Source organism: Phyllostomus hastatus, unplaced genomic scaffold, assembly GCF_019186645.2.
Source record: "Phyllostomus hastatus isolate PE091 unplaced genomic scaffold, TTU_PhHast_1.1 phas_contig_16, whole genome shotgun sequence".
NCBI classification, from domain to species: Eukaryota; Metazoa; Chordata; class Mammalia; order Chiroptera; family Phyllostomidae; genus Phyllostomus; species Phyllostomus hastatus.
The window spans coordinates 183966-305861 of NW_025333643.1; the positions used below are offsets into that span (position 1 = coordinate 183966).

The window sequence follows — 121896 nt, forward strand, 5'->3', positions numbered from 1 at the left end:
TCAAGATGGACACAAAGAGGACCACACCAAGACACATCATAATTAAAATACTAAACCTTAACAGTAAAGAGAGAATCTTAAAAGCTGCAAGAGAAAAGCACATAGTTACCTATAATGTAGTTCTCACAGGAGTGTCAGCTGATTTCTCAAAAGAAACTTTGCAGGCAAGAAGGGACTGGCAAGAAGTATTCAAAGTGATGAAAGCAATGACCTACAACCAAGATTACTCTATCCAGCAAAGCTATCATTTAGAATGGAAGGGCAGATAAAGTGCTTCCCAGATGAGGTAAACCTAAAGGCCATTGTCACCAAGCCATTATTATATGAAATGATACAGGGGCTTATTTAAGAAAAAGACCAAAACTATGAATATTAAATTTACAATAAATTTACAATCAACACTTGAACCTAAAAAACAAACTAATCAACAGGCAGAACCACCACAGAATCATAGATATGGAGATCATGTGGAGAGTTATCAGCTGGGAGTGGGAAGAGGGAGAATGGGGCAAAAGGAGCAGGGATTAAGAAGTACCAATTGGAGGTACAGAATAGACAGGAGGATGTTAAGAACAGGATAGATAATGGAGTAGCCAAAGAACATATATGCATGACCCATGGATATGAACTAAGTGGGGGATTACCCAAGGGAATGGGGAGTAGAGTATGGAGGGTATTAAGGGGAGAAAAATTGGGACAACTATAATGGCATAATCAATAAAATATATCTTTAAAAAGAAATACTAAAAAATAAATAAATATACAGTATACAGTGACGAGAACATCTGGGTGGTATGGAAAGCCATTGACTATGCCACTATAGGCAGGAAGAAGAAAGCAAAAATGAGACCAAGCATGAGAAAGCTAAGATCCAATGAAAAGATGATCAAGTCCAATGGCCAGTTGGAGTCCAGCACCCCCTAGAGCTGCATGTGAATGCAGAACTCAAGGCCCAGCTACGGGAGCTGACTATAACAGCACCAAACCTGTTATAGGAGCTTCAGAATAAGTTATGTTTCAAGAAAAATGCCCCCAGCACTAACACACACCCTGGGCCAAGGCTGACTTGTGAGCTCAGCTGGCTCTGCTCCCTCTGCCTGGGTCAAAATGGAGCCGGGTCACAATGAAACCCTGGCTGTAAAAGTGGGGCCAACATACAAGATTCCTCATTCCCAGCTGGGAAAGAGATAAGAGAGGAGAGAGTGAAGAGATGTGGCGATATCCTTCAGTGTCCACCATTCCTAGGAGCCCACCCAAGACAATGGTGGAGAGCAGGCAACAAGGGCAGCAGGGCTGGAAGGGCCCAGAGCTACTCATAGTAGGTAAGAGCCTCCTGAGGACACCCATGAGCATCAACGGAGCAGGGATCAGGACTCCTGAAGAACAGTGCGCCAGGGCTTCACCTCCCAGATCAACACCATCCACACTGGCACCACCCAGACCAACACCATCTACACTGACATCACCAAGACCACCACCGTTTAGACCAGCACCACTCAGACCAACACCATCTACACTGGCACCACTCAGACCAACACCACCTACACCAGCACCACTCAGTCCAACACAATTTACACCAGTACCACCCAGACCAACACCATCTACAATGGCACCACCCAAACCAACACCATCTACACTGGCACCACTGAGACCAACATCATTTACACCAGCACCACCTAGACCAACACCATTTAGACGAACAACACCCAGACTAACACCATTTAGACTGGCAATGATAGCATTTAGACGGACACATGCCAGATCAAAAGAATTTAGACTCACACCACTTGGACCAGTACCACCCAGACCAACACTATTTAAACCAGCACCACCCAGACCACTACCGTTTACTCCCACACCACCGAGAACACCACCCTCTACACCAGCACTACCAAGAATAGTGCCACTGGAGACCAGCATGCCATCTGTGACCCAGGTACCTTTTGGGGACCCAACCCACAACGTGGTGCCACTCAAGCCCACCTCCGACAGGACCACACTGCTGAGCAACCAACAGGAGCAGGCATTCTGGAGAGCAAGGCAGGATCAGCTTGTGACCAGACCACCAACATCTGGAACACAGGCCAGAAGGGTTCGTCGGATGAGTGACTAGCGGGCCCCTGACACCACCTCTTGGTCACCTGTCACTCCCAGTAACCTGGAAAATGAAGGCTCAGACTCCACCAGCCAGTTTGCAGAGGACACTAGATTCATACAACATCATATCTGCCTGCAGTAAATGTTTTGGATGCAGAGAAACCATCAAAGGCTGCAATGAAGGTGGCAGAAAAGACAGGGAAGGCAACAGAGCCGAGGAAAGGAGTAGACACACCTAGGCTAGTGGTTTTCAAGGATGATTTACCTGTCCAAGATGAATCTAGAGTCAACCTGGCAAACCCAGCCATCAAAGGTGAAAATCTGCAGGACAACTATAGTGAGATCTGACTGAAGAGACAACAACTAGCTCCCAAACACGGGAGACCAAGTCAGCTCCTGGAGAAGGACACAATGATACTCGAGCTGAAGGAGCTGTTGGAGGCAATGAGGGCAGCACCTTTAACAAAGGAGAGCCAGGCCAAAATCATGGTAGCAAACTTGAGGAGACAGACAGCAGATAGGAGAGTCCAGGCCTGGGCAGTGGCCACACAGAGGCAGGATTCTGAACCACACATCGACCAGAGGCCAGACAACCAGAGAGTCCATGTGGACTTGCGGGCCGCCCGAAGCAGCTTTCTCAGTATCTTACCAAACCTGAAGCCACAGCAGGAGGAGGAGCAGGGGTACCCAGAGTTTGTACTTCAAGGGGAGCCAGTGCTACAGCCCTGCCCTCCAAAGACCCCAAAACCCACTTCCATGGGCACCAAATCAAAGATTATTCCACAGTGGTTCCTAAACTATCAGACCCCCAAAACCCAGAATTGGTGGACTTCCCATCAGGAAGGCAGCATAGGTAAACAAGGCTTGCCTCCTTGCACAACGACATCAAAATTACAAGTGAAATATAGAATAGCCATCACTGAGAAGCATCAGAAGTCAAGCTGAATGGAAGTCTTGACAACTGTGGAACTAAAGAAAGCACATCCATCCAGACTGGTAGTAGGGTTGGAGGCTGGAACATGCTGGTCCCACATCCACATGTGGTGGATAAAAACTGAGGGATATCTCAGGAGTGAGAAGTCCCAGCCCCACACCAGGCCTCACATTCCAGGATTCCTTGCCAGGAAGATAATTCCTCATAACTTCTGGGTGCAGAAACTGATATTATATGACATGTTAAAGGGACTTATTTGAGAAAAAGAAGATCAAAATCATGAGCAATAAATGGCAGTAAACACATACCTATCAACAATTGAATTTGAAAAACTAAGCAAACAACTAAAACAGAAACAGGATCATCAATACAGAAAGCGTTTTATATTCCATATGCTGTACAAATAGGTAGTCACAGGATACCCATGGGGGTGTAAAGCAGACTATAGGAAATGGAGTAGCCAAAGAACTTACATGTATGACCCATGGACAGAAACAATGGGTATGGGGATTGCCTGATGGAGTGCAAGGGGCAAAGGGGTAAAATCGGAACAAGTATAATAGCTTAATCAATAAAATAATTTTTTAAAAAAATGGAATTATTTTCTGGTGGGCAAGCCCCTCGCAGCTCAGGCTTCCCTCACTGTGTGAACTAGGATCCCACCTGCAGCTGTGTTCCAGCTGGCATTGTTGTGAGAGGCTGCGTTCAGCTTCATCGAATTTTTTTTAAAGACGGTCTCAGTGCATTTGCCCATTTCATGCTGGGTGATTTATCATCATGAAATGGACAGAAACTGCTCAGACTGTTCAGCAATTTTTGACCAAAACATCACGACCCTGGTCCCTACACTCTACTCACCCGTTCATGCCCAGAGCAAAGTTGTTTGTTTGTTTGTTTCCTGGGATGAAAAAAAGTCCTCAAAGGGAAACATGCTGATGTGGAAGAGGTGAAGCAAAAAAAATGGCATGTCCCTGGCTGGCGTAGCTCAGTAGATTGAGCACAGGCTGCGAACCAAAATGTCGCAGGTACGATTCCCAGTCAGGGTACATGCCTGGGTTGCAGGACATGACCCCCAGCAACTGCACATTGATGTTTCTCTCTGTCTCTCTATCTCCCTCCCTTCCCTCTCTAAAAATAAATAAATAAAATCTTTAAAAAAAATGACAGCAGCACTAAAAGACATCAAAACCAATGAGTTCAAAAACTGTTTTGAGTAGTGGGAAAAAAAGGTCTCGATAGGTATATTGCATGAAATGCACCTACTTTGAAGGTAACTGAAGTTTAAACATGTAAGAATAGATACGTAATTTTTGTATCTGGTTAGGAATACCTGGTTAGGAAGGCTCTTGGATCTTATTGCTTCTGTAAAATAGCCAACATGGTGTTAGTGTGAGGGATTAGATCCTTTTTACCAGCTGAAGTGCTAGGTATTTGTGTGACCCTTAATTAGGTTTTTCTTTCACTAGCTCATTTCAGTAAATAAGGGGAAGGATCAAGTATTGAAAATGTGAAAAAATACCTCTAGAATTAGCAGAGGTGTCTGAATGCCTCTGCTTTTTTTGGAAAGTGTATGAAAAGTTTTGAAATATCTCAAGGATGATGTTTTAAAAATTCTTGTGTCTTTTATTTTCCTGGCAACACCCTAAATTCTAAGATAAGATTCCTAAATGTCAAATGTAATAAGTACTTTAGTATATTTTAGGTCTCCTATTACATTTCCTTATATATGCCATATATTTATGCATTTTGAATAGATCTAGGAATAGTATAGCCTTTTAGAGTAGCATTTTTATGATGTATTGATGATTAATCATTGATTTATTTAAAATAATTTTATTGAATCATGTTTTATTGATACATAAAATTCCTTTAAGCTACATTAAAGGACATGCAGTACTTCTCCTCCAGGCCCAAATTAGAAGAGAAAGAGAAAGGAAATTGGATTTAAAAAACACTCACCCTCAATGTGACTTTAACTTTTAGTTTTAACTATTTTTTCTGTTAACTATGTAGTTTCTTTGTTAACAAGCTTCTTGTTATTAAAAAATCTACTTGGATTATTAACAAAGAATATTACCAAGTTATGATTGTCATTTAGTAGAGAAAGCTTGAAGTCAGGCATACTGAGTTCTGAGTCTATGAATTGCTTTAATTGTGCCCCAGTTGGTACAAAAGTCAGTCAGTGATGCATATTCACAGAAGTGAATTTGAGGTAACACTCATGAATTATATTCATACACATATTATGTATTATGTGATACACAATGGTTTTCAATCATGTCTATTTCAATAAATTTGATAACTTAAATGTATTGATGCTCTTAAATGTATTGCTTTAATCCAGAGAGAGAAACCTCAATCAAACCCATACCCTTTTTGTGTATGGGACAATACTCCAACCAATTGAGCTAGTGTACTCCTCAAACTAACACCATTGATGGAAATAATAGACATATATTGTGCAGTTCATGTCTTGTAGGGCTGATAAATCTAGGGTTCTTATTTTCATAGGTGGCTTCATGGGCACTGAGACTTTTGTGGAATTGCATGCAAAATTTGACATGTATGTGTATCCTTCCAGAGACCATTTTTGTTAGGATTCAGCCTATTTCAAAAAATATCTGTGACACAAGAAGGAGCACATCCTAAGCCAAGTTTGGGTGAATGATAAGCAATGATCTGCTTTCTTGTGTTGCTCTTGGTGGCCAGTGGTGTACAAGGACCTCGCATGGGTATGGCTTTGATTCATCACTGGTGCTCCTTCTGACAGAGCACATTTCTCCCCTGGTCCATGTACTGGATGAAACCATCCTATTTCCTTACAGCCAGGGTGAACTCTCATCCTAGTTTTCCTGGAACAGTCTTACTTTACACCTGTCCACCAGCATAACTATTAATAATTGCCATCAGCTCAACTCAAGAACTGGCCTTTGATGAGGCACCTTTACCCCTTGAGAAAAATAAATAAATTAAAATCAACTTCCTGACACAGCTAGTTCTGCTGGCAGCCAAGAGAGATAAGAAGAGCCCAGTCTTACCAATTTTCAACAAAACCTTGGCCCAAACAGGGGTTACAGGGCCCTACTGCAGATACTTGTTGAGGAGCCACAGTGGAGCCAGGTGGTTGGAAAGAAGCCCTTTTCCACACAGCAGAACTCTGAGCAACAGTTCTGTGACAGCATAATGAGCCTCGACATTGTGCTTTCGGTGGCTGAACCACCAGACCTCTGAACTGATACAGCTGCTTTTAGAATTTAGGTCCTCACAATTCTCAGTTAACTTGTCCAGATCCCAAAACTAACTTCACAATTTCCAAAAAGAAAACATGTTAGTCCTAGATGCACACTTGTAAGTGAAAAAAAAAAAGGCTCACTGTATTTTCCATGCCTGTCCTTCAGGGCAGGAGGAATGTATGAGTATGAGAACAGCAGCATAATGGGTGTTGAAATGATGGTAAAATATATCAACAAGTGAAAGCTGAACACAATGTTGTTTTCAATATTATATTGAATGATGCCACAAAACTAATTTCTACCTTCTGTGGAACTCTTAGGGATATGAAACTGTTCAAAAAGAGAGGTCACACCAAGCTTCAAATCTACTTGTCCACAAATCAGTTCATTAATATATAGAAACATAATAATAAATATGAGAAAATAAAAATATACTTATATAAAATTTTAGAATTATATAAATATTTATATGCCAAGTAGAAATATTCTGTATCATGTGAAAATCTCAGAGAAATTTATTTTTTTATAAGGTGGCTAATGCTGTAAATAAACTGAATTAGTGTCAACATCCGATGCCAGTGAGGGCTGGGTAAACAACACCGAATCCACCTTGCTTGGTAGGGGGGAAGAACACCATTTGATTTTATCATCTCCAAGAGAAAAATGCTAAGGAACCAGTACCCATCCTACAGAAAAATCTCAAACAGGTCCTGCTTTCTGATAAAAGGGCTAACAGTCTCACTAAACATTTTTATGCTGCTGAGATTTCTTCTACAACTTGAGGTGAGTGAAAAGTTCAGCCATAACTGGCCCTCATGGAGCTGGTCCTTGTTCAAAAATCCAGTCTTGCCATGTGAAGGAAAACCCAGTTGTATGTCAGCCTTGAAGGGGTGGGTGTTTTTCACCCGGCCTAAGAATGTGGTAAGTAGAACACGAGCTAGAACACAAGTTAACCCAGTTCCCACCCGAAGCTTAAATCCAAAGGAGTCCCTCTCGGATTTTACCTGCCTGGCACAGCAGACACTCTGTCAAGTTAAAAGGGAGCTGTGATGTGATGAGCTGTGTGGTAACTCCTCCTCACAGCAGTAAAGCTAGAGCCAAAAAGCTGGACATTCTGCAGGATGAAACCATAGGCTGCCTGGACTTCCAGTCCCCCTTTATCCCTAACCCTTCCTTGTTCGGCCGTCTGAGGCTATTCCAAAAGCCATAGGAGTCTATCAACATTCTTTTGAGTGCTTTAGAGATATTAACCTATTTAATACTCATAACCACCTTATCAGACATTTGACTGATAGGGAAGATGAGGTGCAGAAAACTTAAGCTACTTACTTGAGGTTGTATAGGTAGTGAATGACAAAGCTGGGATTTAAATCTCATACCATCAAATTTCAAAGTTTATACTATTATCTACTATGCTATGTGAACCCTATATTGATTTATTAGACATATGGTTTTACTTAAAATATCAAAATTGATATCAGAAATGTGATTTTACTTTGAAAGTTATAAAAGACAGAATAATCCATTTGTAGGCAGTATTTTTAATATCAAATCTGATTTATTAAATTTATTAGCTTAGACAAATTTTACTTAGAAGTAGTATCAAAATGTTTAAGAACATTATGCTTGTTAAGTGTGTGAGTCTGAATACTTATGTGTAAGTCTGAATCTTTTTTTAATTGAATTTATTGGGGTGACGTTGGTTCACACAACCATACAGGTCTCAAGTACAAGCCATCAGCTGGAAACTGCCTCATATGACCCACTGACCCAAGCAAAGTCTCTTTCTGGCCCTATTCCCTCCCCTTAGGCAAGAAGAACAAAAGAAAAAAAGGACTATATCAAACTAAAAAGTTTTGCATAGAAAAGGAAATCATCAACAAAATGAAAAGACACCCTGTTGAATGGGAGACATATCCATCAATGATACATTCAATAAGGGGTTAATATCCAAAATTTATAAAGAAATTATATAATTCAACACCAAATATAAACAAACAATCCAATTAGAAAATGGGCAAAGGACCTAAATATACACTTCTCCAAAGAAGGCATACATATGGTCAATAGACATATAAATAGATGTTCAACATCACTAATCACCAGAGAAATGCAAATTAGAACCCCAATGAGATATCACAACACACCTGTCAGAATGATTATCATCGATAAATCAACAAACAGCAAATGCTGGTGAGCATGTGGAGACAAAGGAACTCACGTGCACTGTTGGAGGGAATGCAGACTGGTGCAGCTGCTGCAGAAAACAGCATGGAGTTACCTCAAAAATTAAAAATGGAACTGCCTTACGACCCAGCAATTCCATTTGCGGGTATATATCTGAATAAACACAAAACACTGATTCGAAAGAATGCATGCACCGTTACGTTCACTGCAGTGTTATTTGTAATAGCCAAGATTTGGAAGCAAACCGAGCACCCGACAATAGGTAAGTGGATTAAAAAAGAAACTGCGCTACATATGTACAATGGATATTACTTGGCCACAAAAAAAAAACAACAAAAAACAGTGAAATCTTACCATTTGCCACAGCATGCAAGGACTTAGAGGGCATTATGCTAAGTAAAGAAGTCAGTCAGAGAAAGATAAATAGCATATGATTTCACTCATATGTGGAATCTAAAGATAAAAATAAGTGGGAAAAAATTGAACAGACTCATAGACAGAGAGAACAGACTGATGGTTACCAGAGGGGGTAGTGGGGGACTGGGTGAGAAAGGTGAAGGGATTAAGAAGTACAGATTGATAGTTACAAAATAGTCACAGGGATATATGTCAAGTACAACAGAGAGGATATAATCAATAATATTATACTAACTGTGTGTGGTGCCAGATGGTTACTTGCCATATTGAAGGTAAGATTTTGAAAATTATATGATTGCCTAACTACTATGCTGTACACCTGAAAGTAATATAAAATAATATTGAATGTCAATGGTAATTAAAAATAAAATTAAAAAAGAAAGAATCCACCTGTCTTCAATTAAGGTAGACATTAAAGAAATTTGAAAAATCATAAAAAATACTACTTATTTCACTAATATTTCATTTCAAAAGATATTGTTTACTTCTCATAAAAATTTAATTTATAATAACACAATGGGTTTATGTCATTACATTAGAAAATTAATAAAGTAAAATTTTCTCAGCTTCAATTTCTAATGTGATAGACACGGTAACATAGCTCAGGCCAACAAAAGCTCTTCAGTGTCCTCTGTAATCTGTAAGTGTGAAGGGACCCTGAGAACTGCTGATCTAGGCAAAGGGAGCACCATGGGCAGAAGTCCAGAGGCCAAAAGGATATCACATCATAGCGAGAACTGGGGGAAATTCAGTCCAGTTTAACCACAGAGCAGGAGGAGAGAAGCCGCAAGAGACAAAGTGAGAGAGGCTGATAAGAAATGAAGAAAAGCACCCTAGATGGCGTAGCTCAGTGGATTGAGTGCGGGCTGTGAACCAAAGCATCACAGGTTCGATTCCCAGTCAGGGCACATGCCTGGGTAGCAGGCCACAGCCCCCAGCAACTGCACATTGATGTTTCTCTCTCTCTCTCTCCCTTTCTCCCTCCCTTCCCTCTCTAAAAATAAATAAATAAAATCTTTAAAAAAAGAAATGAAGAAAAGCGTCTGTCAATAAGACATCAACTTCTCAGGGATCTTAGCATCTCATGGCTCACCATGAAGGCCTGTCACATGTTTTAATAGTCCTTTAATTTCTTTCTTTTGTCAGCTCCCATTGGTTATGAGGCAATGTCATGATGAGATCTGCATTTAGCGGTAATATAATAACAATAAATCGTTTAAAAGAACTCCATTCCCCTCTCCCAGCCTTAACTCTCTGAAAGCATACCAGAGTTACAATTCCTTACAAGTAGAGGGTCTTGGTAAAGGGAAAGAGATTGAATAAGGCAGAGATATCTGCTGCCTTCTTATCAATAATCAACAAGCTAAACTCATGAGAGGAGGCTGCATTTTAGATTTGACACCCTGCAAAATGCTGATTTAAACTATCTGGATAATGTGAAGTCTCACCTGAATAGTTAGATTTTGCCTTCATCTTGGGCAGGCGCAGGGTTTCTCCCTAAAAAACTTGTGAAGAGGCAAACTTGAAGCTCAGCACCTCTCTAAAAAGAAGTGGTAAAGAGGCTCCTCTATTTGAGGCTGCTTTCCATACGGAAATGTGAAAATATTTCATTCCCCATAAAAAAAATAGCCACCTAGTTGTTCTGTAACTCAACCTAGAGATATTGGAGCAATGAATTTTGTCATAGTCCATTTTTATCCAGAAAAAACATATCATGAGTTTGTTACCATTGCTGTTTTTATATTAAGGAGCATGACATTAAACCTGATAAGAACCCAAGATCTGTAAAGCTAAAATAGCTCACATGATAAAGCAGTATGACCTTCCATACAGAAAAAATCACCACAGCAGAAAATGTTGAAGATAGACTTCGTCAGATATTAACAATGTATCTGATACAAGATCTCAGAATTTCTTTACCTTTACATCCTAAACTTATTCTTATTTTATCACTCCTAATGGGAAAGATACATGACACAATCATGCATTAGGATTAGTATAAATGGAATTGTCCGACAGTTATTTGACCAATAATTGCCACATTCTTGTTTAGAAACCAGTGATTTAAAACATACACAAACTGACCTAATTTCACCGGGGTCCTTTCCTTCTTGCTTTTGTTTTCAGAACTGTTATCATTTTAACCAAAGCCAACCCCAATGCTCTTGTGATAATTCTCATTAATCTTCTCAAGAGAAGGAAAATAGCTCCTTTTTTCACCACCACAGAAAATGAATTGGAGCAGTCATTTTCTAACATGTTCCAAATTAAATCATCTAGGAGCTTTTAAAAAAGTCCCAGGTTTGGGTTCTACTCAGAAATTGTGATTTAATTATTCTGGGTAAGTGCTTACGTATCAGTTCTTTTGAAATAATCGTTGTCAGTCCCCATTTAATATTACATATTATTTCACAGTGTTACATATTAGAATATATATTTCATCATCTATTTTATAATATTATATATTAAAGTCACCTGGTTCATCTAACCATGTAAATCCATGCCCGACCCATACCAACTGGTCCAACTCTGGGTGACACCCAATGACAGTCGTGTTTAAAAGTTCACAGGGTTTCTCATTGGTTGCCCAGGTTAAAAACCTCCAAAAGAATTCCTTCTACAAAACTGCAGAGGTCCTAACCTCACCTTCAGCAGATGACCAGCCTTCAGGCCTCGTGCTGGCTGAACTTGCCGTGCTCTGTGGGTCCGTCCACATGACACCATTGGTCAGTTACACAGAAAACAGCGGGGCTGTCGTGCCTGAGGGATGGAACAATTACAAGCTCAGAAGATTTTAGAAACCTAGTACTGACTTGTGTATGATTCATTTCAATATTGCCATTTTGAAAAGAATTTACTAAGAGGATAAAAAAATTTCAGGGAAAGAGCAGGACTTGCCACTACATGAAAACCAAATATTAAAAATTAGTAATTCAAGAGATAAATAAGATGACTATTTGTAAGAGAAATGCAGTTGAAGAATAGTAAAAAAATTAAAAGCTCAATCAAAGGACTTACAGCTACATGGCTGTAGCAGATAAATTCTCTTAGCCTCTATTTCCTCATTTATGCAAGGGGTTAATACCTACATGCAGCTATTGAGAATTCCATGTAAATGCCTGAAGCTCTATACCATTGCTACTCAAAGTGTGGTACTAGGACAGCAGCATTAGCATCACTGGAAACTTGCTAAAAATGCCAAATCTCAGGGCCCACCTGAAATATACTGAATCAGGTTTTTTTGTAACAAGATCCCCCAGAGAATGTGCACACACATTCCAGTTTTAGAAACTCTTCTCTGTGCATCGGCATTGTTGTCATTACTACAGTAGTCATTGCAGAATGCCTTCAATATGGATTCATATATACGAACAAAATAAAAGTATTTGTGCCCCTCAGAGTTTTCTGAAACAGTGAGCACCTGTGAAGTGCCAAGTTATCTACAAACACATGCCAAAATGTTGCAACCTGGTAGTGGGGTCTCTGTTACCTGGCTAGTCAATCACCAGGAACAAGTCCATTTTGAATCAGCGTTGACAGTCCTGCACATGTGACAATGACTCCTAGCAGACAGGACAGCTCATATCCAACTATTTTACATTCAGTTGTCCCAAGGAAAAGCCTATCCCCACATCCCAGACAAACACACAAGAAAATATAGGACATAAACATATACAATGAAATATTCAGCCTTTTTAGACAGAAGGAAATCCAGCCATTTGCAATAATATGGATAAACCTGGATGACATTATATCAAGTGAAATAAACTAAACACAGAAAGACAAATGCTGCCTGATCTCACTTATAGGTGGAATCTAAAAAATTACACTCATAAAAACAAAGAGTAGAATGGTAGTTTCCAGGGGCTGAGAGGAAGGGGAAATGGAGAAGGTGGTGGTCAAAGGGCTCAAGTTTCGGTTATGCCAGATAAGTATGCTCAGGTGATCTAATCCACACCACAGTGACGATAGTTAATAATGCTGAATGGTGTACTTGAAATTTGCTTAGAGGGTAGATATTGGATGTTCTTATCACAGAAAAAAAAGGAAGGGAAGGAGGGAGAGAGGGTGGGAGGACAGAAGTGACGGGTATTTTAATTAGCTTGACTGTGCTAATTTCACAAAGCAGTGATTTCACAATGTATGCATACATCAAACCATCAAGTTGTATAATTTAAATGTGTAACAGATCAGAATTCTTTCTAAGGTATCTTTCTAAAGATACCAGGACACAGAGCTGAATTGTATCAACTTTCAAATACAAGAATTTGTTAAAGAAAGGAACAGATAGGGGATATTGAAGCTCCACAGAAAACAGAAGGTAGAATGTTTAACCCTTAGCCGTATCACATTTCTTTCTTACACAGGAAAATTCTAAAAATTCTTTTCTCAAAATTCTTCTCCAGCCAATTCATGAACTACAGTAGTGATGCATTATTTTGGTAGGCGGAACATCTCTTCTGAATAGACGTGTCCTCAGTCTAACAGAAGTTGTTTTTCTTGAGATCCAATATGAAAGATGAAATTGGCTACACATATTATGTGACCAACCATCGTTTCTCTGGATAGGAGGAGACAGAGTAATGCGCGCGCATGCGCGCGCGCACACACATAAACTCGGTTTTTGTGAATCAGTTGCCAAGGCAGTTTGCATCAGAGGAGAAAGAAGGTATTGCAAAGTGTCGGTATAGAACTGTCTTATGGCTACTTTCACAAGCTCCAAATGTGAAGAGGACACGACTGGAGGAATAAAAAGTTAAAAGAAAAAGATACAGAGTAAGTTAGCAGCACATTAGTGGAAACTAAGTAGTCTGTGAACGTTCTCAAGACATACCTTCTGCATAAACATTTGCCCTGCCCCCAAGTCTAATGATAAACACTCTTGTTAAAGCCTGTCTGGTCACAAATCTGGAGAAGCTTTACTCCATTTGACCAGTCCATGGAGAAAGGAAATCCAGTTACACGCAGACTGAGAAACAGAAACCCCCTCTCAGCAGGTTTTTAATTCAAATACAGCCAACTCCATTCTGTATAAAGATTTGAAGTTTCAGAGGGAAATAGAAAAATACAAAGGTAAAGACTGAGGAATAAGCTTTCGTTTAGGGCTTGGGATTTAGAACTCAAGGTATTTTTAAAATTTAACCCTTTCTCATTAGTAGCTAATAGGAATATATTTGTGGGTAGCACTTAAATATTTTTCTCCCAGGCCGACACTAGATATATTCAATTGTCCAATACAATGCTCTACTTTTGATGTTAGGCCTAGTTTCTTCATTGCTATTCAAGTTCACTACCACTTTTTGCCATGTATAATGCACAGCCACGTTTTTGGCCCAAACTTTCAAGAAAAAATCTTTCATTTTAATTTTTTAATTCTATCTATTTATTTATTTTTATTTACAAACAAAACTGATTATTGTATTCCAGAGTATTATCTTACATGTGGATATCGTTATTGCTTTCTAGAGTTACACTTTTAATGCATAAGGATAAATAAAAGAATTAACATCATTTATAGATATGGAATTACTACTACCTATGTATAATGTGCATCCTTATTTTTCCCTCAAAAATTTGGGCAAAAAAGTGTGCATTATATAAGCCAAATATGGTAGCTACTCAACTGATTTGTTTTTTTGCCCAACTGATTTTGCTCAACTGATTTTGGTGATGAAGTATGTTTATCATCTTAATTGTGGTATATTTATTTTTTACCTTATTTTTTAAGTATGTTTTATTGATTATGCTATTACAGTTGTCACATTTTTTTCTTCCCTTTATCCCTCTCCACTGTATAACTGCCCTCCCACCAGCATTCCCCCCACCATAGTTCATGTCCATGGATCATACATATAAGTTCTTTGGCTTCTCCATTTCCTTTACTTCCCCCTGTCTATTTTGTGCCTACCATTTATGTTTCTTATTCCGTGTACCTTTTCCCCAATTTCCCCCCTCCCTCTCCCCGCTGATAACCCTCTCATTTCTCTATTTCTGTGATTCAGTTCCTATTCTAATTGTTTGCTTAGTTTGTTTTTGTTTTTGTTTTTTAGGTTTAGTTGTTGATAGTTGTGAGTTTGTTGTCATTTTACTGTTCATAGTTTTGATCTTCTTTTTCTTAGGTAAGTCCCTTTAACATTTCATATAATAAGGGCTTGGTGATGACAAACTCCTTTAACTTGACCTTATCTGAGAAGCACTTTATCTGCCCTTCCATTCTAAATGATAGCTTCACTGGATAGAGTAATCTTGGATGGAGGTCCTTGTCTTTCATGACTTTGAATATTTATTTCTAGCCCCTTCTTTCCTGTGATATTTCTTTGGAAAAATCAGCTGACCATCTTATGGGCATCCCTTTGTAGGTAACTGTCTCCTTTTCTCTTGCTGCTTTTAAGATTCCCTCCTTCTCTTTCATCTTGGGTAATTTAATTCTCAATTAAATTCTCAATTTGCCTCCTTGGGTCCAATTTCTTTGGGACTCTCTGAGCTTCCTGGACTTCCTATTTCCTTTGCTATTTCAAAGTCTATTTCCTTTGCCAGATTGGGGAAGTTCTCCTTTATTATTTGTTCAAATAAGTTTTCACTTTCTTGCTCTTTCTCTTCTCCTTCTGGCACCCTTATGATTCAGATGTTGGAATGTTTAAAGTTGTCCCAGAGGTTCCTAAGCCTCTCCTCACTTTTTTCTTTTGAATTATTGTTTCTTCATTCTGTTCTGGTTGAATGTTTATTTCTTCCTTCTGTTCCAAGTCATTAATTAGAGTCCCAGTTTCTTTCTCTTCATTGTTGGTTCCCTGTGTATTTTTTCTTCATTTCACCTTGCATAGCCTTCATTTCTTCCTCTATTTTTCATCTGTACTCAATCGTTTCTGTGAGCATCCTGATTACCAGTGTTTTGAACTCTGCATCTGACAGGTTGTCTATATCCTTGTCACTTAGTTCTTTTTGTGGAGTTTTGATCTGTTCTTTCATTTGGGCTGTATTTCTTTGTCTTGGTGCATCTGTTACATTGTAAGGGGCAGAACCTTAGGTATTCCCCGGAGCAGGGCAGCCCACTTCACTGTGGGGGAGAGGTCAGAGAGGGAACAATGCCACTTGCTCCACTCTCAACCCACTCTCAGTCACTTCCCCTGCTACCCACAAGCAAATTGGGCCCTCCTGGTGCTGATTCCCAGGTGGGTGGGTTTGTTTATGTTCTAGGACCCTGTGGGCCTCTCCAGTGAATTCCCCTGTGAGGCTAGGAGTTTCTCCCACTGCTGCTGCAACCACCACAGGTTTTTACAGCCAGGGGTTTGAGACTTTCTTTCCTTGGCCTGGAACCCTGGGTTGCCCAGTCTTTTTCACTCCTCAGTTGTTCCTTCTGGTTTATCTGCACATGAATGTGGAACCTCCCAGTCCATCGCTTTGCCACTCGTCCTCTCTGCCCCAGCTGCCCAACTCTGTCCTCCCTACCAGTCTGGAGGACTATTTCTTCTTTGACTCCTTGGTTGTCAGACTTCCATACAGTTCGATTTTCTGGCAGTTCTGGTTGTTTTTTGTTTTTAAATTTGTTGTTGTCCTTCTTTTGGCTGTCTGAGGAAGCAAAGTGTATCTACCTATGCCTCCATCTTGGCTGGAATTCCAAAACTAAACTTTCTGTTTTGAAAATTTTTCTAACCCACATAATGTTACAACAATATTACAATTAACTTCTATATATTCTTCATGTATTGTCAACTTGTTAACATCTTAACACATTTTCTTTCTCCCATTGTGTGTATATGATTGTTAGGAAGAATAATGGCCCAGAGATGCCCACATCCTAAGCCCTAGTACCTATAAATACAGTATGTTACTTGGCAAGGGGAGATCAGCATTGCGGACAAAATTAAGTTTGCAAATCAGCTGACTTTAAAGTAAACAGATTATCCTGGATTATCCAAGTGGGCCCCACATAATCACAACAGTCAGAATATAAATGAAAAAAAGGAAGGCAAGAGAGTCAGAACAAAACAGATGGCATCACGACAAAGATGCAATGGGCCATTGTGGTCTTTGAAGAGGCAAAGGTGCCACGAGCCAAGGAATGTGGGCACTTCCAGAAGCTGGAAAAGGCAGAAAACCATGTTCTTCCCGAGATCCTCAAGAAAGGAACATAGTCCTGCAGACAACTTGATGTGCAGAGGAGCACCCCAAAAAGTTCATCACATTAACATTTTAGGGAAATCTGGGAGATGTCTAAGGCCCTGATAAATTGCAGATAATACAACATGGAGAGAAATAAAGAATGGTTTTATAGTCTTCTGTGATGACACAGGGCCAATTAAATATAATTTGAATAAATATATTCACCATCAGATATTTGTCCTCTAGGATACTGTTTGGTACTATTGTGTATGTGTGAATGGGGGCTGTGTATATACACACTTTATGATTTAATGGTATAATTTAACCACAATGAGATTAGAAAATTGAAAACAGCAGCTGGGTGCTCCCAGATTTTCTAGCCCATAGGGGAGTAGTCTGCAAAATATTGACACTGTAGCTTTAAAACAATTTGATTCTGATTCTAATTGCAGTTGTGATAAATGCCCTCTTTTTATCTCCCTCTTGCCCCTCTCCTTTTGGGAGATGAGATTTCTGGCTCACTTGAGTAGGCATTAAAGTAAATGCTTTGCTATGTCACACAGGAAATCGGGGATTTAAAGTAATATTGTGTTTATTGGTGCAATTTCCTCTTTGTTCCTGCAAGGTTTCACTTTAAAGCAGGTGGGACGAGGGGCAGGACCAATGACTGTGGCAGGCCTGTACCAGCTGCTCCCTCCATCACCCCCCGCCCGGGAGTGTATTCTCAGTCCCCAGAAGCACAGAAGACATTCATCACTTTTCTCGTTTACTCATTTATTGATATTCAGCAAATGTTTGCTGAGTTCCAGAGGAATCCTGAGCTCACTGAAACTGAGAGCTTCCTTCAATAGTTCTTCGTTGTTTGTGGTGAAAGGCCTACAGAATCGTGCACAGCTGTATTTGTGAGAGAGACAGAGCTCAAAGGACTGAGAGCTATTTTCCAAGTGACTGTAAAGGTAGAATCTGCATTTACAATCACGGCCCTGGAATTTCAGATTTCCAGGCGACTGAAACAGATTCCAAGGGCAGGAAGTCCATCCAGCTCATTGTACCACACAAAGGAAGAGGTCTGATGGGCGGTGGACACCTGATCCTGTGTGTGGTGGTGAGGAGGGCAAAGTTGCTCAAACAAGTAATTATCAAAGGGTGTGATCGAATCACTGTGGTTTCCTAGTTCAGACAGCTCTGGGTTCAAAGCCTAACTCTGGCACCTGCTCTGGGAACTTGAGCAAGTCATCTTCTGCTATTTTTCCCATCTATAAAATGAGAAGTATAATACCTACCCCAGCACGACTGCTCTGAGCATCATGTTTGATAAACACTGGTGAGGACGCCAGTGAGTGTGATACCCTTCGGGGCCCTCCCTTTGCCCAGCCGGAGGGCAGCAGCCAACTGCACTTTCACTGTGACCTTGGTCTGCCTGAACTATGCTTCTAGAAACTTCTGCCAGCCTCAGCCTTTGCTGTTTCAAAAAATAAAGCAAAGCTTGTGCTGGAAAGGGAAGGAGTGGGTAAAGAAGGCATTTTTATTTTAAAATCACAAATGCTTATGAAAACAATGAGAAGGACATGTCAGTGAGCTGAGTTTCACCCTGTGCCTATGGAGGGAAGGAGAGAAATCACCATGTAATGCACCATGCCCAAAGTTCTGTGAAGCCAAGCTGGTGTCTGTAGGTGAAAACAGTGGTCGGTGTTTTTTCTTTTTATAGAAGAAATGTGAATTTTTGTGTATTGCATATTGATTCCTCTTGTGTCACCATCCTTTGGAAACTCCTATAATAAGTTTTCCCTTGCAACTGAATATCAGCCAAGGGCTAGTTGCAGGTCTGTGAGTCTGAGGAGAGTTCCTGCTCACCCCTGTCCTGTTTGGGCTGAGTGTGTGTTAGCAGAAGTGTGCCACAAAGGTGTTTTGTCTATATTCCTATAAGCATCACTAGATTATAATTTCCTATTATTCAAGGATCAATTAGCCAACCCAAGGTAACACCCGTGTCTTCCAAGAAAAACGTGCAGCATTGGCTAGGTGTTTGTATATAAAAGAGAGAGTTGTGTTCATGGTTATTCTCCTTCATTCTTTGTCACATTTGCTAGAGATTTGGAATTGAAGTCATTGACAGGCTCAAGGCAAGGCTTCTTTAGCCTCAGTGATCTCCAAATGTCTTCTGTTTTTTCTGGCAAACGGGTACAAGGACACCTGACCACAGAGTAGCCCTTGTTATCCAGAAGGAGCATGAAGTAAAAGCATTACTCTCCTTTTGGCGACTTTGCTCTCATTCTGGAACTGTACAGTTGTCTGCATCTCATTTTTTAAATTTATTATTTTTATTATTTATGCTATTACAGTTATTCCTGCTTTTTTTTTTCCTTTCCCCACCTCCTCCCAGCCCTACCTACTGCCCTCCCTAAGTCAATGCATTTCAGAGAGTGGCAGGCAGCCAGCAATTTTCAGTGAGGACAGTACTGCCCACTAGGGGGCGCTTGGGAAGTTTCACCAGTGCTCTTGGTGCTCAGGGTGACCAAAGAGGAATACTGGCAGGTGTGGGGTCCACTGTGGGACAATCCCATACAACAAGGCTGAACTGCACCCCACATGAATTCTCAGTGTCTGACCAGAAATGCATGTAGATGAAAAACCTGTTCATAATTAGCTCCTCCTATAACTCTATTTTATATCTAAACACAAAGTATTTTTGTGTGGTTTTAACATTGTGTGCTCTAGAAATACATCGACTGTGTAAATAAGGGTAAGGTTATGTTTTGTTTCCTTATGATTGAAACTTTACTGAGAGTTTTCTGTTTGCCATTTCAGAAAGTCACATCACTGATGAAAATGCCACTCCTGTATTGGAGTCCCCAGTAAAACACTCCTGTTGGCCTGCACTGGAAGCTGTCACACTGTCGTTTTGCCTGTAGGGGTTGGCATCTGAGTACTTTATTGTGGCATCTGGTGTAACTGTGCCCAAGCATTCATACATTGAAATATATACTTTTACAAATTTCTTTATTTCCATTTTTCCTTTATATTAGCATTAGGATGTTAGGTTGATTTGGATATATTATATGTGAATGTATCTCAAAATGAGAAAGGAGGCCTTGCAGCATCGAAGAGAAAGTTTCTATGAGGAAGGCCAACAGCCTCCAGACTAGGGCATCACTGAAGAGGCAGAGTCCTGTACTGCTTCTACTTTTGAGGTTGCTGTTTATATCTATTTGCATTAGACTCATCTGCCCTGAACAAAATACCCAAATAAATGACTTAAATAAGTTCCTCTCTCCCACAAATAAAGTCCAAAGATAGGTGACAAAGAAAAAAATTATTTATGACATGTTAAAGATGGTGGTAAGAAAGGCTCTATTCAGGGTCAGGGGAAGGCTACTGCAGTGGAGGTTTGTAGTTGTGGAGAGAGATGGGGCCATACATCGAACAAGGACAAGTGGGAATTTATAGCAGAGGAGATGGGGAGGGGTGTGGGGGCAGGTAGTAGATAGAAAATTACCGAGAGCAAACATCAGGGGAAGAGAAGATTCTGGCTAGACTGACCAAACAGGGTTCTTGCTGAAGGCAGGCCAAGGGGATCTGACATCACCGGGAGAATGGTGAAGCTTCGGGCAGCCGACCCTACACCCGGGGTGATCAGATATTGAAGATGGGTAAGTGGGGTTCTGGCTAATTTGACTTAGCAGACTTCTTGCTAAAATTGGACAGTGCAGAGATAAACATGGAAACTCAAACGTCAGGGTCTAGTTGAAGAGAAAGTTCAGGGGAGCCTGGTTAGAGTTAGTCAAGGAGAGAATCTTGGTCATGGGCAGCCCCACCTGGCATGGCCATTCCTTCACCATCAGGGACCCAGGCTCTTCCTCTTGTTCCTTTTTCCTTAGTGCCTTCTACATCCAAAACTGTTTTTACAATTAAAGATGACAGTGGAGCTCCAATCATCTTGGCCACGATGTAAGCAGGAAGCTAGGAAGGAGAGGAGGGCAATGGGGTACCCTGTCTTTCCCCTTACTAACAGCTTACCCAGGAGTCCTATCCAGCATCTTCTGCTTATAGCTCATTGGCTGCCCCTAACTGCAAGGGAGGCTGGGAAATGAAGTCTTTCAGCCATACTCACTGTCAACTGTCGTCCAGAATAAAGTCAGAATCTAATAATAAGAAAAGGGGGAGAATGGATGTTGGGGTGGCACTTAGCACTTTCAGTTGCTGCTGCTGCTGCTGCTGTTAGCAGTTTTGATATGGTAGAAGTGTGTCCCTCCCCAGGCCTAGAGAGTTACACTATTGTGAAGTCCAAGAGACTCAGTTTACACTGTAGCCCATCCTCTTACTTCTATGATGATCTTAGCCAACTGAATTAATCTCTTTAAGCCTCATTTTCCTCATCTGTACAATGGGGATAGGAATGGTAGTTAGCTCCTAGGTTGGTTATGAGGTTTAAATTGTTTGTAAAGTCCCTACCAAGACCTCCAAAAACCCTTAGGAACATTACCTCTCCTCACACACACACACACACACACACACACACACACACTTACACACTAGCAATAGCACTGCTGGGGCTGGGTCCGGGTCCATAGGGAGGAAGCCCAGCACACTTTGTTTCAGATATCAGCTTGGTGAGCAGAGGAAGCAGTTCTCCAGGAAACCACCACCTCACACCTGTCAGCTCTTGGCCAGTTGCTCTGCGGGAAGGATGCAAAGACAGCTGGCTTGGTTTTTCTGGGCTTTTCTCCATGGTCCTTTCCGGCAGGGCCAGCCAGAGTCCAAAATCTTGAATACAGTGAGGCTGCTTTGCAGTGTTTGTCTTCCCTGGCTACACAGAAAAGATCTGACCAGTGATTGTGGGCACCACTTGTCTGCTTCACTTCCACAGGGGAAGGGCTGTAAAATGATCATGTTCTTTTAAGCATCATTTACCACCAAAAGGAACTGGGGCTCCTTGGAGAAATGACTGACTCCAGGACTGGGGCCGGATATGGACAAGATAAGCCTGGAACACCTTGTGCCAGCAAGCAAGGACGCTCTCAGGACGATGGGCCCTGTGGAGAGGATATGGAGCCCAGCGGCAGGGGCGCTCAGTGGCCAAAGATGAGACACTTTGAGCACCAACAGGAACAATGATTAAATAATATGCAAAACTCATTGTGGGCTTTAGGTTTAAGTTTTGTAGGAAATAAGTTATTATCCTGAAAACAAGTAAATAAAAGGAAATAAATAAGCATTCCTTCTGTCTTTACTGAATGGACTATATTTCAGAGTTAACAAACAGTTGATGGGGAAAAGTGTGTCTTTATAAAAGAGTTATGGTTACTAAAAGCAAGAAACATAACAATTAGAAAACCACCATTTGCAACCCCTATTGAAATAATGGATCTAAGCTACAATCGTCAATGCCACTAAAACCGTGAGGTAAAAGGTGAAGGTGCTTTATGGTGGATAAACCAGGTTGAGACCTGGACCCTGATCAATTTTAACATCGCCAAAAACGCAGCACCCGCATGTGATGTGCCTACAGGTGTGACACCACGAAGAAGTGCTCTTGCCAAAGAAAAGGAAATAGAACCACACCTCTGGATCTTCCTACATTCTATAGAAAAATACAAGAGATGGAGAAACATATTAAGAGACACAGTGAGGATACAATCCTTCAAGGCCAAAATGCTGGAAATTCTACTGAATAAATGACTGTTTCTCTAAGAAATAAATAGTATGGGGTTAAGAATGAAAGAGTATTATTACAGAGAAAAATAAACATAAAATACATTAAGACACACAGGCCGTATGCAAAAGGACTATAATTGGATTCTGATCGGAACCACCTGACCACAAAGACATTTAAAGATAATTGGGAAAACAGTATGGATGGGTAGTAAATGATTTTAAGAAATCACCATAATTTTGTGGGCTCTGATAGTGGTATTGTGCTGGTGTCTTTTCTAAAGTCCTTATCTGAAGGTAAATGATAGGGTACCTAGGATTTACTCAGCATTATCCAGGGTGGGGATGAATCAAGTGGAGAATAAATGGAATAGTTGAAAGAAGGGGGAGAACTCTTGTCACAGCTCCACATACTGCAAAGGAGCCTGGGAAGTACAGTCTTCCCGTGTGCCCAGCCTTTACCCCTGAGGCCTTCTAGGGGCTAAAGTGGGTAGAACACCACTGAGGACGATGATAAGCACCGCCACCCCCCAACCCCAGCTGTACAGGGAAGTAAAAGGAAATCAGTGGAAAAGGAAAGCCAATTGGTTTAATCAAAAGTGGGTGTTGCTTTGTTCACATACCTGAAAGGCTACCAGTAATGCCGGACTCAGAGAACCGTAGGACTGGGTCTCACTCCTCTCCTGGTCTCACTGTGTATGGTTCAGTCTCAGGGAGGCTCTCACTCCACACGATGTCCCTAACCTCCTGAGGCCAACTACCCACCTGTCTTTTCTGCCATTGCAGTGCACAGAGGGCTCCTCTCTCCCAGGAGGCCAGCAGAAGCCCCAGGACTAAATCTGTTTGGCTGACTTGAGCCCCTGCACACTCCTGACCCAATCACTGTGTCCTAGGGATTGAAGACGGTGGGTGAGGGGCCTGTGTGGGTCCCAGGCAGCCTCACCTGGACCACAGTAGACTGTGAGTGGGGCAAGGGAAAATGTGCTGCTATTGTCAGGAGAAGGGGGTCTCTGCCCTTGGCAGGGAAGACACACAGACACCCCCTTTATCACTTCACCACCTCCAGCTCCACTTCCTCATCTTTAAAACTGAGCTGACACTGCCTGCCTGAGGAATCAATGAGATCTGTAAAATGTGGGCCCTCAGCAATGATAAATGTAGCTGTTCTCACCTCCCCTCTTTCTAATGGTTCAATTTCTATTCTTCTTCATGGAGACAAAGCTTGTGCTCTGCATGACTGCCACCTCATGTCGCCATCCTTCCTCCTCAGTGATACCTGGGAGCCCTAGAATTGGCAAAACCCCCGGGAAGAGTGAGACACAGCAAGCGCTGAGGCTACCTCCAGATGTTGGCAAATGTGCTCGCTGGGGCCTGCAGTCACTCAGACTGGTTGTGCTTCAGCACAGCTGCGTGCGGTCCAAACCTCTCTTTTGAAAAACGGTTATTTTAAACATCTGAAAACACATTTTCTTGTGATATGAACATCTCTAGTCAAACTATTTGGCACCTTGTTTCATTTGTCCCCATGCTGAGAATTTCCTGGCTCCGGATAACACAGGTTGAAGAAACCTTAGTGTTTTTTCTTTCTGACCTCGGCTAGAAGTCGTGTGCGAGAGGCCAAGAGCTCAGTATTTACTGTATAGAAAGAGCTGGTGAAGTAGGTCGAGACTACAGGCTTTGGAAATAGTTTGCTTAGTTTACATGTTGACAGATGACCTTGGACAAGATTTCTTAGTCCCAGTTTTCTTGTCTGTAAAATGGGAGTTAGAACTCAGCTGTGAAATTTAAGTGAAGAAACGCGTTGGGTCCCAGCTCACGCTGGCAGGCGCACTCAGCGGCTCCCTTTCCCCTGTGTCACGGTGCTCTGAGGTGCAGCTCATGTTTGAGGCAGTGGTCGGGTCCTCCACGGCGACTGCTCTGGTGCCTTTGCCTCCTTTGTGTGCCCCTTTGTTCACCATCTGTCCAGCTGGAGGATGCTGCCTGCCATCTGAGCCCCACCTGCTCCCCTCCCCCCGGCCTGGGGGCTGCCCAGGGCCTCCCTCAGAACAATGCAGGACCGCCTTCTGGGGCCGGGGTCAGGCCTCTGCTTTGTGTCTGCCTGGCTGCCCCTCTCCCTCACAGCCAAGCCCAGATGGGCCCGTGGCTGAGGACCTTGTGGAGGCTGTTAAATGGGGGCTTTGTGGACAGGAATGTGGGGGACAGAGGACAGGGGTGGCTCCCCAGACTCTCTCACTATTCACCTCAGGCCTTGGTTCTGAACCTGCGTGGGGACCAATCAGGCCCAGAGGCTCGAGTGTGTCTGAACTTACGAGAACTTTATGCCAAGTTAATTTTGTCTGCTGTGAAGTGGTCTCCTTCCCCCTCCCTTTTGGATATCAACCCGCACAGCGTGTTTAGGTGGCGTTCACTAGTAAGTTCTCTCTCATATATTTTTCTTGCAACGATTGGATTTTTTCTATGTCTTATCTGGCTTTACTGAGATATTGACCTATAACTTCTGTAAGTTTAAGATATACGATGTGATGATTTTATACACATAGATATTGCAAAATATTTGCCACAATTAGGTTGGTTAACACCTCCATCCTCTCACATAATCACCATTTTTATGTGGTATCTTAAAAACTACCAGTACATTATTATTAATCATAGTTACCATGTTATATCAGATTTCCCAGAACTGATGCACCTTCGAGCTGGGAATTTGTACTGTCTGACCAACACCCTCCCTATTGCTCCTACCCCCACCCCACGCAGTCCCCAAGAACCACAATTCTACTCTTTTTCTGTGAGTTTAGTTTTTTCAGCTTCCACATATAAGGAATATCATAAAATATTTGTATTTCTCTGTCTGACTTATTTCACTTAGCGTTTGTCCTCAAGGTCCATCCATGTTGTTGCACATGGCAAGATTTCCTTCTTTTTTGTGGATGAATAATATTAGTGTGTGTGTGTGTGTGTGTGTGTGTGTAAACATTTTCTTTATCCATTCATTGATGGACATTTAGGTTGTTTCCATAACTTGGCCATTGTAAATAATGCTGTAATGAACACGACTGTGCAGGTAGCTCTTTGAGACAGTGATTTCATGTCTTTCAGGTATATTTCTAGAGCTGGAATTGCTAGATCTTATGGTAGTTCTATTTTTAATTTTTTAAGAAAACTTCTTACTGTTCTGTGGAAAACAGAAAACCATACTGTTTTTCATAGTGGCTGCACCAGTTTACTTTTCCACCAATAGTGCATGAAGGTTAAGTTTTCTTTTGTAGATTTTTTTTCTGAGTAAGACTCAAGCACTGGGAGAACCCATGGACTAAGTGTATGTGGTTATGTTTAGCAGGGAAGAGGGAGGGAAGAAAAGAAGGAAAGTAGGAAAATGGAGAGAAGGAAAAAAATAGTTTCAAATAATTGAGGGGAAATCATTCCATTTTTATTTATATATATATATATATAAATAATATAGATTTTAGATTTTTAGATTTATTTAGATTTTTAGATTTTTTATGTCAATATTTAGATTTTAATATGTCAAAATAAAATGAGTAAGGAAAGATACTCACAAAGGAAAATCACGAAGGAACAGATTTGTCTTCACTGAGAAAGAAACTAAATGAGCTCCTTATAGAAGAATTTTTTTACCTTCTTGTGCATTTGGCCATCATTAATAACTGAGAGGCAGATATTATCACCGAGGAGCACAAGGAGCGGAAGCTCAGAGAAGGTAAATGACTCGACTGAGGTCACACAGGTTGGCAAGTGGGAAGCCAGCCCAGACCTGAGTTTCTCTGGTTCCAAAGCCTGCATTCAGTTCAGCACTCACCAGTCTCCTGTGAGACATCGGCATTCTGGGAGCAAGGTGCTGTCCTTGCTTGCTTGCTTGCTTGCTTGCTTGCTTGCTTGCTCGTTCTGATGGCAGAGGGAAGCCCTGAGTCTCCTCCCTGTAAAGTGAGGGTATTACTCATTCCATTGCACAAGGCTATCCTAAGGCTTAGGTGAGACACCAGGGAGGAATTTTTTAAAGTATAAAGAACAGGTGTTCCCTATACAGGTGCTGCTTTTTTGTCTGGAGCCCATGAACCCTGTTATTTCCTTTAATTGGCTACATTTGCAGTCCAGCGTGCTTCCAGGGTAGCTCAGGGATCTCCCCAGGTAGAGAAGGAGGGAAAGGCGGCAGCTCAGGCCAGGGAGCAGGCGCTGGCTGTGATGGCTCCAAAGAAGAAGGCATGAAGATGAGGGGGAAGCTCAGCTGGCCACAGGCCAGGGCAGGAGGGGTAATGTGCATCCTAGAGGCAGAGCCAGGGAGGAGGCCCGAGGGCAGAAGGGGAAAACACACAGACAAATGAAAGACAGCAAGCCACAGAAAGGAAGCCATCTTAGCATCTTGACCTTCCAGTGACTTGAGTGTCCACATCCAAATGTCCACATAAATCACTGGGTGTCTGCATCCAGCCTCTGGTCTGGGGCTTTTCCCAGCCCACACCCCCAAACAGCAAGGAAGACTGCCAAGACCCCACTCAAGTATAAAATAGAGTAATTCTTACTTCTATTAACATTCTATATTTTTGCATGCATACAAATTTTATTATCTGTGTGTTAAACTGACTTATTTGTTTTATTATTGAGCTGTGAGAGTTCTTCATAAGTTCTGGGTACAAATCCCCTATTGGATATGTGTTTCGCACTTATTTCTCCCCACTGTGGCTTGTCTTTTTATAATTTTAACAGCTTTTCAAATAACAGAAACCTTTTTGTCTTGAGGAAGTCCAACTTACCAACTTTCCTTGTAAGGTTCATGTTTTTTGTGTTCTTTCTAAGAAATTTTTGCCTAAATCTAAGATCAGAAACATTTTACATTACCTCTATGATTCATTGTGAATTGATTTTTTTTGTATGTAGTACAAGTTTAAGATCAAGTTTCTTTTTTTGAAAAGACTGTTTTCTCCATTGAGCTACCTAAGCACCTTTGTTGAAAAATGATTGACGACAAATGAGTGGGTCTATTTCTGAGCTCTACTCTCTTCCATTGCTTTATATATGTCTACTCTTATGCCAGGGCCACAGTATTGCTTATTTATTACTATATCTTTAAAAGTTATTAAAGCAGGTAATTTGAATCTTTTAACTTAATTTGTCTTTTCAAACAGTTTGCTTATTATAGATGTTTTTGTTTTTTCATATTAATTTTAGAACCAGCTTGTTGATGTTAAAAAGCCTCCTAGAATACTGACTGGGATTATGTTGAGTCTATGTATCAATTTGGGGGACCTGACATCTTAATAATAGGTCTTGTGACTTATGAACATGGTAGATCAGCTCACTTATTTATATTTAAGTCCTGTTTGATTTCTCTCATGCAGATCTTGCACATACTTAAAAAATTATTGCTATGTATTTTGGTTTTTATGATCTTATAAATGACACTGTTTTATAAATTTTGATTTATAGTTGCTCACTGAAAGTATATAAAAACACAATTGATTTTTGTATGTTGACTTTTGGTCCTCACTAAACTCAATGTTCTTGATAGCTTTTTTTGTTGATTCTTTGAAATTTGTTGCCTAGATGATCATATTGTTGATGAATAAAGACAGTTTTATTTCTTTCTTTCCTGTTTAAATGCCTTTCATTCCTGTTTCTTACCTCGTTGTTCTTGCAAGAATCCCCAGCGTGATGCTGGAGGGGAGTGATGAAAATGAGCGTCCTTGTTTCCATGGGGGGGAACACCTTCAGTCTTTCACCAATGAGCATGCGCTCAGCTGCAGTGTTTAGCGAATGCCCTTTGTCAGGATGAGAAATTTCCCTTTATTCCCTTTTATTCCTAGTTTGCTGAAAGTTATCACGGATGAGAATTGAATTATGTCAAAAGCTTTTTGTGTGTGTGTCTATTGACATGATCACAGAGTTCATCTGTTGTTGCCGTGAATTACATTGATTGGCTTATGTAGGCTGAGCGAATCTTGCATTCCTGAGATAAACCCCACTAGGTCATAATGTATCACCTTCTTTAATACACAGTTAAATTAAACTTACTAAATTTTTAAAGGAATGTTTGCACCCATATTCACATTGGTCTGATTTCCTTTTCCTGCCATGTCTTTGGTGCCAGGGTAATGGTAGCTTCATAGAATGAGTTGGGAAGTATTTCTTTCTCTTCTATTTTCTGGAAGAGCATGTGTAGAATTATAGTATAAAAGTCTAATTACAACAGCTGCTTCAAAACCCTTAAATGCTCATTTGAACATCTGAGTTATCTCAAGGTTCGTTTGTTGATTTTCTTTTTTCTTGATGAGGGGACAAATTTTCCCAATCTTCATAAGTCAAACAATTTTGGGTCATATCCCCAGCATTGGGACAATTACATGTTGTAGAGATTCGAGATTCTGCTTTGTATGTATATTTGCTTTTCTTAGTAGGCAATTACTTTTGTTGGATTGCAACTGCAAATTCTTTCTCTTGGGCAGCATCTCAAACCCCAGTTCACTCCTTTGTTCCTAGGCTGCTCACACCCTGCCCCGGGCGTGCATAGATGAAGGGTTACAGTGGTAGGAGTGCAGATTTTGCACAAATTTGGGACTTTCTCTCTCTGGCTCTCTCTGGCTCTCTCTTGTACAGGATTCTCCTTCACTTTTCAGTGGCCACAGTTGCCCTGAACTCTCCTCTACTTTTTCAGGTGAAAACATTCAGGTTTTCTAGCCTTTGTGGTACTGACTAAGGTTTAGTCTAAGGCTAAAAGCCATAAATTTGAGTAACTCACCTGTGTGATTCATTTTTTTCAAATGTTGACTCCCGTTGGGAATCTGCCTTTGTTCATTCTTCAGTATAACCAGGTCATCGGTGCATGGGGGTAAGTACTGTTTTCTCTGGGAGAAAAATTAGCATATGTCAGCCATATTAGCAGTGGAAATCTCCTTTTACCTTTGTTGTGTCTACATAGTTGCTCCTTTTAAATTTATATTAAGCCTGTTTGACATGTATAACAAAATATTGGCCAATATGACATAGACATTTATTTTGTCGAGTTTTAACAACCACGACATCCACAAAAATCTAAAATTACTTAAACAAAGCCCATTGCCACCCCTTCCACTTCTTCACAAGAAAGTGCTCATTCTTGTGTGTCCTGACAGTGCTGAGGGGAGCCCTTCACAGATTACTTTTCTGTGATGAAGGCAAAGTTGTTAGCTCAAATTATAAGGCTGTTGGGTGGGAAGAACCTAACCCATGTTGGAAAAACAATGCGCTGCCCTCCCATGATGGGAGGCTGTTCCCCACTTCCTCTCTAGTTGATTCATTTACTCATTAAATATTTACAGAGCACCTCATATGTTAGACCAGGTGCTGGATGTCAGGATGTGATTATCAGCAATTTATTAAAGGAGCCAGATGTGAAACAACAATGTACAGGTGTAGAATTTTAAACTGTGATTAGTGTCATGCATAAAAAGCCTAGGGTGCCACGAGAGTGCACAACAGGGAGCTTGGCCCAGCCTGGGTGGTCAGGGAAGGCTTCCCTCAGCAGCAAGACATCATTGGAAAGAGTAAAAGTTAACTGTGTGTGCTAGTGGGGGCAGTTCCAGGCGGAAGGAACAGCAGATGCAAAGAGCCAGGGAAGGGAGGAAGAACTGGAAATCTGAAGAGCTGAGAGCAGATGGGTGAGCCAGACCATTAACAGTGAAGGCGAGGAGCACAAGATGATGCCTGAGACAGCAGGGTCCTGAGCATGCAACTCTGTAGTCCAGTTGAGAAATGTGTTTTAGCTTCTCCTTCTCTTCTGTATCTCCCTCTTCTTACTCCTTTGTTAAATCGTTATGAAAAATAGCTCATGGATCACTTTCAAAGAAAACTCAGTGCCCTCCCCCATCTCTGCCCTAGTCCATAGAGATAACCACTGTCAAGGTTTCCCATATATGCTTCCAGAACTATTTCATAAATGCACACACATATGTGAGAACATACAGCTTCTTCTATAAAAAGAAACTCAGAGACTTTTCCATGTTGGTGAAGTTGGCTGAGCATCAGTTTTTTTCAATGGCTTCCCAGCATTTCAGTGCATGGATGTGCCAGTTTGTGTTACTCAATCCATATAAATGGATATTTTAAGTTCCTTCTGTTAGTTATTATTACAAACATTGTGGCCAGAAACACTCTCATAAAGACACATTTGGGCCCATGAATGTGTAGATGTGTAGAATAAATTCACTTCAGTGGAATTCCTTGGTGAAAAAATGCACACAAGTGTCATTTGAGAGACAGGGCCCAGTTGGCCTTGAGAGATGTTTGCCCAAGGCCCTTTCCCCGTGAAAATGTTCTGTAGGCATAGCTTAGCCTCGGGCACCTAGGAAATGTGGGGGCACTGAACTGTGTGCATTAACGTCCTGACACAAAGGGAAACTGCTCATCTGAGATCGATAAATATTTAATTAAATATCTCTACAATGTATTACTTGCAATGTTCTCATTTATAAAAATATTGATTATATTTGAATAACAATTAGTAGGTTATGTATTTTGCCCATTTTGCAAGAATTCACAATATGTCTAATGACTGTTGAGAAATAAATTCCTATGCCTATCATAAATTAAATAGCCTATCATTAGAACGCCTGATAGCCAAGTAATTACAAAGGCAAAAATTATAAAAATTCTTTTAATATTCCAAAATCAGCAAAAATTATACTTAATATAGGATGCATGTATATTTTAATATATTTCATGTGAAGCATGGCTTCCGAAAGTCAGAGTGCCTGAGATCTGTGAGGGCGTTAAAAGGCCTTGGTTGTACAAACCACACAGGAGATTGCGTGTCTCCATACACCTTCATCAACGCTGTGTGGCTTCAGAGCTTTTAATCTCTGCCAACATGTTGCAACCCTTTCACTGGTTTCTTAGTTTTATTTATTTAATTATGAAGCAGGTGAGCATGTTTTTTGTATGAATTTTATGTCATTTTTCTATTTTACTGTAAACTGAATTTTTATGATTTTCCTATTGGATGTTGATCATTTTTTGTTGATTTGTTAGGTCTTTTTATATAATGAGGACTAAAATTTTTTGTTAGTCATGTGGTGCTATAAATATTGGGTTGGCCAAAAAGTTCATTCTGTTTTAGGTAAAAAGATTTTGTTTTTCATTTTCAGTAATAACTTTATTGAGTGATGTATTCACCATTTTGGTCCACTACCTTCTGCCATCTTTCAGGCAACTTTATAATCCCATCTTCCTAAAACTTTTTATCTTTTTGAGCAAAGAACTGTTCCAGGTACCCTTTGTAGTCTTCCAGGGAATTGAAATAGTTTCCCTTAAGAGAATTTTTTAAAGACCAAAACAAATGTAAATCTGAAGATTCAATATCTAGTGAATATGATGGATGAGTCAGAACTTCCCAGACAAGCTATAACAGTTTTTTCCTGGTCTTCAAAGAAACATGAGGTCTTGTGTTATCCTGATGGAAGATTTTGCATTTTCTGTTGACTAATTCTGGATGCTTTTCTTTGAGTGCTTCTTTCAGTCTGTCTAATTAGGAGCAGTACTTGTTGGAATTAATAGTTCAATTTTCTGGAAGGGGCTCATAAGAGATATGAAGAGGACTCCCTTCCAATCCCACCACATACACAACATCTCCTTCTTTGATGAAGATTGGCCTTTGATGTGGTTGGTGGTGGCTCATTTCACTTGCCCCATGATCTCTTTCATTCCACATTATTGTAAAGTATCCACTTTTCATCACCTGTCACAATTTGTTCCAAAAATGGAACATTTCCATTACATTTAAGTAAAGAATCACATGTAGATATATGGTGAAGAAGGTTTTCTTCACTTCACTTATGTGGAACCCAAACATCAAAGCAATTAACATAACCAAGCTCATACAAATAATTTTCAACACTTGATTTGGATATTTTGAGTATGTTGGCTATCTCCTGCTTGTTAGAATGTTGATTATTCTCAATTAATGTATTGATTTGATCACTGTCAACTTCAACTGGTATACCTGACCATGGAGCATTGTCCAGCGAGAAATCTCCAACACAAAACTTTGCAAACCATTTTTGACATGTTTGATCAGTCATGGCATCTTCTCCATACATTGCACAAATCTTTTTTGTGTGTTTCATCTGCATTTTTACCTTTCTTAAAATAATAAAGCACAATATGCTGAAAATGCTCATTTTCTTCCACCTTCAATATTAAAATAGCTATAAAAAATTTACCAGTTTTGATAAGGTTTTTTTAAATGCACACTGATAGGACAGCTGTCACAATACAGTCTAACAAAATTGTTTCAAATGAGGTTAAAGACAGCTATGCACTACTGGAGCCATTGTACAAAAAAAAGTGAATTTTTTGGCCAACTCAATATTTTCTTCCAATTTGTTATTATTTAGCTTGTTTTATGGTAATTTATGTTTTTTCTTTTTTTGCCTCCAAGTGTCTTATTGATTTTTCCTAAACTGAAATTTTTTCTTTATGGCTTCCTGCAGGAAGTCTAAGAACAAAAGGAAGCCTTGAATGGCTTTAAACATGGAAGTGATATGTTCTGATTTGTTTCAAATGGGGCTGCTACATGGAGAACTGGAGACTGTTTCGGGGGTTGGGGGCAAGATGAAGTATACGGAGAATGATTAGAATGTGAGAGGCAATGGTAGCTTAGCTTGAAGGGGACAAATGGGAGAGCTGTCAGGAGGCAAAACCAATAGAACTGGTAATGGGGAATAAGGAGGAGAAAGAGGTGTCAAGGGTGACTCCCAGATTGCTGGCTTGGACAAGGGAATGGAATGGAGGAGCCACCCTCTGATAACAGAAACACTAAAGGAGGGCTGGTTATTTATCTGCTGTTTGGTGTTCACTTGTTTTAGTGAGAGTTGGGGCTCAAGTTGGTGAGATAGGAAGTTAGGGTTAGCATATGTTGAGCTGAAGTACCTCTGAGTATCTGGGGAGAGGAAGTAATTGGATCCATGGCAATGGGGCACAGAGTTCAGTCATTCTGAGAGGTGTGTTCCCACTTCAAGAGTCTTGGCTTCCACATTGATGATTAAAGCTCAGTAAACCCCTTCATGGTCTTGACTCACAGCGTTTCACTCAGCTTGTGTCCAGAGGCTGGCCCAGATTGAAGGAATTGTGAAGTGACTTTCCTGCTGAGAAAAAGAGCTTTTGATTTAAGCAGCAATATCCTCCTTTTCAACCATTAATGTATGGCTCTAAAGTTTTTCTTTTAATTTAAAATAATATCAACCTGTCCTGGGCAGCATGGCTCAGCTAATTGGAGCATTGCCCTGTAGACCAGGTCACAGGTTCAATTCCCATCAGGGCACATACCTGGGTTGTGGGTTCAATCCCCAATGAGGGCACATATGAGAGACAACCAATCAATGTTTCTCTCTCACATTAATATTTCTCTCCCTCTCTCTATCCCCACTTCCCCTCTCTCTAAAATCAATATGTATATACTTGGGTGAGAATAAAAATAAAAATAACAACAACAACAATAATGATATCAACCTTACAGGAAAGTTGCAAGAACACTACAGATATGTCCTTTCTATGTATCACCTACTGCTGGTTATTTATTTTTGTATGAAAACTACCCCAAAACTTAATGGCTTAAAACCACCACCATTATAGTGTATGTCATGATTTTCTGTGTTGAGAATTTGGGCAGGACTCGGCAAGGTGAGTTTTGTCCCATGAGGCATTGACCGAGGTCACAGACTGGCATCAGCTAGTTGGTGGACTGCTCTGGAGAGCTGGACCCCACACATCTGGCACCATGGTGAGGATGTCTGGAAGTATCAACAGGAGTACCTATCCTGGCGGTGTGCTCAGCAGTGCGGTGGTCTCAGAGAGCTGGATGTCCTATAGCAGTCAAAGACCCCAGAGAAAGCTTTCTAAAGGCTTACTCAGGTTGAAGGTGCAAGCCTTCTCGTGACATTGCCTTAAAAGTCTCAGAACATCACTCCCTGCATCCTAGAGGTCAAACAAGTCAGGAAGGCCAGGTCAGATTTGAAGATGAGAAATAATTTTCTTCTCCCAATCAGAGGAGTAAAAAAAATATTTGTGGCCGTCTCTATGGTGCTACAATTCACCAATTCTTAACATTGTGCCACATTTGCTTTATCATTCTTCTGAACTTGTTGAGAATAACTTACATGTATCATGCTTCTTTACCCCTGAATACTTTTTATATATTTTCTAAAAACAAAGAATTCTTTTACATATCCACAGTATAGCAGGAATTTTAACATTGCCAACTACTGTTATCATATTCTAATTGTCCAAATACTATCATTTATAGCAAACCTTTTTCTGGCCCAGGACCTAATCAAGGGTCATATGTTATATTAGTTCTCAGGTCTCTTTAGTTGAGTCTTCATTCTTTTCTTTTTCTTTCATAACTTGGACATTTTAAAGAATTATAGTCATGAAAATTATCTGCAAAATTCCCCAAACCTGGGTCTGTCTGGTATTTTCTCATTGTAAGCTTTAGGTTGTATTCTTTTGGCCAGAATACCACAGAAATAATGTTGTGTTCTTCTCAGTGCTGCTAATCAAGAAACCCATGATGCTGATTTGTCTAACATTAACAGCACTCATTTTGTTAAAATAGTGCCTGTCAAGTTTCTGTTTTTTCCTTTTCCAATTAATATTTATTTTTGTGGAGAGATTTATTGAGTCTGTCTACTGTTCCTCAGTAGACTTTCACCTACATATTTCAGCCTCCCTTGATGATGATTCTTGCCTGGCTCTCTTACTAGGATGGCAGCAAAATGGTGATCTTATAATACCGCCATTCCTTCTGCATTTATTGGTTGGCATTCTACAGTAGGGAAGAGCTGTCTTTTATGGATGAATGGACTTATTCATGTGGACTTATGAATTCTTACTATATTCAATTGATTATGATTCATTACTATCATGTATTTGAATGTTTAGTGTCTTCAGGTGTCTCCTATGTACTTTTGATGTGTTGCTATTATTTTTTCCTTCTGTACAGATGATATTCCAGACTCACTTTGTACTTTCCCTGCCCAAGCTCTTGAATCAGCCATTTCTTCAAGCATTCTTTGTTCTTCTTAGAAAAGACTTATTTTTCGAAATACAGAATTGTGTGCTAAAGTGTCATTGCTCTGAGGCCCTTTATTTGAATAAAGCTAGAAATGCCAATATCCCTGCTCCAATCCAGATCTGTAGGGTTTTACTTGTTTTGCCACATTTTATGGTTACATCTTCTTTCTTCCACAGTGAGAACTCCAGTGCCTGGCAACATTACTATATTCATTTACTCATTCAAATCTAAAAACATAGAAAGTAGTTTTAGAATTCCTATGTTCATACTACTACAGACAACCAAATCAATTAAGTCAAATACAAGACTTACTCATTTATTCATTCAGTTGTCAGGAATGGCTGAAAACTGTCAGGATTTGTCTCCAAGGCAGGGTATAATGACCTCAAGTGATCATTCTGTTAACATAAAAGGGATGAGGGAGCCATTGAGGCTCTTTGTGGGCACTCAATAGTGGTTGCTACAGTCACTCTGGGGGTTATCTGGAGAATGCTATGGGAAGAGAATGAAGTGAGGAAGAGGAGCCTGGACAGCCAAGTCCAGGGGAGAGATGATAAAGGCCTGAACCAGGGAAGCCTACTTGGGGTGTGTTGCCCATAGTAAGCTGAGCCCTTTTAGAATCCTGCACTCTAGTCTACACCAGCTCTCTGGATAATACATTTCAAATGCAAATTCTCCAGTGTCTAGAGAATACTGGCTATGTGACCTTAGAAATGTTACTAACCTCTCTGAACCTCATACGAGTCACTTTGGCTCTAGCAGAAAGGATGTGAGCCTGTTTTTGATGTTGCTCAGAGAATTTTTCCTAATTTACTTCCAATCAATGGTTTTAGCCAATAGCATGCTTTTCTTTAATTGGCAATTACAAATTCCTTTTAATGCTATATGACTCCCAGATCCTTTTAATAGATGGCATTATAATGGCAGTTTTCATCTTAAACCACTTTATTTTCCTAAAGAATGAGAGACTATGTCAAGGACATAATGAGATAATTCAATGAAAAAGATGAAATACTTAACGACCACACAGGTAATAGCAGACAAAAAAGTCCCAAGTGGCAATAGATCAGGTGGTGGGAAGTAGATAACTTCCATTTGTATAGATGGAATATGTTCTGAGTTATGAATTCCCCATGTGCTGAGGCCTGCCATTCCCAGTGATGGCTTGACCCGGCTGCCTCTCCACAGAGGGGTGCTTCCCATGTCCGTAGTGGGGTGTAGTGGCAACAGTCGGGGCTTTGGAGCCACCCAGCCCTGTACTCAAATTCAGCTCTGTTATTTATTGCCACATGATGGATGCTACCCTGTTAAATAGGAGTAAGAAATCCTGACACTAAGATATTACGTGCCTTTCATGAGATCATGAATGAGGAAAGCCAAGTACACAGACACACATTAAGTATAAGTTTCCTTCTCCCTCTGCAACTTCCACGGATTTACTTCTGTGCCCTGACAAAGCCCTACTTATCTGTATATCCATCCTCTCAGCCCCACCGTGGCCTCAGCTTAATACACCATCAGCCAGCTCTGAGGATTAGACAACCAGAGGAATGAGAGCCAAGAGGAGCAATGCTTCTTCCAACACCACACCCAGTATTTCTTTATTTCTTTCAGGACTCAAGGAACAATAAGTCACCCACTTCTCTCTTCATAAAGAAAACTTTATACATGTTTTAAAACACCCATCCAGTGCTCACTCTCTGTATTAGATTTTGTGGATGACACAAAGAAGTATAAGATGCAGTCTCTGTTCTCCAGGAATAGGTCCCTCTAAGGACCCAACATAAACATAATGCAAAGCAGACAGACCTAGGTTCAAATCCCAGCTCTGCCATTTACTAACTATGTGACTTTGAATAGTCACTTAACCTCTCTGCACCTCCATTTCCACACCTGTAAAACAGAGCCACCAGTACCTACAGCATCAGGTCATTGTGAGTTTTAGAATAGCCTCCACATGTAAGAGACCTGGCACAGAGGAGGTGCTTAGAAAATCTGAGTTCCTTTATCCTCAAACCACATGGTAGTTCATTAATGTAGCAGAAAACCTATCACATGAAAGCCCCATGAAATATCTTGAAATAAAGGCTCTTTGGATTCAGTGGAGGACAGAACCATCCAGGCTGAGGTAGGTAGGGTAGATTCCTGGATGAAGAAGGGACATGACTAGCATACTCCAAGGATGGGCTGATTTTCTCAAATACATCATGGGAGCTTTGGCCTCAAGGCCTTGTCTCCTGTGCAAATGGTAAAGAATGAAGACGTGGGCAGCTAAAATAAAAGTGGTGCACTGAAGACTGAACAAAGTCATTCAGTTATCCACCCAAAACCTGGAACAGTGATACTATTTTCCCTCTAACTGCCAGTTCTCACCAAAGACCTGTCTCAATGGCCTTCCAGCCCACTATGAATGACTTGTCCTTCCTCCTACAGTAATCAGAGTGCACAGGCAATAACAAACCAAATGAGGACAGGTATATGTGTAGGATAGAGAAAATGCTAACGGACAGAGATGCATTCACCTCAGGACTTCTGAAGCATTGCTTTAAACAAAAATGTACAAGGAAATTTACTTGCAGAAGAGGCTGTTAATAAACAATCACCAGCTTCAGTAAATTGTGTTATTGTTCCCAATTATCAGCTCCCTCTTCTGTAAAAGAATCATATGTCTCTTCTTTGCCAGGACTCTCTGTGGACAGAGTATGGCAGTAGCCCATTGACTCTCAGAAGGGCCATCTGACCTGCTTTGGCCAATGGAATATGAGAGGATGCCATAGGCACCACATCAAAGCAGAAACATCAAATGGATTTCACTGGTTTATTTGGCCTCATCCTCTTGTCTTCTCAGGTAATGCGACTGTCAGCAGGTCCCAGAATGAGAAAGCCTGGTGCTCAAGGTAAGCCAACCACAGTTGAGCCATAACAAAGAGTTAAGCAGAACAAATAGACCAGCAGACCCATGAGCTAGTAATGTTTACCATAAGTCACTGAGATGTGGAGGATTTTTGTTGCCACAGCAAAAGCTGACTCATACATCAACATTAATTGAACATTTGCTCTGTGTTGGTGCTGTTCTGAGCATTTACATATGTTCTCCCATTTAATCCTCACATTAGTTATGTAAGGTAGTGTTTCAGCCAAGCATTTCCACTATAAACATCAGAAAATTACTCTGTGTACAAAAGGAAGTACAAAAGGAATTACAAAAAGAAGGCTTTGCTTCCAGTCAAGACAGAACAAAATCTGGATGTCTCCTCCCACCTGAGAGAACTGAAACACCACACAAAATATATAACACAATGATTCTCAAGACATTAGACAATAAGCAGTGAAGGATAGTGATCTCTAAGAGGTGGGAAACAAAAGTTGACCCAGCTTAAGCCTAGAGAGTTTCCAGGAGGTGGCACATAAAAAGGGGAAAGCAAGACAGAGCATGGTGATCTCCTTGATTTAGGTCTGTGGAGCTAAGAGTGGGAGACCAAGTTGATGAAAATTTTCAGGGCAGAATACTGGAAGGAAAGCTACACAGAAAGAGGATCATGGAGAATTGCAAAGGGTCCCCCTGAAGGATTCAGCTGAGTCAAGATCAGGGTGTGTATAAGAGGAAACTATCCAAGGCATGGAAAACAACTACTGAAAAGGCTAGAGGGAACAATCACTGGAGCTCATCTAGAACAAGAAACAGTGCCTGTTGTCACCAGCCAGCTGGACATCAAACAGAATACTCAAAAGGGTCTTGCTCCACAGTGGGAAAAGATTACCAGGCATGCAAAGAAGCAGGTATACACAACTCAAAGTGAGGAGAAAAATCAATCCATTGAAACTAACCAGGAAATGACACAGATAATAGGATAAGTAAACAAGGACATTTTAAAAGTACTATGACTGTATTCCATATGTTCCATACACTAGAGAAAAGACAGCATATGTTAAAGACGTGGGAGATATTAAAAATGCCTAAGTTGAATCTCCAGAGACAAAAACTACAGTATCTGAGATGAACATACACTGTATGGGATTAATTGCAAATCAGATATAGCAAAGGAAGGATTAGTGAAGTTGAAGACATAAAAATAGAAACTGTTGAAAATGAAGTACAGAGAGAAAACAGATGAAAGAAATGAACAGAGTAATTATAACAAGTTGCAGGACAACTTCATGTGGCCAATGTATGTGAAATTGGAGTCTTTGAAGGAAATGGAGGGGTCAGGAAAAATATTTGAAGAAGTAATGGCTGAAAAAATTTCTCAATATGATGAAAACTCTAAACCACAGATCTAAAAAGCTCAACAAGGCCCTGGCTGGTACAGCTCAGTGGATTGAGCACCAACCTGCAAACCAAAGGGTCCCTGGTTCAATTCCCAGTCAGGGCACATGCATGGGTTGCAGGCCAGGTCCCCAGTAGGGAGTGCACAAGAGGCAAACACACATTGATGTTTCTCTCCCCCTCTTTCTCCTTCCCCCTCTTTCTCCCTTCCTTCCCCTCTGCCTAAAAATAAATAAATAAATAAATGTAAAAAAAAAAACCAAAAATAAAAAGCTCAACAAAACCCAAGCACAAGAAACATAAAAAAAACCCTACAGCAAGGCATATCATAATCAAATTGATTGAAACCACTGATAAAGAAAAAATGTTAAAACTAGCCTGGAGGGAGGAGGGAACACATTACCTACAGAATAACAAAGATGAGGATGACTGTGGATTTTTTGTCAGAAAAAATTTAAGCTAAAAGACAAGCAGCAGCATCTCTAAAGTACTGAAATGAAAAAAAAAATCTATCAACCTAGAATTCTTTACTGAGAGAAAATTTTGAAAAGATTTTACTTATTTTTACAGAGAGAGGAAAAGAGGGAAAGAAACATCAATGTGAGAGAAAAACATCAATCGGTTGCCTCTCACACACCCCCAGCTGGAAACTCAGCCAGCAGCCCAGGTATGCGTCCTGACCAGGAATAAAACCAGCAACCCTTTTGTCCACAGGCTGGTGCTCAATCCACTGAGCCAGACCAGTCAGGGCCCAAGAGAAAAACCTTTCAAAAGTGAAGTCAAGTAAGATACTTCTGGACATACAAAAGCTGAATAATTCATCATCATCAGATCTGCACTGTAAGAAAAGTTTCAAGGAAATCCTTCAGGCAGAAGGAATGAAAAGTATTTGAAATGGCAACTATATGGGTAAACACAATGACAAATTACTATTTAAATATCTTTAAAAGATAATCAAAATAGAAACTGTTGTTTATAGTTGCTCTATAGAAACTATAGTTGCAACTATAGTTGCTCTATAGTTGCAAAATAGAAACTGTTGCTCTAAACTATGTTTAGAGCAAAAATAAAACTGGAATAAGGAGTTTATAATCTATGTAAAATGTATGACAGGAGTAAAATATATGATAGCTATACACGAAGGCCAAGAGGGAGACATGAAAAATACTGTGGTCAAGTCCTTATACTAGAGGTGAAACGGTACAACACTGCTTAAGGGTGGACTGTGACAAGTTAAACATGTGTACTCTGAACCCCAAAGTAACCTCTAAAATAACAACACAAAAGTGGCATACAGCCAAAAACCAACAAAGGAAACAAAAGGAACTTATAAAACACAATAAAAAAGAAGAGAGAAAAAGAGGGGAAATGAACAAATGGAACAAAATCAAAACAAATAGTAAACAGGCAGATTTAAACCCAATCATACGAATGATCACATTAAGTGTAATAGCTTAAATACCATAATTGAAAGGCAGAGATTACCCATCAGGTAATAGAACAAAGTCACAACTCTATGCTACCTAGACAAAACCTATTTTAAGTCAAAGACACATATAGGTTACAAATAAAATGAGGGGGAAAGATACCTAATGTTAACACATTTTAAAATAAAGCTAGAGTGAATATAATAATATCAAACAAAAGAGGTTTCAGGGAGGTGAGTATTAGCAGGCAGAAAGAAGGTCATTTCATAAAGGGACATAGCAACCCAAAGGTGAAGTACCTAAAGCATGTGAAACAAAAACTGAAAGAAGATGCAGAAAATCCACAAAAATAGTCATAGATTTCAACATTCTACTCTTAGTAATTGACAGAACAGGTAAAAAGAAAATCAATAAGACTATGGAAAGCTTGACTAACACAATCAATTTGACCTCATTGCTATTCTAGAACATTCCACCCAACAACAGCAGAATACACATTCTTTTCAAACATGCCCAAAACATTTACAAAGATCAACTATGTTCTGAGCCATAAAATAAATTTCCGTTAATTTAAAACTTCACGTCATACAAAGAATGTTCTCTGACCACCCTAGAATTAAATTAGACATCAATACCAGAATGAAGTCTGGAAAATCTCCAAAATTATTGAGAAATAAAATAACACAATTCTAAGTAACCTATGAGTCAAAGAAGAATTTTAAGTAACAAAGTATTTTGAACTGAGTGACAGTGAAATGCAACAGCAAAATTTGTGGGATGTATCTGAAACAGTCCTTAGAAAGGAATTTATAGCACTAAACCCCTATATTACACAAGAAAAACGATCTCAAATCAATGATCTCAGCTTTCACCTTAAGAAACTAGAAAAGGAAGAGCAAATGGCTGCCTAAGTAAGCAGAGAAAAAGTAAAGAACAGAGCAAATATCAATAAAATAGAAACAAAATACCCAAATGCTTATTCTTTGAGAAGATCAATAAACTTGATAAACTGTTCACCAGGCTAAATAGGCAGAGAGAGAGAGAGACCCAAATTACCAGTATCAGAAATCAGAGAGGAGACATCACTACAGATTCCACATATAGTAAAAGGATAACAAGAAAATATTATGGACAACCTAATGCTAATATATCCAATAATTAGATGAAATTGGTAAATTTCTTAAAAGAAATAATTAACCAAATCTCACTAAGAAACAGATGACCAGAATAGCTTTATATCTATTAAAGAAATTGAATTTCTATTTAAAAACCTCCCCACAAAGAAAATTCCAGGGCTGGATTACTCCACTGGAGAACTCTGTGAAACATTTAAGGAGGAAATAATACTAATTCTACAGAAACTCTTTCAGAAAATAGAAAAAAAAGATATGCTTCTTAACTCATTCTTCAAGACCAGCATTAGTTTGATGCCAAACCCAGGCAAAGGTATTACAAGAAAAGTACAGACAAATATCCCTTATGAACACAGATGCATATGGAATCCAACAAGGTATTAAAAGAATAATAAATCAAGACCAAATGAAACTTATTCCAGAAATGCAAAGCTAGCTCCACAGTGAAAACTCAATCAATGTTATTCACAGTAGGAACAAAAAGAAAGGAAATGGGGAAATCACAGAATGACTGAGAAGGCTGGAGAAGCAGACCCAGAAAAAAGGAGGCAGGAACAACAAAATCAACCTCAAATTCAGTACAGAAGAACCACAGCTGGAGTCACACCCCAAACCCAATCATTGAGGACACCAATGCCCCTCCCAGCCAATCACTGCACATGGGGGTGGGCACCATGGCCTGGGGTTGCTGTGGCCAACCCCACCCCCATCAGAATAAATTCACCTTCCTTGCGTTTTTGAATGCCTGCTTCTAGCTTTGAAGACCCAAGAGGCAGGTTCTGATTGGCTAAGCGATCAGGAAGACTAGAAAAGGGATCAGGACAGAAAGGGTGCCTAGTGGCCAACAACAGATCCACTCCACTTCCTTCATGTAGGTGGGGACATAGGAAAACATTAAATAGCTCACAGACTCATTGGCATTGTAGAAAACTAGGCTCTGGACTGAGTTTCAGAAACATGTCTGTAACTACACTGCAGAACCAGCCTGGTCAGGAAGATTCTGCCACAACTGAGATCAGAAAGCTGCCACTCTTGCCCCAATTCCAGAAAAGAGCTGCCTCTACTGCCCCCAGAAGTACCAGCCAGAATGGACCACCTAGGCCCAGGGCATTTCCCCATGGAGCTCCCTTGGCAGAATCTGGATCACATCTACATCCAAAGGCAAGGGAAGCTAGGAAATGAAGGGGGGTAGTTTGTTTGATTTTATCCAAAACAAAGTGTGAAGACCGTTTGCAAGAGATTTGAGGGCCACAACCAAGCGCTGGGCTTTTTGCCCATCAGTGAGATGTGACTCTGCTTCCTACCCAGATGCATGTGGTGGGGTGTTCTTCACACTTAGGAAGGCAGTTCAGCTGCTTGAAGTCCAAAAGTGACAAATGCCACTGGAGAAAGGCACTTTGTTATTTCCATTTCACAGACTGGAAGCTCAGTTCCCAGACATTTGATAATTTGTACAAGTTTACAAGTTGAAGAACAAGCCCTTACAGAATCACCCCATTTAATCCTCACAACTGCATGTGGTAGATATTACTGTCCCATTTTATATAAGAGAGAAACGTGGATTATAGAAATTAATTAAAAGTTTAAAATCCTATGGTGTTTAATTAAATTTTAATTAAAATTAATTAAAATTTTAAAATCCCACCATGATCTACCCCTCCCGCCTTGCCACCTCATCACCACATACCCAGGCATTTTATGAAAATAGGACCCTTCAGACCTCTGGATGGAGGTATGTGTGTTTGTGTGCACATACACGTGCATGTGTGTGTCCTTAATATCTTGTCCTGCACCAAGTTCACTGTTCAGTGGATGAGTCTGAGTGTCTTTGTCACTGAGTCTCACCAGTCTTCTTTCTTACTGCAGACTAACTTAGGTGTATTTCAGAGATCCCTGGGCCCCATTAGCTCTAATAATCTAAGAAGTAAAGGGCATCAGGATGGGGGATGTGTAGAGTGGTTTGTTGCCTTAAAAATCTTGTTTCCTATTCATCCCTCCCTGCCACCAGCCCTGGGGAAACCAATGATCTTTTTATTGTCTCCATAATTTTGCCTTTTCCAGAATGTCATATAGTTGTACTCACACAGTGTGTAGCCTTTTCAGACTGGCTTTTTCCTCTTAGTAATATGCATTAGGTTCTTCCATGTCTTTGTATAACTTGATATCTCATTTCTTTTCAGTGCTGAATAATATTCCATTCCCTGGATGTACCATAGTTTATTTATCCATTCATCTATTGAAGGACATTTTTGTTGCTTCCAAGTTTTAACTACGATTAAAGCTGCTGTAAACCTCCATAAGCAGGTTTTTGTGTAGACACCAATTTTCAAGTCCTCTGGATAAATACCAAAAATCCTAAGGAGGATGATTGCCAAATAATATGGTAATAGTATTTTAGTTTTGTAAGAAACTGCCAAACTGTCTTCCCAAGTATCTGTACTACTTTGTAAAATCACCAGCAATGAATGAGAGTTTCTGTTGCCTCACATTTTTGCCAGCATTTGATGCTGCTGTGTTCTGGATTTCAGCTGTTCTCATCGGTATGTAGTGGTTTCTCGTTGTTTTAATTTGCATTTCCGTGATGCCATATAATGTGGAGGAGTGGAACAGTTTTTAGCATTTCATTTGGATGGACTGACCCATGCTAGTGGAATCAACAATTCCACTCTGAAGAACAGACTTAAGAAAACATCAGCACAGAAGCACCCGGGGACCTGTTCGAGACTATTTACCACAGCGCTGTCCACAACAGCCCCAGGCTAAAAACCAATCCAAATGCCCCTTGAGAGGAGCATGGAAGACAAATTGCTGATAAAGACTCTCTCCTTTGACTAAATTTTAATCAGGCTCCTGTTTGATCAGACCTGACTTCGGACTTCATTCTGTCCTTGTGTAATCCAGTTTGAACGAGAATCCTGCTAAGTCAGTTTAGTGAAAATTTGCAACCCTTTGGCATCGGACCACACTCGATATCTGATCAAATTCCTCAATCCCTGACCCTGGCCTGCCTAAAGGCAAGAACCCTGTTAGGTCAGTTTAGCCAGAATCCTCCCTTCCCCTCGTGTTTGCTCACAGTAGTTTTCTATCCACTGACCCCTACCCTGCTCCTGCTCCTTGGCTATGAATTCCCGCTTGTCCTTATTGTTTTCAGAGTGGAGCCTGGTCTCTCCCCAACTGCAACACCCTATTGTAGGAGTCCCCTTTAACAGAGCCTTGCCTATCATTTTTAATGGTGTCATAAATAATTTGTTAACATTCTGTTTGTTCACTTAATGAACTATTGTTATAGGCCATGACAATGAATGGGTCACAATTACATACATCAACAGGGATGAGTCTAGTTAATCCAAAAAAGCAAGTCCTGGACAACAAAATGCAGTATAGCATGTTTTAGTAAAGTTAAAAAAATAATTACAGTAATAAGAAAAATAATGTTTAGGCATATATATACACATATATACCTAACATGTGTGTGTGTGTGTTCACAAAACAATTTAAGGAAGTGGTAAACCTTAATAACCAGAACGGTGGTTTTATATGAAGGGGAGGAAAAAGATGGGCTGGATAAGGAGCACATATGGAGATGTAGGGGCCTTGGGTTGGATTGTAGGTTTGTGGGTGTTTATTATATTATGAGTCATTATAAAAATAAATAAGGGCCATGCATGGGTTAATGATGACAGTGTGTAATGAACCCAGGACTATCATTAATCCAATTATCAGCATTCAATGTATTAAATTGGAAGGAAAAGAAGGAAGGAAGGAAGGAAGGAAGGAAGGAAAATTCCAGTGGACTCAGCCTTTCTTCTTTCCTTATAACCCTTATCTTTCCTTCCTTCTGCTCATCTTCAGTCATTTATTCCATAAATGTTTCGTAGATGTCTACTGTGTGCCTGGCTCGAGGTTAGGTGTCACCCAAAGCACTGGGATGAATCAGACACAAGCCTGTTTCAACCGAGTCACTGGCTGCTGCAGGAGTGGGGCAATCCCCAAAGGCACTGCAGAGCATTGTGACAGAGGTGAGGCAGCACAGCTCTGCAGAGCTCAGCGGGGGAGCCCCTTACCTACCCAGGGCTACTTGAGAAGACTGGAGAGCTTTGTACTTCTAAGAAATTAGTAACATGAAAATGTAAGTGGGAGTGCAAAGGGTATACTGATGAATAAGACAGCTCTACCTAGAAATGCTTACATCTTGGGAGCAAGGGGTGGCAGAAAAAGAGGCAATAGCAACAGCGGGACTGGACCCCTGGGAGAGGGAAGCACACTGAGCCTGGGGTGTCAGGAGGCTTCCTGGGGCAGATCACATGCACACGGGCAGAGCACTGGAGGGTGAATCAGAGTTCCCTGGGGAATCTGTACCAAGCAGAAAGGTCAGTGTGTGCAAATGCCTGTGGCAGTGAGAAAGAGCTTGGCTCACCAGAGTTGTGTAGAGGGTTTCAATGTGACCTCACCCAGTGAATAGATGTGGGGAGTGAGACCAGTACGCAGGAGCCAGATTCAGCTAAGAAGTGGGAAGACCATCCTGTGGGCCATGGGGTACCTTTGAAGGGAGTTGCAGGGGAGATTTTACTTTATGAAGACAGCTCTGTCGGTAAGGCAGAGGGGAGGAAGCTGCTGAAGCTGTTGGGGAAAGACATGGTGGTGCCTGCGTTGTTAAGAGGAACAAGATCAGAGAGATGAGCACCTTATGGGCAACATCACACTGTAGGTTGAGCTCAAAAGAAGAAAGGGAGGGAGGGCAGAGACATGCAGACCTCACACACTGCCATTCTCCTCTGTGGCATGCACATCCTCAAAGCAGTTTCAATCTCAAAAATTCATTCATTCATTCATTCTCAGAATTGAGGATTTTTCCCTTGACTTCTGTTAAACCACAGTTGATCCTTTTGGAAGACAGAGAGGGAGACTGAGGTTGCAATACCTAAAGCCTGCTAAGTAGATTATACACTATGCCTGTTGGGAGAAGCAAGCAGTGGTGGGGTGCACAGCTTTGCAATATGCATAGCAGTTCTCCACCCCTCACTGCATGGCCCACAGTGGACCTCCTGCTCCAGGCATGACTTTGCCTCAGCTCCAGAATTCCAAGGGCACTGCAGATCTTCACAAGAAGAAAAACATTTATTGAGCACCTACTAGGTAACACTACAACAGATAACCAAACTCAGGAATGCTCAAACAGAAGCCACAGTTTTCAATAACCTAATCTTGGAAGGGACATCCTATCACTTCCAGGGTGTTCTGTTGGTGAGTCAAGCAAATCAACAAGTCCAGCCCACACCTAAGGGGAGGGGCTAAACCAGAGTGTGAAACCAAGAGTTGGGGATCACTGGGAGCCCTTTTAGAGGCTACTCACCTTAATCTGCAGAGTTTTCATAGACAGGATATCCTGGCTTCTCCCCAAATGGCAAGTTCTTTCCCCTGATACCCAGGGACTGGTGTACTTGGGGCCTGCAGGGCCACTTGAGGTACTGTTGTGGACACTCCATTGTGCCTCCATTGAGGCAATGTCACTTGGAGGGGCCAGTGTGGCGACCTATGTGGAGCCCCCAAGAGAGGGAGAAGGTAGTTTCTCGAACTGTGGCCATTACTCCCACTCCATCTGGTGCCTGAAGCTGCTGTAATGTTTTCTGGGGAGGAGCGGAAGCCATGAGCATACCCTCATCCACCTCATCAGCCGGACTGGGTTGGGTCCAGGAAGGGAAACTATTATCTTGACAGTCTTCTTTAAACTCCTCTTTGCTTCTGATCTTCTTCCCTCAGATTTTCTTTCCTTGCTCCCCAATCACGTCCATTGACCCCACAGTAGCTTGTTGGGTGGTGCTCCAGGAGCTCAGTGAGAGGAGTGAGGAAAGACTGCTGTGGAGATCCCTGGAAAGAGAGTAAGTGTGAGGGAGGTCTGAACTGCCCCCCAGGGCAGTTCAACTACATTTGCTTAACATCTGTTCTCGGCTGGGTACGGGGATCCAGAGATGTATAAAGTACAGATACTTGCCCTCCTGGGGGTTCACAGTATTAGGAAGGAGCCAGATGTACAAATGCAATGACAAAACAGTAGAATAATTGCAAAAGATACTTGATCAAAACACTCTTTTTTCACCCCACCACAATTGCCCCAATTCTTGAGGCATCATCATCTTTGCTTGGGCTATCAGTAGTTTCCAAGCTGGCTTCCTCCATCCATCCACTCTGATGCTGAGAGATCTTTCTAGAATGTAAATCTGATAATGCCACTATTTTGGTTAAAGACTTCCCCAAATGATCTTGGAAAAAAGCTAAACTCTTGGGGTGACCATCAAACCCCTAGCCACTGTCTACACCTCCAGTTTCATCTCACCACCTTCTGCTTGAGTGCTGTGGTAGGTGACCCAAGTGACCACCCTGTCCCCCTGTCTCAGGAGCTGATTTCTGTAGCCACCTCCACTAGGAAGCATTCCCAGATTGCCCTTCCCAGTCTGGGAAAGGAGCCCCACAGCCTCCATCAAAGTATTTCCCTCAGCGAGTTGGATTGTCTTTACTTGTCTGTGTCCAGGATGAAATGGGAGCTCTGTATCTAGGCTTTTTGGTGCTTGGCCCAGAGAGGGCTGGCGGTGATAGAGGTGGGGCGGGGGAATCAGACCAACTGACTGTGGAATGGAACTGAAAGTCTAGGAGCACAGACAAGGGCCTCCAGAATAGGAACTTTCAACTTCCCCAGGGAAGCACGGACGCTAGAAGCCCCCTTTTGGCCTCCACTCGGGCCACGCCTTCTTCCTTATCTCTCAGCTCCAACTCGCAAAGCAAGCAGCGGCTCACCACGGGCGCTGGTAACTAGCACCGAAGAGACCCGTTTCCCTTCACTTCGGGTGGGCCAGAAGGCCCTGTGAAGCAAGTGCAGTGTGAAATTGGACTTCAAGAGATTAGCTGGAGCTTGATCTTTAAAAATAAAGTGTGGATATGAGTCTAAGTAAGAGGATATTAAACCATCCTCTTTTCCCCGCTACTATTTCGCACGTGCTTTGAGTAAAGACACCAAAGCTTCGGAACGGCTTTGGGCGTCTCCTCCCTCCTCAGGGATACCCACTCTGGTGTTCCAGGTGCACTTGAATGAATGGGGGAGGACCCGCGCTCATGAATGAGTGCGTGAGTGAGGGAGCAGGGGAGCGGGAGGGTGAATGGCGACCGCGCCACCGACTCTGCAAAGGGGAGCAGGCGCGGGCTCCACTTCCCTCTCTCGCCAGCTGGTGGCCTCGGGAAGGTGGCGGCGCCAGCGGCGGCCGGAGCTGCTGGGACGGGCCGGGACGGGGCGCGGGATGGTGGGGGAAGGGGCGTTCCCGGCGGCCGCGCCTTCCGCGGCTATTGGATTAGTGGCCTTCAGGGATGAGCTCAGCCGGATCGGCTTTCAGCTGCAGCCTCCGGGCAGCCCGGGAAGGCGGGGAGCGGGCGGCAGAGGAGGGGGAGGTGGTGGCGGCTGCAGCATCCAGTGCTGGCCGCGGCGGCCGGCGCTCCCCATGCACAAAGGCGCCCAACCCCTGGGGAGGGCGATGAGCGCACCGCAGCCCCGGCCCGAGCCCCAGCTCCAGCCACCGCTGCCTGCGCTAATGGCGCAGGGGAAGACACAGGGCGTGCCAAGGGTCGGCGGCCGAGGCGCGGCCCGCGAGCCCTGAGCTCGGGACTAGCTGCCCTCGGTGTGAGTGGAGCCTCGAAGCGGCTACAGCAAGGGCCTCTGCGCGTCCCGGGGATCCGCGCAGGAGGGTGTTTCCCCACTCCTACCCAACCTCTCGCACCTTCCCGCTGCTCCCAAGCGCCAACTTCCCCAAGAACGCTCCAACTCCAGGCCACCCTGCCGGGCAGAGGGGGCGCTGCTGCTGGGCACCAGCCGTGAGGACGAACCCCCTGGCTTCAGGCAGCGAGCCTGCATCTTCTGGGTAGATCGGGCGCCCCTGAGTGGGCGGAGGCGGCAGACGCCTCTCCCCAGAGTCCAGGACTTGCCAGTGCTGGAGATTCCTCCTGGGCAGGCGCTCGCCCTTTCTTTTATGGTGAGTATACTCTAGCTTCTGGTGAGGGGCGCCCTGAGGCGCGCGGGAGCCAGGAGCTGAGATCTGGCTGTGCGGACACTGTGCGGGCCGGCACAAGCCACTGCTGCCGCTCGTGGCTCGGGTCCCGTCCGGGTCCCTGGGCATTCCTCTCTGCCGGCTGTAGCAGTTGGAGCTGGGTGGTTTGCGCGCAGCTTTGGGGACGTTTGGGACCGGCCCATGGAACCTTAGGTTCGAAGCCTGCTACTTCTCTTAGTAGTGGAGACGACACACAAAAAAATTGCTCTCTCCTCGACCCCCACCCCCCACCGTCACCCTGCCTGAGTTTGGGTCCAAGATCCTTCGTTCCCTGGTTGGGTGGTGACCTTGGGCAAGTCGCCAAACCTCGATTTCCTCACTGTAGGAGGGGATGATACTGGTACCGGCTCTTAGGGGTATTGGCAGGATGTATGCTTGTAGCGTGTGTAGACCTGTGCCTGGCACGTAGGAGCACTCAATCAAGTGTTAACTAGCATTGTCATTAGTGGTGTGAGCCCAAGCGTGCCGTCCAACTTTCTGGAGCTGAAGCATCTCCCTTGTCTATGTAATGGGGACCGTAAGTTGTGGGGGCCTGTTCATCGGGGTTGGGGGATTCGGAGCGGTGGAAGTTAAGCGCCAGTGCTCACGCAGTAGGCGCTGGTGAAGTGGTGGCTGTCACTGCCCCCCCCCCTTTTTTTTATTGACGCTGGGTGATTGGGATAGTGTGCCCTATTCCCGGCCAGTTCCTGGCTTTGCTTGGAGACAAACTTGGCTATGCTCAGGATGGGAGGGGGTCGCGGGCTCCTGGAGCCAAGGGCAGGGGATTGGGGGTTGGGGTCTGGGAAGGAGGGAGGAGGCCAGAGACTGGAGCGCAGCAAACCTGTCGGTCCGGGTAGCACAGAACGCACCACGGGCTCCAAGCCAGAAGGGAACGTAGGGCCCAGAACCTGTCCCTAGCGGGAGAAGCCGGGGCGGGGCGTCGGGGAGCGGGGCGGCAGCTCCCACCTCCGGGCTGTCGGAGCTTGGATCAAGCACTGCTGCAGACTGGAAGAGGAGGGCGCTTCTGTGCCGCCTTCACGAGGAGGTGAAGGGCTCTCAGCTCCGGAGTCAGGCTTGAGTTCAAATTCTGTCTCCACCACCCGCCCGCGGTGTGACCTTGGACAAGTACTCTGATCTCTCCCAGCTCATTTTCCTCATTTTTCCCCATCCCCCTCCTGGGGAAGGCTGGGAGGGAGTTGATGAAAGTAGGAATTCTCTCGTCTCTAGGAATCTTTGCCCCCATCATCCCCACACGCCGCCCCCACTTCTCAATCTGATGAGCCTAAATCAGAAACACTTGACATGTTATGCCTAAACCTGGAATAAACACTATTAAAGGGAGAATGCAGTATCTGCTCACCCTTCCCTGCTGGTCTCGGCACCCAGCACCCGGCACCCGGCACCCTCGAAAGAGGAGATCAGGGCACTAGATTTTCGCACCTTTGGTGCCTCTACCCTCCAAACAAATCCTGCAGCTTGTCACTCAGGCTGATGAGGAATCCCTCCTCCCCTCCAAATCCTTCATTTATTTTAAGTCCTGCTGATTAGTAGAGTTCTTAGACAAAGTGTCAGTGGCATGGTACAAACATGCTTTCCACAAGAGCATAGCCCTCTGATTGATTCCTTTTTTTTAAACTTCTTTAAAAAGTGGTAATAAATGACATTTAAGCTACCTTTGGCAAACAACAAACAAAATTCAACTTGCAGGTCATTCCACTCCAATATCTCTCCAGTTTGTGTTTCTGTTTTATTTTGAAGACGGATGCAGGAGGATGGAGGGCTGCTGTGGAGGCTGCCCAGCCCACTTGGGTCTGGGACAAGGATCAATGAGTGTCAGCCAGGCAAGGGGAGGTGGGAGGGCTCCCAGGACGTCAAGGTATGTGGTGCCCAGGGAGTCTGGTGTGACTGGTCTGCAGGGGGCCATGCTGGGAGATTGGGCATGGGAGAAATAAACCAGAGCAGGTTTTTGGGACTCTTCTGTGCTAAGCTAAGTGGTGCAACTTCTCCCTGGAGAAACCACCTAGAGAGTTGAAAGAGAAGATTGGTGGGCAGGTTGGTTGGATTTACCCCTTAGTGGTGGGGAAGGTGGGTTGAGAACTGTAGACTGGGACCCCGGGGCCTTGTGAGAAGACCATTGCGGTTATCCAGGCAAGGGAAGTTGAAGATATTGAGTGAGGGAGACTGAGAGATGGGGGATCCATGGCAGAAACAGGGGTGTGCAGAGAGGAACCTGGCCTGCCACAGAGGGAAGAGGCTGAGGGTCAGCCCTGGGTGTGTGGATTCTGAGGTGCCAGTGGGTGCCTCCAACTCTGACATCAGGAGAGGATGGGTGTGCCTACAGGGGGAGGCTTGTGGCAGAAAGAAGCCAGCTGGCTTTACAAGGTCATTTGAAGGAGCCCTAGTCTGGAGTGGCCAGAGGCTTCTAGGTAGGTGGTTTGGTGCTGAGGAGAGAAGTCAGGGCTAGAGATCAAGTTCAGGAGAATCTGCAAGGGCTGGAAATGCCAGTCTTAAGAGAAGACACATGGAAAGAGAGAGCTCTGAGCAGAGACTGAAGATGTGACCTAAAAGTCATCCCACTTGTGGGACAGGCAAGGTGGGCTCTGCAGCCAGAAGGCAACAGGAAACTGCTGTGAGCCCTACATTTTCATGTGCTGGTGTGTCTGGAGAAAGAGAGCTGCTCCAAAGTCACACACCTGACTCTGCTTTCTCCAGGAAAAAGTGAGGCTTAATCCACTTAGCTGGGCCTACAGAGACATCTCACCTGTCAGCCACACACTGTGAGATATGCAAGACACACAGATTCCTGGGGCCTAGTGGTTCCTTCCCACCTGGCGCTGCCTCCCTCTGGGTCTCCCTGTCTCCCCACTTCCTCACCATCCTCTCTTCCACTCTAGTTTTCCCCCCAGAGTCTCAAAAATGATCCCAGAGACCCTACAGGCTTAACTGAGGAACCTTCAGAAATCCCAGCAGGTTCCCATTATGATATCCTAGATCAAGTCTGAGGCTGAATAGGTTCACTTTTCTTTCAGGCATCCCAGGTTTTCAGACAACCAGTTATACCAACTGGACAAAGTTCAGCTTGGGAGATGAATTTGTTTTCTTCATAGGGTCTTCCCAAGAGGATCCCATTATGCATCACCCCCAGACCCCCCCCCCCGCCCCCACCATCCCCTTACCTCCAGCTTTGCTCCAGCTCGACCCATGCTGGGCCTCACAGAGGCCAGCTATCCTGTACATGTGCCTGGGACAGCCCTCTGGGCACAGGGGCAGCTGCGGCATTGACCAGGCCTGCCAGGAAGGTGTGTCTCTTTCAAATGACCTTGCAGAGCACACTGGCCAGCAAACCTCCTTCATCCCATCCCCTGCTCTTGTTGGCTGACAGCCTGAGCTTCTGCCTTGGGGGCTTCTGGCTCAGTCAGGCGTGGGAGGATTCCCATGGAAACCCCAGAAGGAGGAGGGGCTGGGGAAGCCTCACTGATTCACGCTCCAGAAAGACGGGCGGGCGACGATTTCACCTGGAACTGGACAGATGGCTCTCTCTGTAAGCTCTCTTGGGAAGAAAGGGTTTGCTGGCCAATTGCAGTGTGAGCTCTGTGCCTGTGTATAAAGGGGAAAAGCTAACAGACGCCTATGAATAAAACCCAGGGCATTCTTTAGTTCATTCATCATTGGCAGGTGCATTCTGAATGAGCATCTTTTTAAAAAAGCAAGCCCTCTACTTAATATTCATACTAAGAAAATCTTTAAATATCCCAGTTGAACCAGTCCACGTAGGTCTCATTGTCTCTGTACAAATAAATGTAAAGGATGAAAAGTGAAGAATGAGGACCCAGCTCCCGATGGAGTGCTTTCTAAGGCAGCAGCTTGCTGTATTCATTTGTCTGTGCTTGTGCAGTGGGTAATCATTCATCCACCACTTCCTCTGAACCAGAGCCTTGCAGAGTCCTAGGGACTCCAGTGAAGAGACCCAGCCTTGCTCTTGTCCCTCAGCTGGTGGGAAGGAGACAGCTAAGAAGACGTCATGGCCCCTTGCAATGTCTGTGGTGGGGACAGTACAGGAGCTCTGAGAGCAGAGGAAGGGGTCGGGAGTCCCAGATTTGTATTTGTGGGGTTTGCAGGAGAGAGAAGGGACCGAGGCGGCAGCCTGTCAGCACAGGGATGTGGGGGCCTGTGTATGGCTGTAGGGAAATTCAGGCAGGTCGGTGGAGAGACAGTGAAGGGGTTCATGGATGACGATGGGCCAGGAAGCATAGGGAAGCATTTTGAGAGTGTTTAAGGTTAGGAGTCTGCACTTGATCCTGAAAGCTACGGAAAGGCTGTGGAGGAGCTTAGGCAGGGAGCGTGATTAGACCGGCTTCGAGTTTGACAAGTGCTGTAGTATGTATTTGAAAGCAGTATGCAGTCCATTAAAGGAATTCAAGTGCCTTCAGACTGCACTGCTTTTTACAGTCCTTGTCATTATTCAGACCTGTAACTGGGTCTGACCCCTTTGGTACCAGCTCTCCCTAGAGGGAAGTGATAGGGTCCTTGACTTTGCTGTAGCCTCCTATCCCAGAGAGGAATCGTTCTGTTGCTTAAAAGAGAGAATGAAATTCACACCCACCCACGACCCCAGCAAGTCTGAAGCCAAAGACGGCACTGAGGGGAGGGCATTTCACCCCATCTTTACCAGTTCCTGCAGCAGCCATGTCGCCTGGCAAACCCCCTGCCTGGGCGAGCCCAGCAGACAGGCCTCCAAGAATGGAATTTCGAGTCCTGGGCCTCTGAAGACCGAGTGTCCCAGTTTGCAAACCGCTGAGGCTCCTTAACCGGTACATCAACGCTTTTCATGGCTGCTCATTTCTGTGTTGAATTGCAACACTTGCCAGGGTCCTGAGAAGGGCAGTTGGCAATCTGAATTTTTGTTTTCTTGCTCTGCCATCATTGAAGTCCAAGTATGACCTAAGGCATTGAGTTTGGTTTGCAGGGGGATGTGATGGAGGCTCCCTTAGGCTTTGCTCAGTATGCCCTGTGCTTACTGGGCTGTGAGATGATGTTCTTCCTATCAGGAGGTTAACTTTTGTACCTGCCGTGTGCCTGGCCCTGTGCCATGTGCTGTGGGGGGAGACAAAAAGAGAAATGTGACAAGCATCTACTCCCTCTGGCTGGAGAGAGGGGGCAGAGATTGAGCCTGACTCTGCCACTCCTGTGTCCCTAGCTCTCAGCAGCACAGAGCCTGGCACATGGCAGGCATTCACTAAGTGTTTGTCAAACAAACCAATGAGGACTGGAGGCAGGAAGGGTGCACAGCAGCCTGGGCACAGCTGAGACTCAGCTGCTCAGAGGCTATGGCCATGTTCATGGCAGAACTGGGCCTTGGGTCACCACCTCCTGACTCCAGGCCTGGCCCTTTTCCTGCCGCATCCACTAAAGAGAGCATAAAATGAGACTTCCCTAAAGCCCAGCGTCTCCTCTCCACACCCATAAGTGTGCTGTGCCCTGCCTTTAAAGCACTGTGCCTGTGTCTGAGTGAGGGGAGCAAGGAAGCCAGATGAAAGCCTCTGGTCCTCAGAGGAATACCCCTCAGGGTAGAAAAATGCAGATAAGCAGGAACAGAAAGTCCTGGCTGGCTCTGGGTGGACAGAGGTGTTGGGGCAGGCAGCTAGAGGCCCAGTGGAACTGGGCAGGCTTCCTGGAAAAGGTGGAGCTCTCAGGCATAAGTGGGGAGGGGAGGAAGGATGGACACAGGGCCCTATATACCTAGACAAAGACATGAAGACTGACCTGTGACCCCAGCTTAGGAGTTGGGACTCTGCATTTGTGGATTCCTGTCTTCCAGTTCCAGCCTTGACCCTGTCTTCAGCTGGTCATTCTGTTTCTTGATTCTGATCCTGTTGCCCTTGATGGTTATTCTGTAGCTGAATCCTAGTGCACCCTCATGGCTGTTTCTTTAGGGTGCATTCACATGGACAAATGGCAATGTTGGAGGACATACACAGTTTAAAGCAGCACTCAACACTCCCCAGGTACCTCTTGGGTGCCCTGGTACCATTCCAGACTTTACAGATGTCTACCCTGGTCCTTGCAAAGGCAGGTGAGGTTAACACAGGGTTAGCAGCACTGTTCAGTGAGTCTCAGAGAGCATGAATCCTTGCTCAGGGTCCAATGGACAGGCAGGAATTCAAATCTGCCCTTCCTTATATTGTGATGTCACTAGTTTTCCTTAGTGCGTGGCCATTCATGAACACTCCGTTCTGGGCTCTGTCTTGGGGGGTGGGGGGGAACAGCAAAGGGGCTGCCTGTTACACGTCCACCTTGCCACATCCCCAGTGTGGGCAGCCTTTAGGATCCTCGCCTGCTGCTGATGATGGCAGAGACTTTGAGGCCCTGAGACTGCGGCCAGGAGGGAGAGCACCTTGCCCTCAATGACCCAGCACGGGTCCCCTCTGAAGCTGCCATTTGGCTGTGGCTTTCAAACACTTTCAAGTTGTCTCTCCAACAACATCAAAGGTGGCACAGTTGTGGACATTTCCCTTAGAAATGTCCTGGGTGGGCGTCATGACAAGGTTCTGTTCTGAAAAGCTTGGAGGGAGATGGTAAAGCACCGGCTTGTCCCACTGTGGCCCTGTGGTCCTTCCCTGTCCTTCTGATTACTGGGAACCTCTCATTGGGAGCCTCTTCTTTTGAATAAAGGGGCTCAGACCTCCTAGTTCCTGTGAAGCAAATATCATGCAGCCTTGCACAGAGTGAGTGCATAATTTAAGGTTAGTGATGGAGAAAGTGGAGGCAGTGGGGACTTTGGGTTCAGGCTACTGAGGGTGGAATCAGCCCTGTTGGCTTTCAGCTAGGTGACTTTGGTCAAAGTGCTTCCTCTTGGAGCCTAGTCTCCTGGCCTGTTAGAGTGAGAGCAGAGAAGCATTTAAGTGAATTGCCAGTGGCAGTTCCCAATTAAGTGGCAGATCCCAATGCCCCCCCTCCCAGGCAGGCGCCCTGGGGCAGTCTGTGCAAACTTCCAGAGAGGACCCTAGGTGAGAGTGTTGGTTCTACTGATCTAATCCCCACTACATGCTCTGTACCTCCCGGATGTTATCTTGCTTATTTCTCATAACCTGGTTGAAGTTCAAGGGCTGGATGAAGCCCTTTGTGTTAAATACCCCACCTCCTCCTCCCTTTCTTCTCCCCTCCCTCTCCCTCCACAGTAATGGTAGCGTACTGGACGCCATGCCTTGCTTGTCTGACCTCATCGATCTGTTGGATCTTCCATATCAGTACATTCTTTTCTCCAGCTGCATAGTTTTCTATCATATGGATTTACCATAATTTCTAGTCTTATCATTTGCAGTCTTTAATGCAATAAAAGCAGAACTTCTTGCAAAAAAATTATCCTGTCTCCATCTGGGGGTTCTCCCAATATTTTGCTACTACAATGTTGCATATATATGATAGTTGATATATACACATGTATTACAAATTATATATTATACAATACATACATGATATATTACATATATATGTAGTTTGCCCATTTGAGAGAGCATATCTGAATAAATACCAGAAGTGGACTTGCTAGATCAAAGGGTATGTGCATTTGTAATTCTGAGAGATGATGCTAATTTGCCATTTGCTGAAGTTTCACCATTTAACCTTCATTTAGCTATGTAGGAACCTATCTGCTTCTCCTAGAAGACGTTATTCAACGTTCTGATCTTCACTAATCTGATATGCCAAAATGGCATTTCACTGTAGTTCCTACTAGTTTCTCTTATTGGGTTGGCAAAAAGTCCATTATGTTTTTTTCCCATACAATGGCTCTAGTAGTGCTTAGTTGTCCTTAACTTCATTTGAAACAATTTTGTTAGGCTGTGTTGTGACAGCTGTCATATCAGCGTGCATTTAAAAAAATAACTTGTCAAAATTGGTGAATTTTTGTGCAACCATTTTAATATTGAAGATGGAAGAAGATATGCAACATTTTTGGTATATTATGCTTTATTATTTCAAGAAAGCTAAAAATGCAATTGAGATGCAAAAAAAAATTTGTGCAGTGTATGGAGACGGTGCTGTGACTGATGGAACATGTCAAAAGTGGTTTGCCAACTTTCTTGTACTGTTGACATTCTGGCCAGATAATTTTTAATTTTTTATTTGGCCTTTGCTGTGAGGCTGTCTTATGCATTGGAAGATGCTTAGCAGCACCCCTGGCCTCTACCCGCTGGAAGCCAATAACAGGAGATAGCCGACATACTCAAAATATCCAAATCAATAAAGTTATTGGTGAAAATTAAAAATGTGTCTTTTATTATAAAGAAAAAAGGTAATGGACTTTTGGGCCAACCCTATATTATGCATTTGGTGGACAGATCATCTTTTCAAAGGAGCCGTTTGGTTTTCTGTGTGAGGTGTTTGTTGTGTTCTTTCCCACTTTGTATTTGTGTTGGTCTTACTCATTCATGGGAGTTTGTCACATTTATGATTTGTGTTACACATATCTCCTCGTTTTAAAACAGGTCTAACAACTTTTATGAGTGTTTTTTGCTATGCCATTTGGTTATTTCTCATTTTCATTTCATATTTAACATATTTGGGTCTCTTGCTCCTCTCTTTTAAATGATTAGATTAAGTAGTTTATGTGTTGTATTACCTTTTAGTCATGAAGTCATGCATTAAGTATATTTAGTAATATATGAAAGTGTTAATTATTAAATTTTAGATGAGATAACCTGAATAAAGGCCCATGATGCCAATTTTAAAAAAGAAAATTCACTAATATTTTGTAGACAAAAAAAGGAATAAAATGAAACACATCCAAATACTAACAATGTTTCTATCTGGTTAATGAGATAAAAGGTGATTTTAAGTTTTTATACATGTTTTGTATTATCTAAAATTTAGAAATTAATGTTTCAAATTAATAGACTATTTTTTAGAATAGTTTTTGATTTATAGAAAAACTAAGCAGACAGTACAGAGAGTTCTATATACTCACACCCAGTTTCCCCTATTATGGTACATTTATGAAAACTAATAAACCAATATTGATTGTTGTTGTTAACTAAAGACCACACTTCATTCAGATTTCCTTAGTTTTTTACTTAATGTCCTTCTCATGTTCCCAGCCCTTAATCAGGACACCACATTACATTTGGTAGTTGTGTCTCCTCGGGCTCCTCTTGGCTGCGATAGCTTCTCAGAGGTCTTTAATGGCCATGACAGTTTGGAGGAGTACTGTTGAGGTACTCTGATGGAATTTGTCCTATGTGTTTCTTCTGGTTAGACTTAGGGGCTTGGAGGAGGAGGACCATAGAGGGAATGAGTTATTTCATTGTATCATATCAAGGGAATATACTATCAACATGATAGATTAATATGATAATATAATAAAAACAACATGGTAATATAGACTACATGATTGGATTAGATGGCTTATATGTTTTCTTGGTTTGGTTTTTGTGGTATTTTTCCCCCAAAACAGCAGTGCTCAGATTTTTTTGATTAGTTCTGTTATTTTTCTAATTTATTACACTTAATTCATGTATTTCCATTCTTTCTGATTTACTAATATAACAGTTATGATTTCCTTCGAGTACCATTTTAGTGGGATCCCACAGATTCTAATATATGGAATATTTCTTATTATTCTTATTTTCTGGGTATTATTCACTTTTTATATAGACTTTTAAAAAAATCTTGGTTGTTTAAAAGAGAGTTTATTTTTATTTATTTTTAGTCATTTCACTGTTTATACCATAGTCACATTTGAATTGGAAAAACTGCTCCGTGACAGACAGGACAGAGATCTGTCACGCAAATAAAAATAAGTGAAGGTTTTCATAAAGCTTGAGGAGAGAAGTACCGCAGCAGCACAAGGACGGCTGCTGCAGCAATCTGACAACAGCATCAAGGTGTGCGAGTGGGTAGGAACAGAGGGTGCCCCAGCAGGTCGGCCAGCTCGTGTTGGCCCGAGACCACTGCTGGTTCCTGAGGGGAATCTCCCATTATGCTTGGTAAGCCAGTCACTTGTAACTCAGATGTAAACAGAATAGGGTAACCAAAAGAAAGTTTTTAAAAAGGTTCGAGTGGTAGGGTTTTGTGACTAGAACTCTATCTTATCAGTTACTGTATTATTTCAGCTTTTTTGCTGAGGTTTTATTTGTGGCCTAATCTACGGTCAATTTTTTGGAATATATGTCAATTAAAATTATCTTTTAATTATGCAATTTTGGTTTTCCTCTCTTTACCTAAGTTGGTCCCTGGATCTGTCATGAACTAAGAGAGGGGAATCAAAATCACCTGCCTCCACTGGGAACCTCCCTGTCCTTCCTTGTGCCTCTCGTAGCTTGTGCTCAGAATGCGGGTGCGGTTGTTTGGTGTGTTAGACCTGCGACTGCGGGTCTTATTCTTTATTACCATAAAGTGTTCTTTGTCTCAGCTAAAACCATGTACCCTGAATGCAGCTTTACTTGACTCTATGAAACCAATAGTGCCTGCTTAATTTGAGGTAACATTTACCTGGTATATATATGCCCTTCCTTTATTTTCAAAATTGTTGAATCACTTCGCTTTGGGGATGCCTCTTGTAGGAAGCACATTGCCGGGGGCTTTGTCTTACTCTCCAGTTTTAGAATCCTTTCTTTTTAGACGTATTTCTGTGGCCATTCATGGACACAGCTAGTATTTTAGTCTTAGTTTTCCTATCATATTTTATGTCTTTGTCTTTTTGCTTCCATTGCTTTTTAAAACAAAATCTTTCATGTTACAGTCTGTTTTGTGTTGTGTTCCCTCTGACAACTGGAAAATTTGTATTTTCAGTTCTCCTGGAGGTACCCTTTGGAACTATGTAAAATGCATTAATCTTTTTTTCTTCTTTAAGACTGCACTAGTTGTCTCCCTTCTGAAATAAATGATCATTAGCTTACCAATTTGGTCAATATTTTTATATGCTTTATGACAGCTTTTTTTCTAGTGAGATTTTTGGTTTGTCATATTTTTTTCGGTTCTTTTCCTTCTTTATTTCTCCTCTAGCATCTTTGACTACATTGCATGCTGGTCGCTCTTTGAAAAAGGCGAGGCTTCTCAGGTCAGCATTTGGTAGGGGACACGTGTAGAGGAGGTTCACAGAAGTATTCTAGGAGAGCAGCATCACTCCCAGGCTCCTGGGAATTTTGTCCCCAGGACTGTGGTAGTGATTTCTTCTGGCTTCTACCCAGATAGCAGACACCTGCAGCTACAGCCTTCTTTCTCCCAGTTCAGGTCCTTCTCCTGCTCTGCCTCACCAACACACTGCTCCCTACAAAGATGGCTGGCCTATGGCTTTCTTTGTTAGCCTTGTCCTCCTCTTTCCTCCCCTCACCCCCTGCCTCCCACTCCCCTTCCCGTGGAGACTGCACCCCATCCCTCAGATGGTTAACTTAGGCTCATGTCCATGTTTCAGGGTGATCTGGATGTCACAGGCAACTCCCACTGCCAGACCACATACCCTGTTTCATTGTTTTTTTTTTCCCTTCAGGAAGTGCCAGCTAATAGAGATCTGCCAGCTTTACTGAGCTTTGCAGCCACAGGTGTCTTCTGTAGGTGCTTGCTCACATCCCATTTGATCTTCACAGCTTTTGGCACCCTCCCCTTATAAATTGTGGTTCAGGTTACAAATGTGTTCCAGTTTTGCTGAAGATAGAATTTCTCCTTTATTTTGGGTGATTTGGGATATAAAAAGGCATAACTTTATTCTGCTATCTTAGAACTGTCTAGTGTTGTGAATTTTCCTTTTTATGTTTTCTGGTATTCCTCCAGGTTAAACATTAGCCAGAGCTCTATGGATGGAGTTGGCATGAGCCGAAGCTGGGGTCTCACCATAGAAAGGAAAGAAAATGTGAACTGAGAATAAAATAGGAGGGTTAAAAAGAGAAAATCACAGCATCCCCACCTGTGCTGTGTGGCAGCGGGGTTCCCTCCTCTCCGCCTGCACTTCCGCTGGGAGCGTGCCACCATTTGGGAGGGTGGCCATGGCCAGGTTGAGCAGGGGATGGAAAACACCCATCTCCTGGTCTTCTCGGGAAGTTGTTCCTGGCCCAGCAACACTCAGGCCAGGGTGGGGAGGGCACAGCCTCTGTTCTGGATAGGCTGCAGGGCTCCATCTCAGCCTACCCCAGGGCCCATCCAAGCACCCTGGCTCTGGCTGGTCTCCTAGTAAGAGTGGCCAAGTCCTCCTCCCTGACAAATTAGGATCCTGCCTCAGAGGTGGTTTCCAGAGTTAAGGTGTTTTATATGCCCATAGAAAGAGCTTGCCCCCATGAAGGGAAAGGTTTTACTTGGGATGTCCAGAGGATACAGCCAGAGAGAAACACCTGCCTTCAGAGTCTCAGGCTGGCCCTTTATATTATTGTCTCAGATTCCCACATCACCCAGAGGGAGACGCTTTACCTCCATTTTACAGATGAGGAAACTGGAGTCTCAGAGAGGCTGAGACCAAGAGACCTTCCTGTGGACACACAGCTAAGAGATGGAGAGAGGGGTTGGGATGCAGTTCTGTTTGGTTTCAGAGCCTGGACACCAGCTGGCTTATCCCCCTGCTTCCTGCTCACCCCCCACGGAGACCCCGCCCCATCCTTAGATGGTGGCTATGTGTCCTCGCCCAGGACTCTGGGTGACTGTGCTGGATCCTCGCTCTGTGTCTGCCTTCTCAACCCTGGCTGTTCCTTAGATGGCATTTAAGCTTCCCAGGGCAGCCAAGGACAGGAGACAACAGTTCCACATCCTACACATTTTAGGCAACTGTGTCCCCTCGGCCTTGGCTCAGGGCTTGTCCTCTGGAATCAAGTGCATCTGGGTTCCTCTCCAGGCTCGATGATCTTGGACAAGTCACTTAACTTCTCTGGCTTCAGTCCATTTTTCTAGAATGAAATGACCTGTGATTGCTCCTAGTATGGAACACGGACTCTGACACCAGCGGACTTGGTTCGAATCCTGGCTCAGCCCCTTATTAGCTGTAGGACTTTGGTTAATTACTTACTTTCTCTCTTTTAGTTTTCTCATCTATAAAATGAGAATAATGAGTATGTCTTATAGGGAGGTTTAAGGATGAAATGAGCTAATACATGCAAATAATTTAGAATCGCATCTGGCATGTGGCAAGTTCTAGGTAAGTGCCAGATATTATTATATTAATTAGTTATTATTAATGCATGGTAAGCACTCAGCCAAAGCATGTCATAGATGGCCGTCAATGCTGCTGCTATAACCTGTCCCCTCTGCTTCCTTCTAGGAGCTTGGGTCCCTGCCCCAGCCCCATAGAGGCTGTGGAGGCACACCGTCCGGAAGCCTGGTTCCCAGGCCCCTGGCCCATTCCCGACTGCAGGGAGTGGCGCTTCCCACGAGGTAGCGGTGGCCCGCAGCAGCGGCCCCCTCCTGGCAGTGAGCCATGGGCCAGAAGCTCTCGGGGAGCCTCAAGTCGGTGGAGGTTCGAGAGCCGGCGCTACGGCCAGCCAAGCGGGAGCTGCGGGGCACTGAGCCGGGGCGGCCGGCGCGGCTGGACCAGCTGCTGGACATGCCTGCGGCGGGGCTGGCTGTGCAGCTGCGGCACGCATGGAACCCCGAGGACCGTTCGCTCAATGTCTTCGTCAAGGATGATGACCGGCTCACCTTCCACCGGCACCCGGTGGCCCAGAGCACTGACGGCATCCGCGGCAAAGTGGGCCACGCCCGCGGCCTGCACGCCTGGCAGATCCACTGGCCGGCTCGACAGCGGGGCACCCACGCGGTCGTGGGCGTGGCCACGGCTCGGGCACCCCTGCACTCCGTCGGCTACACAGCGCTGGTGGGCAGTGACGCCGAGTCGTGGGGCTGGGACCTGGGCCGCAGTCGCCTCTACCATGATGGCAAGAACCGGCCCGGAGTGGCCTACCCAGCCTTCCTGGGGCCTGATGAGGCCTTCGCACTGCCGGACTCCCTGCTTGTGGTGCTGGACATGGACGAGGGCACGCTCAGCTTCGTTGTAGATGGCCAGTACCTAGGCGTGGCCTTTCGTGGTCTCAAGGGCAAGAAGCTGTACCCGGTGGTGAGTGCTGTGTGGGGCCACTGTGAAGTCACCATGCGCTACATCAACGGCCTTGACCGTAAGTGCACCGGCTGGATGGGGAGTGGGGGGTTCCAGAGTCTGCCTGTCCCTAGGGTTGTTGGGGGAGGGAGGTCAGAGGCACGTGAGGCCCCCCCTTCATCAGCACTTGGGATAACCCTGCCATGTGTAGAGCATGACTAAAAGGTGGACTCTGGGGCCAGGCCCTTGGGTTTGACTCGTAACTCTCCTTTGCTGGCTTAGTGATCTTGGGCCATGCCTCAGTTTCCTTACTGAAAGTGCAGCACAATGTTAGTAATTTTGATCAGGGTTCTGCCGAATATCAAATAAGATAATAATATATGTGGAGTGATTGGAACAGCGGCTGGGCACCTAGTGGGGGCTCCAAGTGTTGACGCTAATTTTGAATTGTTGGGTCTGTATGAGAGTTATGCAAAATGATGTGTTCTGAGTGCCCAGCCTCCTGCTCACAGCAGAAGCAGAGCGGCAAGTAGCAGGCACAGTCCCTGTCTTGAATGCCATGCACTCAAATTACTGATAAATAACAAATAATGATAACAACAGCTATTTATTGACCACCTACTATATGCAGAGCTGAACACCCAAACTCCAGCTCTTCCTGGTGAACTGTCTATTAAAGGGGCAGCTGCCTCTCTAGGGGAATGAGAGCTGCAAGTTGTAGAATCATCTGGTTTTTCTGAGAGGACCCAGAAACCTAGATTTTGTGTGAACTATCCCAATTTTAGTGGGATGTCTGGATCTCTCACAGACCTGGTGACCAGGCGAACCTGTGTGCTGAGACAAGCAACTCCAACAGCACTCTCTTAAAACAGCATTGCCAGAATTGCCAGAATTACTTGCTGGAACTGATCACTGGACTGGACAGGTGGACTTGGCGAGCAGCTCTCAAGTCTGGTGCGCCGTATATGGTGGTGTGTCTTTGGTAAATCAATCCCTCTAATGCCTTACGACTCATTTTACTCATCTGTCAGTTGGGACAACATCAGGTCCCTTTCATAGCTACTGTGAGATCTCGTGTAGTGGCACCAGTGACATGGTAGCTGGGATTAAAGGCTGATGTTGATACCCTGTGGGAGCTACCTCAGCCAATGAATAGTTGCGCCCCCAAGGTGGGCTTCCTGTTGGGTATTAATCTGTGGCTTAGTTTTCAGGTACAAAGCTAAGCTGTTAATAAGGTTGCAGCCAGCAGCTCTCCCATGCATGATAGGATTAGGAGAAATCAACCATGGTGTCCTCCTTGGTACGCTGCTTAGGGTGGAGGTCTGGGTGAGAAAAGACCATTGGGTTTGGGGCATTTTGAGGTCTTCGATCCTTCAGTTGACTAAAGACTTGATGAGACTGAAATTTGTGGTGTTCCATCCTCCCCACTGGTGGTGATTTTTGTCAGGTTGGCTGAAGCTGGATTGCCCAGCCAGGACTCCAGGGGAGTCCAGGATGTCATGTGATACAAGCCTGTGGCACCTTCCCTTCGGTGACGGGATTGACTTGTCTGCTGTGGCACTGGCCTGTTCCCCAGACAGGAATAATGTTCTCTATCTCAGGCAGGGTACGTCTTCAGGAAGGGGGGGCCCAGCCTCTGGGCTTCCAAAGGCCTATGATCGGTGGGACACGCCCTGACAACAGGGTGGGCCAGAACACAGCCTGCAGGGAATCTGACAGGGGCCTACACCCGCTGACCAGGGCTGAAGTCCACCAGTGGGTGCCTTGGCTCCGGGAATGGTTGGCCCTAGGGAGCGTCTGGGCAGGGAAGGTGACCCAGGTGGTGTTCTGTGCATGAGGAGAGCTCTGAACCACATTCATTGTGGAAAGACGGCAGGTCCCCAAACTCAGACCCTACTGGGATGTGGCCTCAGTTAGACAGGCTCAAGAACAGAGGGCTGGAGCTGCCCTCTGGGGTTGCTTCCCCACAGGATCGTGGGAGCAGGTCTCTGCCCAGGGCCCCTCGCAGGCCCCAGAGCTCTGCAGGAGGCCATGGACAATGACCACCTCCTCTCTCCGAACCTCATGGTTCTCCCTCGTAAAATGGGCATGATGGAGCACAGAGCAGACCCACAGAAGCTGGTGCTCATTTCTTTGATTAACTAGGTGAGCCGGGCTGCCAGGTCCTGGGTTCACCTAGGGATTAAAACACAAACAGCCTTAGTAGAGGCTTCTCTTCTAATGTGATTAAAGTAAGTTAATGGATACCATTTTCTCCATTTTTGAATTTTTATGACTGTAAAAGCAAGACTTAGAAAGTGCTAACTGCATTTAACTCTGGAGCATGTGCGTTGAAGGCAAGAGCTCCTGGAAGTGATCCTTCCTTTGCAAATGTGTTTCTTCAGCTCTGCCATGAGGTGAAACAGTGCTTCATCTTGGGTTCACTGTAAAGAGCTGCAAGGCACCCAGGGGCTCTGCCTCCTGAGGGAGCTGCAAAACGTGCAACTGAGGCCAGGCCAATGGGCAGGCTGTCTCCAGACGACAGGCTAGAGGGCCAAACTCATAACAACCGCGATAACTAATATAGCAACAGCAAAAACTAACAGAGGGCTCAGTCTGTGCTGGGCTCTATTCTAAGCACTTTTCAAATTCTAACTCACTTAGTTCTTGTGACAACTCTTTGAGCTAATGCCTATATTGTCACCTTTATTTTACAGTGAAGAATGGAGGCACAGAGAACTTGAGCAAGTTGCTCAAGGTCACACAGCTAGTAACTGGGGGAACCAGGTTTCACAGTTGGCAGACTGGTCCAAAGGGCCCCCTGTGGAGATGTCTGCAGACAAGGCAGGACAATGGACAGAAGAGGCTGCTTCCCCTGGCCAGGTGCAGCAAAGGGGGGGTCGCTTCCCTTCAGCCATGAGGCCCTGAGACGCTGTCCATTTTTCCTCCTCCCACTGGTTTCATCTCCAGCCCTCAGAGCTCATGGCTCAGCACAGGACTCCTCGGGGCATTCCAGAGAGCTGGCTGCATAAAGCCAGTCCTGGCAGTGGCTGTGAGTCAGCCATGCTTTGATTGCTAACGGAATCATGTCACTGAAAATGTCCCAACTGCTGTAAGGATTCAGCCCCTGGGGTGGGCCTGGCCTTTGGAATCAGTTCTGGGCTGGTTTCAGGAATCACTCCTGGGCTCAAGCTCCTGGCTCCTCCTCCATGCTGGCTGCCAGGAGGGCTAACAGACTGGCTTTGTCTCCCGTCTTGGAGTTCTTGGGTGGTGAGTGGTAGGTGAGTGACACAGGAAGGGGAAAGGAGCCAAAGACAGAGAAAAGCAGGCACGGCATCCCCAGCAGCTTTGATTTGGGGTATATAAGAATTATATATTTTTAAAGATACCACCCATGTTTCATGCCTTGGACCAAGTGTTGTACTCATTTTATTCTTTTTTGTTGTTGTTCACATAATAAACCTTGAGACAATGTGACTATTATTATCCCCATTTTATGAAAAAGGAAACTGATTCTTAGAAGGTGAAGAATTTGCTGAAAGCCACTCAGCCAGCAGGTAGCAGAGCTGGACCTAAACCCAGGTCATAACCACCCCTGTGCCCTGCCCCTGTGGCCTGGGCCAGCTCTGCCTCCGGCTGCCCACCCAGCAGGGCCCGATTCCACAGAGCAGGTGGCCTGGGCTGGCTTTCTGGGGGCTGGAGAGTGGGAACCGTAGGCTCTCAGGCCAAACTGGAGGAGCGGGCATGTCTGCCCAAATCAAGTCGGGGAAATTGTATTTCCAGACGTAGTTCCTAGATGGTTTAATTGATCTGCCAACAACTATTTATTGGTGCAATGGCTCAGCAGAAGAGTCTGGCAGCCAGCCAGGTTTTCTGATATTGATGAAGGCCAGAGGGAGTTTTCCACCAAGATGACTGCAAGGACGCCCTCCCCTTGCCAGAGCTGTCTCCCAGTCTGTGCTGAACTCACAACCTTCTTGCTCATCTCCCATATGTGTCCTGGGTGGCGTGGCCCCTGCAGCCTTGCTGACATCTGGACTCTGCTCCCCGTCCCTCCTGACCAGGTCCAGGCCAGGTCTCCCCTTCACGTCCCTGCCCTATCATTCAGCCCTGACTCCAGTTCCCCGCCAGCCCTCAGCCCAGGGCTGTGTCCTCTGCATCCTCGGTTCAGCACTGATTTCTCCCCCGCCCACCCCATTCACTCACTTTCACGGCGGGGGTCTGCCTTCTTTCCACAGATGGATATGAAGTTCCTCAGGGCACGGAGGGGGACTCAGGAGGCACAGGTGGGGAGGTGGACACAGAAGGATTTAAAAATAGGATGCATTTTCTTCTTAAAGGTAAACTGCACATGGGCAGCAAATTCAAACACTACCAAAAGGTGTCCAGTGAAGCGCCACCGCCCACCACTCCCCGGCTCCTCCCCCTGCTGGCAGCCACCCCTGGCAGTCTCCCATGTGTCCTTGCGGAATTTTATGACAGACGCTTTACACAAATGTGACCACACTGCAAACACTGCTCTGCATCTCATTTTTCCCCCTTACTCTGTCTTGGCGATTGTTTAATATGATTAACATAGAGCTGCTTTGTTCTTTATTAGCAGCTACACGGGTTTCCATGGCATGGCTGTGTCATAATAGTGAGAGAAATTTACTTTGCCATTAGGCATCAGGTTTGTGGATAATATATACAAAGTGACTGGGCTAGTGCCTGATACAGAGTAGATACTAAAACATGTGGGTTTAAAATTGGTCAGTTATGACGTATACAGCTCCCATAGATTGGTACAATTACTTAGTGTTATTAAATGTGGAAATAGTTTTTGTTACTAAATTTGAGTCCAAGGGATTTCACACCAGGGAATATGTTGGCTTGGAAGGTTTTTGACTCTTTTCTCTTTAATATACATGATGGAAATGCCACCTGAGGTTCAACGGCCACTGTGAATTTGTTACAAACAAGCTGGTCGTGTATAGCCTTTACTACGAGCAGTTTCAAGGGTTTCCACCTAAACAGACGCCTGGCTCAAGTGTCTTGTAGCTCCCAGTGGTGACTTGCCTGGTGAGCGTGTCAGCAAGGATGTCCACACGGGCAGCGTCCCCGCCAGCTGTGCCCACGTGTAGAGTTAGTGGAGATGAGCTGCTGAGGTGGTGAGCAGGAGGTCAGCATCCGCCTCTGAACAGATGTTACTAGGCCTGGCCGTGCACGAGCTGCTACCTTTGGAAGAAAGGGAACGGGGAAAGGTGGCCAGTATCCACTTCTCAGGATCTGACAGAAGGGTGAGGGCAGCCCCAGGCACTGGGGCTGGAGCAGATGCCCTTCGGCAGCGGGTCCCAGACCCCATTTACAGGTGGGAGCTGAATGGGCCAGGAAGCTGGGAGGACTTGGGCAAAGTCACCTGCTAATTGAAACCCAGGCCTCCGACCCCCCTTGAAAACACACCTTGCCAGAAATGAGAGTGAGAATTCAATGCAGTTTATGGGTCTGCCTTGAAGAACCCTGATGCCCACGAGGGCAGACACCGGGTTCAGGAGGAGAGTCCTGTGTGTGGGTGGAGGGGCCTGAACGGCTTCCCAAGGAGCGGCCTCGGAGCTTGGGCAGGATTCAGATAGGTGTGTGTGGCCCCGGGCCCACATCCACCCAAGAAGACCCTCCTTGGCCTCTCAGTGCCTCCTCCCACATGCCGAGACCCTGGCGCTACGCTGGCTCAGGCTGTGGAACAACGGGGTTCAGCACATCAGAGACCAGAGACAGCTGGTCCCTCCACTTACTGCCCGGACTTCCTGGGCCTAAGTTTCCTGACTTCTCACACCCATAAAGTGGGCCTTCCCCATAGATTTGTCAGAAGCCAGTGCTTCTCACACCTTAACGTGCCTTCAGGTCAGCTGGGGGGTCTTGTTAGTGCAGATTCTGATTTAGTAGAGCTGGGTGGGGCCCCAGATTCTGCAGTTCTGACATAGGTCTTGGTTGGTGCTCACGATGCTGCCCGCTGAAGGTGGGGCAGAGGACAAGGCCTCCTTGTACCCGGGGCATGCCCCAGCCCTACCGTCTACCCACCTAACACCACTCCAATCTTGCAGCCACGTTAATCTGCTTATTCCTCCACGCCATGGTCTGTGCCGACCTCTTAACTGCAACTGGACGGCCTCCCCTGTCCCAGTGAGGCCCCCGGTTGCCTGGCCTGGCTCTGCCCACCACCTCTCCAGGCCGGCAGGGAGGGCGATTCCTGTGCCTTCTGCACCCCCTCCCTTTCCTGTCCAGCCCACTGCCCTCTTGTTCCTGTCCTCCCCACCTGCCACGTGACTCAGTTTACGTGTCCTGGAACCCAAGTTCTCACAGTTGCCAGCAAGGTCAACACAAGTAAATCCTCACTATTATCCATGAATTTCCCACGAGGGCCACTTTGTTTGGGAAGGGATTACCGCAAATAGAAATAGCTCTTCATGAAACAGTCATTGATTGAGCGTTTACAAAAGGCCAGACACTGTGCAGCCTGCTCAGGCCTCAGCTTACTCAAACCTCCACAGTCCGGTGCAGATGCTCGTGAGCTCCCCCTGCACTCATTTAACCCCCACGGGTGAGGAGCAGGTCCTGGCCTCCCAGTTCACAGGCAAGGGGACTGAGGCCAAGGGGGATGAAGAGGCCGCTCACGGCACATGCTTGGGAGGCAGCCACCTCCAGCACCAGTGCCCACGTCTCTGACTCCCCCGCCACACGGGGCACAGTGAGCAGGTACCGAAGCTGGTGCTGGCAGGCCCGTTTCAAACACCCTCAAACACAGAAGGGCCAAGTGCACACCCTCTCACCCCTGCCCTTCGGAACCCGGTGCCAATGCTGAGTAGGTGCTGCTTGGGGAAGCCATGACGAGAGCCAGCAGCTCTCCAGGAGGGCGTTTTAAATGGCCGGGAGAGCAAAGGGCCTGCTAGGCCGGCAGCAGCGTTGGTTGCCTGCGTCCGGAAAGCCGGGGGATCCCCCAGTCTCGTCCCGTGGTTGAGGCGAGGGGGCAGTTAGCGTGAGTTACGGCCTAGCCCAGACACTAATAAGGCTGCGTGTCTACAGCCCGCCGTAATTCAAGCTAAGGCTGAGCCGTTTAATAGCCCTTCTTCATCAGATCTTCCAGGACTCGGTGCCTCCTTAATGATTTATTTGCTTGGGATGAAATTAAGCCGAGACAGGCTGAGCTTGGAAAATACTGCTGTGCTGGCTTCCCACTTTTTATCTTTGCTGGAGGCCGCTTCTATAAATAGAGCCGCCAGCCCTGCTTTGTGACCCAACTGCTGGGAGCTCCAGTGCACACAGGCTTTCCCGCATTGGCCTCTGGGACCACACTTGATGGGGCACCTGCTGCCCCCCATCCGTGCCCCCCCAAGGTCAGTGACCGCGTCGGGGTGCAGCGAGGGACCAGAGCTGCCAGCACAGATATCGCCGTCCGAGCTTACGGTTGTTTCAGTGGAAGCATTTGAGTTGATCCACTTGGAGCCACAGCCGAGTTCCAGATCTCGCCTTGTTTATGGATGTTTCTTCTTCAAAATGCGTCTCCCGCGGACGTTCCGGGGCTGAGCCGACGTGCCTCTGGTGTTTAGCTACGTGGGTGATGGCTCTCTGCCTGATGTCTGGGCCTCATGAGGAGGGACATGTGGGGTCCTGTTCTTGTCCCCAAGGGTAGCTGCCCCTGGAGCGAGGGGCCAGAGTCACGGCGGAGGGCCAACTCACGGCACTCGCCCAGAGACCAAGCGCCACGAATGGGGTTGGGATGCTTGACTGGGGCTCCTCTGGAAGTCTGGAGCCCAGAAGACCCAAGTCTCGCCCCAGGAAAGGGGTGAGTGTGAGCTTGCTTGAGGACTGGGTGGGCCCAGGAGCGGGGGTGTGCTCAGGCAACCCTCCGCTGCCTCAGCCACACATCTGTCTCAGGGGTGCCCTGCCCAGCTGTTCCTGATACCGCCCGTGTTTTGTCTGTTCCCTCATAATTTGGGCGCCTCTGGGCATTAACTCATTGAGGCCCTGACCCCACCCCTGCACCCTGAAAGCTTCCAGCTCACTGTTAGCTGGCATGGCCTTGTTTTAAAGTCCTGAGGGTTGCCGATGGGCCCAGCGCTTCTCCTTCTCCGTGCGGGCAGAGGTTCCCACGTGTGCTCTGATTGGTGGCCTCTGGGTTGGACCCCCACCTGCTGGTTCCCTTAGCTATAGCAAGACCTGAAACTGGTCACTCAGCACACCTGTCTGCATATCAGCATCCCTCAGGGAGAGTGTGAAAAACACAGATTTTTGCTGTGCCCACGTGTTGAGTTGCAGGCGTGCTTGTGTGTGTGTGTGTGTGTGTGTGTGTGTGTGTGTGTTTGTTACATGCTTCCCAGGTGACCACATCTTCAGCCCAGCCCTGGCCGGAAGTCAGCTGTTGGGCATGCCTGGGGGAGGCTGCCAGGCTGGGTGGGTGCAGGGTCATGTGGAGAGGGGGTGCGGGTGGGTGAGCAGCAACGTCCCTGATTCCCAGGAACGCTTGTGCGGAAGCACAGCACCAGGCATCACGGGGCAGGGCTGCGGGTCTTGACTGGGTGGGGCCTGGGGGACCTGGAGACCGTGCGTGCAGCTCCAGTGCCGAGAAGACTGACTTTTGGTCCCCGCAGCCCCAGTACCGGGGTTGGGCGCCTTAACCCCTCGTTTCCTCCTGGGAACTCCCAGGGGGCCTCACGACTGGCTTGTGAGTGTCTAGGAAGCAGTGCCCACAGTGTGTCCCTCAGCCAGGGCTCTGGGAGGTATGTGTTCCTGCATGTCCACTTCCACACCCTCCGTCGAGGTGGCATAGGTAGGTAGTCAGGAGTCCCCCCGGGTGGCTGCCTCTCTTCCCTTCAGCGAGCACTGGACCTTCGTCCCCTTTGACCTTGTGTCCCAGCACCTGGCACGCGGTGAGCTCTCAGTTGGTGTGGATTGTGACTGAATGGGTGGAAAACCCCAGTCCACAGAGTGCGATGACAAACCGCCGCACACTCAGGTGGAAGGCAGGGCCCAGGTGCAGCACCCTCTTCCTGCAGCCTCGGCACAAGCAGAAAGTGTTCACGAGCTTCTCATGAAGCCTCAGGGAAGGCACTCTGGAGAGTTTCCTGTTAGCTCGGAGTAGTGCCTTGAAATCAGTCGCACCGTGGCCCACAGCCACTAATTTGATCTGCATGTAAAGAAGCCATTGCTTTTTCCACAACCACACACAGTCCTGTGCAGGCCAGTCTGCCCACTGGGGCGGGACAGGACAGTGAGGTCAGCCATGCATCCCTCACGTGGCGTCTGTGGGGGCCTGCACTGTGCAGGCCGGGACGGAAGCTGGGCTGCAGTGGTGAGCGGGACAGGCCCCGTTTCCCTCCCCGGAGCCCGCCGTCGGCTGGGGAACCACAGTCACGCTAGGGGCAGCTTTTCATCGGTCAGCCAGTCACTTGGCAGTTGTTTTTCTGGGCCTCCCCTATGTGCCAGGCACTGGGGATACTGTGACAACCATTCAGGAAGAGAGACAGACAACAACGGAAAAAACCCAAACAAATGCTATGGTCAATTTAGATACAGTTCAGTGTGATTTAAGAGAACAAAACTGGAGGAAATGATGGGGTGGGGGAGTGTCTTCAAGCTGTTGCCTTGGCCCCCTTTCTGGGGAGGGGACATGTGAGTGAGACCTACGTGATGAGGCGAGGCAGCCACAGAAGGACCTGGAGGCAGAGTGAGTCAGTGAGAGCCAGCCTGGGAGTCTGGGGCCAGCAGGGCAGCCAGCAAGGCTGGAGGGGGTGCCCGGGACAGTGAGGGCCGTGGGACTTAGGGGTCAGCAGGGGCTGCACACGGCCGTGCAGGCTGCGGCACTGCCTTCTACTCGTCACACTCAGCCACTGCACTGTTTTAGAAAGAGTCGAAAACTACCTTATTTTAAAGAAGCAATATTTGAAGTTCCTTTTCTGCTGGGACATATCTCCTGGTTTTGCAAAACGACATGTTGTTGGGACTGTGGTGAGGGTGGCCTTTAACGGAGGTGGATATTGCCATTTCCAGTTTGCAGATGGATTGACCGAGGCCCCGAGAGTTTGGGGGCCTTGCCCAGGTCACACTGTGAGTGGGAGAGCTGATTTGAGCCCCATCTTTTATCTCCACACCTTGTCACTGTCCCCTGACATGGCAGAGCCCTAATGCTCTGACGGGCCTCTGCTGGCCTGGATGGTCGTCACCTCCAGGCCAGGTAAGCCACCCAGGAGGGACATGGTGGGTTGAAGGCTGTGGTCTTCCTTGGCTTTTAAAGGTGTTTTGCCAAAATGGGTTTTCAGATATGTGTGAGTTGCAAAAGCATTCTCGACCTGAACTAATTCAATTTACCCAGAGTCTGATTTGGGGTGGAAAAGGGGGAGGAGATGGGATAAGTCTTTGAAAGAGCACTGGCCCCGGGGCTGGGAAGCCTGGCTCAGCCCAGTCCAGCGCGGCCACCCCCTGCATGGCCTTGGCTGAGCCGCCCTCCGTCTCTGTGCCTCTGTTTCTCCATCCAAGGAAGGAGGGAACTGGGCAAGGTGAACACGAAGGGTCTTCCTTATTCATTGGTATCAAATGTTGATAAACTGCACATCTGATTTTTTGGAATGACAACTACTTTAGTCTGCTGTGCTGTCCAATACAATAGCCTCTAGCCACTTGTAGTTATTTACATTTAAGTTGAAATTAACTAAAAGTAAGTTAAAAATTCAGTTCTTCAGTTGCACTAGCCACAGTCAAGTGCTCCACAGCCACAGGTCCCCAGCTTGAGTGGGGTGGGTGCAGGAAGAATATTCAGCGTGGATGCCCTGGAAACTCAGAGCATGTCAGAGTCCCTGGGAGGGGAGGGACTGGAAGGGCAGTGACAGGAGGTGTGCCAGGAAGTCAGAGAAGGAGGGACAGCAGGGTCCTGAACCCTGCTCTGGGAGAGGCAGCCTCAGTGGTGGAGACAGCAGCCCAGACCGCCCCAGTGCAGGCCGGGAGCAGCAACACCCTTGCCAGGTCCCCAGGGGAGGCCCTGAGCCCACTGGGCCTGCATCGCCTCCTGTGAAAGGAGAGGGCTAAGAAACAGGACAGTTGTGGACACGGACTGAAATCAGACCTGTGGGAGCCCTTTGTACACGGTCGGCCCGGACCGTCGTGCTGCGGTTGTTCCTTTTGACTTGTCATCAGAGGCTGTCCTCTGTCTGATCTGGAGGCACTGGAGTCCCCTTCCCTCTCTCCAGCTGGGCAGTAGGCTCTTCGGAGAAGAGGACGAGCATGTTCTCGCCGTGTCCCCCACAGCCCTGAACACGCAGGCCGCTTTCTGTCCACGCTGTCGAACCGCAGAGGAACAGAGCAGTGCTGGTGGCCGCCTGCAGGGCCACGCTGGCTCTGTTCCCTCTCCCCCGGGCCTGGCCGCCTTTCACCAGCAGGCCGCCGTGCTCCCAGATCGTTAAACACTCTCCATGTCCCTGACACATGTGTGCGTCTGGCTGGGTCTGGATATGGATGTCATTTTCTGAGCCCATGGCCCATCTCAGGCTCTGACCCCAGCCCCGCTGTGTAAACAAATCAAGGGCAGAGGTCAAAGGTCAGAGGTGGGCTTTGCCAGCATCTCACATGGGTGTTCGCTTGGCAGGAAGTAGCCCGGTGTCCAGTTTCATGATGCCGGTCCCTCCCCAGGCTGAAATCGGCTTTCATCTGAATTCCTGGGTGACATTTCTGGCTGACTTGGTGATGGATGGCCGGCTGCACACCAGCCTTGGATGGGCTCATTGCTCAGGGCTGGCTCTGGTTTCATGAAGTCCCCCTCCACAGACATACAGGACACGGAGAAGGGAGTTTGAATCCCTCCAGAGCCATCTTTCCCACCACAAAATCAGTGTGCTTCCCAACAAGACTCTTGATGAAGTCAGAGTGACCATTTGATGAACATTTCCTTGCCCCAGACTAAGTGCTTCATGTGTATGTGCAACTCCAGTACATCCGTTTGAGTGGTTTGTAATAACACCCTCATTTTATGGATGAAGAAACTGAGTCTGTGAGACTAAATGGTTGCAGGGACAAAACTGGAATTGGGACCCGAGTCTGTTTGATTCCCAGGTTCAAAGTCTCCCTTCCAGGATGTCCCAAAGGCCTCTTTTCTTGTCCCAGTATCTTCCCTCTGATCACGATGAACAGCAGCAAGGTTTTAAGTGCCCAAAATGAAATGTGGTATCCCTGCCTTCCTTGCTTAGTCTCAGTGTGATGGTCTGAATTTCTCTAGATATGAGTTCAAGGCCAGGTTTTGCTGAGTGGTGTGGCCAGCCACAGAACCCCCTTGAAACTCAGGTGCCTTTGATAGACAGTAAGGCCACCTTACACACCCAAGGTGCTCAGTGGGATTCCAGGCACACGGTGGTGTCCCTCAGCTCCTTTGGAAGGCCCATGGGAAACACGTTCCATGGTTTCTCGGAGGAGACACTGTGGTCCCCGTGCCACCCACCCCACCACCCCCAGTGGAGCCCTGATTGTGTCTCTCTTGGTCCCAGGTCATGTCCAGCAAAAGACGCCAGAAAGGCATCAGCCTCACCCGGGCCCCATGTTCTTAGCCTTCCGCCCTGAGAAATGCCACAGCTGTCTCTGCCCCTGGGCTGGGGAGGAGCATCTTGGTGGCACTCCTTTCTCTCGGCAGACCCAGGGTCATGTGCCCTCTGCGTGGCCCCCGCCCCAGTCCCAGCTGTTCAGAGCTTCCGTCACAAGAGCACGGCCCCCAGTCCCCAGACCAGCAGCTTCACCTCAGCAGGCAGACCTCACCGCCACTCTTTTGCCTGAGCTGTGTCCCCTGCCTGATGCCAGAGCCCCTTCCATCTGCCTGAAGCTGTCCTTTCTCAAGGCTCAGAGAAATGCCAACTTTGTTTTTAAAAGTCCTCTCTAGTCTTCTCGGTCCATATTGACAACTCTATTTTGAGCTGCTTGAGCACATTTAGGTGGATGGAGGGGGGTCGTGGGGCTTTATAACACAGCAAAGAGGACGGTACAGCTACCTTCTTAGTGCCTGACTGGTCCTAAAAAGGACATCTTTCTCTGTGGCTCCTCCTCGTTGGACTCTGCCCCCTGCTTACCTCTCCCTCCTCTGAACTCCAGAACCTTCTGGAGGTCCTGCAGAGGGCAAAGGCTCTGAAGTTAGGCAGAAAGCCAGGGTTTGAATCCTAGCTCTGCCATTCAAGGCTATGGGACTGTCTAGGCTTTCGCTTTGGTGTCATCATCTGTAAAATGTGGCTCATAATGGCTGTGCTGGAGGGTGTCAGAGAGAGGTCAGTGAGCCCATCAGGGTGAAAAGCCCAGCACATGCCCGAGGCCGCGCCTCACCGGAGGCAGCTCACATGGGCCTCTGCCGTCTTCCAGGCAGTAACAGTCTGTGACACAGCCCCGGGTAGACAGTGGGTGCACCATGGAGATTCCCTGTTTTTTTCAGTACTTTCTTTTGTGATGTTTCTCTGTTAAAAGCAGCCAGAGGCGTTTGAGGCTGAGAGCAGGAGCATGGTGCTTGCTCAGCTTCTGAGGGGGCCCCTCTGGCCCTCTCTCCTCCTCCCCACACCCCTGCCCTGGCCTCTCTGTGCCCTCCCCCATGCCGCCTGGGCGACTGCACCGGCCTATAAATCAAACCTGTCCCTGGAGACCTCTGACCCAAACCAGATGGCTGTACAACGCCAGTAGAGTAAGCTCAGTTTCCAACAATGCTTGACCCGGGGCCTCGGAGCTCCTTTAGGCAGCTGCCCTGTCAATCACTATCAATTGGTGACCCAGGCACTGGCAGCAGCTGGGGGCCATGACCTCCCAGAGATGCTTAGGGACTGTCTTAGAGACATTCCATTAGACCATATCAAGATCTCTTGAGGGTTGGTGGTGTCTTCTTTCTGTGCCACAGGCAGTAGCCTGGCCCAGTAGCCCAAGTTAGTATGCTCTGTACTCCGGTCTACCCCCTCTTCCTCCAGGAAATCTTCCCTGGCTACAGCAGCTGCTGGAGGCTTTGTAGCCTAGAATGTCTGACCCTCCACACATTCGTTTATATATTGTTCATTCTTTCTACAGATACTCACTGTGTATCCTCTGCCTGGGTCCATGGGGAAGCTTGGGCACTGCCCTTGCTACCAGGAGCTTCCCAAGGTAGCTTTGGTCATAGATAATTACGGGAGAGGGTAATAGGGGCTACAGCTGAGCAAGGGACCCAGAGCACCGTGAAAACTCAGAAGGTAGATGCGCTATAACCTTGGCATCCAGGACAACTTCCCAGAGAGGAGCACTTGAGCTGAATCTTAAAGGATGAGTTGCTGTTTGCCAACTAGAGGAGGGAGAGTGTGTTTCAGACACAAGTACAGCATGTAGCAGGTACAGGCTCAGGATGTGAAGCAGCTTGATAGATTCAGGGGCCTACAAATAAGAAAGCATGCTGGAAGTACACATGGAGAGTGAATGGGGATTAGAGGTATATTGGTATAAATTTGGTCTGATTTTTTATAACCCCAAATCCCTAATAATATAGGCTTAAACAATAATAGAGATTCATTTCTTATTTAAGACAAGTCTGGAAGCAGGCAGTTCAAGAATATTGTGGGACTCCATGAGGTGATTAGTGCCCCAGACTTCTTCTGCCTGCAGCTCTACCTTCCTTGTTTGTGACTTCCATTCCCAAAGGCACCTTCTGATCCAGAATGGCTGCCAGAGCTCCAGCCTTAGCACCCACATTCCAGGCAGTAGGATGGAAGAAGAGCTTGAGGGCACACTATCTCCCTTTAAAAAGATGTCTCAGAAATACCATACTATGCTTCTGCTTATAGCTCAATGGCCAAAAAAATATCATATATCACTCTTAGCTGTAAGGAAACTGAGAAATATAGTTCTAACCAATAGGTGCTGCCTAGAATACTGTTTGCAAAAGATCCTGAGGCTGCACCTTGCATCTGTGGAAAGAACACTGTGTTCAATTAATGATGCCTTCTTTCTTTGTGGGCACAGAGCCAACAGCATGCACTCCAGTGTTTGTCGTGCTGGTCTACGGCCAGAGGGTCCTCTCTCCAGGGAGTCCCAAGGTGTTTGACGCAGTTCCTGCAAACAGTGTCAGGCATATGGCCAGCCACTTTCCAGACCCCCAACACTGAGCAGAACTGTAGGTGAAGGATTTCTTGGTTTTCTGCAGTCTGGTTTTGTTTCTGATCTATGGCCTCTTTAGTGTGTCTGTTGCCCTTCCGCAAGCCTGAAGTCTGCAGAACAGTCTGTGTGGTTAGAGCGTGGACTAGGAAGACAAGAAGGAAATACAGTGTCACTAAGGTGGCTGCAGCTGCATCTCCCAGTGAGAGGTTTCCCAGAATGTAATAATGCAGAAAGAATTTGAGGAAAGTTCTGATCCATTTTATTTTCACAGCTGGAAATGCATTGTCTCTTGGTTTAATTTCACACCTGCTGTGGGTCAGAGCCCCAGTTTCCTTAGCTGTGAAACAGGACTAGGACTATCTGCCTTAAGGGGTTATTGAGAGGATCACAGGAAATAAGAGTGGGCAGAGCAGGGATGAGACACAGAGGGGAGCAATTAGGAGCACAGGCTCTTGGCTCAACTGTCTGGGTTCCAGTCCTGGTTGTGCTGCTGATTGCTGTGTGACCTTGCACATGTTACTGAACCTCTCTGTTCCTTTGTCTTCTTATCTGTGAAACAGGATGATAACAGCCCTGGCTCATGTGGCTCAGTGGATTGAGTACCAGCCTGCCAACCGAAGGGTCACTGGTTCAATTTCTGGTCAGGACACATGCCTGGGTTTTGGGCCAGGTCCCCAGTAGGGGGCATGCAAGAGGCAACCACACATTGGTGTTTCTCTCCCTCTCTTTCTCCCTCCTTTCCCTTCTGTCTAAAAATAAATTTAAAATCTTAAAAAAAAAGAAAAGGGTTGATAATAATAGTACTTACCTTGTAGGGCTATTGCAAGGCTCACACACATGATAATATACATAAAGGGCTTAGACCCCAGCGTCTGGTACGTGCATATAAGAGGGACTGGCTCTGAAGAGCACCGTCTTCGGTGTCAGGCAGGCCTGAGCTATGACTCTGGGTACAGTACCCTCTGGAACCCAACTACCTCATTTGTAAAACAAAAATAATATGACCTGCCTTGAAGAGTGAGGATTAGTGAAAGAGTAACTGTAAAATGACACATAGGATATACTCCATACATTGGAACTATGATGAAGATTATGATAATGATACTGTGTGTTCCAGGCTCCATTATTAGATCCTTTACCACATCAGAACACTATGGGGAAACTGAGGCACAGGGACTTGCCTAAAGTCAGATGGCCTGTGGAAACAAAAAGCTGAGCATTGTCCTTCTGGGCCGACTGACCCAGAGCCAAGCAGACCCTAGGTTTACAAGGGGAAGGGCTGAGGGTAGAGGTCTCCCCGAGCTCTCGGGGCAGCTGAGGTGGTGTGCAGCACAGAGGACCGTGACTTCCATGCTCCTGTAGTCAAATTTGCACACAGGACCCTGACCTTCACTCAGAGGGTGAGCTCTCTGGGCCTGTCAGAAGGAGGAAGACTGCCCTCATGGGGCTCATGGGGCAGGCAGTGTGGTCCGCAGTGCGACTGGCAGGGCAGCAGATGCAGAGGCTGACGGGGCAGGGATGAGGCGGGCATGGGGCTCACAGCTGCAGATTGGAGACTTCAGCCTGCCTGTAGGTTGTGGGAGCCACAGGAGGTGGGCGGGGGCTGGAGGATCGCGATGAAAGCCATGCTTTCAGAGGATTCCAGTTAGTGGAGGGGTGGGAGGCACCCTGGACTATGTGCAGACAAGACTGGAGAAAAGTGGGAAGCAGGCAGGTTACATCAGGCGGCAACCCAGAAGGGACCGAGCAAGAGGCAAAAAGTTCAGGGTGTGCTGGTGAAACCCCCAGTTTGGGGGTCCCAACAGTGTCAGGCACTGATAGCTGCTTTACATCCATGACCTTGTTTGATCCTCAGATTGTCCTAGGAAGGGAGTGTGATGTCCCCAGTTTTTGGATGAGGAAGCAGAGGCTCCAGAAGTGGGTCCAAAGCCAAGTTTCAAGCCTCAGAGCCCTGAACTCCCCACTTGCCCACCAGGGCCGATCTGGGTGTGGGGGTGAAGGTGGGGGGCGGGGGGAATGGCGAGTATCTGAGAAGTTGCCTCCTTCTGTGCTTATAACTTTAAAGGATAGGCTTTTCTTTAGGAAGCAAAAGTTCAGTTGTGCTCAGTGAGCAGGAAAATGGAAGTGACCCCGGAGCAAGGATTTAAAGCCCCAGTGGACGTTCAGGCAGCACCCAGTATGATAGCTGGGTCCCTGGCGTCAGTGATAAATGCTCTGCGCATGTAGGGTGGGAGCCGGCCCACTGGGGCCCCCCTGCTCTCGGATTCCAGCTGGACCCGAGACTCCATCCAAGTCTCTCTTGGACAGGGTCCAGCAGCTGCCCACCCACTTCCCCTGCACTGCAGAGGCTGCTAGTGCCAGCTTCCAGGGCAGGCGTCACCAGTGTTACATGGGGACACACAAAAGGGCACAAAGTCACGTCTGCCACACAAATCCACACAACGCAACAATAATGCTAGGAGCCTGCACCCCAAGCAGGTTACGGAGAGTCATTCTAGGTGACAGGAGAAGGGAATTTCAGGCTTCTCTCTGTGCTTCCCAAAACAGCTCGCACAAAAAGATATCATTGTGAAAAGTCCTAGGTTCTTCAGCCACCCCTATTTCCTAGCAGACTCTTGGGTGCCCACACTCCTTCTCCTTGGCCCCCCTGGTTTCAGAGCCACTGTCGCGGGCAGTTGCCCTGTTGCTCCCACACTGTGGTGGCGTCTCTCAGTCTCTCACTCTGTTCCCTTCCAGGCTGCAGGTGGCCACTGAGCCAGGTGCAGGTACAAACTGAGCATTCCCTTTGGGAGTTCCCTTAGCCCCCCGGGGCACAGGGCTCAGTGGATGAATGCCCCCAACTGCCCAGCCTCCAGGGGGGCAGCTCTGATGTGTGTTCTGCACGCTGCTCAGAGGGTCCTGCACAAACGGGCCCGTCACTCCCAGAGTGTCGGCTCAGCAACGCACCCTTTCTTGTCTCCCTTCCCTGTGGTACTCTCCCCTCTGCCTCACTTTTATTCCCTGAGATCACCTTTCCCCAGAACTACCTGCACTCAAAGCCTCGCCTCAGGAGAACCGCAGGAAGACAGGCCCACCGTCACCAACTTCTCATAGCGCTCCCTGGACACGTTCGAGGCGTACACAGGCACATCTGTATCCATACCTAAAGACTGATTTCTTGATTCATATCTTGTTCCCTTTATGCTTGTCTTATTCCATCCACACAGTACATTTACTGAGTAGTTCAAAACAATCCCTGAAGGGGACCACACTACACCCACCATTCTGAACCTCGCATCTTTCACGACGGGATTCCGGGTGCCAGTCAGTGCACCTAGGGGCCGTTCCTGGCAGCCTCCACCCTGCCACACCCCCCAAGGGTGGGACTAACCCTAGCTGGAGGTACCAGTCCTCAGGGAGGGGGGTGTGTGAGGAGTCCTTGTGCTCACCCAGCAGGTCAGCATTTACGTAACCAAACACTGACTAAGCCTTCTCCACATCCCCCAGCAGGCCAGACCTGGGTGGAGCTTTGTGGCCACAAAGAAGGGCTGACACGGTCCCACTCATACATCCAGCAGGAATAGACTAACGCAGTAGGGGCCCCCGGGCCCTATGGACCTCAGAAAGGGGACAGAGAGCATTCAGGGGACACAGGTGTCGAGTGAAGGAGGGTTCTGCAGAGGGAGGGACCTCTGCCAAGTAGGTGGAACCTGAAGGGGCAGGGCAGGCCCTGAGGACAGCAGGAGCCACGGCTGGCCACGTGACAGAGGGCGTGGGGAGGGGGGGACCTGAGCAGATACGGTGTTTCTGCCCACTCAGCCTACCGTTTTTCTCGATCGCAAAGAATTTTTTTTATCACAGACTTTCACAGACTTGTGTCTGCCGGCAGCCCAGGGTCAACAACCAGATGAGATGATGGATGCATCTGAACAGAAGCCAGTTATCTTTGAAAAACCAATTTTCAGGGATTTCACAGAAACATTTCGAGAATTCGTGGGTGTTGACGGCTCTGTCTCTAACAAGCGGGTGGCCTTGGGAAAGTCACTTTAGAGCCTCCCTTGAATTTTTTTTTATTCTTCCTTAAAGCAGCTGGTCAAATCTAGGTGTGTCTACTTATGAGGAGTGGGAATAGACTTGGATGATGCTGGCAACCTACCCCTTTTTCCTGTCCCTGCCCCACTTCTAGACTGTTAATAAATGTAGGCAAATACTGAGCAAAACACTTTTCGTTCGTGTCCTCTTTTCCTCCCCCCTCCGTTCCTCTCCCTCCCTTCTTCCCCCCTCCCTCCCTCCATTCCCTGCCTCCCAGGTTGGAAATATACATTAGGGTCAGCACAGAATTTAAACCCCAACTCTACCATCATATGACCTTGGGCAAATACTTTTTAAAATTTATTTATTCTGCACATATTAGTTGAGAACCTATTATGTGCCAAGCACTGTTGCACACAGTGGGGTTACACAGCAGGGACAAAACAGACAAAAACCCCTGTTCTTATGAAGTTTATGTTTCGGTAGATACAGGGAGACAATCAATCAATAAACACATAGTGAAATGTTAGCCGGCAATACGTGTTATGGGACAAAATAAAGCACTGAAGGGGCTAGAGCGAGTTGGCGGAAGCTGGAATTCGCCATCTGAAATAAGGTTGGTTGAGGATGGCCTTGCTGAGAAAATGACATCTGAGCAAAGAACTTGAAAGAGGAGAGGGAAAGGGCCATATGGGTATATCTGGAAAGGGCCCTCCAGGCACAAGTTAAAGCAAGTGCAAAGGCCCTGAGGCACATGTGCTCACACCAGCGGGCAAAGGGAAGAGGAACAGGGGATGCAGGCACAGAGGAACTGGGCATGGGGGGTGGGCAGACCCAGTATCACGTTTGGCCTTCTCCCTGAGTGAGGTGGAGAGTCACTGCAGAGTCTTGGGGAGAGGAGTGGCATGGTTCGCCTTGGGTTTTAGCAGGATCACTTCAACTGTGGTCTTGGGAGTAAACTGTAGGGGGGCCAGGGTAGGAGCCGGCAGGCCAGCCAGGAGGCTATTTGTTGGGTAGCAGTCAAGGCAATGAGAAGTAGCCGGATGCTGGATCTATTCTACAAGTGGGGCCAACAGGTGTGCTGTCAGTGGTGAGAGTAAGAGGAGAGCAGTGAGTCGAGGATGATCTCCTGGTCTGGGGCCCAGCAACTGGGAGGACAGAGGTGCCGTTCACCGAGATGAGCAAAGACTGGTGGTGATGGGAACTGGACTTTGGGATGTGGAGGCGGACATAGCCATTGGGCATCCAAGGGGAGGTGCTGACCAGGCAGCTGGAGGGGGTGTGGAGGATCGGCCCCACACACCGAGGGTCTTTGTAACCACAACACAGTGTGAAGTCTCTGGGGAATGAATGTGGTTACTGAAGGGAAGTGGTCCCAGGACTAAGCCCATGGGCACTGTAATGCTTAGAAACCAAGCCTCAGTTTCTCCTTCCAAAATGAGAATTAAAAGCCCCACCCACCTCAGAAGGGCTGTTGTGGAGGTTATGTGAGACAGTACAGGTAGAGCCTTTAGTAATAAACGGCACAGAGTAAGGTCCCATGAACACGAGTTGTCAGTAATGATAGAAATTATTGTCTCAACAAGCATAATGCCTCTGACAAGTGCTTTTCAACACTTACATCCTCTTTCTATTATTTCTGACCATAGAAAGTATCCTGAGCCATGAGGTGGGCATAATGATCCTCATCTGGCCAGCGAGGAACCTGGGCTCAGAGAGTTAAAGGGCTGCCAGCTCTCCACCACATGCTAACGACAGCACTGGGGCTCCAGCGGAGACCCCAGGCCCTGCTGCTTCTCTGATCTGCCTGACACGGCCTCTCGCTGCTGACAGATGACTTAATTAAGTAGAGCAGGACCGTGGATGCCGGCTTCGCTCCGGACAAGCCCCAGTGGCATTGCTCACGGCGGGTGGCCCCAGGGGCCCAGGTTCACGCTAAACGGCAAGGAACTTGGGCAGAAATCTACAGAGATGATGACAGGGCAGGGTGACCTCCTTTTATCCCACAACTTCCTTTGTTAAAGCGGATGAGGAGGGAGAGCTCTTTCGCTATCAGCTCTATCCAGCAAATCCTGCCTTAACCGGAGCTGGCTCTGCCCTGGCTACCGCTTTTCTTAGTCGGCACAGCATCCAACCCAGCAGCAAACAAACCCTGGAAGAAGTTGTGAGCCTAGAGTTGCAGGCATGGGGGTGGGAAGCCCTGGGTTGGCTTCGAGTCTGGCTGAGCTGGGTTCAAATCTCAGTGTCCATTACCTGCAGCTGGGACACCTGGTGCAAGTTACCGCCCCTCTTTGAGCTTCAGCTTTCTCTTCCGAAAGATGGGAGGGGAATCCTTTCTGGGTTCACAGTATTGTTTATGGACTCCAAATAACCAATGGAGAGTGAATGGCATACAACAGAACTTGACAGATAAATGGTATTATTAGCATGATTCGAAAACAAAAGGACTACTCCTGGGGTGAAATCACCTTAGTTTCAACCAAAACCCTTTCTCCTTCATTCACCACATGTACCATTCTTGACCCTCAACAGTCGTGAGGTATTGATTAGAACTTGCTACATTTAAGGCCTTCCTCGTTGATACAGCCAGCAGCTCTGTGTGCCCCTGTGCAGCCAGGTCCTGTCCCACAAGCTGGCTCTCTGGAGGAAAGGCTGGCATGGGGACTCAGTCTCCTGCTGAGGTATGTGTGGTAAACACATACCCTGGCCCCCCTCCTGATTCTCGCAGCATCTCCAAGGGCCTTCCAAGCTTGCTGATTGTAGCTGAAGCCTTCCGCTCTCAGCATGCTGGAATGGGGAGAGCAGGAGGGAAACAGTCTGGGTACGCAGCCTGGCACTACCTTGCACAGCAGGCAGAGAGAGGAGGCAGTGCCTCCTTCCACTGGAAGGAGCCCCTTCTGCTTGCCAGTGTACCCCCTCTAGTGTATTGACTCCTTCACCCATGCTCCACTGCAGAGAGGGGCTGCACTCCCCATTTTAAGAGGCTCAGAGAGGTAAAACAACATGCCCAAGATCACACAGCTGTTTCCAGGCCAGTCTGATGGATGCTTGAGCCTGGGTGCTTTCTCCTCTGCCTCCCTCCCTCAGCCTTGCCCAGAGAGGGCTGTGGACGATACTGCGATACTGCGGCTGCTGTCCTGCAGACAGGCTGCAGTGGGGGCTCTGGACAGGAGGTGGGGGAGGTGCTGAGCCTGACCTGCCTGGAGATGAAAGGTGCCAGGATCACCACTCAGGGAGGGAAAGAGGAGGCAGAAAGTTCGGCAGCCCGGTGATGTCGGAACATTTGCAGGCATCACGCAGGGAGATGAAGCTCTTCCCCTTCATAATATCTGTAGAGAGAAATCAGGGCTTCTTGGAACTTGATCCTAAAAATGCCGCTGGATGCAATGATGACAACAACGATGATAAAATACATAGTGATGCCATATGTGGTGGTAAACACTTTACATTTCATAAATCTTCCCGGCAAATCTGCCGCAGTTACTTCCGTTTCTATTTTGTGGATGAGGTAATCAGGGCTCAGAGAGATCACTGAACTTGCCCAAGATCACCCAGCTAATAATGGGCAGAATCAGGACCCCAGCCCCAGTGTGCCTCATTCCAAAAACGTGCTCATGCTGCTGTACTAACCGAGGTGTAACTCGATTCATCAGAACATTTGATCTTAGGTGACAAAGGGGAGGCCCAGAGGGGTTAAGCTGGGCTCAGGGCCCGCAGTGGATTAGTCACAGCTGGGGAAACTTCCGGATCTCCAGAGCCACCTCAGCACTGTGCCCTGCTGGAGAGGGACCGTGTGCCAACTGCAGGGCCTGGCTGTGTGCTCCCTTGCTCCCTTCTCCCACGTGCATATTTACCACACATACGTAGATATGTTTACGAGCATCTCAACCTCTTCAAGAGGCTCAGAATGGAAGCCCAGGGTCATCCTACCAGCTAGGTATGAAGAGCCATGTGCACCCTCCCTCGGCCTCCCGGAGTCTGAGCCATGCCTTGCTAAACTCTTAGCAAACAGCCCCCTCCCCTGAGACCACATAAACCTCCTGCGTGACCTTGGGCAAGTCTCTGCCATGTTCAGAGCCTCAGTTTCCTTTTCTGAGAGGTGGGCACTATCGGTACCTCCCCCCAGGGATGGACAGGAGGCTCTAGTGTGATGGTGTCTATAAAAAACCCTGCCAGATGCCTGGCATGCAGCCCACGCTGGCCTGGCCTGGGTCCCTTTTGTTAGTGGTAGGTGGGCATGCTCACTCTATTCTAGAACAGTGTTTGAGGCAGCCTTGCTTTGGGGACCAGTTGGAGCACTGTAGTCACCCTCTGTGGATGGACACAGCTCCTGTCCATCCTTTCCTCTGGCTCCCAGCGCAGCCCTGTCAGGCTGACCGGCATTGCCTGCCCCTCCTCCCTCCCTAGGAGCCTGGTTGGTGCTGTACCTCTAGCCCCCAGCAACATGGGGGGAGGAAGGCAGCAACAGAGGACGTGGGGGCCTTGGCACAGAAATGCACGGGGTGCCAGGTGCGAGGGTGATGTCGCAGCCCCCATAGCGCCCCTGGACAGGATTGCTTCTGCAGCCTTTGGAGTCGGTGGAGGGCATGTTCAGGAAGGGATTTCCGGGCTACTCTGAGGCGGAAAATTTGAGACTGTAAGCTCCTCAACAGCTGTGTCCTCTGTATTGTTTGGGCCTCTGCCTGGAGCACCATGGCTACGGGATGAATACAAATGCATAATGGAAGAGGCTGGCCTGGGGCTCAGAACAGACTTACTCAGTCCTCGCTCCCCCACCTGCTCCTTTCCCGCTCCCCTGGGGCTTTACTGGGACTTGATGTTGTCAAAACCCATATAAATCCAAGTGTCATCTGCCTCCATCGTCTGCAAGGCCCCAGACATTCCCACTTTTCTCTGTGAGTGCGAGGAATGGGTGAGGAAGGCCGCGCCTACCCAAACTTTCTGAGAAGCAGCTGGGACCTGGAATGTGGGCATGGCTCCGGACCCTCTGTGCCTTGTCCCCTGGAATGACTTAGGTCATCTGCCCCAGTGCTTTCTGCTGAAGCGCCTGGGCCTCTTCTAAATCCCCCCGTTCTCTGAAATGGAAAGTGCAGCCACGCAGAAATGTATGGGACTGGGGACAAGGGGCCTGACAGGGTGGACCGGGCACTGTGGGCAGAGGGATGTCACCCAAATCAAAACAGACCAGGACCAGGCGGGGCATTAGTAGAGGTCTTGGGTCCAAACTGGTGGGCAGCTGAGAGACCTCTTCCAGCAAGACCAGGCTGAGTCCGGGCCTGGATTTAGGAAGCCAGAAGAAGACCACAGAGGGGGTAGAAATAACATCCAAGACAGAAGAACTAAGGGCACTTTCCGCCTCAGCCAGAAGCTTCTTAGAAGCTTCCCTCTGAAAGAGGAGCCAAACCTGGGATGTGTGACTACTCAGGGCCCCAGGAGGAAGCAGTTAAATGGGCTAATGGACGGCAAGTGATTTTAGTGACCAAGAGAGGTGGATTGGATGATGGACAGCCAGGGCCTCTCTTCACACAGGTTATAGCGGGACCTTGCCCCCTTTTATCAGGCCCTCACGCTCCTTTTGATGCATCTCTGTTCGTTTCAGCCAACTGAGCAGCCAGCTCACATAGTCCTATCTGGGGGAGCTTGTGAATCTCTGTCACCAAGTATACTGCTGGGCCTGCTCTCCCTGTCCTGCCAGCTGGATTTATTTCTGAGACCTTAGAAGAGAACTTGACCCCTGGCTGGGCGGCTCAGCTGGCTGGAGCACCGTCCTGTCCACCAAAAAGGCTGCAGGTTGGACCCTCAGAGCACACTCTAGGAGGTGACCAATCGGTGTTTCTCTCTCATGTGGATCTTTCTCTCTCCCTGACCCCCCTCTCTCTAAAGTCAATAATAGTAATAATAATGATGATGATAATGATAACAATAATAGTATACCCTCAGGTGAGAATTTAAAAAACTTTTTTAAAAAGAGGACTTTATAGGAATTCCTGAGGGGTCCCATCTTTTTGCACTATGCCACATTTCCTAGGATATGGAGACTACTGGGGTGTGTACTTCCATACTTCGTATTATCGCTCTTTTAGCTTGCACTGCTCACACAAACATATTAAAATATACAGCTTCCTACACTAAATTCAGTGAAAGTATAACTGTCAGTTGATTTGTGTTAAGTTGCAGTTGAGTTCGTGATATAATGCTCTTTTATTTTTAGTAGATAACTAATTAAACATGTATAAACTTGGCAACGTTTTTCCAGTAATTTTTGAACCAATACATTCACCTCAGATCTCCAACATTCTCTAAGACTTTTGGAAAACTGGTTGTGCGGAGCCTTGCGCATGGAGCACCCCAGGCTGGAGCAGGCCCACCATCGTCTTCCCTCTCTCTGGGTCAGCGGCATCAGCGTCTGGCCGACCTTGCTGTCCCTGGGCCCCCTGTCTTTCACCCAGTGTCTTTGGTCCATGGCTTTCAGACTCATCACCCTGAAACCAGTTCTCTTTGTTCCATCCTTTCTTGACCATCTGTGTTAGTGGCTGGAACCAGGCCAGACCACTTGGCCTGCATGGGTGGGGGGCTCTCTGTCACCAGCTGCCAACCCCCATGTGGCCTAATGTCTCTCCACCCTAACATAAGCCATCCCTGAAGTCAGACCAGGCCTCTCTTGGCCCTTGGACCCACCATGCTTATTTCTCCATCTTCACCATTGACCCTGATCTAACCCACCCCGAGAATGGGAAGGGCCTGGGTGATTCTTTCCCAGGCTTTCCAACAGCAGAAACTGTGGTACCGAGGTTGCCACGGTTCTCTCCAAAGACACGATTCCCCCAGTTTTGATCCTTTCTTGGGAATACCTGCTATGGCCTCTTCACTTTGACTTTCTGCTTGTCTCCCATGGAGAATGGCCTCCCCTCTTTTAAATGAGGGTGGGTGGACTCAGAAATCAGTAGGTAGTTCTACTTTGGAGGAGGGACCAGATGGAGAGCTGGGATGTAGCTGGTGCCACGGGACAGAAGGCCAGCGGGGCTCTGATTGGGTGGCGATGTAGTAATAATCAATAGTTAAAGTCATTTTAAAATAAAAAATAATAACATCGCTCCAGCCGGTGTGGCTCAGTTGGTTGGAGCATCGTCCTGTGAAGCAGAGGACGATGCTCCAGTCAGGGCACGTGCCTGGGTTTCAGGTCCCGTCCCAGTTGGGGCACACGCAAGAGGCGACTGATCGATGCTTGATGCTTCTCCTTCACGTCAGTGTTTCTCTCCCTCCCTTCTCCTCTCTCTAAGATCAATAATCGTGTCCCTGGGTGAGGACAGTAATAATAATAATATCATTGATAATAACAGTGACCTTCTAATGAGTATCCACCATGGTTGGACCCAATGCTGAGCACTCGCATGCACCACATTATTTAATTCTCACAAGAGTCACCTGAGATAAAAACAGGCTCAGAGCAGATACCACAGGCGTCTAGGGCCACACGGGCTGGAACGACAGCCCAGGTCTGTCTGGTTCTCAAATCTCTGCCCTTTCTTCTCCACCAGCCCATTTTCTCATCACGTAGCAGCCTGTGCCGATTCTCAGGGAAATGCAGCCGTCCTTTGACCCACCCACCCCGACCTTCAGCAGCACCGAATGGTTCCATTGTTGTCGCGCCATGATTAAAAATCCGTTTCAATGGCCATTCTCAATGGAGAGTCCTCTTCCCACCTCCTTACTCTTATTTTTAGTGTTTTTCCATCTCTTCTTTTGTATTTTCTTTTCCAGGTAAACTTTACTTAATCAGCTGGGCAAGGTGCCCTGAAATCCTCTGGGTACTTTAGTCGAGATCATGCTGCATTTCTAGACTATTTAAGGGGCTAATCGGCACTTTTGAGTGACAGAGCACTCCAATCCAGGCATAAATATGTCTTCCCGTTATTCAGTTTCCCGTCATGTCCTTCGTATGATTTAACTTCTTACCCTTACGAGACGTGTGCATGTCGTCACGTTTATTCCTCAGTACGTCATCTTTTTTGTTGTCATGGGAGGGATTCTATCTTTCATCACGTTTCCTAACTTGTTATATGTCCAAGGGAAAGCTGCCGATTTTTGTTTACCAGTGTCTGCCCCAGTGCGTTTTTATTTCTCCGGTAGGTTTTGTCTCGATCCTCGTGGGTGTCCTAGGTATGTAATCATGTGGTCGGCAGATAATGACAGTTTTGCCTTCTTTCTCTTATCTGATTATGTGGCCAGTACTTCTAGAATGGTGGTAAGTAGTGGTGGTATTGGTGGCATAATATAACTTTTAATAACTAAATAATATGTGACCATTTGGTTATGTCATAATCTAATTAACTATCCCCTATTTTGTACACTTAGGCAGTTTCCAGCTTTTCCCTTTTATGAATAACATTGCAGTGAATGCTTTTGCTTATACCTACTGTCCTTTTTCTGAGCTCAGCATAGTAGATGGTTGGGAGTAAAACAATGGGTCAGGGAATGTGAACTGTTCTTGAAAGTGCTCATACCAAATGCCAACTGATTTTCCAGAAATGGTTTCTCTAATTAACTAAAGTGACATGAATACGTTAAAGTTTGGGGCCCGGGAACAGGGCCCCAAAGCTTTGGCTAATGCCTTGCAGAGCCCCAGGACTGGGGGACCTGTCCTTAGCAGGGATTTATATTGAGTGAGCTGGTTGTTAGTTTTGTTGGGAAGGTATTTTACCATGAACTAGATTTAATTAAGAACAAGAGACTGTGGCATCAGAATGGGCTGGTGCTGAGGTTGATCTGGACCCTTGGGGTTGCCGTAGCTGAAGTTCTACGTAGCCTTGTTTATCTTCTTCTGAGAAATCCCTCTGTTAGGGACCTTTGTCAACTACACAACCATCAGACTTGTGTCCAGTGTTGTCCTGGCTGGTCTTGCCCAGGCCCAAGGAGCCATAAGTCTGTGGAAGTGGTGGCTGTCAGCCACATGGCAGCCAGGTAGTCTCCTCTTGTGGCTGCCGTGGTTCTGCCTCTCTCTGCTGCCTTCTGCCCACATGTCTCCCCCTTTACTTCAGGGCTCTGCCGAGGTGTCTTTGGGGGTCCTGTAAACCCAGCTACATGGTGGTCATCTGCTGGGCTGCATCTGTTTTTCCCTAGTAGCTCTCATCTCTCCTTGCATTAAAGTACCATATTTTGCCATGTACAATGTGCACCTGTGTTTTTGTATGCATTATATATGGGATTATTATACCCATCGTATGTAATCATTATACCCATGTATAATGTGCATCTTCATTTTTCCCTCAGAAATTTGGACAAAAGAGTGTGCATTACACATAGCAAAATACAGGTAAACAGTATCAGGTGTTGAACTGTGTCCCCCTAAAATGTGTGTGTTGAAGTCCTGGTCCCCCAGCGCCACAGAATATAACCATGTTTGGAAGTGAGATGCACTGTAATGAAGTAAGTTAAAATGAGGTCATTAGCATGGACTTTAATCTAATATTGACTGGTATCTTTTAAAAAGGGGGGAAGTTTGGACACGGAGACACGGAGCCTGGGAGAACACCATGGAGAAGTGGAGGTCAGGGTGATGTGCGTACAGGCTAAGGACTGCTGGAGATTGCCAGCGAACCAACCCAAGCCAGGGGAGAGCGTGGAACAGATTCTCTGTCACAGCCTCAGGAGAAGCCAACCGAGCTGACACCTTGATCTTCGACTTTCAGCCCCCAGAACTGTAAGACATTTCTGTTGCTTAGGCCATGCAGTCTGCGGCACGTTGGAATGGCAGCCCTAGCAGACTCTTCCAGAGGCTAAAGGTTCATCTGTTCAACAATGGAAAGCAAAGGCCTCCATGTGTTCAGAATAATGCATCAAGATGGCTTGAGCAGGTGAGGCCAAGCAGAGGAGGGGCATGAGGGGAGCAGAGCCTGTACAGTGGGCAGCCTGGGTCCCCAGACTTGACGACCATGAGTGTGGGTCTGGAGTCCTGAGAGAGAAGGCGAGGGTACCCTGCGTACCCAGAGAGCTGATCACACAGTAGCTTGTTGCATGAACCCATCAAGGAGTCTTGGGAAGCAGCCAGAGGCCTCCTTTCCAGCACTGAACACCAGGTAGCTGCTCCTCTGGTGGTGGAGATCCATAGTGACCACACAGGGAATGTCACTTCAGGGACACAGAGGACTGGCTTCTCATGACACCTGATACTCTGCAAGTGCAGAAGGGCAGGTGTGAATTGTCATAGGTGAATGGCACTGGCCCAAAAACATGCCATCCAGACCTTCCAAAGCTGGCAGTGGGGGAGGTCCCAACGGCTGTCTCTTGGACACCCTCAGCAAGCTGCCTGCTCTAGAGTCCTGGCCTGTGTGGCCTGAGGGCCTGCCCTTCCCTTCCTCCCTCAACACTGCGCTCACCCAGGCTGGGAAGCTGGGTAGGCCTGACAGGACCAGAGGCTGGAAGCTTGTTTCCATGGCAGTGTTTCATCTTGAGCTCGGAGGGCCCCTGCCCAGCACCTCATCCTGCAGTGGGCAGAGCCTTTGGAGTCCAGCTGCCAGAGGTAAGGCCCTGTTCTACCACAGCTACTTCTGTCACCTGGGCCGAGTTAGTCACACTCTCTGAGCCTCCACCTCCTCACCTGTGAAGGGGGTAACGCCCACCTGTCGAAGTTCTCCTGAGGATTAAATAACAGAACAGACATAAACTGCCCAGCTTGGTGCTGGCACGCAGAAGTGACCTCTGCTGGACGGCTCTTACTACTTCCGGAACGGTGGACGCCCGGGCTCTTTCCTCCCAATGAACGTGCTCCCCTTCGCTCAAGCGGAACGACAGGCAGGCAGCACGGGAAGGGCGGGACGTGCAGAGGATGCAGGCCCATCCTGCATGAATCGTCGTGGGTTCTTCACTCTTCAAATCCTCTCTCCAGGCCTCGCTCACTGAAGACTTTCTAGGGTTTCCGAAAGCACTTTGGAGGGAGGCATGGGGACCCGTGAGCGCTGCTGCTGCCGCCAGCGGCGGCACTCCCACGACGGCCGCTTCCTCTGTGAACGCCTCTCTGGCCCCACGTTCAGTGCCTTCCCGGGGCGCAGTGCAGGCCTTCTGGTTCTCCTACAAATTATCTGAAAGTCCAATGCCTTGTCTGTTTCATTCATCCTTTCACCAAAGAGCAGGAAGTACTTAGGCAAGAAATATGCATCCAGACAGAAAAAGCAAGAAAGCAGAGCAGTGAGAGGGCTTGGGGTCTGGGGCAGCTTTACACAGCTGGAGATGGAGTGCAGGGTACAGTGACTGGCTCGTGGAGTGGAGTAAATACTTACGACCAGGTACTGTGTGCTGGGCCCTGTGCTAGGTGCTAACGATAAGGCAGTGAACAAGGCAGCCAGGGACCTGCCCTATGGAACTCACCACCCAGCAGGGAGGCATGTCACAGCCAATTTCAGAAATTACCCCAGGGTCACTATAGTGCTGAGTGGCACAGCAGGCAGGCAGAGGGTGCTGGAAGAGTGCGTGAACGGGGTCTGATCTTCTAGGGAGTCAGAGAAGGCAAATCTAGGGAACCTCTAAGCTTAGAGGAGGAATTAACCAGCAAGGTGTCTGTTGTGGGGCAGGAAAGAAAAAGGTATTCCAGGCAGAAGGAACGGCACGTGCAAAGGCCCTGAGGTGAGGAGGAGTCTGGTATAATTTAGGAACTGCCGTAGCAGGTGATTCCCATGTAGCCTGGCAAGAAACAAGGATGGGGAAGCAGGTAAATTCTCACAAAGGTTAAAGGAAGCCAGCAGGAAGTAAAGCTTCATATATATAAGAATTTTGAGTGAGAATAGTTTGGAGTGTGGGTGACATTGCAACTCATTAACAGTGTCCAAGGCGGGGTGACAGGTGGCACCTTTGAGATGCCTCACAGTCAAGGTGGCTGCCTGCGGAGAGCATCACGAGGGAGGAGGACAGAGTTTGGCAGGGCTCATCAAGCCTCAGGACAGCCCAGCTACCTGCCTGTGGGTAAGAGGCTGCACTTCTGCCTCCACCTCCTGCCTGGGCTCCGGGGGACTCCCAGCTCTTCCCACTGCTCCTGGATCCCTGCTGGCTGTGCAGTCACCAGGCCCAGCCCACCCTTTGTTCAGCTTCTCCACGCCTAGGCTTTAAAAGAGGATTTACTGCAGCCCAGACCAGCTACGGTAACTTACAGGAAAACAAGTGAGCCCTAAGTAGCCAGGCCTGTTCTGTATGCTACATAAAGTTGTTCAACATTTCTTATTTCCCGAGAACCAGAGATCAGACCCTCTGCAAGGAGGCTTGAGAAATCCCCACCCCTCCCGAAGGTACGTCCTCTGGAGACAGCAGCCTCGGCATCCTGGAGCCGCAGCCCCTCAGAGCGGGGATGAGGCCGGGCCAGCTCGGTTTGCAGGCCCAGGAGGCCCTCCTTTCAGGACACAATTAATTCTAAGTTGAGAGCTGATAACGGTGCTCTAGGGTGAGCCATGTCCCGGTCACGCATCGCCCAGAGCAAGTCATCTGGATCTGATTACCGAGCCAGGCTGGGTCAGACACAGCCGGCAAAGCAGAATGCAGAATTCCTACTGGTCGCTCCGCTCTGCAGACACAGCCACAGCTGGGCACGCTGGGCTCACAACCCCAACCCCCAGAGCGTATGAGAAGATGCACCTAGGGCCTTGAAGGGAACCCAAGTTCTGTTTTGAAGTTTAGAAAAGATCTCAGATACTATTTGCTGTTCATCTACACCTCCTCAAGTTTACGAGCTTGGTCATCTTCCTCCTACTGCTTGCGCGGAATAGAAACGGCAAATGAGAGTGGGGGGTCGCAGCGGGGGTGGGTGGGCGATGAGGCCAGTGGTGTTTTCTCTTCCAATTCCAGATCCTCAGAGGTAGATTCCATTATGTTTAGGTTGACTGGTTTAAGATGAGGGCATATCATTTCACAATATAGGCATATATCCAATCACTGGTACACCTTAAACAGACACAGCATTATATGTCAATTATATATCAATAAAACTGGAAAAAAATTAAATTTTAAAAAAAGATGAAGGTATAATGCATTTTTGGAAAAATTCCCACCCAAAGAGATCAAACTAAAAGTAGGTTGGTACTTCAAAGGATAATTTATCAGGCAAATTCACTGATGTCGAAAAAACTCTTTCCCGAAGTTTCAAACAAATGAGGTGTCAGTGAAATAAATAATCCCAGCATTAAATAAAAAAGGCACCCGGAGAAGGCTGTAATTAATTCTCTAACAAGGGGCACAGGCAGCGAGTGCCGTCAGCCCACGGAATGGTGTGGTGCCTGTGGGTGCATGATTATGGGGGGACTGGGCTGAGGAGGACCTTGTGCAGGGCTGGGAAGGGGGAGGAATGGGCTTGGTGGAGAAGGTGGGGAGCGGTGCCCCAGGCAGGGGAGCAGCAGGAGCAAAGGCAGAGAGGCTGGAAAGCACTTGAGCCTGGCAGGGAGGAACTTTGTGGGTGGATTCCCTGAGGGGAGCCTGCTGGGGCCAGACCATGACCCAGATACACAGCAAACATCTCCTGAGTGGCTGCAGCTGACCAGTCCACGGAAGCTTCTTTGGGGGCCTCCCAGGCATGCGCTCAAGGATCCCCTCTGCAGGGCCAGGGATCGGGTTTGTTTTTGGCGGCTCGGGTTCTGGAGGTGTGCGGGAGGAGATGGCCTGGTGGGGCTGAGAGGCTTCTAGCCTCGTGGGCTGCGTACAGCTGGTCCGTGTCAGGCGGGCATTGGTGTCTGCAGACCTCGCCGCCCAGATCTGGGCAGGGCTGCCCATCACAAGTGAGCCTTTGTGGCCCCAGTGTATGAAACCAGCCAAATATTTTCCCTGTCACTTTATGAGGTGCTAGCTCTGCCCATTCAAGCTGGGGAAAATAAAGCGTCACATAATTTGTTCCGTTAGAGTTGATGAGGTTTGAAGTTAAGGGAATTCTGTGCCCCTGGGAAGGCCTGTCAGTCCGAGGGGGAGGGGTGTTCCCAGGATCCCACCTTTGGAGGGGATGCGGGCACCATTCAAGCCAGGGGCAGGTTTCACAGAAGTAGAGAATGAGGCCCTGAGCCTGGAAAGTCAAGTCAGCCCATGAAACAGTTGAAATGAGGAGACCCAGTTACCTGAGAGTCTTCAACACCGTGCTTTCCGGGGCCATTTCGCCCCCTGACCCCAGGGGAGGCCAGGGAGCTCACAGAGAAAGGGGAAGGGGGCCTCTCCTGCAGGACTCACAAGGCGGAGGATTCTGGAAGGGTTTCAGAGCCTGGGTGCGTAGTGGCAGCGGGGAGGGGGATGTTGGGCACTGAGGTTGAAAAGCGTCAACCTTATGCAGGCAGCAGGTGGGTAGCCGCAAGCACTGTGATTTCTGCCTCCCAGGGAGTTCACATATCCCCACAAAACCCCCTTTCTCCCTGCCCACGGCCTGTTGTTTCAGCGGTAGACCTGCTGCCCTTTTGCCTTTAGTAGTAGGTGTCATTTATTGAGCTCTTGCTGTACGATGTTAAGTGTTTCGTTAGGTACCACATTCGTTTCTTCTGAGCCACTGCTCCTTCATTGCACTGACCACCTGAGGATGCACCCGTGACATTCTCCTTCACAACAGCCCCATGTAGAGTAACAGTGAACTCATTGGTGCAGGTGGGTACGTTGAGCTCATGGAGACATGACTTGCCAAAGACATGCAGCTAATCATGGCAGGGCTGCATTCCAAGGGCAAGCCGGCCAGGCTGACTTTCAAGTCCGGCTTCTCTCCACTCCCTCACAGGCAAGGTTAGAAAGAAGCAAATAATTAGGAGACAGTGTATATTACCCCGGTTATAATTCTTCAGTTTATCTTTGAAGTTACACTTAAAGTAATCATAGTTTTATATGTTAATTATCTTTTGAGATGAATAAAGAGACTTTTTTTGCATTGACACTCACAACTATTTATTGATAGCATATTATTCCAGGGACCAAAATAGATAAAACCAATCTTTCCATTTTTAGAATAGACAAGAACACACAGATTTTTTAACTCATTTTAAATGTTTAACTATTGAAAATACACATAATGTAAACTTTGCCATCTTAACCTTAATAAGTGTACAGTTAAGTGGCATTAAGTACATTCACATTGTTGAATAACCATCACCAACATTCATCTCCAGAACTCTTCATCTTGCAAAATTGAAACTTCATAACTATTAACTGCCCATCCTCCCCCCACCCCTCCAGCAGCTGGGAACCATCGTTCTATCTTCTGTGCCTATAAGTTTGGCTGTTCTGGGGTCTTCATATAAATGGAATCATGTAGTATTTGTCTTTTTGTGACTGTCTTATTTTATTTAACATAATATCCTTAAGGTTCACATATGTTGTAGCAATTGTCAATTTTTTTTCTTTGTAAGGATGAATAATATTCCAACATGTTTGTACCAGTGTTTATTTATCTACTAATCTGTCAGTGGACACTTGGTTGTTTCCACCTTTTGGTTTTGTAAATAATATCACTATGAACATGAAGAGTGCATATATGTCTTCCAACCCTGCTTTCAATTCTTTCGGGTATGTGTTCACAGGTAGAATTACTGCATTATATGGTAACTTGATGTTAAATTTTTGAGAACTCTCCATGCCAATTTCCAGAGAAGGTGCACTATCTGACATTCCCACCGACAATGCACGAGGGCTCCAATCTCTTCACATCCTTGCCGACACATTATTTACTGCTTTTCTGATGGTAGCTATTCTAATGGGTGTGAGGTGGTTTCTCTTTGTGGTTTTTTATTATATTTTATTGATTATGCTATTACAGTCCCAATTTTAACTCCTTTGCCTCCCTCTACCCAGCACCCCCACTCCCTCAGGCAAATCCCCCCACCATCGTTCATGTCCATGGGTCTTGTAGATAAGTGCTTTGGCTACTCCATTTCCTGTACTGTACTTTACATCCCCATGGCTATTCTGTAAGTACCTATTTGTACTTCTTAATCCCCTCACCTCTTCACCCATTCCCCCACACACCCCTCCCATCTGGCAACCATCAAAACGCTCTCCATATCCATGATTTTGTCTCTGTTCTTCTTGTTTGCTTAGTTTGTTTTTTAGATTCGATTGTTGATACGTATGTATTTATTGCCATTTTATTGTTCATGGTTTTGATCTTTCTCTTAAATAAGCCCCTTTAACATTTCATATAATAATGGTTTAATAATGGTGAACTCCTTTAGTTTTTCTTGTCTGGGAAGCTCTTTATATGCCCTTCAACGTTAAATGATATCTTTGCTGGGTAGAGCAATCTTGGCTGTAAGTCCCTGCTTTTCACAACTTTGAATAGGATACGTTTTCTGAAAAGCAAATCCACCATAGCCACTTAACCTCAAACCCACGCAACACGCAGTGACTCCACATCGCCACCTGGTGGCAGAGCTTCTGCATAGCAAGGGAGAGAAGTCTAAAAGGGAAGCTCAAAGACTTAACCAGACAACAGCTGTGGGCCCCTTGAAGGGACTCCATGTTGGAAGTGAGCATCCAGGGGCGCTAGTCTGTTCCCTGCCTTGGACCGGCCGTGTTGCCACTGAGTCAGAATTTCAACTCTCTGAGTGAGTGGCACATGCTTCCTTGTACAACGCCTGCATAAACTGGTATTTCTGGAGATCCCTTCTACCCCGAACATTCCCTGACTCTCTTGTCACTCTTAGGCTGCATTGAACTCCTGCACACAAGGGTGTCTCCATCTGGAATAGCTTCTGACCAGACTTTAAGCACTCAAATTCAGGGTCTAGAGATATCCTAGCACCGTGAGGGTGGTTTATTGGTTGTATTCTCTTGTAAGAAACAGGAAATCTTACCAAAGCTGCCTAGGCTATTAAAGAGAATATATGGGCTTCTATCACTAACTAGTCATGGGGCATAAATCTGGCTTCAGCTTCACCTGTATCCAGGGTTCAAGTACTATTGCGAGGATCTGGTTTCTCTCTTTACATTTCTCAGCTTTTTCTTCCTTTGTGTCTAGTGGTGCCTAATGGGTATCTTATAGGGCTTTAGCTGCCCATACGCTGAAGCTACATGAAGTGACAAATCTAAGTAAAGACTGATTCTACACTGATCCCTAGATCTCCCATCCCACAGAGCATTGCACATAAGGCCCCCTGACACACACATTCTGCGTGGGGACCCCTGGGTTCTTCTTCTTTCTCAGGTCCCAAAGTGACTGTGAGAAGCCCTGGGCTACCCCTTCCCTCCTTACCCGGCAGGAGCCAGCATGCTTGTCCAGCCTCATCCCAGCAGGAGGGATATTGGAGTTGAGATTTAAAGATGCTACTAGATGGGAAAGGCTGAGAATGGCATTTCAGGGGTGGGTGAGCATGTGCAAAGGCACGGAGGCTTTCAAACACACAGGCAAGCCCAGGAGATTGGAGGAAGATCAAGGAGCATGTAAGGCAGAGAGTCCCGGCGAAGAGACCAGTTCATGGAGGGTGACCCCACTGGTCTTACGGGCCATTTATTCAGGCATTAAAACTTGGGCCTTTTGAAGTACAGTATTTTTTAAATTTAGATTTCATTGACAATAAGTACATTCTTAAGGCTTCATTAAAACAGGACAGTGACAAGTCTCCTGCCCACCCCTGTTCCCAGACACCCTCCCCAGAGACAACAGATGCTGTCAGATTCTTGTGTTTCCTAAGATGTTTTCCACAAACATCACCAGCAGCATTCCCCTCACACCCTGATGCGCACCTTGCTTTCCTCTCTTACTGTGCCCTGCAGGTGACTCAGCATTGGAGGCTTCTCCCTTCTTCTTGACAGTGGGAGAGTTCAGTTGCAGGGCCCCAGCTGTGCGTCCAGAGCTTAGAGACCTTCCCACGCAGCCCTCTTTTTACAGTGGAAAAGGCCAGAGGCCCAGAGAAGGTGGGGAGCCCACCAAGGTCTCCTAACTGTTCAGTGAGCCAGGACTCGAACTCAAGTCTTCTGCCTCTTGTATCTACCCAAGGCCAGGCAGGCCCACTCCCTTGCCTTGATGGCCCACAGAGGTCAGCCATTGGTTGGAAAAGGATGAGGTTACCATTTTTGTAGCAATTACAGGCTGCTACAGACTGTTACAGATTAGCAGCAGATCTGTCCACCAGCCTCTTGATGTGTTTCCAGACTTCCATGGTAACCTCCATCAATGGTCCCTCCTTTCTTCCTTTCTCTTTCCTCCTCCTCCGCTTGGTCCAACCTACCCTTGCCCCATGTCCAGCCTCAGCCCCATCCCTAGCCCAGCAACTGGTTACTATGACAGCGAGGGCCTTCCGTCACAAAGTGGCCTTCCAGGTATTTTATTTGGAGCCCCAATTAAGCAGGGCAGGCTACAGGCTGGGAGCAGCAGTGCAAGAAAGTGTGTTTTATGGTCTGTGAGAGCCCAGGTGCTATTTATAGCTCCCTAATCAGTGCTGCTAAATGGGGTCTTAATGCGAGTTCTGAGGCAACTGAACATTTTCATCTCGGAGAATCTCCTCCTCATAGCCTCACTCCCTCCACTTGCTTGCCTGAGCTGCCCCCGCCTGGCAGCCCCTCCCAGAAAACGGTGCCTCCTCTGTGCTCAGCAGCTGTCGGCAGGCCGCCTGGCTCTCCTGATCTCTTCCTTCCCTCTGCACTCCCGCCTTTGAGGACATTTGGCCCACACTGTCACTTCCATCAGGGACCTGGAGTCCTCAGGTTTGGGATTCTGTCCCCAACCTTCCACCCCTCTCCCCAGCCTCTTCATCAGAACCAGAGTGAGAGGAGAAACACAAGCACCTGAATGCACAAGTAAACCACGTTTTTGTGGGTTTTTGGAAAGCCCTTTCCACTGATACCACGTGAGTCAATGAGCAGTTTTATTCATCGAAACAGAACAACTTATCTATGACCCCCATTCCTTACAGCCTGGGAATTCTGGCTGAGAATGGGAGAGGGAATTAGCTAATGTTTGTTGCCAGGCTCAGTCTTCGAGCTTTACATGTGCCACCTCACTCGGTCTTCACGTGACTTGTTTTTATAGAGAAAGAGCCTGTGCCAGTCAGGACAGGCCAGGTCTTGCTGCAACAACAGCCCCAATGGCACTAACTTCAAACAGGCCAAGGTTTGGTTTTGACCGTGCTGCATGTCTATTGCCGGTCAGCTAAAGACTCTTGTGCAAGGGTTGTCTCCTCATTTCAGGCCCAGGGCAGAAGGGGCAGTCCCTAATGGTCCCTAAGGGAAAAGAAAAGGCAATGACACGCATGCTGGCTCCTGAAACTTTGACATTTCATTGGTCAAAGCAAGTCTCATGGCCTCACCTAACTAGAAATGAGTGAGAAAGGGTACCTGATCCTGTGCCAGAGAGGTAACACCTGGGATATTTGACGAGTTCTAATGACCTCCACAGGAGCTGAGGGTCTTGGGGGGAGGGCATGAGGATTTGCCACGATCCCACAGACGCAGAGCAGGGATTAGAACATTCAGCTGTTTCCCCCAGATATCGGTGCCCTTTCCCCGTGTAACAAAGTGGTTATAGACGTGGGCTCCAATGACGGACTTCTGGCTGGAATCCCATCTTCAGTGTTGCTCTCGCTCGGCAAGTCACTTAACCTGTCAGAGCCTCGCTGAGGTGTAAAATGAAGACTCCAGGGTAGGACTGTGCTCTGGAAACCAAAACTCTTTTTCTAAGTTTGAGCCAAACTCATCTGGCAGCCAGACCCCACCTGAACAGGTTGAAGGCTATTTATAGTCATTCCTTCTCTCACTCAGTGTGAATATTCGTAGGTTTCACTCTAGAAATATTAATGTATTTGATTGCAGGCACAGCCCCAGACCACTGGGATGTTATGCAATGTATACGGCACAAGCAACGAAATTACTAAGCTGTGGAAGTCTCTGAATTCCAAAACGGTCTGGCCCCGGGGCTTCGGATAAGGGCTGTGGCTCTGTAGCACCTCTTTCCAGGGGTTGTAGTGAGGATTAAGGGAGATGACGTGTCAAAGATTCTGAGCACAGGGCCCAGCATGCAGTAAGTGGTCATCTGAGGTCCCTAGATTGGACGGACGAGGCAGGAAAGAGGTGTGGGCCACTTTCCTGAGAGAGTTGCCACGAGAGCTGAATCCAGCGCAGGAAAAAGTGGAGTGCGCCAGGTTGCACAAGAGTGAAAGGCTTTCTGTGCTTCCTGGCTATTCTGCCCTAGTGAGGGCAGGCTCTTTGCGGCCTCATCTGTTCTCCAGTGTGTGTTTGGAATGATTATTTCACTGCAAGTAGGATGTTGGTGAAGGTCCTCCAAAAAAACAACATGCTCAGTAGATTTGAGTTGTTCTCACGCATCAAGTTTAGAAGCAAGAGAGTGCGAGGTCTTCCCAACCTGGGTGCTCAGAATCCGCACTGAGAGGCCTGGGAGAGACAAAGTGGGTGTTGGTGAAGTTCTGTGTTGCACACACAGCTGTGGATGTTGCAGTACAGCCGGCTACGGTGTGGGAGAATGGTGAGCAGGTGCCTGGAGCTGGTGCGCCTGTGTCTCCGGGGCCAGCTCAGAGTTGCTGGCAGTTGCTGAGGAGGGACTGGCCCCAGACTGGGTGGCAGTGCCAACTTGCCATAAAGGTGGTGGATGAGCTTCACCCCTCAATAGAAGTGTTAGCCTGAGGCTGTGTCTAGGCCTGGAAATATTTTGTTTGCCCATACTAGATTAAAATACCGCAAACATCACATAAACTTCTTGATTCCTGGACTTGTTTTGAAAGAGCAGGAGATCTGCAGCACGGGGTCCACATTCCTGCTTGGAGCCGAGGCTGGAGCTGACGGGTGGCCCCTCCTGTGTGTTCTGTGTGTGCACAGGCCCCACCCTCTCCCCTGGCCCCGGGCTTACACCTGCTCCTTGCTGGTCACAGAGGTTACCTGCCCGGCCCCTAGGTGTTGGAGTTTGCAGCCTTTGGTCTAAAATCCACACAGACTTGTGATTACTAGAAGTGATTTTCATTCATGCACCAATCATTAACTTTTTAAAAAGCTTCCTAAAATAAGAACTCATTTGCCTTGAAACTAGAAGTAGAAATAGAGCAGTAGTTTCCAAATTTGCTAGCTGTTATTCTGTATCGTGGCACTTGCCACGCTGAAAATAAGTATTTGCAGACCTCATCACGTGCCCCTTGTTAGCAGGCAGGCGTTCCTCCTCCAGGGCTATCCCGTAAACACGGCCTCCTCCGGAGCCTTTCGACTTTTTGACTAAAAAAGTAGATCTTTCTGACTCAAGCTACTTTGGTGAGAAAACCAGGCAGATTCCATCCAAGAATTTAGTTTACTCATCAGTTTTCCTTCACTGAAGAAAAACAAGCTTCCACCATCGTCCTCTGGGCCTGTTTCTGAGCTCACACTTGGAAAGGTCAAATAAACACAATAAATCCATTAGAAAGCCTTCATATTAAACCCCAGGAGCTTTCGCTATTTAGCAAGAAGCTGAAGTGGTGGCATTTCCCCAGTGGAAGGAAGTGGGCTTGACCTTGGCTATGTGCTAGAAAACAGGAGTCAGCCGTGCCGGTCAGCCCTGAAGGGTGCGAAGAGCACCACCCAGGGCTGCATCAGCGGCGGTGCCTGACTGCGGCGGTTCTGCTGGCTGGGCCTGGAGGGGAGAAGACCCCTCACATGGCCTGCAGGGGCTTCCTTCTCCTCTCCAAATTCTTCAGGCCAAGTCCCCGACAGGACCAGGTGGTAACTGTCCCCCACCAGGCCAGGGCCTTCATCTGGGCCACCTCACAGCTGTCCTGCAAGCCCATGGCAGGGCTTTGTTAAGTGAGGGGCCACCTCCGGTCCACTCAGAGACCTGCAGTGCACCAAGGGATGGGGACTGAGACTGAGTGGCAGAATCAGCAGGGCTTGGAAGGGTTTCCTTGGCAGTGACTGTCACCTCCCCTCCCCAGGAAAGTTTGGAAATGGAGAGTGCGTCCTAAACCATACTGCCCAAGTTCCAGTTTCATTTTTACCTCTTCACTTTGGCTGTGACTGAATTACTTCTCTGTGCCCCAGTTTCCTCAGTCTGTAAATGAGCATTTATACTGGCAGCTACCTCACTGGGTTGTAGTAAGAAGTACAGTAAGACATATGAAGTGCTTGGAACATCTCATGACATAGGATGTGCCACGCAGGTCCTCGCTGTGACTATTAATGTTATAACTTGTTACTGTTGCCACAAAGCCGGCCAGAGAGCCCAGCGAGAGCAGCACAGTGGACTTTGAAAGCATATCAACACTTACAGGTTTCCTCATGCTCCTGTTTCTGAGAACAGATGGGGAGGAACATTCTGAAAAGTAGCAGAGGCTGATACTTTTCAGAGGGACAGGGTTGGAGCCGGGGCCCCACAGAACTGGATTCGGGCCCCGGCTTCCTTACCAGCCACCTGCTCTGCCCCGCTGAGACCTCCAGTCAGAGTAACCTGTGCTTGTCAACACAGAGATAACCAGACGTGGGGCATCCTGTCCTCAGCTCCACACAGCTGCCTCTGCTTTCACTTTGTTCTACAGGACTAAGTGCTCTGAAACATAACTCTTGTCATGTATTGGTCGCCTGCCTGTGCCCAGGCTCCAGCTGGCCACTTGGCCTACTGCCCCTCTCCTCGTCCTTGCTCATCCCCCAGGAGACAAGCATTGTCCCACTCACACAGCTGCCGGGTAAGACCAGAACCAGACTCCAGGTTTCCTCGCCTCAGGCCCTGCTGCTTCTCCTGCCCTGTGATGCTTTGCCCTGAGCAGCACTGTGCTGGCAGGCAAGAGTGACTCCATTACTACATATTAATGAGAATTTAACTCTAATCCATCTCTGGCCAAGCTCTTGTTGAGCCAGATTGAAACCGACTCATAACTTCTTTTATTCACTTTTGCTCTCTTTCTCTGTTTTTTTTTTTTAACTGAAACTCTGATACAAGAATTGGACTAAAGATAACCCTCAGCTATAATACACTATCACTGCTGGTCCCATGCATAGCCCCTTTCATTCTATTTGCTTATTCGTGCATTTCCTTTATATAATTTAGTGCCACCACAACCCCACCACCCAACGCAAGGACCAGAAGAGACAATCAGGCACCCCCGGGCCCCTCCCTGGTTCATCCCTGCCAACCTCCCCCCTCTGCCTCAAGACCACCACTCCTCTGAAAGTTACGTTTACTTTTCCTTTGCTTTTTCCTTCTAGATTTTCCACATATAGATGTGTGTCTAAACAATGCCTTGTTTAGTTCTAGTTATTCTAGAATTTTCTCGTTTGCCTGTTCCTGTGCCAGTACCACACTGTGCTCATTGCTGTAGCTCTAAGCCAGTCTTGTTATCTGGTAGGCAAGTCCCTCTGCCCCCAGCCCTTCTTCTTCTTCTTTAGAAAGGGACGCACCATGAGGAATGGGGGTCCCGTCCCTGAGGCCCTGCCCTTGCCCTGAGTGGGACCAGTATCCACTGTCTTTGGAGGACTGCTCTGCTCCCGCACCCTGCCTGCCCATATCTGATGTGCTACCTTCAGTGTCTGTACGGGCAGAGGTGCAGGTCATTCCATGGCCAGAGTGGCAGAGTCACCTTCTAGGGACGTTGGGAAGGCCTGTGGTGCAGGGTGCGTGCCAGCTGGAGGCCCCGCCCCGAGGTTCTCCCCGTGTGACCAGGGGCCCTCGTCCAGGCCAGGCTCCCCAGCCCCCAGGCAGCTCACCAGGCTGGGCTCCAAACTTTCAGTTTGGTGAAAACAGTCAGATTTTCTGGGAAATTTTTCAGCTGAGTCAGGAGCATCCTTCCACCAGACTGAGGAGCTGGCGCAGTGTGTTTCTAATTCTGTCTGTCTGCCGGGACCTTGCTGGAGGGTTCCTTAGCTGCAGTTCCCTCTGTAGAGATGAAGGCTCCCCGAGGCCGCCGCCCCTCTCCCCGACCCTGGCCTGCTCACCCCCACTGACCGAGCACCCGTGATGTCCAAAGCGGAGCCATGAGGGCTAGCCAGCAGGGACAAAAGCCAGTCCCTGCCTGTGGGAGCCTGAAGTCTACAGGAGTGAGGGCACCAACAACTGGAAAGGACAGCATAGCACCCCTGAGTGTTCAGGGATTCGTCACAGGTTGGGGGCAGGGAGACCCCATTTCCTAAATGGAAAATTACACGATGACTTCTGACAGCACAAGGGGATATTTCCAGCCAGGGTTGTTCCACAGCCTCCTCCATCACCATGACGAGAACCACTGAAAGGCCTGAGAGGGCAAGTGCGGGAGGAGGCTTCCCTGGCAGAGGGTGTGAGCTGTGCAGGATGCGGGGGCGCGGGGGAGGGGTGAAGGCAGGGAGACCTGCATGAGGCTGCTTTTCCTGGTGGAGTCAGGAGGTGATCAGACAGCTGATCATGAAGATAGACAGCCCCGGCGGAACAGATGTTCAGAAGGTGGTTGTGGAGGGACTGGAGGGCGGGGCAAGTTTGGAGGGCAGAGGAGGGACATGATGAGTGTGTCAGAAGGTCAGGGCTTAGAAACCTAGGACAAGGCCCCAGGACAGGGACCCCATTGGAGAAGCACAGTGCTGAGGAGGAACTGGAGGTACCTGGTGTCACTGCAGAGTGTCAGGGTGTGTGAGCAACCCCATAGAGCAGGACTGCAGACTGTGTATTGTAATCACTGAGGTTCTCATATCTGGTTCTGATGCAGTCAGTCCAGATGAGGCCCAAACTCCTGCACTTCCAAAGGGCTCCCAGGACAAACCGAAGCTGTTGGCCCACAGACCTCACTTCAATAGCTAGCTCACAAAGGTCTCAGGCTGGAGCCAGAGCACAGGCTGGTGCAACAGCATCCCTAGGTTGGGTAACAGTAAGTGCATACTGAATTGAGGCCAGAAAGTATCCACCCACGTACTATGAAAAGTAAAGACATTTATTGAAGAAGATACAAGAAACATTGTACATAGGATAATGACACCTCAGTCCCCTTCAAAGTAGGCACCTTGGGACCTCACACAGTTCTCTCAATCACCATCAGCTGCCCCATCATATTTTTCTGAATTTCATCAACGGTCTGAAATTTCTTCCCTTTCAAAGGTGATTTTAGTTTTGAGGAAAACCAGAAGTGACAGAGCACCAAATTTGGGCTATAGGGATGGTGAGTCACCAGATGATTTGATGTTTCACCAAAAAACTCTGCATAAGACATGATGCATGAGTAGGCACATTGTCGTGATGAAGCTATGGACAATCACTAGTTGCCCATAGCTGCAGCCTTCTGAATAATCCGAATAGTTTCTGCAGAGGAATGTTCAAGCTTACTGCAAAATTTGATGTGTTATAAGTCCTTTAGTCATTTTGAATGTGATGGCCACACAGTACACATGCTTACTCTTGGTGTCTACTGCCCCCACTGACTAGTACAGTGAAGTCGTCAATGTTCACACATGCACACTCCAGTCCACTCTCCTTGGCTGCCAGGTTACATCAATGTCGTGCAAACCATTCTCGTTATAGTAACAATGGCTGGACTTTTCTGGACAGACCTTGTAGAGCCATTTAAGCTCCCCCCCCCCCGTAATAAAAGTGTCTCAGACTTTAGGAATACCCATATTGATTATTCGGGTCAGAATTCAGGGATATGCAAATGGAAAGGGGGAAGTGCCTCTTTAGAAATGTTTTCATTAAAGAGTGATGTCCATGATGTGAGGGAAAGCAGGGTGTCGCATGGTGTGGACTCAGCCTGGACACTCCTGGGCACCCACCAGCATTTGGCTAAGACACGATTGGTACAGCCTTGGTTCCCAGTGAGATAAGGACATGGACTTTTTTTTAAGCAGACTAGGTTCTACCCAACAACTGATGATTGTTTCCTCAAAATGTCATCAGAGAAAACTATGAACTTTTCCCAATGTTACACAAGAGAGATTTCTTTGAACACATCTTAGAGATCTGTCTTTGGGGCCAATAAACTTCCTTCTCACCCTGCAGAACTAAGTCTTATTCATTCTCTGAAACTTCTCTTAGCTGCCGCCTCCTCCAGGACGCCACTCTGCACACCCCCTTACAACTCTTCCTAAGCATAGATCCCTCAGAGCTCCACTGTTTAGTTGAGCCTCCCTGTCCTGTCTGTAGCCCCAGGGGTCTCCGTGAGCCCAGCTCCCTGCTCAGGTCCTGCAAACCAAGTTTGTAAGCAGAAGTTTGATGAATACACCCATGTGTAATGAGCACCAGGGAAACAAGACATGACCCTCAAAGTCCACAAAATAATATTGGAATTCTGGTGTGCCTCCTAACCCTCCTTGAGAAGACTTTAATTAAAACAGGGGTGTTCATCATGCTTTGATTTCTTCATCTGCAAAATGGGCCAATGAAAGAGATCTCAAGCTTACTGCTGAAAGAGACTGGCCTTGGTGGAAGCTGAGCTAGGTTTCTTCACCAGCACAGCTCCACACATCCCAGTGCGGGCTCTCAGAGGCTGGACAAGTGATGGGATCTTCTTCCTATCTCTCCACTCCTCCCCCAACCCAAACACATGGAGGTTTCACCAGACTGCATCTGCTTAGAAGTCCAGAAGGCCCATGGGGGCTGAGGCCACAAATCTCCAGGAAAGCCTGAGTCCCCAATGCCTGCCTGGAACTGTTCATTCTTCCTCACAGCTGGGAGAGGGCAGGAGCCCTCCTGGCTTTGGTGGCACCAGGGGGCAGCCACAAAGTGGGCCAACAGGCAGCTCTTGCCCTATTGAGATCTTGGCTAATGGGGCAGAGAATGCCCATGGACTGAAGTCTCTCCAATAAGGGATTCAGGTCCCTTGTTCCTTTGACAATGCTAATGGGAGCCTGTGGCTAAAATTAGCCTCACTTGGTGAAGTGACTATGGCCTCCAAGCCACCAGGTTATAGCCAGCCAGCATCCCCGAGCCTGACCCAGCACCACCTCCCCCAGGAAGCCCACTGGGTCTGTGCCATTAACTTGGAATCCACAGCCCTGGGTCTCCAAGGCTCACCTAACCTTTATCTCACAGGCATCACTGGCCTTGCCATTTACGTTTTAGTGGACATTTTAACCCAATCTGATTGGATCTAGTCAATGTCCTTCTCCTGCCAGGATTAAATGTGACTTGTGTCCCGCCAAGCGTCAGCTGGTGGAAAGGACACTGGGCCCCCTTGCCACGCTCCTTGCCACACTTCTAGACTCTGAGGCCCTGAGAAGGAAAGCAGGCTACTCTGCCAGCTGGTGATGAGGCTGACTGGAACCCAGGGCCCCTCTCAGCCACACTCCACTCAGCTGTGTGGCAGGCTCAGGAAGCAGAGGCCCTGAAATGGAACTGAATAGAGGTAACCTGAACTCAAGATGCTGCTGTTTCCACTTCACTGCCCAGGCCCTGACCCTGTGCCCCCAGCCACTCACTAGCTGCTGCATCATGCCTATCTGCCTGCCCCTATACCCCTTGTCTCTGGAAATAGTGAATTGTTCAGCTGAGTAGAGAGGGAAGGTGAAGAAAAGGAGTGCTGATGGACTGAGCAAAAAGAGAGGGCTCTGAAGTCTAGAGGTTTCTGTAAGGGGAAATATGGCCACAGTGGGGGTAGCCGATGTGGCGGTCAGAGACTAAGGTACTAGAACAGACATTTCGAGGGTGATGTTATTGATGTCCGTGGTGTGGCCCAGGGAGTGGGTCCCTGGTAGAAGAGAGTGTCCCTGGGTCCAGGAGAGTGTCCCTGACAATGAGGCAGTCTAAACCCAGGAGACTGAGTGATGACAGGGTTCTGTCATGCTGTGGAGGATTCTGTCATGGGGATAGGGCGGGGCAGTTGTGGATGGAGAGGGGACCTAGGAAGCCAAGCCAGAGCCCTGACAACAGCAGCCAGGAGAGGGCAGTAGACAACAGCAGCCAGGAGAGGACAAGGGCTAGCCCGAGTGCCATGAGCCATAGAGGAGCTGGCATTTCTCACAAGCAGATGGAGGTGCTTTATATGTGGCTAAAGGGAGCAAGGAGTCCTGCTCCCACCTGCCCCATGAAGCCCACCTGGCATGTGCCACAAGATTGGGAGCCACAGCCCTGGGAGAGCAGACAGTCCCGAGGAGGTCAAAGGGCAGTGGTGTCCTGGGAGAGAATGTGCAGTTCAGTTAAGATGGGAGGTGGAGGGAGCTCTCAGAGAAGTTGGGGTGCAGTTTTCTGTGTGTGGAGCAGCCATTCCAGTGGGCACAATGGGAGATCTGAGTGTGGGGAAGCTGAGGGCTGAGGTCAGAGGGAGAGGTACAGAGCATTGTGGGGGAGGGATGGTACTTTAGAGAAACAAAGACCACTGCAAGGAGGCTCTACCAACCATTAAGACCTAATGGATCTTCCTATCATTCACTCTACCTTCTTCACTACTGAGTTCCGTTTACTATCCCCTTTTTCTGAATTTCTTTTTCATTTTGCTGGAGTACTTCCTTGAGTAGCTTTCAGATGGGGTGGGTAGAAGCTCTTCCTTCAGATCCACTGCACACATCTGAAACTGTAGGGGCTGTTTGATCTGCAGCAGTGTAACTCCCTTTTTCTGGGAGTACCATGAAGTCTTTGGGTGAGAATATTTTGCTGGACACACTTTTTTGGGTCAAGGAGCTGGCAGGCAGCCCAACTCTGGCACTTCAGTGTCTTCCCCTTCCCAGTATCCACTGTGGCCACCACTGCGGGGGTGGAGGGTCCATCCATGCTGCATTCAGCTTCTCCATTGGACCTCAGCACTGACCAGGGGCCTCCCAAGGCTGCCCACCTCATTCAGAGGGCAACAAAATTGCCCCAGGTGTTGGCATCGTGGTTCTTTCAGGGATTCCTCTGATGTTTGCTCCATGCCCAGTCTGCCCTTTGGTGCTGGAGCCTGGGGTTTCTTCGGGGCCCCTTTGGTGAGAGCTGTGCCCCCCCCCACCACGGTGTGTAGGGCTGCCTCTTCTCTGCTTTTGATATCTCCACCCTCCTATCCCACCTGCTTTTAGTCTGTCTGGAATTTACCCTCATGTCTAGCCTGTTGACTGCTTTTCTTGCTTTGCAGAGCACTGTTCTCAGGTCCTTCAAACACACATGCACATGCATGTCTGTCTTCTGTCGTTTTGGGGACGATGCTAGGTGGGAGGGCACAGCCCACACAGTTCAGTGGCATGCTTCAGCTCTCAAGTCCTCACCCGCAGTGTTGCTAGGGAACACCATGCATTATTTAGGGCTGTCTTGCTGTGCAGCTCCCCTGGGCACGTGAGGGGACTCAATCACTCACTATCCCAGGGAAACATGAGGGCCCCTCCTGGGCTCCGGGGACCATCTACGCCAGCGGTGCTTGTTGGCACAGGGTTCATCTGAAGGTGCTGCTTGTGTCCCAGCTGTCATCACCATCCTTTTTGCTGGGGAAATGGTGAAGCTTGCTGAGAGAAAACTCCGGACTCCAAATTCTTTCTGGATGTGAGCTGAGGTCTCTGTTGGCCATGACAGGGCCAACGGGTACAGGGATGCTGTGTTTTAGATACATTTGTCCATTTGCATAATTAACTAAATAAATTGACACCTGCAGGTGCAGACCCATAGGGTGGAGGCAACACTTGATTTGGGCCCAGAAAGAGGAGGCAGGCTCCTGGCAGGCAGTCCAGGGAAGGGGGTTCTGGCTGAAGAAGACACATGAGGAGAGGCGCAGAGGCAGGCTGGCAGTTCTGTCTTCAGACACTGAAGTCACAGGCTATGGATACGTGATGAGTGCCGTGTCTCACACACAGTGTGTGTCCTTGCCCATACGTGTGTCTTCTTGTCCCTTCCCTCAAAGCAAACCACCGATGCCTGGGTCTCCTTAAGTTCGGATTTCAGGGCTGCCACTCAAACTTTCTGCCATCCACTGACGGTTGTCTAAAACTGCTGCAGAAGAATTTCACTCCCTGGCCTTAAAATGTTGACCTTTTTTTCAACATATAAGTGCAGGGATGGAGGTAGGGTGGTGACTCATGTCTTAGCATCTTCCCACTGAAGGCGGAGGAGCCCCCAAGGGGCCCGGGAAGTGGCTGAAGCTCCCAATTCCCAAACCAAGATCCCCACACGGTTCCATCACAGACGTGGACCGTCACAACCAGATAGCCAACTCCCCCATTCTACTGACAGCAAAACAAAGTCCTGGGAGGTTCTGTGGCTTGTCCAGGGTCATGCAGGGGGTCAGTGATAGAGAACCACGGAAAATATAGGTCACTGGAGGACTTTGGATATGATTGCCTTGTGATATTCTTAGCACAGAACCAGACATCCCGCTCTGGCTCCAATAAATCTTTGTCCCGAGCATGGCATTGTTGACAGTTGCAGTGATGCACTGAGGCATTTTTAGAAACACAATAAGGAAACTACTACTATTTTTAAGGGGGCCCCTTGGGCTGATGGCCAGAAATAAAAGAACACCTTTAAGGAAAGGAAAGGGTCACACTGTGTCGTACCACCGCCAGATGCATGGTGGAGGTGTTGCTATTCCCACTTCGCAGACAAGAAATAGGGCTCCAGGAAGGTGAGCCAGCTGTCCTGCCCACGGGTGGTGAGGACTCCAAGCAAGCCCCCCATGCACACTTTGCTCCCACTGGCTATTTTTTTCATGTAAATTGTTTTTGATGCATATACAGAAAGTGTACACATCTCAGATGAGTAAGCTTGATGGTTTTTACGAACTGAACACACTGGTATAGGCAGAAATCAAATCAGGGAGAGAGACAAGGCCAGGCCCCCTCATTCCCCCTTCCAATCACTGCTCCCCCAGCATCACCACTGCCCTAGCTTCATCCCCCTGCATGTTTGGTCTCCATACAGCTGAAGCCACATAAAATGTACTTTTCTTTCATTCAAAATTATGTCTGAATGATTTGTCCATGTTTTTTGCACATAATTGTGGTTCCTTCATTTTCACGGCAGATTAGTATTTGACTTTGTGAAGATACACAACTTATTAGACATCCCACTGTTGGTGGACAGTAAAGGTGTTGCCTGTAGTTGTGTGCCTCTGTGCACCTTCGTGTGCGTGCACTTTGGTGAACATGTGTGCACCCAAGAGTAAAACTGCCGGCTATAGGTTCAGCTCTAGGAGGTGTCTCCAGTTTTCCCAAGTGAGCATGCCAGTCTACCCACCCACACGCAGCATTATGAGAGTTCCAGCTGTTCCATATCCTCACCAACACTTGCTACTGTCTCATTTTCATTTTAGCCATACTGGCTGGCATCTCATAAAGTCACGTTATAGTGTTAATTTATACATCCCTGATGATTCAGAAAGTTGAGCACATTTTCATATATTTATTGGCCTTCTGTGTGTTCACTTTGGCAAACAATAAATCCTTTTTAATTTTATCTTTAATCAGAAAACATTTCTGAGAATGCCTCCCATGCTGGAAAATTGTTTCTTTTCCCACCTGGGTGATCATTTCTAAACCTTGACATCTGACAGTTCTAAGAAGTTCCAAAGCCAAGGGAGGTGAAAAGGAGGAGTCGGAAGGATGGCCCCAGCCAACACTGGGCAGCCTCAGAGCTCTGGAGATTCCACAGCTGCACCAAAGGCTTTCTCTGTGCCCTATGGGATTGCCCTGCAGTCATCAGAAATTAGAGAGATGATTGATATTTCTCATTGAGATGTAAAGACGTGCTCTGAACTCCAGCCCCTCCTTTCTCTCTTCCTTTGGAGTTTGGGCTCTGGATTGATTTCAGTGACTGCAGAGGGATGAAGATAAACGGCCCTCTTTCCTTGTGTTCTGCTCCTAGTCGGGCAGGGCACACACAGGGAGCTGGGTTTCTGACAAGTTCTGCATTTAGAGCCCTGAGGACCTAGTATGTGCCTAGGGCATCAAAGTGATTAACAAAGCTCTTAAGCTTTGACAATGGTCGTCAAACTTTAACAGCTCAAAATTTTCCTAATATAAAATGCAAGCCCATCTCCCATCAGAGAAGGAACTGCTTGTCTCCCAGCCACAGCCTATCTTTTTAACAGTCCCCCAAGCTCTTCTTCACCAGGGGCGACCAAACAGACCCCTGGATGTGAAGGAGAACACAGCTAGAAGTGGTGTTTATCGAACACCTACACTGTGCCGGGCACTGTACTAAGCACTTCACACCTTCAAACTCATGCCCTGTTCTCAGGGAGTTTGCAGGAGAGGAAGTGCAGAGCTAGAGCAGAAATGCTGCTCAGTGAAAGCAATGCACTTCAGTAGCTTCCAACAGCCATAGAGGAGATGCCTCAGAGCAGCAAGTCAGCTCATTTATTTAACAGACCACTAGGTCATCCCCCGGTAACAGGGTCAGGCTGGGGGCCGTGGGTCCTAAAACAGATGGGTCAGGGTCCTGTCCTTTAGGAAGTTCACAGTCTCCTTGTTACTAATTCATTGTTAAATGAATGAAACTGAAAATCCACACTGTGTTGGTCTGAAGGGAGAAAGAGGGCACTCCAGGTCGGGGTGGGGCCAGTGCAGTGTGTGCAGGCTGTGGTGTGTCCCTGGCCTGCTGGCAGCAGGGACCAGCATTCCTGAGCTCCCACTACATACTGTGCCCAGGCACAGGGCACCTGTCATTTCCTTTAATCCTCTCTGCAAACCTGCAAATCTTTGCTCTGCTTAACAGATGGAGAAATGAAGGCTCAGAGTAACCTTCACACAGGCACAAACTTACCGGTGGCAGAGCTGGAACTGAAAACCAGGAGCTCCAAAGTCCTGGAGGCCCCAACCAGCTGGGCCCAAGGAGGAGGGGTCTGACACAGCCCCAAGGAACATGAGTATGGGATTATGGCTGGTGGGCATCCATGTTGGGACGAGTGGGATTCTTGGTCTCAGGGCAACCCGTTTAGGTGGGTGCGGACTTCATGGCAGAAGAGGCGGCAGCGGTGAGCTGGGAAGTGGTTGGAGACAAAGAGTAAGAGCCTGTGTGTAGACTGTGAGCCTGGGAGACAGGTCACCCTCTCCTTCACTTCTGCCCTTAAAGCAACCTTCTCTGTTTGCATGGTGCTTAAGGCAGGCAGCATGCAGCTCCAAATACAGGTTTTGGGGATGTGTGATTCTGAACAAGCGTCTCACTTCTCTGAGTTTCAATTTCCTTTTCTCTGTAGTAGCCATGGTCACATTTAAATGAAGTAAGCCTCACAGAACAAAGGGGACAGAACAGATGCTCAGTAAATGTGATTAAGACATATGACAGTTGCCTGGGTTCAACTCCTGGCTTTGCCACTTACCAGCTATGTGTCCTTGGGCAAGTGATTTACCCTCTCTGTGTTTTAGTTTCCTCCTCCTTAAAATGGGGATAATTATAATAGTTCTTAACCCAAGAGGTTGTTGTGATATGAATTTGATACATGCATTTACATGAGTTGATATAAATAAAGAGGTTAGCCAGTGCCTGGCCACATAGCAAACCTTCAATAAACAGTAGCTGCAATCACATTTTATCCTTCATGTTGCCTGGCAGGTAAGTAACATTTGCTCATTAAATAAGGACTATTGGTTCTCTTTCTCCCCAACACCCAGTGGTACTGTAGCAAGCACTGGTGCTTTAGGAACTAAAAGGAGGTCATGGAAATTTGCAGTGAGGAAGTCAGTGTGCAATAACACCTGGGAGGTGCTGATGGGAGGATTTGGGTTGGGTGGGGGAGGGAGTGCAAGGTTGGATCAGAGTCGCATGGAGGACAGGGAAAACGGGAGCTGGGTGCAGGAGTGTTGCTAGGGGAGAGATGGCGCCTTGAGGAGGGTGTCAAGTACTGGCTTAGGCACGGAGACCATGTAACCGTGTGACTGGGGGTGAGTGATCTGCCTTATGGGCCTGAAAAGAGGGGTTGCCTGGGATTCCCTAGCCAACGGCAAGGGTTTATATGAGGATCAGAAGCGGATACAGAGGGGAAAGTGTTTAAAACTGCTAGTGCTCTGTGCAGATTTAATACCACACAGTCTCGCCTCAAGTGAAGGAGAGCTGGAGACACTCCCGTGCACCAGCCAAGTCCCGCTTTTGTTTTAATGTCTCTTATTTACCTTCGCAGCTCTGGCACATGAAAATTCCTGTAAAACACATTCTTGACCACCTTCCCATCCTTCGTGATATTATTCCTGTTACAGCTCTGTGTTAGTACTTACCACTTACAGTTTCATTGTATCTTAGCACATTACAGACAGCTGTTAAAATGTCACTTGTTCTGTTACCAAGAAAAGTGTTGAGATGCAGCTTTAGGCCTCCAGCGTGTTCCCACAGGCTTGAGGAGGCCCGGCCCGTGGACGCTGTGTGAGGCCACACGTGACCACCAGCGTCTTCACTCCCAATCCCACCGGCACTGCTCCTCTCCCTCCAGACCTCGCAGTCTGTCCTGTTTCATGCCTCTCTGCCTATGCCTGTTCTCTCTTCCTAGAATACCTCTCCCAACTCACATCACATAAAACTCCTATTCACCCTTCAAAACCCCATTCATGTACCCTCTCTTTGAAGCTTTCAATGGCCCTTCCATACAGGAGCTGCTAGGTGTCTGTCCCTGTGCTTTAAGAATTACTGCATATGTATTTATTGCATAGATATATTATTCTCTATTCCAATTATTCACCTGTTTAAACTCCCAGACCACTTGCCTTTCTCCAATTCGAGGGATGCCTCTGGCCTTGGCTCAGTTATCTCTGTATCCCTGGGTCCAATCACAGGGCCTGAAAGAGAAGAAGAGCTTAATAATTGTGTCTGCAGTGAACTTCATGAGGCTTGGCTCTGTGTCCATGGGTTCCATGAATTTTAAGTTATGGATGTTTCCAGAACTACGGGAGGAAAATGCATCCCTCTGCTGACTATCAAAGAAAGCTATACAGGATTCAAAGACATTTAAAAGAGTCTCCCCAACCTAACCTGTTTCTAAGAGGAAGCCTCTTTTAGGTCCCCCTAGGTCAGCCACTTCATTTCTATCAAGCCCTATGGTGAGAAAGCAATTTTTCACACCAAGAAACACCAGAGACAGAACTTTCATGGGGCAATATTTACCCATGCTGTGGGCATTGTTCTCCATTTTCTCTTTCCTTTTCTCTCTTTTTATTTATTTTTTCTTTCTTTCAATTGCTGGTCACCCACTGCATTCATTTCACCATTTTTAAATCTAATCAGTTGCATCCTACAGTTTGAAAACAGAAAAACTAAGCCTTCAGCTAACATAACCCAAGGATAACATGCTTCCCAGAAGAGGAGCCCCGAGCCCCGGGCCCTGAAAGTCACCTCGGAGGAGCAGGCGGGCTGGCCGTGTGCACTGTGGGTGGAGGTGTGGTGAGGTGTGAGGAAGGCACTGGCGAGACTCTAACCCACTTCCCTTTTGTTGCAGCCGAGCCCCTGCCGCTGATGGACCTGTGCCGGAGATCCATCCGCTTGGCCCTGGGCCGCCAGCGCCTGCGGGACATCGGCACCCTGCCTCTGCCTCAGTCTCTCAAAAACTATCTGCAGTACCAGTGACCTGAGTTGGGGGGCGCTGATGGGCAGCAGTGGGCACTCCGCAGGCCCCGTCTGTCATTTCAAGGTCACAGAGAACTTTCAGGAAGGCATCTTCCTCCACAACCTGGTTCCCCAGAACTTTCAGTGCTTTGAAAGGCCAAGACACGTTCCCGACTTCAAAAATGAATGTCTGTTGCCAACAGTATTTGCTGCCTTAGAAGCAGCTCTCCCGAGTCTCCACACCTCCTTGGAAGCCACGAAGAACCCCAGGGCCTCTGCCTGCCGACCAAGATTCAGCAGCCACCGTTATTGATCAGAGATCCTGTTTCCATATTCAAGAGAATGAATAAAACATTGGGGCAGGAGACTTTCTGTTGTGTGCCTGCTGCAGACGGGGCCGGCGGCGGGGGCGGGGGGGCGGGGGGGCGGGGGGGAGAAAATTGCTTCTGAATAATGAATGGTGAAAACAGTTTGCTGCATCCCCTCCCGTACCCCACCCCTTGTCGGGGCAGCCCAATTGTCGTGATACTTTAGGATTGTGCCCTTTGAACTGACAAGTGGACAGAACAGTGTTTGGACACCATCCAGCTTACCTCTTTGAAAGTCGTTTACTTACCCTTGTCACAGTCCTCCTTCCCCACCCTGACCCACTGTTGGCCCCAGGCACCTCTCTTCAGGGAAGCTGAGTCTCACTAATTCATCCCAGGGACAGAGTGTTTCTTTTATTATTATTTTAAGTAGCAGTTGCATTTTAGAAGAGGAGTGTGGTGAGTGAGGGCAGTACTTAGTCCAAAGGTGCTAATGGGGGGATTGAGGGCCTTGGGACACCCTAGTGGCTGATGCCTAAGGAGCCCTCCTGGGTGCTGAGGGTCTCTAGGCAACCAGCCATACAGGGTGCAGCCTGGTGGCCACAAAGCTTTATTTGAGCGAATTATTTTTTCACTTTAGGAGACTTGTACTAGTTTGTTTCTATTTGACATGTGTGTGTGATGTGCTGTTTATTTATCACCTTGGGGCCCCGGCGTGGGGGGGTGGGCAGCCTTGTCGCCGGAGGGTGGTTGTGGGAGGCACCTTCTACTCCGCTCAGAGCCTGGTCCTTTCCTGGGAACACTGCTGCCGCCGCCGCCACCGCTGGGCATCTCCCGTGTGTTTCCAACACTCTCTGCCCATTCTCATTTTTAACTGGAAACTGTCACAGCAGTGGAATCCCAGAGCCCCAGACGGCACTGCCTCCCCCTACTTTAATGTGAACTTGACTGATGAATGAGGAGCGTTTCTAATAAAGTTTGTCATTCAGTCCTTCAGCTGCTTATTAAATGCTCTTTGGGGAGGGGCCAAGGGGGCCTTTTCTGTCAGCCTGGCTGGTGTGTCCCCAGACTCTCAGAAGGCAGGAATGTGATTCCCTCTTCAAACACTCCTCATCTCTCCTGTCTCCTTGTCTCCACTGAGCCCAAATTCTGGCCACTTTACAAAGGCCCACTGTGGAAGGGTGAATGGGCTGGGGTCCTGGGCCCATGCTAAGCTGGCTGCAACGGTGGTGGAAGAACAGGTCAAACTCCTGATGCCAGGGCTCTGATGTCCAAAGGGTCGTTCTGCAGGGGACACAGGGTCAAGCAGGGTAAACCCTAAAGGACAACCATTTCAAAGCAGACCAAATGGTGGGGCTGAACATGAACTTGGAAGTGCGCATTGTCACCGAGGAGCAGTGCAAATTGCTGAAGGGTCAATGTGTGGCCTGGCCAGGCTCAGGGCTGGATGCAGACTGGGAGCTGGTCAGGCTGGGGGACGGACGGGTGAGGACTGGCACAGCATTCCCTCAGCCATGTGGGCCACCAGCACGTACTGTGCCAACCTCTGAGGACCCAGCGCTCACGCAGATATAGCCCATCCCCAGGGGTGACACAGTACAGCTCACCAAGGGCCTGAAGGGGAGGCTTCCTGGAGGAAGAGGCTCTCTCCACACCTGCTTTAGGGAAGACCACCTCGGTGAAGGCAGGCCCCTAGAAGCAGCCATGCTGTGGGCCACCAGGGGCAGTGTTCTTCCACCCTCTGACCTGGGGTGAGGCTGGGCTCAGGCTCAGGCAGGTTTTCCTCATTTAGGTTGTGGGAAGCAGCTTCCTGCAGAGGCATGGCCTCAGACTTAGGGGTCAGAGCCCTGGGTGTGAGTCCCAGCTTTATCACTTACACACTGTGACTTTGGGTAAGTTGCTTCCTCCTGTGCACACTGTGGGGACTGACCAGTGGGCCAGTGACTGAGGACCCTTCCCCTTCTGCCTCATTGGGTCCCAGGTTCAGTACCAGCTCTCCACATTGCATGCATCCTTCTCAGCTCGGCTTCCATGCCTTACAAATGCAATTTCTTTCACCCTGGCAATGCCCATCTCATCCTCACTTCACCCTCTCCAGGATCAGCTAAGATCAACCCTCCTCCAGGGAGCCCTCCTTAACCACCCACCAACTTCTGAGAGTCAGCTCCTCACCTCCCAGCCTGAGGATGCTACTCCTGGCACCCAGGACCTTCTCCCAAACTCTCTGCCCTGTGGCCTCATCTGTCCAGTGGGCTGTGAGCCTTGGAAGGTGGGGCTTGGACATGCTTCTTCCCACACAGCCCTGAACCTTCAAGGTAGAAAAATGAGTGAAAGTGCCCCCTTGTAGCTGGGTTGCCCATGGAACTTTCAAGGAAAGTTCTGGGTGGGTGAAGGGAGGATGTCCTGCTAGAGCCAAGAAGTTGACCGCGAGGCCTCAGGCTTCATGCCCTGTCACTCCCTCAGCCACTCTGCAGGTATGGGTTAGGTCTGTGGGTGTGCTCAGCACTGCCTCAGGACAGGAAGAGGGAGGTCTGGCCCTGCCCTGTTGGAGCTCACGTTCTAAGGGGGAGACAGACGTCACATCAACTAAGATGGTGTCAGAGAGAAGACATGGGGTACCTAGAGAAC

The 121896-nt window shown here is 47.1% G+C and overlaps 1 protein-coding gene across 2 annotated transcripts; it reads left to right on the forward strand.

The window, feature by feature from the left end:
• Window positions 1–49958: 49958 nt before the first annotated feature.
• Window positions 49959–119342, forward strand: SPSB4 (splA/ryanodine receptor domain and SOCS box containing 4). Of its 2 annotated transcripts, XM_045832337.1 has the most exons (3): window positions 49959–50525; window positions 63817–64666; window positions 118854–119342. In XM_045832337.1, the coding sequence occupies exons 2-3, from the start codon at window positions 63973–63975 to the stop codon at window positions 118979–118981; spliced, it is 822 nt and encodes a 273-aa protein (XP_045688293.1). In that variant the 5' UTR covers window positions 49959–50525; window positions 63817–63972; the 3' UTR covers window positions 118982–119342. The 2 variants fall into 2 exon arrangements, 1 of the variants encoding a protein (XP_045688293.1); XR_006784924.1 differs by lacking the exons at window positions 49959–50525; window positions 63817–64666 and adding an exon at window positions 71857–72385 and having other exon boundaries at window positions 118854–118977.
• Window positions 119343–121896: the final 2554 nt, after the last annotated feature.

Coding starts and splice junctions, on each gene's coding strand:
- SPSB4 (XM_045832337.1), top strand. CDS start 63,973: ATGGGCCAGAAGCTCTCGGGGAGCCTCAAGTCGGTGGAGGTTCGAGAG. Junction 64,667..118,853: donor CTACATCAACGGCCTTGACC/GTAAGTGCACCG, acceptor CTTTTGTTGCAG/CCGAGCCCCTGCCGCTGATG.